Source organism: Melospiza georgiana, chromosome 6, assembly GCF_028018845.1.
Source record: "Melospiza georgiana isolate bMelGeo1 chromosome 6, bMelGeo1.pri, whole genome shotgun sequence".
In the NCBI taxonomy this organism is placed as follows: domain Eukaryota; kingdom Metazoa; phylum Chordata; class Aves; order Passeriformes; family Passerellidae; genus Melospiza; species Melospiza georgiana.
In genome coordinates, this window is record NC_080435.1 from 14,933,823 (window position 1) to 15,075,137 (window position 141,315).

The window sequence follows — 141,315 nt, forward strand, 5'->3', positions numbered from 1 at the left end:
GATATCAGAGGAAGAAAGTCATCACTGATCCCATGCCAAATATTTCACTTAGTATGACACAGTGTTTGTTGGCTGTTTAGACCCACAGTTATACATGTTTCTCATGGTGCTCCTCTGAGCACATCGGCCTGGCAACAACTCTGAGCCAACAGAGCTGGCTCCTGCCTACAGCACCCCCTCCCTGAACCCATGGGGTCATGCATTGCCTTGGGAATACCCTCCCCTGCCTCATGCCAGGACAGAGGAAGGTTTGCAGGGGAGCACCCTGGCACTGGACTCCTTGCCCTGCGCCCTGAGCTGATTGCAGAGGTGGGGCGCCCTGCCCTCCTGGCAGCACACCGTGGTGCTTGCAAAGAGCTGCTCTGGGGGGAAGGAGACAATGGGCTGCTTTTGGCTGCTGGGCCTGCTGTCTCCTCAGCATTATCTCTTGTTTGCCTCTCTTGGTCTCTGTATTTGGCTGCCTGAAAGTGAGTGCTGGCAGAGTTAGGTGGACTGGGTTAAGTGGGAGTTCAGGGCGAAGGAGAGGTGGGCAAACCCTACCCTACAGGCCAACATGTAAACCACAGCATCTGTGCTGCTGAGGTACCAGTGGGGTTCCCTTTCCCCTCAACTGGGGCTCCTGGGGGGCAGCTGGGCAAGTGTTGATGCCTGCCAGGCTGGTTTCCAAGTGGTGGAGGCATGTGCCTGGTGAGGAGAGGCTGCTGGGATGTCAGGACAGGGGGAGAGGTGTGGGATTGGGGCAGAGGGAAAGATGCATCATTTAAAAGGAAAACCAGAGACTGTCCCCCATCAATTCCATTGCCTGGGGGCTGCTGGTGGAGGCACAGGGTCTGAGATAGGGCTCTTAGTCCTTGCTGGAGATGTGAGGCTGTCCCTGTGAGAACATCTTCTGGGGTGGGATCCCACCACTGCCGTGCAGGCATGGGCCTCTGGGAACCATGCTGGCAGATGGTGGCACTTGTAAAGGACTGGCCCTTGCAGTGACTGTGCTTTGGTGCTGACAGTGGCTGACATCCCAGCAGTATTGGAGAGAAATGCTTGAGCTGTATTTAGCAGGACTAGGGTATTTTTGTTTCTTTTTTTTTGTTTCCCTTGACCATGTGTGAGCCTTCAAGTGATTTTGCAACTAGTGCTACATAGCAGAAGAATTGTGTAATTAACGGGAACTGGTGCAGCGCTATCTCTCTGGGACTCCAGCCCTCCTTCCCACAGGGATGGAGGCAGACCCACTCTCTCTCACAGCATTTCACCTTCTCTGCCTTCCCTGCTGCTGGGAAGAGCTTTGGGGAACTCCAGTGCCACACAACGTGCTCCTGGCTGCTCCAGTTCCTCTGCTGGGCTGGTGTTTTGCTGCAGAGATTTATGGTGGTTCTCCCAGCTTAAACTGTGCCAAAAAATAACAGATGAATTAATTCTTTTTTTTTTTTTCTTCCTGTGTCCACTGTACTCCTACCCACTTCCTGGTGGGAGCAGGGGCTTTGTTTCTGTGAAAGGATCCAAGCAGCTGTGGGACTGATGCTGACCTTGCTGCTGCTGGACACATGGTGTGACTCACAGTGATGCACGTGGCAGTGAGGGGCAGGAGAGGAGAGGGGGCCCAAGGTGCCTCTGCACTCCAAGGCAGTGTTGTGGGACCTCTCCTCCACTGCTCTTCCTCTGTGGGCATGTCCTTTGTGCTTTTGAGTTCAAATGCTCCCTGCCACACAGAGATGGGGATAGTGACTCTGTCCATTCCCCTTCTTGCAAGCTGTGGGTCCTGCCCTGCTCTTCCCGTGGTCCTGCGGGGCCCCGCTGATGCTGGAGGAAGGATGAAAGTTTTCTTGTCATATTTAATATCTTTCTCAAAGATGAAAGCCAGGAGAAGGGCAGGAAGCCTTCTCCAGAGGTCGAGTGGCCCAGCCACCATGAAATATTTTTCCAGGCAGAGTTCAGTACCAGGAATTTCTCTCCCTGGGAGCAACACAGAGCTCAGCCTGCTGCCTGTTGCAGTTAAGGACCCCCCTTCCTGCCTCACTTCTGGTGTTTCCAAATTATCTTAGCACCTTAGCCCAGTAAGAGCTAATGTCGTGACCTCTCCCCAGTCCTGCATTTCATCATCCAAGCATGGTTCTGTCAGCCCTGTTCACTGAAAGCCCCATCTCTGAGAGGCAGCCAGTCCTGGAACTGGGGTGGAAGTCTGCCAAGTGCTTTCAAGACAAGGAGCTCATGCTGGCATCCTCCTGGAGTCAAACCCAGTGTGGAGCCAAGGCTCTCTTGCTGGGGGAATTAACAGCTTTTCCTCTGCCCATTTCCACAGAGACCTTCACCTCCCATAGGTAGCAGTGTGCTGGTACCTCCAGGAGGCTCCTGCCTTGTCTGGGTGACCGTGGCTGCATCCCTCCTTGCCCCTCCTCGGCTCCCTGAGGATCGCCTGGCATCTCTGCCTGAATGAGGAATGCTTGCAGTGATTTCATTCAAGCCCCAGTTGCTGCTGAGCTACATCTCTGCCTGCCAGGGCTCCTTCAAGCTCCTCCTTGCCTGGCTCGGACCATGGGAGTCATTGGCAGGTTTGGGCTGATTCTCTCCAAAACGAAAACCCTGTAGGTGCACACTTCATTTCAACTCTGGCCAATTGTGGTGAAGTCAATAGGAACGCTCACATGCTTAAATCTAATTACTCCTGCAAGCACTTGCAGGGCTGGGACAAGCTTTTTTTTAGCAAGAAAACTTTTGTGGTGGATCTCTTGCATCTTCTCACTGAATTTAGAAAGAAAAATATGCAGTGTGATATCATCTGAGCAGCCCACAGAGTGAGGACAGCATCAATGTCTGCGCTTTGTGGATTTTGTTGTTCATAATCACTTAGGTGATGCTTACTAAATACCTGCAGGGGAAAAAAAAACCAAGCTGTTTTGAAATGAAGAGACAGTGGAAGGGAGGGCAGGTACTTCCTTTTTTATTGAGATTTCTTGGTGTTTTTCATGGGCAATTTCCCCATTTCAGTTTACCAGGAGTCAAGAAACATTTCTGCAGGAGAGATCGAAAGGAAAGGTGTAAATGACATGAGAGGGACTGAAAGCAGAAGGCAGGTGAGGGTCTCAGCAGAGTGGTTCCATCATAACTGCTCCCATTTTGCAGACAGCCAGAGGAATATTCCCACTTTCCTTGGGGAACATGGGCAGGCCATGCCATGAGCACCATAACGTGCAAGAATAAGGCAGGGCTGGAACTTGCTAGGTGCAAGTCCAGGCACCTGTTGGTTTGGCACAGTAGAAGTTCTCTTTTCACCCAAAAAGCACACATGGACCAGGAGATGCAGTTTAGGCAGAAAGACGTTCTGTTCTTTCCTCCCATGAGGAGGCAGCATGAAGAACAACCATCTGAATGTGTGGCAGATGGGCATTTTGTTTTAGCAGGTGACAATCTTAGTCCTTCATCAAACACTCTTGCATGTCTTTTATCTCCTGAAATATCAGTATTTCATGGAGGCAAGCCAGATTTAGCCAAATTTTTTTTGCCTCTTTCCCAATTTGATGGCTGGGAAAACAGGCACGGGTGACTTGGTGACTTGGTGAGGGGCAATGTTTGAGAGCAGAAGCAGGGGGCAGGCTGCTTGCCTGCCTGAGGCTGCAGCTCTGTGGCTTCCCCCAAATTCTTGCTGCTATCTCCATCCCAGGAGAACATTTTCCTCTGGTGTGGCATTTCCCAGTGCTAAGCCCCTTTCGTGTTAATGTGACTCTTGGCTCACCTTCGGACGTGCAGGGACTGTGTGGAGGCGAGACCTTCACGCAAGACTTCTGCTGCGAATGGAGCAGGAGTGATTTACAGCCCGTCGAGAGCAAGTTGCCAACCTGGATGTCTGCTCTCTAGGTGCTTTGTGTAATCAGAAAAACAGTGGTAAAGGTGCGAAAAAACAGAAGGGAAAAAAAAAAAGAAAAAGAAGAAAGGGCGGGGGAGAGGAGGGGGCTGTAGAAGATGAAGGAGGGAGAGCAGAGTTAAAGGCAGGAGAGAATCCCCTGGCAGGGGAGCGGGGAGCGCCGGGCTTTGTGCTGCGCCCCCAGAGATTCTCCCGTGGCACTTCCACGAGGCGGAGGGGGAGGAGGAGGTAGAGAGGTGGAGGAGGCAAGCCGGGGGTGTGGAGCAGGGGGGGCGAGCAGAAACAAAAGGAAACCAGCTGCAGAACTTCCTGGAGGCGGCGAGGGGCCGCGGAGCGCGCAGTGCCGGCTCCTGCTGCGCGGGGCGGGGGCGGCAGCGGGACCCTGCCCGCCGTGCCCGCCGCCACCATGACCAGCGCGATCCTCCGGCGCAACTCCAGCAAGCAGGGCCTGCAGAACCTCATCAGGTGAGCGCACACCTGCCCGGGCACCCGCTCCGGCCCCGGCTCCCGCGGGATGTGCCCAGGGGCGCGGTGGGGAAAGGGAGCGTCCTCCACACCGACCATCCTCGGGTCCCTTTAGATCGGCGGGATTTCCTCCTTACCCTGGTTTTACAGCAGACCCCATGCATTGGAAGGAAGGATAATAGATAACCCTCCCTCTCCTCCCCTAAAGCTGTATGAGAAAAGCAGATTTGAACTTACTGATGGCTTTTCCAGGAGCTCCCGACTGAAATAACTGAGCACAACTGCACTGTGACACTCACCTGAGCTGCCGCTTCCCCTCTCCCTGCGAGGCATGTCTCAGTACGTGGCTTTTTGTGTCTCCCGAGTGCCGAACGCTCCTGCCTAGAAAAAGGGTTTTCCTTTTTTCCCCGCAGGAACTGTACGCTGTGCACGCTGTGATGCTCGTTTTTAATTCAGAGATCAGTACAGTGATGGATCCTCCCAGGGCTGCGAGCTGACACCGCTCTTTTTTCGATTTAATTGATCACAATAGTGCTTTGAACCTTTCTCTCGGGGTATAATTGCCAGGGCAGGGAGGTGGATGGCTCACTTGGGCTTTTCCCGTTTGTCAGCGGCGCTGAGCCCGGCAGGACGGCTACATTGTCTGCTGGCTGCGAGATTCCCTGCCATGCGGTCACTGTGCTCTTCCCCGGGGGCTGGAATCGCCGCTTCCCTCCGTGGGTCTCTGGGATCCACCTCTGGATGATGGTGGTGTGCCACAGTGATGGCCCTGACTGGGCTGAAGAGGGGCACTTCCCACCTTTTCACGTTTAGCTGGGCAGATGGGTGGGTGAGAGGTGGGATCAGGCAGTGCTGGACTCACATTCTGCATCTCGGGTGCCTCTTGGCTCCCTTGTGCTCGCTGTGAGCGCTGGTCTCCAGCTGGGAGGTGGAGGATGTCACGGTGGGTGTATTTCACCCGGCATTTTCCAGTCAGTTTGGGATCTCTTCGACTGGCAATGCAGCCTCTAAACCTCATCTCTCAATAAGTTTCTTGCCTTGGAAGGTAAATGGGCACCTATGGCCCATCCAGTCCTGGCCGCTTCCTGCCCTTCTGGACCCAGGGAAGTTGGCAGGGAAGCTCCCACTGGTTGCACAGGCCCCTGGGGTGGAAAATGGCCAGGAGGAGCTGACTCCTCTCGGTTCATCCTTTGTTTGGCCTGTTGGACCCATTCCCTGGTCTCAGCCCAGGGGGATGGGATCTGAGTTACACATCCCTGTTCCAGAGCAGGGCTTTGTCAGCAGCTTGCGAGGGGTAGGGAAACCTCTGGGGTGTGCAAAGGCAGGGATGAGCTCAGATTTGGGGCCAGCTGGTACTGAGGAGGGCCAGGGAAATGAACTGAGGTGGGGATCGCCTGCTTACAGCTGGGTAGCAATTTATTTTGCAGGGTGACAGATGGGGGGAGCAAGGGGAAGCACATGTGTTTCATTCAGAGAAAAGGGGTGTCCAGAGGACTGTTCACAGCACAGCCTAAACCAGGGGTGTTTTCCATCCTGAGTGACATTTCCAAGTTCCTCCTGCTTTGGATAAGGGACTTTTGGTGTGTCCCAGAGACTCACAGGGATTTTTTTACAAGGTGATGTGTTCCCTGAGTAGGGTTATTACACTTAATTGATTGAGGTTTAGCTTTGTGGCTGTGTTTCCCAGTCCTGCTTACAGATGAGGCGTGGAGTGGGTTGTGAGGGATTTCCATGGTTTGCACACAAAAAGCCTCACTTATGCTCACAGGATTCAGCAGTGGAGCAGGCAGGGTCTGCTCCATACACACCATAGCCCATTTTGCAGCTGTATTTTTCTCCTGGAGCAGTTTCTCCTGGAGTTCCAGAGATCAGCTGTGGGGCTGGCTCTGCAAGTCCTGCCCGCTTGGCTGCAGGAAGGAAGGAGCTCCTTTAGTGAATGGCTGGAGGCTCCTGCCTTGAAGATATGTTGCTGTCAAGATTGCTGTGCTCTGCTTTTTTCTGTCCCAAGGTGACTGCAGCAGAGTGGTTACACTGTGTAGTGCTGGGCTCCTCTGGGGTGTCCGAGTGCTTTGGAGAGCTGGAGCACACAGTGAGAACAGCAGCTCAGAGCCATAGCCACGAGCCCTGGGGAGATCACTGTGGTGTCAGGATTTACCTGGCTGCTCCTGCTGCAGGGCAACAGCAGGGATAACCAGGGAATTACCTTCTCTGAGCATTGCTCAGCTACAGGAGCTGCTGGCCAGCTGCCCAACAGCTGGGTTAAGGGTTCCTGAGCTGAAACCAGTGTAAGTCTTGTGGATTTGGAGTTGAAGTGCTGAGTCCCAATGCTTTAAGCATCCTTCCTTGTGCTTGATACAAAACTCCAGCATTTCAGACAAAGGGGCCCATGGGTGAAGCATCACCTGCATATCAGTCCCAGGAGTCAGATTTGCAATAAATGGCTTTTCCACTGACTGCTGACAGGCTTAGTGCACGTGATGCTCCAGAGTGGTTTGGTGTGCTTGGGCACGTTGGAGACACCTGGAGGCTGAAGCACTGAGCCAGGGCTCAAGGAAACATCTTTCACCTCTGCCCAGCCAGGAGGTGGGCTGGAAAAATGAGCCCTCCTTCTTCCTCAGTGGCTTTGCAGAAGGTGCAGGCAGGGACGTTCCATTGACATTTGAAAAGCTGGAGGCTGAAAAGGGCCCAGGGTGAGGCCTTGCAGCTGCAGAGCACGAGTGGCTCAGTAATTGCCTGGGAAAGGTATGAGAAGAATGGGCAATTGCAGGGCTATCTACCTTCCCTGCTTTGGCCCGTGTGCCCAGGCACTCCCCTTGTCCAGCATAGTTTCTCTATCAGGACATCACTGGGGAAATATTTCTCCCTTTGTAGCACGCTTACAGCAATGATCCCTCACACGCCCACAAGGCTTTGTGTTTTTTTAAAGTCCTCTCCAAACATGAGCCACTTTATCTTGTTATCACGATCTCTTTCTCCTTATCCTTCTAATGAATTCCTATAAATAAGATAGGGATCCAGCACCTGTCATGTCGATTCATTCAGTTCATTATCTGCTCCTGCTGGAATTTTACTCTCCCTCTATTTATCGAGCCTGAAGTGTTTCACAAAAGAATATGGCTGTTTAATTAACCTACAAATCATTCTCTCTGTGAAGCAGCTGTGCTGCTCCTTGGAACTGGATTATTGGGCCTTGTGGTTGACACTGCTCCCATTGGGTGCTGTGGTGGCTTGCTGCAGTGGTGTCCCCATCTCTGGGCTCTGGGTGCCTGCCTGGGATGTGCTGCCCTGGGATGCAGTGTGCGGGCACATGGATGAAAGCTGGGAGCCCTGCTGCTCTTGTCTCTTTAATCTTTGAACCTTTCTCTCAGGGTATAATTGCCAGGGCAGGGAGGTGGCAGCTTGCGGCTGAATCTGGGGTGCCATTAGGAAGCGAGCTGTGATTTGTTCTTGGGGAAAAGGGACAGTGTTCTTACATGCTACAACCCCCCTTTGCTTCGCAGCACAACCTGGCCAGCACAGGGGCTCCAGAGCATGGCTGCTCCAGAGCAACAAATAAACCAGTGTCTCTAATTGTATGTCTTTGCAATGCCATGGAGCTTGAAGTACAAATAATTCTGTGGGAAAAGGGAGGCAAATATTGAGGATGAAAAAGCTCAGGGGAAGAAAACAAGTCAGAAAATGTGATTGTGGGATAGAGCTAATTATTTACTCTGTAGGATGGGATTTTTGCTTTGTTATCTTCTGTGGAGTCATTAACATGGGAAGCCAGAGTGTGAGATCTGAAATGAATCTTGCACAGTGCTGTGTTTTGGCCTGCTGTATGTGATGAGTGCCACCTCCAGCACTCATGTCCTGACACCCATGAGCTGCTGCAGGGCCCCTTCTTTCTCCCTACAACACATTACTGCATTTCCAAGCAATGCTCTTGGTGATGCATAGAGTTCCTCAGCACTATGGTAGCTTTAAAATTCCCTGAACTTGGATTTTGGTGCGTGTCATGAGTGTGATATTTAGTTTGATCAGGATATGGGGGCTCTGCCCAGCTCTGCAGGATGCTTTCCTCTCTGCCTGCATTCGATGTTTCCCAAAGCTTGCCAGGATGTGTCTCAGCAGGGAAGATGCTACTCCCGTATTTTTGTCTTGACCTCCTGAGTGCTGAGCTGGGAACAAGGAGCTGGAAGCACTTGGGAGGGCTGGATGGCTCTTTGAAGGGGAAGAACATTTTTTGTGGGGTGGGGGAATGTGTGGTCGATGCCAGGACATGGTCTGGGCACAGTTTGTTGCCTGGGAGATAGCTCCTGCCTCCAGGGGCTACTGCAGCACCCCTTTGCTTTGGCTCCCTGGCTCCCAGAGAGGTGTAGGGAGCAAGGAATTCTTGCTGTGGAGAAGTGGGGCAGCTCTTTAGGGGAAGATGGGGAAACTGAACCATGTAGGAACGAGCCATTAGGGAAATTGTGTGGGAAGAGAAGGGAGGGATACCTGCATGGGGACACCAGGGGACACAGGGCCTTCATCAGTGTGATTCATGCTTTGCCATGCTGCCTCAGTGTGTCATGAGGAGCCTGTGGTGCTTCCCTTCTTGAGTCTTCCCTATTTTGGTGTTTTTATTAGTGGCATTCATTTTTTTATCCCTCTGTGCCCTATTGGCATGGCCAGGGCAGAACAGATGGGCACCTTGGTGGACCCCACAAATGGAGGGCAGATGGAAAGGGAGACATGAGCAGAGGCTGCTGGCAGGGAGGAGCATCCAGGAGAGCCCTTTGGGCCTGACTGATGACATACCTGGGGGATTTCCACATCCCAGGGTGCCTTCTGTGGTGCCAGCTGCTTCCAGGGTGATGCCACCGTATTCTGCATCCAGGAGGAGCGTGGGGGTTTGCAGCCCAGCTGAGCTGTGGGGCAGGGTGAGGGTAAGGGCTAAGCCAGTGTGTGGTGGGTTGGTCCCTCCCTGGGTGCCTTGTGGAGTGCCCACCCTCAGCTTTCACCCCAAGGATAACAGCTCATCCTTTCTCTCTGGTTGAAGCAGCTCATCTGTCCCCTCTGAGCACTCTGTGGATCCATTCCCAGATTTTTTCCAGCCCTGGGGTTTGTTTTGTCAGACCTCTGTCTACCATTGACCTTTCCCAGAAACCAGTGCATGGGTTTTGTTTGCCTTTAGCCTGGCCTGACCCAGATTTTTACCTGCTCTCAAGTAATTGGATGTTCAGGGCCTGAACTTTGAGCCCATGGAAATTTTGGGAAGCTGTAGCGAGCCTTTGAGCCCATCAGGGCTGCAACCACAGGTCATTGGCATCCTCTGATGGTGTGGAGAAGGACCACCATGTGTATCTGAGCATGGCTCAGCTAGAAGGGGCACTGGTTGGAGAAGCTGAGGCCTGAGACACCAGCTGGGATGGTATCTAGAAACTAATTTTCAGCTTCCAGATTTTTTTTATTTCTCCTTCTCCCTCCATTTCTAACTCTTCCGATGGAGCATCAAATAGCATCAGGACCATCCCTCAGCTCTGTGGTGGGCAAAGGGCAACTGGGGCTGCCAAGTACCTCAGCAAGAAGCTGGGGTGCCATGCCCTCAAACACGGGATTTTGGGATCAGTATTTTGGGGCAAAGACTCTTTTCCTCATGAAGATGCTGCCCTAGCACAGCAGGGAGCAAGGGCTTGCTGCTGCTCTGGTTCCTGCTGCAGCACAGCTCTCAGTGATGGCCATAGAGGAGGAGATCTCAGCTGTCCCAGGGATGGAGCAGCAGCGTTCTCACGGCCTCCTGTCCCTGCTCAGACAGCAAACTGCCTCCTGCTGCTGGGGACAGCGGGGACAGACAGGCACCCCGGGGCTGCCGAGGGAGGGCTCAGCCAGCTGTGCTGTAAAACACCACGCTGAATCAAATCCTGCTCTTAATCCCGGCTCGAAGCAGCAGGGATAAGGCAATTGCTCACCTTTCTAGGCTCAGACTTGTTCTCCAGGAGGAGTGTGTCAAGAAGGATGCTGGCTGACTGTGGCCGAGGCAGGGAGGCTGTGGAGTCTTGCTTCCCTCTTAAGGAGGAGAAAGATAAAATACAAAAGCTGGGTAAGGCAGTCTGCATCTCTTCGGCAAGTCTATTTTCTCCTCTGACGTGCTTCTCCCTTGCAAAAACAGAGGCCAGACTTCCTGCCCTGTAGAAAAAACCCTCAAATTCCTTGAACCTTCGGGCTGAGATGGAGAGACCGTGAGAAAGGGCCGTGGTTCGAGGTCGTACCCAGCACTGATTTCTCACACCTACTGAATGCAGTGGAGGGCTGGGAGGGCTCAGGCTCCAGCCCTTTCCTCCCCCTGCCAAATTCCTGGCTGGTGATGCTGATACCCGACCGCACCAGCCTATCTGTGTGCTAAGGACCCGCGGTCCTGAGGGTGCAATTCATCATCTTGGAGCCGATTCGTTTGGGTTCTGTCTGCCGTGATTAAAATCAATAATAATAAAAAGAAACAGTTGTTCCCCCTGGTTGCCTGGTGCCTCTGTGAGGGGTTGTGCATCACCTATGGTGTCTGGGAGCATGGAGCATTCCATGCACCCTGTTGGAGCCACAGTCCTGGGAGCGGCAGGAGGGGACAGAGGACACTCATGATGAAGGACCAGCCCTGCTTTCATCCCTCCTCCAGGGTCTGCTCCTGCCATTTGCCACCAGCTTTCTCAAGTGTGTCTTGTTTTGCTGGTGGAAGCAGTAAATTACCATCCTGGGGCTTTCCCTGCCTGTCGTGCCACAGTGACAGGTCAATCTTTGCAGGGGATTTAATGAAGGCTAAACTGGGCAGAGTTTTATATGTGGCACATGTATGTGTGGCTGTCCATCTGCATATCCTTCTCAGGGCAAAAAAGGGATGTGCTTGGGCAGAGGAAATCCAAGATCTGTTTGAAAAAAGAAGAGTTGCTTTTATTTTTAAGAGGGAGATAGGACTCTGTGATGCTAAATGTGGTTTTCCTTCTATTTCTGCTTGATGAAAGTTTGGGATGTATCATGTTCTGTTCAGATGCCTTGGTGTGTCCTTATCACCCCATACGTGCTGCCTCTCCACAGCCCCAGAGTTCTAGCAGGAGGTGGAGATGGGCTCTGTGGCCACTCCTGGGTGTGAAGCAGCTCCATCCTGCTGTTCAGATCCTGGAGGTGACCTGTGATTTATAGGAGAAATGGGGAGATGTGGCCAAGACTGCACAGCTACGTGTGGGGTGGGGAAGCTTGGTATGAGAACAAGGCTGAGGGTGAAGCACATGGATGCATTTTTTCCTCTCCCCCTGCCCCCCTTCTTGTTCAAACTCTGTAGCCTGGGCTCTGAACGGAGCAATGCAGCTGAGGAATTACATGAATGTATGGGAGGGAGAGGCTTGTGGAGTATCTCTGGCTGCCTTTGACTGACACGCTGCTGTTTCAGAGCTAGAATAACTCTCCCGAGGCGAGGCTGAAATAAACTTCAGGATGTGACATAATAATCCTTGATTTTATTTCTTTTCTCAGTCTCCCTGTATTGTACTGCTATCTTCACGCTGTTCCTTATTCAGAGGGATGATGACCCAGCTGTAATCTTTGCTGTCCAGCCACGTTACTCCTAAGGCATGGAAACCCATGACTTCTGTGGTGGCCTGACACCAGTGGTCCTGAGTGACATGAGTGGAGGCTTTATCTGTATTTCAGCATACTTGACTCAGTCACACAGAGCCATTATATGCCACTAATAAGTGATTAATTTGTTGGCAGAAGGTCAAGTGGGTGAGAGAGTTGTAGCCTTCAGAGGGTGTCCTCTTCTCTTTCATGTGACAGGGTGAGCTGCATGTCTCCTGCCAGCAGTCAGGGCCCTTTCTAAATGTGTGATAAATGCAATATGAAATAAAGCCTGGCAGCTCTGCCCAGCAGCAGATGAACTTGCTGATGCTCCTAGGCCATGTTCTGCACTGGTGTGTTATCTGGCACTGTGACAGGGCAGTGCAGGCTGCATGGAAGGGGAAGGTCCCTTGCATTGGTTCTGGCATGTCCCTTTCCCAAAGCTCAGCAGAGAGGAGATGGGATGGCCGCCCTTCCCAGTTCTCCTCTAATTCATGCAGCTCCCAGGGGATATTTCCAGCTGTGCTGGACACTGGGTTTTTCACAGGGGATGGGGTAATGTGTCTTCTGGGGTTGTACCTGGCTCCTCCTACATCCTGTTCCCCAAATCCCTTTCGTCTTGTGCCCTGGCTTTGTGGGGGAACCTACCCAACAGAGGTGGCAACCAAGGCCAACACACTCCTGGCCTGGTACCCTGGTGAGCTCAGGAGACAGGAATGTCCAGTGGGTTGGTAGAGGGTTCCTGATTTTTCTGGCGCAGCTCTGCAAAGCCCAAAGCCTCTGGGAGGCATTTGATTTTCCTTTCTGGAATTAGCTTTAGTGCTGAAGGTTGGGTTTGGGCCAGCAAAGCTTCCTTTGAGCCGTCAACCATGCAAAAGACTCCTCGAGTCTGCAGAGTTTCCCTTAAACACAGCTCATCTGCTGCCAGAAATTTCCCTTGCCTGAATATTAAAATCTCCTCAAGTGCTGGTGAGGAATTGCCCAAAGGAAACGTGACCTTCCCAGCCATGCTGGCTTGTCTGGAGTGGGCGTTTGTGGCCCTGTGGAGCAGGGCAGCCACAGTGTGGGTGCCTGTGCTGCAGGAAGAGGTGTTCTGTGGTGCAAACAGAAATAAAGCCCCTCCCGTGGCTGGGGGTCCGGAGGGAGGTGAGGTCAGGAGCTGGATGTGAAACAGGCAGCAGGGTCAGAGCAGAAATCTGAGCATTCCAAATGCTTGGAGGGCAATGTCTCTGTGGGCACAGCTGAACCAAGGTGCTTTCAGCTCATCCTCACGCCTGCAGGATGTCCTCAGGAAGAGAGGAGCCCATTCCACAAAGCGTGTTTGGCTCAACCAAGATGTCCAAAAGTTGTTGGCAGAGATGTAGGGATCATGTAAGAGAAATGACCCAGCCCTGTGATGAGCTCTTGCTGGAGCAAATCTTGCCACAGCTCTGGGCTGCTGGGGCCACTGAGGTCTCTCTGCCTTTTCTCCTCCCTTCTCCAGTCACACTGAAGTCTGTTTAAGGGGATGAATTTCCTTCACATTGCATGAAAATCCCTCTATGGAGGGATTTTATAAAGGCAGAGGGATTTATAAAGGCAGTCTGGATTCAGGACTGTAGCATGCTGTAGCTCATCTTGCAGCTCCTCAAGCTTCAAGTCTTGCTTTCCATTTCCCCATCCTGTGATGGGTGAAGTGGAGAACTCTTGGTCCCACTGGCAGCTATGAGTCTGCTTCTTCCCCAAACCTCCCCAGCCTGGGACCAACCTGGGGCAGTGCTGGCTGGAGGTGAAGATCCGTGGGATCAGCCTGATCCTGAAGCACTGGGTAATTATTTCTAGGATTGGGAAAGACGGTTGTGAAATACCACTGTTGGCTGAGCACGCTGAGTTACTGAATGTGGTTGTGAACAATTAGAGCAAACGGGAGACCAAGGCCCTGTTTTTAGTAAATGGAACCATTTGGAAATTAAATCTTTCCACCTTTTTGCTTCGAAAGGCAATTTAACAGCTGACCCCCTGCTCACACTTGTGCTTGTCCAAATTGAAATGGCACATTTTGTCTGGGGTCCAACAAACCCCTGTAGCTGACCCAAACACAAGGACTTTGGCAAGGCTTAGTTTCTCATTCGCTTGTGTTTTTTTGCTTCATTTTGTTTTGTTTGTTTTTCACTAAAGACAAATATTTGTGCTGCTCGGTCAGTCCAAAAGTAATCATCCTTTTTCCTCTGCTTGTCAGTATGATTACTGAACCCCAACGCATCACTTATTAAACCTCCCTCCCCTACCAGCCTGTTTGAGCATGACAGAGAGCTCAGAATCTGAAAATAAATTCAGTTTAGGTGTTTGCTGGAGTGTGCTGGTATCTTTGAATCCGTGGGGGCTTTATCTGCAGCCCTTTTTGCTGAGCAGAGGGATGGTGTTCCCAGCATCACAGCCCCCCCAGGATGCTCAGAGTGTCTGAGGCACATCCCAGCACAGCAGCGGGCAGCCTGGAAGCTGGGATTGCTCTGTGGCAAAGCTGGATTGCTCTGTGGCAAGGGGAGCTGGGAAAGTTATTTCTCTGCTTTTGCAGAAAAATCCTTCTCCCCAGAACGGTCGCCCCCGGCTCTGTCCTCAGCGTGCTCGGAGGGAAGGATGCAGGGACAGAATAGCGAGCCGGTGAGGTCATGGGGAGAGAGTTAGTCACATCCAACTGGGAAAGGGAGAGGGCTGCCAACCAGTGTTGCTCTCACACTGTGCAAAGCTCATGTGGTTCAGAAGGGATCCCCCCTCCTCCAGAGCACCCTGGCCAAGCTGGGGGTGTTGGTGGAGCACCGCCTCTGAAGCAGTTTCCCAAGGAACTGGAGGAAGGAGTGAAAGATTTTAATCAAAATCTAACTTTTTCTGGCATGAACGTGGACTTTGCTTCTCGTAACTGGGGCGGTACGGGCCAGAGGGGGTTAAGAGCCTTTCCAAATTGGAGACTATCTGGAGCTGTCGCACAAGGGAGGGGGATCATGGCAGAGTTTAATGAATGACTTCATTTATATATTAAAAAAAAAAACCCAACAACAACATGGTGGCTTCCTGCCAGGTCCACAGACAAGGGTTTCTATGGGAACCTGAGGAAAAATAATAAATAGGAGTGTGGGATGAGTAGGGAAGGGAGGAGGGGAGCTCAGGCTCGGGTCTGGGTCTGCTTTGTTCCTCATGGAGACCAAGGTGGCAAGGGGAGATGATGGGGTAAAAAGGGAAAGAGCAGAATTTGGTGCTTGCAGAAAGACCCCACCCAAAATAAGGCAGGCAGTAACTACACGGCAGTGGAGCATTCTCTTGGGCTAGTCCTGGGGTCTGCTTTGTTCCCTGCTCCTCTGTGGGCACAGCAGTCATGGGCAGCCTTTCTTCACTGGGCTCACAGCCTGGCTTTGCTGCCTTGGGGCAGGTGGGAGTTTGGGAGGGCAGTGATTTGGAGTCATCTCCAGCTTCCTGACAGGCTGGTGGTGGGACCACTGTGCAAAGGGATGCTACTGGGGCTAAGCTCAACAGTCCTGCTCGCACTGCAGAGTAAAATAGGCTCTGAGTGAATCTTCCCTGGAAAGGCTAACAAGGTTCACAGTGTAATTAGAAAGGCTATGTTTTTCATCACTTAATCCCAATGGGCTTTTTTCACCCCCTCCATTGCTGGGATAGGGAGGTATCTGCCCTGAAGTTTAAAAGAAAACAGCTTTTTGGTGAGACCCATGGTGAAGTGAGGCCCTCTCACGTGCTTCAGAGTCCAGACTGAGAGCAAAGCTGGGCAGGCTGCAGAGTGGCACTCCTGGGGCCAGCTGAAACCTATCCCTCATTCGCCCAATCTGGGCTGAAACACGTCTCAACTAAGGCATTTCTCTTTGGATTTTTTCCTCATTTTCCCTTCCACGGGCTCTTTGTTCCAGTGTTAGTAATGTTGCACTGTATCTCCCATTGAGCAGGTTCATCCTAAGAGGACTGTGGTCCTCAGGATGTTTCTGGGGTGAGGAAGTGCAGGTTGGTCTGGGTCCTGCTGCTGGTGGGAGATCGACTTCCTAGCTCCCATGTGTGTGCCTTCCTCAAAGACATTTCTGTAAACAGGCTTGAAAGTGCTGGGGGAAACAGCTGTTGTGTCTGCTTTGGACCTGGCTGAGCCAGGCCTGAGTGGGGTGAGGAGGCGTCTGCCCCAGCATCAGCTCTGTGTGCCCCAGTCAGACCTGCCCAGCTCCAGCTGCCATCACAGGCCCTTTGGGTGAGTGGTGCCACCTCATGGCGTGTCCCTTTCTGCCTGAATCTCAGCTGGTGCTGCCAGTGGAGCAGAAGCCGATCCCACGTGGGGAGCGCCTGGACTGGCGTTATCACCAGAGAAGGAATGTGGCATCCGCCTTATCACTTCATTGGGGATGCAGGAGGCTGCTGTGTTGACAGAGGCATTATTGTGCAGTAGTTGAGATGTCTGGGAGATGCCAGGGCAGGTTTTTCTTCTCCACAGGGCTGGCAGGAAGCCAGGCAGGGCAGAGCAGGGCAGGACATAGGTGCTGCCATCTGCTGCTGTTTCCGTGGCTCCTGGTCAGGCAGGAGCAGCTCAACTGCCTAAGGAAACTCATCCCCAGGGTACAGATCTTGCCTTCTGTGGGCCAAAGCTTGAGATGAAGGTGTTGGCTATCTTGCAGCACTACAGGACCCTTTACAAACCCTTCCGACACCTTGCAGCATTGCAGGACCATTTACAAACCCTTCCAAAGGTGGGATGCAAAGCTGTTTTTGCGGGGAATGATGCTTTCCAGTGGGCTTCATCCCACAGGCAGGTGGGAGGAGGAAATGTACCACATCTTCCTTCTAGAGACTTGCAGGCTCTCCTGTGTCTGTCCCAGTGCCTGTGTCCCACCTTGTCCTTGCCCATCAGTCAGTCCCACTGTGGAGCTGTGCTGATGGAGGCGAGGATGCCACTTGAAGGATCGCTGCTCGTGGTGGGAGTGCTCCTCTGCAGAAGGCTCCTGCTTGCTGGGGGGACCCCAGGCACCTCAGAGGGTTGTTACCAGGTTTCACAGGACTGCCTGATGGCATTAACGATGGGTTTTCCCTCTGGCCTGGCAGGCTGACAGCACAGTGGAGCGTGGAAGATGAGGAGGAGGCGGCGAGGGAGCGGCGGCGGCGGGAGCGGGAGAAGCAGCTGCGGTCCCAGGCAGAGGAGGGCCTGAACGGCACCGGGCCCTGCTCGGAGAGTGCTGCTCTGGCACAGCAAAACCAGTAAGAAATACCCCTGGATAAATCCCTCAGCAACACTCCTTTTCCCTGCAGCAAACCCCTCCTGCAGCACCAAGTGTGTGTCCCTGGTGTTTGGGGAAGATGGGGCAGTGCTCTCACAGGTTTGGGCTGGATTTAGCGCACACTAGCAAACAGTGTACTTTCTTTTTAGGGCAGAAAACCTCACAACTCCTGCTTTGATTGTTTTCTTGGCTGGAGGCTGGGGGTTTTACTGCCCTGAGAGTTTACACTGGGACAGCTTGGGGCAGACTGGGCTCTGGTAGGGAGTCCACACTGCCAGTGATTTCAGTTCTTGGTTAAATTTCAACTTGGGAGTCATCCTACACCAAAAGCAATGGAGTTTCCTGATACGTGCAAAGACAGACGTGGCTGAGGAGGTGATGCACAATGCCAGTCAGATCACAGTGCAAGCAATCACCTATCCTGGCTAAGCTTCCCATTCCTCCCTCAGAGGATGCTGCCCTGGCACTGAGAAGCATGAAACAGCACCTGAGCTGGTGCCCTTCACAGCTCCAAGGATTAAAATTAACTTTGTGCTTTAATGGGGCAAGTCCTAGGTGGAAATAGCTCAGGAGGCTTTTATGGAGAGGCTGAGCTCTCTGCTGTCAAAGAGGAAACACCTGGAGAATGGATAGGATGACATCCCCAGCATCCCACAGCACATCCTGCTGCAGCCTCCCCACGTCCATGGTTCAGCAGTCCAGATGCTGTGCAGCACTGGGGCTAGCATAAAAACTAGTCTGCACTCTGAATTGCCAAATTCTTGTCTCAAGTCCTCAGTCTTACCACTGCTTATGTGTTCAACTTATTTCTAAATCTATTGAACACAATGTAAAAGTGGTGGCAGGATTTGGAGTTACAGTCACCGAGAAGCAGCATCTTCATTTTACTGGGGAAAAAAGCAAAAGTTATTTATGAAAACTTTTTTTTTTCCCCATTAAAAGATCTTTTTTTTCCCAAGATACTTCCAAAATTATTCAGGACTTTTTTTTTTTTTTTTTAATAATATAAAAGCATTGCAAAACACCTTCACAATCTTTTGTGGAAATACACGCAGTTCTGCAGACAAAGCTGCTGCAGTTCTGCTCTAAAAGCAAACAGAAGGTCTGGAAAGTAATAATAGTCATTAGCTTTTCCAAACCCCCCCTTCACGTGGGGGCTAGGAAATAATTTGAAAAGGTCTTTAAAGCAGCAGATGAGATCTCTGGTCTCTGTTTGCTGGTTGGTGCTGTGAGCAGCCTCAGGCCCAGAGCAGTGTGCAGTAACCCAGCCTGCAGGCTCCAGTCCTGTTGGCATGGGCACAGCACCATTGCCATTGCCCAAATTCAATTGAGTGCTTAAGAGGACAATGACAAGAACTCTTAAAATGAAGGGTTTTGCTCCCTTGCTCCATGATGCCAAAGCTTGCTAGGCCAGGCTCAGCCACAGGGATCTTTCTCCTCCTCTGGCCATTCCCTGGTTTTGTTTACAGCTGCTGACAGCCACCTGGGTTTGCTCATGCAGCCAGGGTCAGCCCTGGCTATTAATCTTCTGAAAAGGTTCATTCTCTCTTGTGTAAATCCTGCCCCCTCCTTCCTGTAGCTCTTCCCACGCTGGAACTCCTATCCATGTCACTCCCTTAGCTCAAACCCACCCTTGCATTTCCTTGTTCCAAAGGGACAGAGTGAATCTCCTGCTCTCCCTTACCCCCACTAAAGAAAGCCAGAGATAGGAGAACAGAGGGTTTGCAGGAAAAAGAATGGTTTTGGGAGCCAGAGGGATGGACATCAGCTGAAGTGATGATGATGGGGCTGTGTGGCTTTGTGCTTCTCCTGGGGCTGGGTTTGTAGAGGGACATGGGGAAGCAGCCAGTTTTCTGACAGCATTCAGCCAGTCTCCCTTGCTCCCTGGGAGCTTTTCTGTCAGCCTGAGCACACACTTGTGGCCAGGGCCACAGATGCTGGGATGGTTTTGCCATGGATATCTTCAACCGTGCAGCTCACCCAGAGATGAATGAATGGAATAACTGAAAGGAGAAGGACTGTGGCTCTTCCAGGCCTGGTTTAGGCCTTTTTGCATGCCTCTCATGCCAATTTTCCTTCTTGCTGTGTTTCAGCTATGACTTTAAGCCATCTGGGACTTCGGAGCTGGAAGAAGACGAGGGGTTCAGTGACTGGTCCCAAAAGCTGGAGCAGCGCAAGCAGAGGTGGGTGGCACACAGATGCACCAAGGGAGGGTGTCCCCAGCTAAAGGACTGTCCCTGAGGAGGGGTGACCAGCCCCAGGTCAGGTCCAGCACGTGTAAGAATGAGGCCAGAGTGTGGAGCACCAGCAGGTCAGAGCAGGCCCCACAGCACTGGGACAGATGCTCTCTGCCTGCCTTTGGGCTGCCGGGGGGGGGAATGGCTCAGGGACGGCCCCGGGATTTGGGGGTGTTTGGATTGAGCTTTGTGCTCCAAGCAGTGGCAGCCTGCCAGGACTCCTGGGTTTGGAGGAGTGACAACAGCAGATTTAAGCCACCTGAGCTGCTGCAGGGGCTGAAATGGTCTCTAACATAATCCAGGCCAGCCTAGAGAACTGTTCTAAGTTATTGCTGCTTCCTGGCTCATGTCAGCATAGTGGGTGTTATGGCCCCAGCCCACCTTGTGCCTTACTCCTCTCTGAGCAGGGAAAAACAGGCAGCAAAGAGCCCTCCCATCACTCCTCCCTTACAGAACTAGACCAGACTCCTGCCTTAACCACTTCCCTTGGACCCTGCCTACCTGCACATGAACTCTGTGACTCAGCTCTCTTGGCAGCTTGATTTTGTTGGGAATTTTTGACACAGCCTCTTTTTTACCCTGAGGAATTCTTTGCACAGAGAGGTGGTGGATGCCCCTTCCCTGGAAACATTCAAGTCAGGTTGGATTGGGCTCTGAGAAACCTGATCTGATTGAAAAGGTTCCTGCTCATTTCAGAGGGATTGGACTGGATGACCTTTAAAGGTCCTTTCCAACCCAAACTATTCTGTGACTGAAAAAATGCTTAAGATTAATATTTACTGCTGAATAAATAAAAACGAGCTCAGAGTTTTGTTACTTTTCTCCAAATGCTGTGGCTAAACCACATTGCAAACTCTACCTTTGCAGCCCTGACCCCACAAGCACTTCTCAAGCACCTCCAAGGCCCAGCACAACGTAGTTATAACATCTGTGGGAGCAATTAGAAATCATCTGCTTTTTGGTTTGCTGCCTCATTTTCTAGCTCCCCTTGCAAAGAGCTTTTCTGGAAAGAAAGGCTACTGCTTTTCCCTCCTTGGCCTTCAAAAGGGAATTAGTTGGAATTAACATTATCCTCCCCAGGTGTTTCTTGTTGTGGTTTGATGTGTTTGTCCTGTAGCTGAGCAGGGGAGGTGGTGTTCATGGCAGGTGAAGCCCATCAGGGAGAGGTGGTGCTTTAAAAGCAGGAGCTGTAGGTGCAGGCTGGTTGGGAGAGGCAGCTGGAGGAGCTCAGGCTCTGTGAGCTTTTTGCAAAGGCTGGATTTGCCCTCTCAGCAGGGACTGTGCCCCGTGAGGTCCTTGCAGCAGCTTTCCCCTTCATCCAAGGGGCAGCCTGGAGTGTGTTGTGACCACAGGTAGGTTGTGTCTCTCCCTGTGCTGGGGCAAGCAGTGCTGTGCTTAGGCCTTCCCAACTCCCTTCTCTCCTGTTGAACTGGAGATGAAGCAAATCGTGGGTTTTAAGTGGTGGCTGTGAAAGAGTGGATGGAGATAGATGCTCTCTGTTGGATGGCACCAAACCAGGTCCTGCAAGCCCTGAGGGCCTTGATGCTAAGGCCCTCACACCTCTAGAAACCCAATGTTATCACTTCCTTCTTTTGGTCCTGGCTCTCCTGTTTGAGGTAGGAGATCTGTGTTATCAGCTGTGTGCAAGGGGGTGAAGCTGTGCCAGCTTAGCTACCTCCCCTACAGCATTGCTGTGGTGTGAAAGGCATCCTATAGGCTGCACTGTGTTTGCTGGTCTTAATTTTTAACATAAGCTTTCACTTGAGCTGGAGACATTGCTGCCATCCTGGTGGAGAGCTGCAAGCTTCCTGGGCCCTCAGAGCCTGTTTGCTCTTGGTGAGAAACAAGTCAAGTGAGCCAGCATATGCATTGTCTTTTTTCCCCATGTAGTCAGTGTGGAGAGCTGGATGGTGGCTGAGCTGTGAGCTGCCTTCCCAGCAGCAGAGGGGTGGGTGGAAAGGTCTTGTTGGAACTTGTGTTTGTGTTTTGGTGCTGCCTGTTGAGGGAGGGGCAGTGAGTCAGCCTTGCCCTTTGGCAGCTGCCTGCTAGCCATCTCTCTAGCCCTGCTCTCTCTAGCCAGGCAATTTTCTAAGAATTAGGTGGGAGGAGAAGGCTCTTTTGGCTGGGGAAAGGAAGATGGCAATAACAGCTTGGTGTGTGGCTGTGAGCCAGTGAGAGTCCTGAGGCTCTGTACTCCAGTGTCCCAGTGCCCAAAGGCAAGGCCAGCTCTGCTCTTGCAAAGCTGATTGCATAAACATGCTCCTGGGTCTCCTCTTGCAGCCTTGGAGACCTGCAGCAATTCTCTTGTACCAAACCCCTTGTGGCTTTTAAGCCCCTAAGCCAGGGGGTGACCCCATCTGCTTTGGAACTCCTTTCTTTTGCTGGGAGATGGGATGAGTGATGTGAGTAGGGGTGTCATTTTTTTCCAGTGGGCAAAACTGAGGCCTGGGACTGAGTGTCAGCACAGCATTGCTGGTGAAGCACTGTGCCTTGCCCATGGAGTGATTCCAGGGGAGTGGCTCTGCAGCCTTGCCCTGGAGTTCAGCTCCAGCTTGAGAAGCATGCTCTTGTGGTGTTGGTTGGGCTCTCCTGCAGCAAGAGACTCTGCTAATGTGAAAGATGAGTTCAGGGCTGTGTTTGGTGCCCTCCTGTATTTGCAGGGTTCCCCAGAGGAGGAAAGGAATGATGCATCTGACTCCATGTTCTCAGAAGGCTAATTTATTATTTTATGATTCTACATTATATTAAAGAGTGCTATACTAAATTATACTAAAGAATAGAGAAAGGATACTTACAGAAAGCTAAAAAGAAAATAATGAAAAGTCATGACTCTTTCCAGAGCCCTGACACAGCTTGGCCATGATTGGCCATTAAGTAAAAGCAATTCACATGAAACCAATGAAACAATCACCTGTTGGTAAACAGTGTCCAAACACATTCCAAAGCAGCAAAACACAGGCAGAGCAAATCAGATAATTGTTTTCTTTTTCTCTGAGGCTTCTCATTTTCCCAAGACAGAAATCCTGGGGAAGGAGATTTTTCCAGAAAATATGATGGTGACAGTGCATGCCCCACTTGGAATTAGTGCTGGGAACCATGGGGGCAGCATCAGATTTGTGTTTGGCTGCAGGATGTGCTGGTGCACCTGGAATTTTAGCTGTAGCCAGGCAGGGAATTGGGCCAGCACTACATCATGGTAGCAGTGTCCTCTCTGGCAGGGGTTTGAGCAGAGAGCTCTTCACTGCTTTCCTGTGGCCCTTCATGTTGCTGGTAACATGCAGATCCCTTCAGCTCTGCCACAGCTCTTAGCTGAGCTGACTCTTGGACACTTAAAGTGGGGAGAGTGAGATGTGACTGCTGTTGCATTTGCGTGCCAGGAACTGGCTGTGAGCCCTGGTGTGCAGTACCCAGCATGCTGTAGGCTTGGGGAAGTGATAACATTGGATTTCTAGAGGTGTGAGGTACCTCATGGTGTCTGTAGGCTCATAACTGTGCTTTTATTCCTTGATCTCTCCCCATCTGCAGGTCTCCAAGGCAGTCCTACCAAGAAGAGGAGAGTGGTGTGAGAGAAGCTCAAGTCAAACTGGAGCAGATCCAGCTGAATCAGGAAAGTCCAGAGGAGAATATGGTTATCAGAGAGGAAGAGAGGCTGTGCCAGGAGGAAGAAGAGGTTCAAGAGCAGGAGGAAGAGGAGCAAGTTGAGCAAGAGGTGGGGTCAGGAGGAGCTGACCTTCTTTCTGGAGAGCTGATGCTGGGGGCTGCTCTCCCATGTCCTGGCTCAGCATTGCTGCTGGAAGCTGAGCCCAAGCAGACATTAGATGTGCTTTCATGGCATAACCTGGGGCTGGTGCCACTTTTACCTGTGTGCTGTGCCTTCTTGTGGTCACTGCAGGCAGCCTCTGCCCTTTTGTGAGGGGAGTGTGCTTGCTCTCAGAGTTTGTGGTGGCTTTGCCATGTCCCTGTCATACTGAGGAGGAAAGTGTTATTTCTCCTGTGGCTTTGTGGGCAGTGAGTAGCTTCACAGGAGAACTCAAATCTAAATTATACTGCTTGTTTTTCTCTCCCCAGCCTTTATCACACCTCTGGAATTCTTTGTCTTGATAGACTTCTTAGCCTTGCATTGCTCCCAGCTGAGGTGTTTTTGTTCTGATAATTCCTGGTTAAGGGGAGGGAGAGGGAGAGACAAGGCTGGAATTCAAGTGGTGTGCAAGTCAGGGGCCTGAACTTCAAATATCATTTGTCATAAATGGACTTTGACTGCCAAGGTTAGTAAGATGTTTGCATTTGAACTGTGTTACCCTTTAAAACCCTTTATTCTAAAGGCAGCTTCTCTCCCTCCTTTTGGCCTCTAAATGAGGAATTAATGTTTTCCTATCTCAGTTGCAGTAAGAGATCTTTATAACCGATGCCAGGACCCCTTTTCATACCATTTAGGAATCTCAGACCTTCAAAATTCCTGATTTCTACCCTCCCTTCCAAATGACATATGAGCTTCTTCCTGAATGCTTCCAAATTAGATAATGCTAACTCAAAGTTTCTGTGCTTTTTGTGTTTATTTAGTGTAGAGCAGGAAGCCTGGGAGACAGGGAAAAATCACTGTTGTGGCATAAAAAGCAGTTTGATCAGCTCACTTCCTGGCTTCTTCTTTTTCTGCACTCAGGAAAAGAAGAGAAGGAGAAATGATGGAGAGAAGGAGGAAGCGCCAGAGAAACGCCAGAAGGCCCCAAGCCCTGCCAGCCTGGAGGAGGAGGAGCTGTGCTCTGACCACACTGTAGTGTGCTCCACAAAGGTTTGTGCTCCTGGGCCCCTCTGGATGCGTGAGAACTGTCACAACAAGGACCCAACCAACGATGAGGAAAGATTAGCCAGGGTTTACAGCAGTGTGGGGCGTGAATCCTGTTATCCATCCTGCTACCAGCTGAGACAAACCACCTGAGCCATTTGCCTCATCTTTCATGGCTGTCAGCTTCCTCTGCTCCTGCTTTGCCTGCTTGAGCTGTTGGAGGCTGTAGCATCACTCTAAAAGTGTAAAGCTCATTGAGGGCTCCAGGGAATATTGTGATACTGAGATAGCTGTGCTTTCAACTGGTGTAGTCTTTAACAAAACTCACAAGAACTTGATCTTAATGAAATTTCCCTTCCAAAGGGAAAAAGCCCCAATAACTGAAACAGTGGCTTTTCTCTCTTAATTAAAACAAAATGTATGACTCAAGTTGTTTAAACAAATGGAGATTTCTGATCTCTGAAGCATTGTGTCCTTCCCAATCACATCTGTTTGCATTGGTGCTCTTTGTGACACTCCCATTATTAACACCACCTGAATTGCATCTTATGACTTGTGTTGCATTTACTACAAATCCTCAGTTCTATGTGTGCTTTTGAATACAATAGAGACAGATAAGTGTTTCTGTACTGAATGGGTTTTTCTGCCTTTGTAAGCCCCAACCTTTTTGATTGTAGCAGTGAGGGAGATGGTGAGGAGTCTTGAGGAGTCTGTGCAGCCTGTTAATCTGCTATTGGAGCTAGCTTTGCTTTTTTTAAATTTAGTTTTTGTGGTATTTACTCAACATTTCCTGAGTGGGAATGATTGTGTGAGTACTTTCTTTTGCATCAGTAAATAGATGGCAAGATGAAGGTTTCATCCTCTACAGCCATCAGGTTCTTGCTCTTAGTGGAGAATCCATTTTATAGTCAAATTAAAAGAGGGGAGACAGAGTAGGTGTGGATGCAGGCTGGGTGCTAATGCCAGATTTGAAAAGAGGTGGGGGTAGCCAAAGCATATTCCTGAAGTGGGGCTGGTGGGAAAATGTGGAAAATGCTTTCAGCAGCTTTTATGTGCTGAACCTTCTGTCTTTACAGCCCCAAAACACACATAGCTTCTTGACCTCAACTTAGCTGCTGGGATTATCTCAGGGAAAGGTTTAGAAATGCAGTCTCTGTTTTGTAGTGGTGATGTCAGAGCTCACCCCCACACTAAGCTGGATGTAAAACTGTTCGGGAAAAATCTGTGCTTGGAATCTTTCCAAAGGAAGGCTGATTTTTACACCCCAGCTAGCAGGGCTCTGTGAGCACTGAGTGCTAAGCACACTGGCCACCAGGAAGGTGTTTTGGCACAGGAAGCTCAGCAGAAGCCCTGCTTGTAGCAGGAAGGCAAAAGCACCTGCAGTCAGTGCTGTGTGCCCCTGCCAGATGTGGCTGCTGGAGCTGGGCGCACACCTGGGGCAGGCTGGTGGTGGGGTGTCAGGGCTTCAGAGGGCCTGAGGGCTGAACTAGGGGGAATGGAGGCAAGGGGGAAGTCTTGTGCCAATCCTGTTTTGTCACAGGCTGCTAGTGGGCCCTGAGCTTTGAGGCTGGTTGGATGAGCAGCTGTGGTTTCTTCTGGCCTTCAGAAAGTGCTTGGGACCAGGGAAATGCTCAATTCTCGCTGCCAGGAAAGGCCAGGGGTGGGGGCAGGTGGTCTCCAAATAGCACAGTGAAAGTTTGTTCCTCCCTAGACTGTCATACATTGCCACTTAGAACTCTTTCTAGGCCCCTCTGTGCTTAACCTGGTGCTTGTTCATAACCTTTCAGAAGTGCCTCTGTATGGTTTGCACCTGCACCCCATCTCCCTGGCAGGGTGGGCAGGGCTTTTTCCCATTGACATGTACTTGTGTTTGGGAAGCTGAGGCCAAGATCTACCAGATTCCCCTTTCAGGCTGGTGCTGTGCCCTGCCAGGTACCAGCCTGCCCATCAGTGAGCAAGGTAAATCTCTGAGTCATGGCTCAGAGGCAAGCAGCAGCTCCTGCAGCAGCGAGCAGAGGAGAGAGCTGGCAGCAGGCAGACAGATAGCCTGCCCTGCAGACAGAGCTGCCTTCTGTTGTGCTGCTGTGGGGGAGCCTGCAGAGTGGCTCTCCCCAGGTCATCTCTATTAGCCAGGGCTGTGCTGTTTGGTTGTTCTCTAATGGCCTCGTGTTCCTGGGCACAGCTGGTGAATGTGTCCTCTGTGTGACACTGTCTTGTCTTGTGTTTAGCTGAAATTTAGGACCTTAAGATGCATCCTGAAAGCATCTTAAAGGATCATTTAGTGTTGTTTTTTATCTGTTAACTTGGTAGGTGATGTTTCCTGTGGCACAGGCAGCAGTTTTACAGGGGGAGAAGGCTCCTTTTTACTTGGTTGCTGCTCCTTGACTCTGTGGGAGCTGATGTTAAGAAAGCCCCCCTTTGGCTTCAAGGTGATTTTTGTCTCTGTATGCTTGTTTTCTGGGGCATGAAAGAGGCACAAGGTTTAGCAACATTTCAGCTTTCCTTTCCTGCAGTGGTTGTGAAGTGTTTGCTTGCCTTCCTTTCTTGGCCAAGGAGTTATTGCACAGGAGCCTCTCGTGCAAAACTCTTTCCTCATGGCTTGACATAAAGAGCTGCCTCAAAGGAGGGTCCATGTGCTGATCTGCCCTGTCTGTGTGCTTCTCTGGTGTGGACAAGTTGACCTAACCCATGCCTGTGCTGCTCCCATGCTTGGCTTCTCTTCTGCACATGTGGTCTCTAGTTTTCCCCCTTGTCTTTCCGTACTTGCCATTTTCCTTTTTGTGTCTGGCTAGGAGACCAAAGTTCTGAGAGAGACCTCCTTCACCAGAGTGAGTAGAAGAAATGGTTTTGGTTGGTGTTCCAGCTGTCATTCATTTTACACATGGTTGGTTTGCCCCTGAAATTGGTTGGGATTTTCTTCCCCTGCTTGGAAAGAAGGAAGAAAGAAGAAATGCTCACTCTGTCTGATCTGTAGGGGAGCGTGGGGGCTGAGTGAGTCATTTCTAACCAAAATATGGGTGAGAGATGAGGGCCAAGAAATGGTCAGCTAAGGTGACCTGCATCCATCTGAGGTTCCTGGACAGAAGTCATATCTTTGTCTTCTTTGTCCCCTTTAGCTCACGGACAGAACTGAGTCGCTGAACCGCTCGATACAGAAAAGGTAATTCTGGGCTGGCCTCAGGGCAAGGCAGGCCCCTTGCTGCCGAGGGAGATGTCAGCAGGCCCTGCTCTGGGGAATGGCAGCAGTGATGGGCTGCCTGTGCCTCACCAAGTCCTCCCTTCTGCCTGAGGCACTGGGGGAACACCTTAATCCTCCTCTCTGTTCTGCAGCAACAGCATAAAGAAGAGTCAGCCTCCTCTCCCGGTGTCCAAGATCGATGACAGGCTGGAGCAGTACACACAGGCTATTGAGGTGGGTCGCTGTGCTGTCTGTGCCCCCACCCTCCCAGGAGCCCTCTGTGCTGGTGCTGCTCCCCCACCGTGCCTCTCAGCCTTTCCATGTGTGAGATGATTGCTAAATTGTCCTCCCTTGGGTGGGAGCACTCCTTGCCCCTGTCTGTGTGTCCCTCCACAGCATAAAGTAGGTTTCTTTGGCAAGCTGTCCTGTGCTTGTTTTTTTGTGTTCTCTGCTTAAAGAGTGGGAGTATCTGACAGGAACTAGTAGGACTCTACAAGTCTCCTTTTACACCCCCTTATCTCCAAGGATAAAAATAATCAAGAGGCACACTCAGATGGCAAACTGTCTCCATTTATTTTCCAGACCTCCTCAAAGGCTCCAAAACCTGTGCGGCAGCCCTGTCTCGACCTTCCCACCACGAGCATGATGGTAGCCAGCACAAAAAGCCTTTGGGAGACTGGGGAGGTCACAGCCCAGTCTGCTGTGAAGCCCTCAGCCTGTAAGGTACAGCCCTTGGGAGACTTACCTTGCTTGGGGCAGGGACTGGTCCCTGGGCACAGTGTGCATTGTCCTTGTGTATGCTGTTGGTGCATCTTGTTGTGGGGCTTCCAGACTCCAAAGGCATCGATATTGGAGATCTTCCATTGTGTTGTAAGGCTTTGCACCTTGGAGATGCAATTTTTCTGACACGGTCTCCAGTTGTTCCTTGGTGGTCCATGCAGGAAAACCTCTGTGCTGCTGGTTGAAGCTCTGATTTGAAATGGAAATAAAATCAGCTGCTGGGGAGAATGCATGTGTCTCCTACAGGGGCTTGGGCTGAGTTGTCAAGCATGACCTTGCATCTGGTACCAAGGTGATAAATCTTGTAAACTCGGAAAATGCCGAGAGCATTATGTAGTGCTCTCAGTGATTTCACTTTCTGGCTGTTGTGGGTGAGGCTGATTCTCTAATATGTTGGTTGCAAGTCTGTTTATGAGAGCAGAATTCCTTTTGGTAGAGAAGCCTTGGTGTTTACATGTCCTAAATAGTTAACAAACTTAAGAAAATAAACATCTTGGAGCTAATTCAGACTCTTGTGGAAGAGTGATAGGAAAACATAGGGTACGCTGGGAACAGGAAGACATTTTCACAGTCATGGGTTTTAGCAGCAGCTGTTTTAGGTCAGATGTGATATTATAAATAAAAAAAGGAGGTCAGATGTGTGGGTTGGAAATGGATGTGGACAAAGACACGTTCACAGCATTAGCAGTGAAGGGTAATGAAAGCATCATTTTCTCAGGATATTGTGGCTGGAGACATCGTGAGTAAAAGAAGCCTTTGGGAACAGAAGGGGAATCCCAAACCTGAGAGCAGTGTCAAGGTGAGTTGGTGTCTGTGAGTGTGACAGCACTTGCTCTGCTGCAGAAGAACACAGCAGGTGGCTGGGCTGGCAGTACTGAGAAGATGATGTACTGTAGGGACAAGGGCTACCTGTGTCTGTCCATGCAATTGCATGCTTAAGAGCTCTTCCTAGCAGTGAATTGCTATTGGTTCAGCTCTGGTGAAAATGGGGGCAAAAATACTTTTATATCCAGTAATTCTGAAAGGTCTCTTGAGTGCATGTTGTTCTCAGCCCATTCTAGGTGTCACAGCATTCTAGGCTCAAATGGAGCTGCAAATTTGAGTAATTTTGCTCTTTTTATGCTTTTTGGCACTGAGAGTAAACAAAACGTGGAAAACTAAGTGGAACTGAACCTAAGACAGTATCACTTGCAGATGGATCTGGGGTTTTGCAGGAATGTTTGTGGAAATGTCTTCTAAAATGCAGCAAGCAGCTACTGCTCAAACTGTCTAGGCTGGGAGAGGAATATCAAAGGATCTTGTCAGTTCCTGTGCTGAAACTGCCAGTACCTGGCAAATCCCACAGTCTCTTGTCATGGATAAAACAACCCTGGCTTGGGGGTCTGGGCTCTTAGACGAGCCCTCCCTCGCAATGCCTGCATTGCATTTGCTTTCCTGTTGCATATCCTGTTCTTGTTGTGTTGCCTCATGCTTACAGAAGGTGGTGATGGGTCTGTGCAGAGAGTTTGTGTGAAGGGGGCAGGAAGGCAGTACAGAATGGGCTGTCTCTGAGCCCTATGGGATTAAAGGCAAACTGTATCATGTGCACCTCTGGCTTCAGTTACTTGATTTTTGACTGCCTATTTAACAGAGAAAAAGGCTGACTTTGGCTCTTCCTTTCTCTCCTGTTCAGTCCATTCCTTCTGGCAAAAAGTACAAGTTTGTTGCAACAGGCCATGGCCAGTACAAGAAGGTGTTGATAGACGATGCTGCAGAGCAATAGTGTGTCTGGAGAACTCATTAACCAGGTAGGTGGGATATGGCTCTGCTCTGTGTAACAACCTCCTGGGCTGTTCTGGCAGCATGCTGGGGTTGTTTCTGCCAGCAGCACTTGTTGGGGTGAGTTGGAAGGTGCTCTATAGGAACAGCTGGAGCCTGACTGGGCTGGAACAGAGTGGGTACCCAGCAGGGGTTTGTTTTGGTCTCTGCCTTTCTGATGCTGCTGGATACCTCTGTTAGTTTAATCTGCAGGGCAAGTCCCTTAGCTACTGCTGTGTGGGTGAAGATGTGTCCGCCTTTCCTAGTTCAAAGGAATGGTCTCTATCTGCTGTCTTTCCTTATGCTCTCTTAAGTTGCAAGGAGTAGAGAGAGATAGCAGGAGATCATTCTGGCTGATGTACTACTGAAATTCAAGTGTTTCTGGGGTTTAATTCCCAGATTTACTGAATTAATCAGGGAGAAGACTTTTAATGACTTCAGTAACCTCTTGGAACCAGTCTATAATAAGGTTGTAGCAGGAAGGATGTGCACATCTGCTGTACTAGGTAGAACAACAGAGCAGAAAGGACTGCTCTCTGGTGTGCAGCAAGGGCAAGGCAGAGCTGGGTCTGTCTCTGTGCTCTCTTGAAATGGCCTTTGGCTCTCATGTTCCTATTGTGCTCAGGCTCACAGCTATCCTGGTGTTATCTTGAGTGGATGATAGCAGAGGGCTGTGGCAATAAGGAGGAATGGTGTAGAGGGAGGTGATAACTGGTTGGATCCAACTGGGCAGCATCTGGCACGATGAGTGGAGAGGAAGTTGAGGATGAAAACAAGCTCATTCTCCTTTTTTTTCCTACTATAAAAAAGAAGCTTTATTTGATTGCCAAGGTTAAAATAGCTCTGCTTGCTACAAAACACCTTTTGTTTCTGAATTCTTCTGGGGCTTGTGTTCCTTCTTTCCCCTCCCTCCCATCCTTAAGGAGCTGGCTTCTGAGTGTTGCATTTTGTTTGTTTAGGCTTGTTTGTTTTTCTTTTGTAGTGCCCATTTAGAGGATATGCCCTTTTGAATGCTGCTTGAGATGGGCAGCAGTACAAGCCCAAGACTGCCTGAAGCTCTGGTTTTAGTCCACAGAACTTCCATCCTCAGCTTGCTTCTCTGCCTGTGACTTTGATAATCCTATTAGAAGGTCTCCCCTTTGATCAGTCTCTTCTTTCTCCTGAAGTCTGTTTCAGTGCAGCAGGTGGACCCTACTGAGCTTCAGTTCTCTGCAGCAAACAGGTTTTGCTGGGCTGTCAGCAGGTTTTGTTTGCCCTGCCTGGGTTTCTCTGAGCAAATGGAAGTGTCTTTGGCTCTGGTCTTTGTCCGGCAGCCTTTCTTGAAAGGCAAGGCACTGTCACAGGATGTCGCCTAGGATCCACCCAGTGCTCCAAACACCCATGGCACAACGCTGTTGCTCTCTGGGTGTGCTCATATGGAAGTACTGGGGTTTTTCCTACTGTGAATAGCAAAATGGCTGTGATAGTTGAAGGAGCTTGGCTTGTTTCTGTACTTAGGTTCTTAGCTGTCTGTTTTGTGTGCTCTGAGCTCCCTGGGGACCTGCTTCCCAGCTCCTCCCCTTGAATTGTGTTCATCCTTTTTCCCTACTGCTGGATCACTGTCATGGCCTTCTTACTCCCGAACCCTTCTGGCTCCCCTTGTCACTTGCTTTACACCACCTTAGCAGCTTTCTAGTTGCTTAAACACAGGTGTGGCTTATTTTCTCCTTCCCACTCTTCCTGGGCTGCAGGACCTCACTGCAGGCTATGGAACAGGGGTTTTTCTGTAGGTGTCAGTTTAGGCATTTAGCAACTGCCTGATGCCATTTGAAAAATGGGCAAATTCTGTGCCCAGTAGCATTCCCCTTCTCTTCCTCAGCACAGCAGCTCAGGCTGGATCACACCACAGTGACTTCCAGTGAGCAGCCATTGGTAGAAATCTGTTGCCTCCAGGGATGTGCTCTCCCATCTCTGGGTACCCTTGTGTCAGGGTCTGTCTCTGCAGGACTTGCCATAGTTGCTGTGTGCCTCTGCCCTTTATGGGGTAAAAGAGCTAAACCATGCACCCAGACCTGCCTTCCTCTGTCTCCTTCCTTCTGCTTGTGGGAATTGCTCTCCCCAGTGGCATTTCCCCATCCTCCATCCATGTACAGTGGGGCTGGGGTGTGAATGCAGCCTGACTGGAAGCCCAGCAGATGCAAAACCTAAGCCTTGGGTGAGAGATGTTGGTTTTCTCTGGGTAGTTGTCCTTGGTGCAGGACAAAAGCTGTTTTAAAGCACAAGTGCTTCTTAAACCACCTTCACTTAGTCTCCCAAATGTAATTGATGTTGGCTGCTCTGCTTCATGCCAGTGCTGTGGCTCTTGTGCATCCAGACCTTTGTGCAGAGGCATCCATCTGGCTGTGCTGCAGTGAGGTGCCATTTATCACTCTCTGGTAAGGCTGCCTTTATCTGCTTTATGTGTTTTATGCTGCACACTTTAAATTTTTATGACTGTGCTGCTGCATGGATGTTTTCTGTAGCCGCCTTCTCTGTAGCCTTCTCTTGCAGCAATATTAAATTATCCTGCAGAAGCTTACCTAGGATTCACTTGTGATTACTGCACATTTCCAACCTCTTGTTACCTTTTTCTTTGAAAACTGGGATTTTGAAGAAATCCCCATCTTAGATAACTGGATTATTCTTCCTACTTGCTTTTTGCCCTTTTGAGTAGAGAAGGGGTTACAGAATAGAGATAAGACTGATGAAGTAAAAACTTAAGGTTTTCTAAATGAACTGCTCTTACAGCATCACTGCAAAATAGGAAGACTTCAAAAAAGGCAAAAGGGACTCTTTGTTTCTAAGTCTATTTGCAGCTTGGCCTGAGCAACTGTTGGTCAGTTCCATACCCTCTGCACATGTAAAAGGAATCTCTGTACACAGCTCTTTATATTCTACTTGGGCTAAACATAGCAATCCTACATTAGCTGTGTAGGAACACCCCAGCACATGACCAAGTCCCTTGTGAAACAGAAATAACCAGTCTCCCAGCTTTCATGCTCACAAGCCTGCTGGCAGTGGAGCTGCAAAGGGCAATACTGGAAAGCCCAGTTGTCTCTGTGGGTGGGCAGAGTTGGGGATTTTCCTTTAAATGCCCTTTTTTCAGGACATCAGGGACAAGCAGGTGTGCAACTGTCATGATGCTCACCCTGAAAATGAGACTACATGTGGTTAGCAGAGCCACTCAGAAACCAGCACCTTGTTAAATACAGAGTTGGATACCCATATGCTAAAGCAGGGTCTTGTTGGTTATAGTGGGAACATTAACTGTCAGCTATTGTGGAGAAAACATGGTAAAATACATAGCAGAACTTGATTACTGAAACAAAATTGTTCTTCTGTGCATTATTATTAAGTAGACTGGCCTAGGAAGGCTGTCAGATGATGCCCATTTTGATAGGCAGATGAGCTGTTTTGTGAGAGCAGGATATCTTTGTCTCTTGTCTGTGCTTTGGGTGAAAGGATGAGTCTCCATTTTGTTCTCAGCAAATGAGAATGGGGCACACTTTAAGTAGATGAGTTAGAGGCTATATGTATCCTCTTTGAGTTTGGTTTCTAAGACACTCCCTAGAGACATGGAGCAACCCAGATTCCTTCATTTCAGATACAACTGCTCTTGTTCCTAGGATCAATCTCTTAGATAAATGCAACAAAAAGATTCAGATTCCATTATCCTACTCTGAACTGGCCTTTTTTTCTATAGGCAGCTTGTCCTCTTCACTGTGTGCCTTCACTCTGTTAGTGCTTCCAGTGATTGTTGTTGACTCTTAAAACAAACATGTTAGTTTTCCTGTGACCTGTGGATGTGGTAGTTATGCATTTGAGCTTTTGAGAGTAACCCTTAAACCTTCAGCATGGTGCTGCTGGCTTGGTGGGGTTTTATTTAATTTAATTTCCTTTTTTCCTTGCACGTGGCTCCACCGGGCTTGGTCAGAGGTTGGCGCACTGCAGAGGCATGGAGCAGCCTGGTGTCAGTGCACAGACCATCCTGATGCCGTTCTGTTGAAGCTCTTGGTGTGCTCCTCAGCCCCCTTGGGCCGGAAGCGGCTCACCTCGAACACGGTGCTGATCTTTGTCATGGGCTTGGCTGCCAGCTCCTTCAGCTTGCGGGCGTCAAAACGCGGCTTGTGCAGGAGGATGGGCAGGCGGCGGGGCAGAAAGAAGCTTTCTTCCTTCTGAGCCTTCTTCTCTTCTGCTTGCTGCTTCCTCTCCTTGCCGAGTGCCACCTGGTATAAGATGGCATCCCACATTCTCATGGCTTTTGATTTAACCACCATGCAGTCTTGCTTGACGACTGCTTGAGCAGCATCAGCTTTATTCCCTTCCTCCTGTCCCAGCTTCTCTGGCTGGGACTCTGGGGAGTTGGTTGCTTCTGGCTGCACTATCAAGTGCTTCTTGAGGCGATGCCAGCCACTGGCAGTGGTTCCAGGAGCTCTTGGTGCTTCTCCTGATGGTGGTGCTGACTCAGCCTTGCGGGGACAGCTGGTGTTGGGTAAGCTGGGAGTCATCTGGAGTTCAGTGATGTGTTCTGCCTTGGTGTCTGTGGGGGTGGACCTGCTACCATCAGCTTGTGCTGGAGTTGCTGTTGCTGGACGTGCTTGCCTCCAAGGAGCGCTGGATGTTGATGGTTCTGGGATGCCTCTGTCTTGCTCTGGTAATTCAGGAGCTGCCTTGCATTCAGTGTCACTTCCATGGGTTGTAGGCTTATTGGTGTGGGCATCAGAGGTGCTGGGCTTCTCAGTAGGAACAGGCTTGGGAGCCTGATCGGGAGGCTCTGTCTCTGCAGCAGGAACGAGGGGAGGTTTTGGCAAGGAGGAAGCTGCCTTGTTGTCTTTAAGTGAGGTGGGTGTCTGCCCTGGAGGTGGTTCAGAGCTGCTTGTTTGAGGTGCTGGGGAAGTAGGCCTTTGGTATTCCTGGCTGACAGTTCCTTGGGTTGGGTTTGGTGTGGGAGTCTTAGCCCTGGGTGGCTTGACACTGTGGAAATAAGTGTTCACCTTGGTGACATAGGTAACCTCTGGTGCCCTTTCTTTGCTGGGTGTACTGGCAGGAGGAGGCTTGGGGAAAACAGGTACTGAAGGGTCAGATGGAGGGGGAAGGTGGGAGCCTGTGCCTTCAGGCTGCTGTGGAGTCTCAGGAGCTTCTGGCCTCTGTAGCAGGGGCATGGCTGAGGAGGCTGTGAGCTTGACGTGCTCGGCAATGCGCCGCTGCTCCGTGACCTTCAGCGTGAAGGGCTTCCCCTTCCGGAACGGGGAGAGGGCGCGGTGGCCCACGGGCCTGACGGAGAGCTGGGTGGGCAGGGGGGCACAGGGGGCTGCTGGGGCCTCGGGGGTCTCTGCTGCTGGGGCAGCGCTCTCTGCACACTCCTGGTCGGGGCTGGCTTCGTTCACGGGCGACAGGCTGGAGCGGAAGGACTTGCCCTGCTCCGAGGTGAGGATGGCGTTCTTCCTGGCTGCCTTCTTCAGCAGCCGCTGCAGCCGCAGGTTGTCCTTCCCAGGCTTGGGCAGGGTGGGAGGGGGGGAAAGGGGGTGGTGATTGGGAACAGGCTGGGTGGAGGATGATACTGTTATCAGCATTGTCATTTCCTGCAAGAAAAGACCAAGTTTAGAGTTGGTGTGGGCTTAGCCCTGGGCTGGATTCTGAAATATTTATATATGAGTCCTCCTCTTCCTCTCTCTAAAAGCTGTGAGTATGGAGTCAGTATTGTGGGAGAAGAGCTTGCTTTGCTCTCCTGAGGTAACCTCAGCCAGGCTTGAGGGTGGGTGTGGCAGGGCAGGGGATGTCCTGGGGGAAGCTGTATTGCCAAACCTACAGCCCTTCTGCTGCTGGCATTAGCACAGTGAGAGCTCCTGGGGACCCCAGATGTTCGTGTCTTGGCAAGCCCTAATGGGATTTGGAAGGAAATGTCAAGGGAAACAAAGTGGGTTTGAAATTTTGAAGCTTTGAAACATCTCCAGAGGCAAAAAGCAGGAATGTTTCATGGCTTTCCAAATTTTGGTTATTAATACTCTGATACAATGTTACATACAACAGAACGGCCATAAACTACGTGTGTCATTTGAATCAAAGTCAGCAATGGCCTTGATTCATTTCAGCTGGCATGAAGACATCCCTGTGAAATACAGGGCTTCTCAGAAGCTCTGTTTATCAGTGAGGAAGTGCTTTGTCACACCACTGACTCTGGCTGGTCTTCTTTTGCTGTATGAAGCACAGGGACAATGTTTTCCTCCAAGATAAAACCAAGTTTTCCCTTTCCCTTGGGAGGCTTTGCCCCATTTTGCCTTTATCACTCGTTCTTGAACAAAGCAGAAATGGCTTGTGCTCTGTGTCAGGTCTGATCTCCAATGGCAATTGCAGCCCTTTGGCCAATGCTGGGCTGCTCCAGGGATGCATGGCTGCTTTTCCTGCTCTTTATTGCTAACTCATCACTGCCTCCTTTTTGGGGAGTGCTGGTCAGTGGAGCTCAGTGAGCACAGTGGAGTGAAGGGTTTGTGTTGGGAATACAAAGATAAAACTCATCTCAGTTCCCTCCTTCCTCTTCCCGAGCAAGCTGGGGAGCACCAAACAGCCTCTGACCTGCAGTGACTCTTTGGCAGCCCCAGGAAGGAAATCTGACTCTATCCTGGCTCTTGCTCAGCACAAAGTTGCTGAGTTTTGCTATGAAATGAGGCATAAATCACTGAGCCCCTTAATCCCTGGTGCTGGGTGTAACTGAGCATCCCGAAACAAGGAAGAGGAGGGCAGGGTGATGTCAGGCTTGCCTGGGGGGCTATTTATTTTGTGTGCAGTGTTCTGCTCCCGGTGGCTCCCAGCCTGCTCTGGTTAGTGTGGGTGTGTAATGTGATACCTACTGTGCGGGAAAACTGTCCTGAATAGAACTCTGGGAAGTGCAGAACAGCTATTTGTGCTCGAGTGCCCAGGGCTGGCTTGGGACTTGCAGTGCTGCTGTCAGCACTGGGCTGGGAAGGTGATCCATACCCAGCAAGCAGGTGGTGTGTCTGCCAAAACCAAAACTGGTTGGGCATGAAGGGAGAAGGATGATTTTTTTTTTGTTAAATTTTTAAAAAATTGTTAATAAAGGTAGCAGCAAATAAAAGCACTGAAGAGGTGGCATGTTGAGCTCAAAAGCTTCAAGGTCAAGCCCTCAGTGTGGTGGATGAACTGCCCTCCAGAGCAGGGGCTGTGGTGGGCAGGGTACAGACAGTGTCTACCTTGTGCATTCAGTACCAGAGAGAACTGGATCTGTTGGAGCAGCTCCTGAGGAGGACCACCAAAATGATCAGAGGGATGGAACACTCCTCTGAGGACAGGCTTGAGAGGGTTAGGGTTCTTCATCCTGGAGAAGAGAAGGCTCTGGGGAGATTTTACTGTGGCCTTTAAATATGTAAAGGTGGCTCCTAAGAGAGATGGGGCACAGGGATTTTAGTAGGGTATGTTGCAATAGGACAAAGGGTAAAGCTTTTAAACAAAGAGGGTAGATTCACACTAGATATAAGGAAGAAGTTTGTGTTTGGATTTTTTTTTTATGATGAGGGTGGTGAAACACTGGAACAGGTTTCTCAGAGAGGTGGTGCATGCCCTATCCCTGGAAGCATTCCAGGTCAGGCTGGATGGGGGTCTGGGCAGCCTGATTTAGTTGCAGATGTCCCTTGCATGGGTGTTGGATTAGATGACCTTTAAAGGTCCCTTTCAACTAAAGGTCCCATTCAAGCTATTCTATCATTCCGTGTTTTACTTTAGCTGTAGGCATGAGAGACCTGCTGTTTTCTGTGAGGGGGCTTGGAGGGGATTTGTGTCAGCTGGGGGTGACAACTGTTGGACATTCCCAGTGTCTTATCAGCTTCATTCCTTAGGCACAAGGCTGCCATTAGGATTTGCTTTGTTCCAGGCACTACTCTTAGAGACAAGTCTGCACTGTTCCAAAAAAAGGCTGAGAGCCCATTCATTTGTCATATACCTGCTTTCCTCCACAGCCTCATGGGTATTTTAGGTTCTTCTGGTTCAGAAAGCCAAAATGTCTCAGTTGGAGGGACACATAGGTACTTTTGTACCTGCTTCGGCTCTGTTTGTGTAGGAATTGGTAATTGCTTGTGGGGTTTTTTTATGCCTTTTTTTAAGATCTGCTGAAGGGTGAGTAATACCAGCACTTCATGGTAGGATTTATTGTGGAATGACTTCATCTGCTCCTGTTTAATGTGATCCCATGGACAGCCTGTACTACAACATGAGCTATGGTCCAGCAGCACTGGTAAACCAGATTTATAAGGTTGACCTGCTTCAGGCTTGTGTGGGGAATACTAAAGAGGCAGGGCAGTGAACTTCCCAGCTACTGATCAGCTCTCTGGGTGTTTTCTGTGTCCTATGGACTGCTGCACTCCAGAAAAATGCAGCTCCCCACATGAGTCAGAGAAGGATCTTGCCTGGGATTTGCTGCAAGCTGCCAGATGCTACTGAGGAGGGCATGGGGGCTCTCAGAGTTTAGTGTGCACACACCAGGAAAATCCCCCTGCTCCCAAAGTCAGAGGCTGCTTCATGCTGCACAACCTCAAGATTTGTTGTCTCTCGCAAATTGTCTGTGCTTTCAAAATTGCTCTTGCTGCTATCTCAGCATCCCATCTGACTTGAAACCTGCTGTGCTGTGGGTCTTGGAGTCCTTATGGGCGGTGACTTCCATGGCATGTGACTGCACTGGAATCTGTGTGCTTGACTAATGGAGCAGTGAGATGCTGAGAGACAGCAAAAGGAAATCAGCTGTTAATTTATTTGTCTTTCCTGTCATGCCTGGCTTTGTTTTGAGTCTCCTTTAGGGCTTTGTGTGCTCAGGAGAAATTCTCAACAGGGAAGACTTGTGTTCCCCCTTGCCACCTAATGAAGCAAAAATTCAGGGGCAGACAAACTTGCTTTGTTGCCAGTGGGAAGACTGGAGCTGAAAGCCTGGGGACAATAGGGGAAGCACTGCCTCAAACTTGTGTCGGTTTGTGATAAGCTAGCGGGAAGTGAATCTAGAAGTCAAGAGGCTCTCAAAGGGTTAAATTTGTCTGCTGCTGGTTGAGCTCCCATGGGTGGATGGACACTCATCCACTCTTGGGCCCCAACTGTTCTCCTGACTTGGCTCCATTTGCCATCAGCCCCAAATCAGGAATAGTGGGGAGGGTGTCAGCATGCAGGAGTCATTTATCAAGTGATGGAAAAGTCATTTGTGTGCTGGAGCCCCTTGGCTGCAGCAGCTGTCGTGCGTGGAGCAGATGGAGAGCTGCAGGAACCCAGCCCTGCTGCAGATGGTCCCAGGCAGAGCTGTGGCACTTGGGGCTCTGGGGACACTCTCTGCTTTAGGGGCTTGGGAGGAAGCCTGCAAATCTCCTTTCTGGGGTGGGAGGCAGCGTGGCAGGAGTGCAGCCATGACTCTGTGGGGTGTGCAGCCCTCAGCATCTCCTCTGCCATGGGCATTCCCAGCATGGTTCACTTGTGCCAAAGCCTTATGGGGGGGCTGATTCATGGGGCTTTGTGAAAATGGGTGGGAGAAACCCACCTGTAATTGCTGGAGAAGATACAGTTTCTGTGTAGCCCAGGGTGTTGCTCATGAGAGGCCAAATGCTGTCAATAACATTGTGTTTTCTTGTCTTGCAGCTGAGCTTGATCCTGACTCAATGCAACCCTCCGTGCCACTATTTCCTCTGCTCCACAGAAGATAATTGAAGGATGTTTCTCTTCTCCTGACTGCTGTCAGTCTGCTTTGGGTACAGCCTGACTCCTCTTGGGGTTTGAGCAGTACCCCACACTGCCTCCAGATGGATGAAAGGAACTAGATCAGCTGACAAAGCTCATCCCTGTTTTAACTTTCTATGTGACTCTTGGGCTTTTTTCTTTTTTTTTTTTCCTTTTTTTAAAAATCTGTTTCTGCTATGGAGATGAGAGGCTCTGTTCCCTCACCTCAAGTATTGGAAGAGAGGGATCTGCTGCCCTGCTGAGCAGGCGAGGCTTTTGTTATGTGATTAGGAATTTCTCTTTTTGTGGCCCTTGGTGGGTGGGTGGTGGCAGAGAAGGAGCTCAACAGAAGTCTGGTGAAGAACTGATGTCTGAAATGAGGGCAGTGGGCAGGTCCTGAGTGTAAAAAGACTGCAGGGAGAGTGCAAGGACCACTTGTCTTTGTTGGTGCCAGCTGTGGGTAAAGTCTTGCCCTGTTTATGAGGCATCCTCCATCCCCCTATGTCATCTGCTTGGAGGGACTTCCATCACTGGTCTGTGTCCATCAAATTGCATTCAATTTAGTCTTGGTTTCTTTTAGTTCCCAGATCATTCTTTAATCAGTTATGTACCCATGCCAAAATGTTCCTGCCACTTTTCTGTCTCAGCAGGCCAATAGCAGCTTTTTTTCAAATACCTGCTGCCTTCCTCTGCCTGTTTAAGATGGATTGGAGATCTCCTTTCCCAGGTGAGGAGTGCTGGCCCTGGTGTTATCTCCCTTCTCTGGGACAGTGATTTGCTTATTCTCTGACCTGTGGGCTGCAGTGCCAGTGACTGAAACACTTCTAAAAGTCAGATGTGGTGGCACCTTGATATCCTGTGAGCTGTGTTCCTGAAGCTGAGCAGGATATCTGGGAAATGGCAGCTGCTGGAAGCTGTCTTGGTGAAATGGCATCCTAGTGAATTGTCTGGGGAGACCAAGGCTGGCTGTGAACGTGGGGAAACTGAGTCCCTCAAGAGTGGCATTTCTGCCCCTGGGCCTGAGGTCTGCAAATCAGCTTCTAGGGTTGTTTCTGAACTCTGTCTTCATACTTCATGGTGTTAACATGTCCCCATCCCCTCTTTAGTCTCATTCCTACTTTCTTCCCATGTCAGCATAATTTTGCAACTTGTTTCTACCCTCCTGAAGGAGGGAGGGCACCTTGTTTTTCTTCCTGCATCTTTGTGCTTTCTGCTTAAAACTTTTTGCCTCCTTGATTTTCTTGTTGTTTTTTGTAAGCATTTAATAAAATTTGAAGAAGATGTTGTAATGATGGCAGCTCTGAGAATTTTGTTCATGTAGGAGTCTGCAGCAAAACTGTTTTCCTTGAAACTCTCTGCTTGAGTGTGAGGTGGAGGAGAAGCATCAGTCTGAGTGACAAGAAGAAAAGGAACTTGACATAGGCAGGAAAGGGGTTTTCTGTGTGCCTGCCCCATTTACATCCATGTTATTCTGCTGTACTTTTCCTTGTGAGTAAATGTAATTCCCCTCTAAAAGGGGAAAGAGTAATGCTTGGGTGAGCAGTGGAGCAGCCTGCAGAGACTTCCTGGGGAGTGTGAGCAGCAGGAGAAGCACAGAGCTGAACTCCCCAGGGAACAGACCTGAGCAACATCACAGGCTTCAACCAAAATCACTGGTGATATCAGCTATAAAAAGAATTAAATAAACTCCTCTGTATCTTGCTCATCCAGCTTTGATAAGGTCAGTATAGCTGTCTGTACTGGAACCCAGCACACTGATGAGCTGATGGCTCTATTTGGAACCATCCACCTTTTTATGGAAAAACCTTTTTACGAGGGTGACCTTCCAAGTAATAACACTTTTATGGTGTAGAGACAATGAAGAGTTTGAGATCCTAACACTTTAGAAAAGTGTAGGTGAAGAAGGAGAATTCCAAATATAACTTCTTGCTCTTGTCTTTCTGCTGATTGGTACCCTTGTTCTCTCCATCCTCTGCTTCAGTTCTGGGAAGTGGGAATTCAAGGAGTCCTCAAAGCACTGAGCAGGATGGCCCCATTTTCCTCCCTTCAGCCCTTCCTCTGCTGTGCTGGGATTTTCAGGTGGGGCTGGAGCAGTAGCAGTGTGGTGCATAGAGGTGTTCTGGCTAGAGTGACAATAACACTGCTTTGCATGTGTGCAAACTGGTTGCACTGATTTTTTTCAACACATTCTGCAGCTGGCTGGTGGAAATGATGGCTGAAAACTTCTCCAGTTACTATTCCTGTGCCCTTCCAGTTTGGAGAGGGCAGAGCAGGCCCCAAAGGCTGTTTGTGTGAGATTCCTTCTCTAAGGAGGGTTAATTTGCAGAGTGTATTTTCTCCACTTAAAGCCCACAGGGACCTAGATGTAGTTTCAATAAACAACTGCTGTAATTCAGGTTGTGGTGGCAGCAGAGAAGTGAGCAGGTTATGGGAGACCAGAGCTCTCTAGTGGTGGCCAGGGACCAGGGAGGGAACTGGCTCAGAGTAAATCTGTGCAGCTCTTTATGAGGTGCTTAAATCTGCCAGGGGAATGTTTCTACTGCTAAATTGACTTGATGATGTGCTGTTTCTCCTCCCAAAGGAACATGGTGGGACTAGCAGAATGGTGAAACCTTCCCCTACCTCCCAAAAATGAAGAAAAGGGACGCTGCAGCCCAGAAATGCTGGATGTGCATTTTGGGCAATGCTAAGAGGGGATGAGGGACATGGAGGCTCATCTCTTCCTTTAGCAGGAACCTGCAGGGAGCTGTGGCTGATTTTGAGTGAAGGAGGGCAGGCTGGTGCCACTCTGCAGCTGTCACTGGTCTCAGGTTAGTCAGTAGCTGACTGCTTCCTGTCATTCCTCTGTTCATTTTTCACAGCAATGTGGTTCCTGCAGCACTGGCATCTCAGAGGCTTTTGCTGTGAGACTTTAGCTCTGTCTTCTCCTGGGACCACTGCATTTTGAGCATGACAAGGACAAACTGTCATACTGAGTGAGTCTTGCAGGATTATATTACCCTCAAAGCCTGGTGGAGAAGAGTGATGCTTTCCTGGTCCCTGTATCCCTGTGCTGCCTGCATCTCCTGTGCTGCCCTGCTTCCCCAAATTGCCATCCCCTTGGCAGTGCCAAAAAGAGGGACTGGGAAACCCCTGTGTGGGCTCTCAGTGCTCTGAACTGGTGGCATGCCTTGAGGTGTTGCTTCACTACAATTTCTTCTTTACCCATCTTGTCTAGATTATGCAGAAGGGGAATGTCATTTTGGCAGCATTGGCTCTGAAATAAATTTGTGGAGGCTCCAGTGGTGCTGAAATGTGCTGCTTGTCTTTCTGTGGCAGGCTTCAGGGCTGCTTTTTTCTCCAACAGGGTCTAACAGATGAATTCTACATGAATGTATGCAAGATGGGATTGAAAAAGGTGGTCCATGATGACTGTAATGCTATAGAATAGCATTATTTAAACTTGGGGCAAACTTAAATAATGGAAAACTCAAGTCTGAGTGTCATGTCTTTATGTGGCACTTGTTCTGCCTCAAGACTGGGGGCTGGACTTCATCTGGTTCTCTTTCCAGGTATAAAATAATTACAGGCTCATTTTTACATCCATCCTAATGTATATCTGTGCGTGCTAATTAACAGATTTCTGCTCAACCCTTGTTTGCAGCTCTGCACTGGGTGGTAATGGACACAAGAGTCTAGAGTTTCCAAATGACTTTGTTCCTTGAAATGTGTCTGCAGCTTCTGCTCTTTGAAGGAAAGGTCAACCCTGGGGACACCTGAGCCTGAATATCAGAGCTTTGCCTCCTGCCACCACCACCTTTGGGAAGGAAAATAAACAAGCTCAAAGAGCAGGGTGGCTATAAATACTGAGGTGGCAGCTGATATGCTGCTGAACAAGGCTCTGAGGCTGGTCTGTTGGTGACTCCTTGCCAGCTCAAGACACTTTCCCTGATGCTGCATTTTATATATATATATATATGTCTGTATATATATATATGTCTGTATATAAGCAGGTTAAGAGAAAAAATGTATTTCACATTGACAAAAGTGTAGCTGGAGCTAGGATTTACTTTAGACATGGAACCATTCCAAGGATCCTTGAGACAGGTGGATTTTGCATTAGTTGCAGTGGAGTGATTTGATTTAAATCACAAATTTTCAGAAAGGTGCTTCATCTCTTCCTGATAACTTTCAGAAATAGTGGCTTAGCAATGCTAAAGACAGGCATTAAATAGAAAAAAGTGTGATGGACTTGAGACTTATGAGGATGATGGGAAGAATGGGGAAAGGTTGAGTAAAAGTGAGGGGGATATCCCATTGGGATTTATACAAGTGAGCCCTTTAAGGCATGAAAGAAGCAAATTGCCAGTGTAATTTGTAATTATCCAATGAAATGCCTGGTTGGATAGGTGGGTCTTCCCTAAGGCTGTGGAGCAGCTGTGAGCTCCTTCACTGGTCTCCTGCCTTGCTCACCTCCTCTGGGGACACAAAACAGCAGCTCCAGGCATTGGTGCTGACTCCCATCCTGCTGCTCAGTCACCATCCTCACTGTCAACCTGTCTCATTATTGAGGTGTAAGTAGTGTGAGGATGGGACCCAGCCCCTATCTTGAATGGCCAAACTTGATTTGTTGTCTTTGGAGAGATGCTCAGCCTGGATCTAGAGTGTCCAATCAGGATCTCCTGAATCCCACAGGGACTCTAAAGCAGATGCAGCAAACACATGTCCCAGGGCAAACAAATGGGTGATGGTGGAACAGTCTACCACAAAAATCAGAAATCAATATTAACTGGGGGGAAAAAAAAACCAAAACCAAAAAGAAATGCATTACTTACTGATGTGTAATTTGTTTCCATCTGAAATCATTTGCATGTTGGGAGCATCATGCTACTCAGTCCAGTTTACAAAATTAACAGGTGATTGTTCCTTTGAGATCATGCCGGGTACTGGTTGTGACTTCCAGAGCCCTGTAGGTAAGTTCAAAACATCACACAGAACAGTGTTTATGGCCACTAATAAGAGGTTTCTCAAAAATAAATAAAGGGACTTTTTAAAAGCATGAAAAGTTCCACCACCTAAAATTAGCGTGAAGAGGGGCTATCGAGTGACACCGTTGCGTGCTCCCAACTTTGGCTCTGCAAAGTTCAGCATCTGAAGAACTGGAGAGGTGAAGGGCAGAGGATGGTGATGTTGCCAGGACAGCTATTCTAGCAGAGTAGCTCCAGGCGATGAAACCAGTTGGAGGCTTTTCAAGTTGGCTGGTAAGATTTACTGTTTTGCAAAAGTCAGGGTTGCAAAATGCAAATTTGGAGCTGTGCTTTGATTGTTACCTTCCCAAGAGAGGATGAGAGCAAACTCTGGCTCTGTCTTTACTTGTTCCTAGTGAGGGACATACTATTTTCTGCACTTGCAGACCATACTTGCAGAGGCTGCAAGTGTAGAAAATGCTGCCCTGGGAGCAGAGAGGGTTTGGAGTTGAATTTTGGTTGAGGGGTTTATGAGCGGTTTGACTCCAAGATCTCAGCTAAGACTGCTGAAGTGAGCTGGAGAGGATGGCATCAGTGCCTGCCTTTGTCCTGGGCAGCCTGAGAGCTGCCCCAACACCACGCAGGTGCTCACTGACTCTTGGCTTTGAGGCATTTCATCCCATTTTCCAGCTGACTTCTCAGGTTCTACTTTTTCCCAGCCTTTCAGGAGCCTTTAAGTGTGAATGCCATGGCAACTGGGGGGTTAAATGTGTTCCCAGGAAGATGGGAGCATGTGAGAGCAGTTTCCTGCAGGTCTACAAACCGCTTTATGTCCAGGTTAAGCTTGGGCTGTTTCATATGGCATTTGAGAGGCTGGTGAGCTACACCACAAAGCCAGCTCTGAAGGCAATTTCCTTCTGCTTTCACTGCTAAGCCTTGTTGCCCACTGACTCCTCTCTAATCTGAGCTACTCCATCATGGATCAAGGCAGCAAAGCTCTTCCTTCATCCATCAGAGGTCTGGCCCATCAGATGAGGCTGGTTCTTGTGGGAAGGAGGGCATGTGCTGGTGCTTTGCAGTGGGTAGCAGAGGTGAGCTCTCATTTGCCTCGTTCCCCTTTGCCTCCCTGCTGACTGGGGAGCTCCTGCCTGGCTCTGCAGGACACACTGCTCCTTACTGCAGTGCAGACCTCTGGGAGGATTTGGGGTAGGTGCTTGGTCCTTCACACAAATACCCTAATGCAGTTAATCCCTCTTTGACTGGCAACTTCAATGTCTCAAAAACGCCCTTGTCTTTTAGGAATGCTAGTGACTTTGTGTGTCCCCAACACTGAAGATGTTGCTGGGGAAAAAGAACAAAACCCCAGGCAATAACAGCCCAACTGGAAATTGAAGAAACCCCATATTCTGAATAAGAATATTTTAACAGACTTCAGAAATGCCCAAGGACGCATTGTACCCTGCCCTGCCACTGTCACCACTGAAGCCACACCAGCCCAATGCATGTATTTGCAGCACAGACTGTATGAATGATGCAAAGGGCTGGCTTGTGCTTGCATGTGCTGAAGTACGGAGCGTTCAGATCCCTTCCTATTTCTTAACCAAGATGTGGAGTTTCTGTTCTTACAGGCTAGGAGGGGATAAGACAGGCAGGTATTTCTACCAACCAAGTTTCACAGAAGGGATGACACTAGAGACCTCCATGGAAATGCTGGTTGACTCCCTCCCACCAGATGCAAAGAGGAGAACAGCAGTGTTAGGAAGCTAAATAGATGTATGTAGGTAATGTGGTCATCAATAAGAGAATGCTAGTTTGTTGCCTTTTATTCTCCTTTTCATGCCTCTAAGCTTCTGTGATTCCATGCAGCCGCAGCCAGGAGAAGGTGTTGGTGCATTGATGTTCCCCACCTACCCTCCAAGATTCAGGTAGGTGAACCCAGAGCTTGGCAACTGTTTGCTGTCCTTGTTATCTGAATGACTGCTGCAAGAGGTGCATCCCTGTGCATGCACACCCTGCACCAGGGCACTTCTGGGGAAAGGAGAGGCACCCAAGGATGGAGATCCTGAGCCCAAGTGCCAACAGGATGGTGTTAGAGGAGCCTGGGAAAAAAGATGGTCTTTGCTCAGCCCCTTTGGATCCCATTATCACCAGTAAAATGATAGTGGTCTGCTGATAACTCAGAAGAGCTGGTTATAAAGTTTAAGGCTATTCTGATCTCTTCTTGACTGGCTGCATAAAACAGGCCATTGGATTTTGCTCAGGAACAGAAAATTATTATGTGTATATATATATATTTATATTCTGTTCTTTCTCTGAATGTACTTACTTAGCCACTATCTGATCTGCCTTTTTATTGACAGCTACTTCAATTAACTTGGAAAGAGTGTTCAATGAACTTAGGACAGCTACTCTAACCTTGAACTGCTGAATAAACCCCCCTGCAGAATCCCTTTCTCTGGGGTGGGATGAAGAGGATAAAGGGCATAGGGGAACTGTATAAAATTTACTTTGCCTTCTTAAATGGCTTTTGTGATTCCCATTTCCCCTCTGCACTGAATCATGGTAAAAGGTTTATAACTGAATGTCACAGAACAGAAAAACACATTCCCACTCTTTCCCAGTGAGCTTAATACATTTTTCTGGATACCTTCCATTATTTCAAGGCTGTTATTTGTAGAAGCAGACAAACATGCCAAACCCGAAATATCTATACCATGCAAAAGAATAAAATATATTGTTTTGAAAGCATTCAAGCATTACTTTGGAGAGAAGGGAGTATAAAGAATCATTCAGACTGCGAACTTAAGTAAAACACCTTTTCCTCATAACTAAATTCCCTTTGGAGAACTTAACCATTTTAGAATGACAGAAGGTGTCAGTGAAAGCTCCTCTGTAGCTCTGCCATGAAGGTGTAAGTGCAGTCATGAGCAAGTCTGGGTGAGGAGGGACTTCAGGATCTCCTCTTGCCCAACTGCAGGGCCAAAGCAAAGTGTGCTTTGGAAGTAGATCTGTTTGTTCTGTGTTGGAGAGTAATAGGGATAGGTATTGCTTTATCTCAGAAATTGGATTTCTCATGGGTGGTTTTATGGGAAGGATGTAGCTGATTTTATTTACAAACTCTGTAGTCTTTAATGAACATGTAGGATTTGATTTCAGACTCGCAGGGCTGTAGAGGTTTTCAGATGAACTTTTCCAGTGCTATTTCAGCTTGCTGGCTGAGTATTAGCCAGCCATAGAGGCAATGATCCATGAAAATGCTGCCTGCTGACTGGTGTGCAGTGAGCACAGGGAAAGGATCTTTAAAACAAAACCCAAACAAAACACACACACCAGCCTTTGACCAAGGCGCACATCTTTATGCAGTTTATAAAATTATCTGGGCTAATGTGTGTGCATACTGTATGTAAAATCATCTCCCTGAGTGCACAGGCTGCTGCAATAGGTCAACCAAAAGCCAGAAAAGATGAGAAGAGTTGATTACAGCTTCCCTGCAACACAATAAATTCCTGTGGCCCATCTCAAGTAGCCATTCTGGGTGTTCCTACTTACCAAGAAGAAATGTGACATTGGGCCAGGCTACCTATGGAAACTTGTCTAGATCTCTGCCCCAGCCTCAAGTTCCTGTTCAAGGAGGGACACTGCTTTGCTGTATGCTGTCACAGTAAAAGCATGCTAGGCTCTGGCTGGAGGTCAGCTGGCAGAGGGACATTCTGTGGTCTGAGACCCTTTTTCATGTCTGTGTCCTCACGTGTGCTCTTTAGCCTTGGTGCTGGTGGCACAGAGGGGTTTCTCCCATGACAGGTGCTTGCTGCACCCTCCTCTAATGAAATTGGGTGGCTTTTGGCAGCTGGGCAGGCACAGCTGGCATCATCTCCCCCTCACCTGGTCTCTGTGACCAGCAGGGAGTGTGAGGCACTTGGTGGTGCTTGCTCTCTCTCCAGGCTGTGCTGTGGAGCTCAGGGGAGAGCCCCAGACACCTTGCTGCTTGTGCAGGGAGAGAAATGATGTCAAGACAGCAAAAATTATATATCTTAGAGCAGGAGCATCTAAAGTAACTAGAGACAAATGTGATGAGGAAAATGTGGCAGGTTGTGAATGAAACTGCTGCGTGATAGAATCAAGGGGTGAAATTGGGACGTGACAGAGAATGTGTGAAAAGCAGAGTCTGTGGCTAAGCTATGGAACAAATGTTGGAGAGGCCTGTAGTTACATGCTAAACTGAACAGAGAGACCCACAAAGGGAAGAAAGGACAACCACAAACTGGGCTGTGGGGAATGAGCCTTGGTTGTGAACCAGGTGTCAGCAGAGCAAATTTAAGAGGTGTGCATCAGACAAGCCCTCTTTACCAAGGGATGGAGAAGGTACCCTCTGTCCCACGGGAGGAGGGATCCAGATCATGCTGGCACTGGAAATGAGATGTATGCCATGGACGTGGTTCTGACAGAGGCAGCCCATGGGATGCACAGCTGTCCTTTGGGACAGTCCTGAGCAGAAAGGCCATGCTCCCAGTGGATGGTGATGGGGAGGACAGAGCATGGACATGACATGTGATCTAAAGATGGATGTTGTCTGGAGCTGTGGCTTGACAGGAACTGAGCTGAGCGCAGGAACTGAGTGGATCCTGCAGGCAGCAATGTTTGCTTCTCATCTATTTGCAAATGGAGCTGCAGCAGAGAGGTCTGATTGCCTGCCCTTCCCATTGCTTCTACCAGCTGCAGGTTTGTCAGGATGCTTAGAGTGAAACCTGAGTGATGTGAGCACTGCCCTGCCCACAGCAGCAGTGCTCTGGTGGAGGCTGTGCAGCCTGCAGGATGCTCACTCTGCTCCTGCCAAATGGCTGGCAGCACACGGGCCCAGGGGAGTGCTCAGTGCACATCTGCTGGGAAGCACCCTGCCATCAGCCCAGGCTCTGCATGCACTTGGGCACACACACACACACACACACACACACATGCTTTATTTTGAGCTGATTGACCAGTCCTTGGTGTGGCAGGCCTGAGCTGCAGCCCCCAGTGGCAGCAGGGACAGTCTGTGGTGGGCACAGGGGGCTGGTGAAGGCCATTGCCAAACTGGGCCCACCACGGGCATGGAAACAGAAACAGCTGGGAGCCTCTCCTCCCATGCATCCCCACTCTGCTGCTGGGCAAATATGGTATTTCTTGGAGGCATGCCCAGCTGGTGGGGAGCTTGGGGGAAAGGAGCCAGTGGAAGACAGCAAAACTGCTCGGTGGTTCCAAAAGCGCAGTGTGAAAGCTGCTTTGCCATGCTAGTGCTTTGGGCAGAGCTGCAGGGGGTGTGGAGGTGATGATACCAGGTCTGGCCATGTGTTCCCATGCAGCTGCTGCTCTCCTCAGCAGCACAGGGTGCCCACCCATCTCCCCACCCCACCCAGCAAACCCCCACATGGAGCTGGGGCGCTGAGGATGGATGCACTGTCCCCCCACCACCTGGCAAATAACAAAGGCATTGGCTGGAGGTGGCTTGCAGGAGGGAGGCGAGGGGATAAGCTGCAGGACAGCTGGAAAAGGCATGCTGGACAGGAGATTTTAGCTCGTGCACGTTACCTGGTGACTGGGAGGCTGCAGCACTGTGCTCCCACTCCACGGCTTTGAAAGCTTGTCTCTACATCCTCAGATGGGGACCCTTTCTTGCAAGCAGCAGGGAAAGAGTGGGCAGGAATCAATCTGTGACCTGAGCCAAAAATACCGGCTGCCCCACAGCTCCTGAAGCTCTTCTCTGCTCCTAGAGGCGGAGGAAGGGGGTGCTGGAGCTGCCGGGCACACAGCAGGGCACAGGCTCTGTTGCTGGGGAGCCCTGCCAAGGGACAGGGCCAGGAGGGAGGGGACGGGAAGCTGAAGCCTGGGATATTTAGTGAAATGGAAACCCTGAACCAGAGGGTTGTGTGAGGCACTGCAATCCTCTGCTGGAATAGTTGGGCAACTGTGGAGAGTGCTCCGGCAGCAAAACCACTCCAGGCACCCCAGCTCCAGCCACCTGGGGTTGCCCTCCCTAACAAGTCCTTACTTAAATAATGCTTTCATGCCATGCTAAGAAAAGCTTATGAGCTCTTTTGCTGCATTTTTCTCAATTTTCTCAATTCTTGCTTTTTGTTCTAGGTCCCCTCCAGCCCTGGTGTGTGGCAGAGCCCCAGAGCCTCAGTGAGAGGTGGGTGTGAGCCACACAGCACTCTCACACAGATGCACTTAAGGCAACTCGAGTGCCAAGTGCCTCTGCCTTCTTGTGTGCCTTTCACTGCTGGTTCCCAAGAGCCCTGGATGTTCACAGGCCTTCCCAAAGCTCTCATCCTGCAGCACAGCCAAAACCTTTGCATGTGGAGGGGCAGCTGGGGAGAGCCCCTGCCCAGGGGGAGAGTGGGGATTGTTGCTGTGTGTTGAGGCTGTGAGATCCACGCTGCCACAGCCAGGATTTTAGCAGTGATCATGTACCACGGAGCTATGGCAGCCCCCCAGTTTGTTTCTGAGGTGCCTTTGCCTCAGATACCCCTCTTTGAGCCCTGCCTGCCTGGCTGTAAATATAGAAACATAAGCCCTGGAGGTTTTTTTCTCCAAACATGTCCCTCCCATCTTAGCATTATCTGTGCTATTCCTCCAGCTGCTCCTATACATGGCATGACCTTTTCCCCTGCCTTCCCTTGCTTCCCCCTCCATCTCACCCCTTCCCCGCCCATCCCTGCTCCCTTCCCTGGCCAGCACAGGGAGCCTGGGGCCAATCAGCCCTCCCAGGCGATCAAATGTCACTATAAGTTGCGAGCTGCATCACCTTGGGACGCTCGCAGATCCCAGCCTGCCCGTCCCCTCCGACAGGAGCTTGGTGCTTCTCTCTGCTCCTCCCAGGTAAGTGGGGTCCCTGGCAAGGGGGGCAACACCACAGAAGGGATAAACCTTGGTTTGAATGGAGGAGCACCAGGGGAGGGTTGGGTTCCTCAGGATCCTAAGGAAAAGGCACTCGTAGCTTTAGTTGGGCATCTCACAAGTCTCATGTCACCCACAGAGGTCTGGGTGCTTTGGAGTCTCAGGGATTAGTAGTGGGAGCATAGGTCCTTCCAAACCAAGATTTGGGACTGGAGATTGTTATCTCTGGGGCACTCAGGGAGCGTTCCCTCAAGCAGCAGGAAGAAAGTGCTGACCTTCCCTGCTCTGTCACCCAGAGAAATGGATGGCTGAGGCAGGAGGTATGAAGGGCAGACCACCAGGGAGCTTCTGGTGGATGGAGAGGGCTGTAGGTCTAGAGGGAGATCTAGGGAAAAAAATGTGGCCATGGAAAAACTGTCCCCTCCCACAGGAATTGAGAAAATTGAGTTTTGCATGGTCAGGCTAGCAAAGTGAAGGAGCTTGAAGTCATGAACATGGAGAGTATCCCATCACCACTCTGAATTTAACCCCGTCCTCCTGCCCTTCTGCACACACAGGGAATTTCTCTTGCAATTTTCTCATTTCCTGTGAGAGTGGAAAGTTTTCCATAAGCATATTTATATTTCTTAGATCAGCTTCTTGCTGTCAGGTGGTGGGTATCCTCTGGGGCAGGAGGGGCACCAGCACAGGTGACTCTGGGGGCAGCAGTTTGGGTGGGAGCTGTGCCACTGATGGGGGGAGCCCCAGTGGGGCTGTAGGTGACTGCCAGGGCAGGCAGCCACCCCTCAGGGGGACAAGACTCAGGGAGGTGGTGGGTCCCCAAGAGATGCTCAAGAGGCACCTGGCTGAGTGCTTTAGGGCTTACAGTGGCAGTGCCTGGTGGGTGGTTGGACTGGATGATCTTGTTGGTCTCTTCCTACCTTGGTGATTCTAAGACCAAGGAGAGGCAGGGGATGTGAGCTGAGCACAGTCATTGGCTTTTTGTTCTCTGTCTTGGCTTTGTTATCCCTAGAAAACCCCTTGCAGGGATCGGACAGCTCATGCTACCCTGCAGATTAGGATAAAGAGCACATTTTGGGACAGGGAGTTGGGATTTTGCTATGACCCTCCAGCAGTGCTGGAGTCCTGCTACTCAGTTTCAGCATTAGAGAGAAGTATATGCATATGTTTGTGTACTTATTAGATATCATATCAAAAGAGATAGGTATTGTATATAATATATGTATGTATATTAAGAAATCCCTGCAGTGGGTTGGCAGTGGCTCCTGCTGGGCAGAGTGGCTGTGTGGTGCTTGGTGGATCATAGCCCATCCTTGCCCCAGAGCTGTCCCTGCCAGGCCCCATTGCCCATGCATGGCCACTTCTGTGCTGCCCCCTTTCCATGCGGCTCTTGCCACCCTGCCTACCTTGTATGGCCTGCCTTGGGAGGGGATGATTGATGGGTGGGTTATTTCCAGGGATGGCCTGGAGGTGCAAGGCAGCCCATTCCCCCTCCCGGGTGCATTCTCAGCTGCTAAGAGGCTTCTTGGGATGTGCTGGCTCTGCTCTTTCAGCTGAGGCCAGGAGCATTCGGGGCCAAAAGGGACATGGTATTCCTGCCCACCTGAGGCTAAGGGTTGGTGTATTTGTCCTTCCAGTGACCTGCCTGGCTTGGGCAAAATGCAGAACAACCTTTGCTTTCACCTTTTAGGGGTGGGAGCAGGCAGGAAGTTTTCTGTCTGGTGAAACTTTCCCATGTGTTTTGATTTCCTTCCAAAGGGTGGGCAGCATTAACTAATTGATTTTATTACATCCTTAAACCTCAGTCAAGACCAGAATCCATTTTTCTGCCACTATACAAACAAAGCCCAATTATTGCCTGAAGGTGCTAACAGCCTTAATCCTGGGCTGCATTTGCTGTGTGTAAAGTAATTTCCACCAAAGGCTAATCCAGAGCCAGCTGGAGACTTTCCATTGCCTTCGGGCAAACTTAATCCTAACTGCAAAAACTGCCGCTCTTAACAGATTGCTTTCTTTATTGCCTTTTGGATGTAAATATAGTCCAATTTCCCTGGCTGCTTTGATGACTATGTGGATAGTGCTGGGCACCAAAGAGCCTTTCTAGTCTTTGGTGGCTGTAGCTATGCCAGTCTGCATTTTGCCCCTGGCTTTAAGGGACCAGATGGCTTTTGAATGCAATGAAGTGGACAGACACCTTTCTCTTCTGGAAGCTAAACCTTTTTATCTTTCCAGCCAGGGCAGTGGCAGTCAGGTACTGCCTTAAACGCTGGCCTCTCTTGACAGAAGGACCAAACCTGGCTGGATGTTTGGCCCTTGCAAGGCTGAAATCAGTGATCCTCCCCTGGATTTTTTGTCCCCCCTGTCCTCGCCTATGGGGTTCCTGTATCTGGCTCATCTTTGTACAGAGTCTGCCAATGCACTTGTTATTAATTCATTTTATCTGGGGCCAAGAAATCCCCTCAGGGTTGGGGTCTTATGGTGTTAGGGATGCTGGCATTCTCACTCTGCTTTTATAGCACACGGACAGATGCCATGCAAAATCCCATTCGCATTTGCAGCGCTTGGATTAACAAATATGGAAGGGGGCAGGGGAACAGCCAGTGTGACAACTCTCAGCAAGATGTCCTTAGAGCTAAATTGGAGACGAGATGAGCTCATTCCAATAACTGCTAATGGAAAGCCTGATTGCAAAGGCTCCCATTGACTTCAATTGCCTTGGAAAGAACAGCGTGCACTGCGCTACATGCCCTGCGCTGAGCAGACACTCTCTGTCTGCACACAGAGGGTTCTCCAGCTGATTTCTTCACCATTTAGTGGTATTACTCTTCTTACTAGAATGAGAGAGGACTTCAGCCCACAGCCTTTTAAAAGTCCTCTTTTTTTTTTTTTTAATCCTCCACCTTGGGAAGAAGGAAAGCTTCATTTATAAAGGCTTAATCCATGGGAGGATTGGCCATTGCCCTAAGTCTTTACAGAACATGTATTTTGGAGGAAGCCAACAGCTGGGCATTAGGCAAGTTCCCTCTGCAGGCTTTTGCCTGGAGAAGCTCTGCTGTCCTGTTGCTTAAACCAACATGCTGTCAAGCATTATTACTAATAGCTTGGATAATTCTTGAAGGCTGAAATGAGACTGCTAACATGCTAGCCACTGAGGAGATAGCAAGTGCAAGTCTTCATCCTGAAGATTTTATGAAATCTAGACTGAAAAGACCAGGGGAGAGAGACCAGCAGTGTTGTAGCATTCAAATAATTAACAGTAGTGTAAATTGAGCAGAAAAGACTTTTAAAAGCTGAAATTCCTCCCAAACACAAAATTCCCCCTGTTCCTTCTGCCTGGTGGAACTAGAGTCCCCAGAGTCATCCTTGGGCTGGCTGTTGCAACCAAGGAGAGGGCAACCACAGCTATGAAATTAAAAGCAGCTTGGGACCAAGAGACCACTGAGCCCAAATCTCATGTGCCCTGCCAGTAGATTACCCTCCCATCCAGCACCTCAGGTCAGGTCATAACACAGACCCTGCTAGCACTACTTCCAGGGAAATGTTGAATTTCTGAAAGAGAATAAATGAGGAGCCAGAAGAAAAAATCTTGGCTGTTTATCTCTCCTTGCAACATGGGGGTTTTAAATCCTGTTGATGTTAACGTATGGTGCCCAAGGTCATTGCTGGGGAATGGAGAGAATCCCTTATAGGGCAGGGTTGGAGCCTGTGGGATTACTGCCTTCCTCTGAAATAGAAAGCTGCTGAGCTGCAGTTGTTCCTTTTGAACCTAAGTCAGCCCACCTGCTCCTTCAAGACATCTCTCATATATCAGCTGAATAATGAAGTCATGAAAGTTGGGGTTTGGGCCAGCAAGGAGAAGCCTGGCTTTCTAATTTAAGATCTGCTGTGGATTTGGAGAAAGTTTTGGGGGCCTTTCCTCATCTTCTCCCCTGGCCTCAGGGCAGCTGATGCTGTTAGGAAAGCCAGTGATGCATTGCATAGAAATGGCTATATCAATGTGAGCTGCCTAACTAGGCATGTGGCTGGTTTTCATCTTAAACTAATCATCAGATTATGTTCACTCACTCATCAGTTGTATAAACCAGACACACTTTTGGGTGCTGACAAATAAGTACTTATCTCTAGGTTTATTGGTAGTTTCAGTTATTTTTGTAACTGACTGAGGCTTTGGAGGTGGCACCTTCCCACCTGTGGTAGCACAAAAGAAGGGAAAATTCCTCTGATCTTGCTGGAGTGATGGAAATGTCAGATGGGTGCAGGAGGATGCCCTGGCCTTGCCTGTCTCCCTGAGCTCTGGGGATTCTGTAATTCAGAGATGGGACAAGGCAGCCCCTGGGTCTGCCTGTGGGAAGCAGCTGAATTGATGGGATTTATCTTTCCAGATGATCTTTTTCTCTCCCCCTCCCTTTGCCCTCTGACATGGGTGGCAAAGGTTTGTGCTTCTCCCAAAATGTCAGTGTTGGTGGGGAGCTGGTTGGTGTGTGGGAAAGCAGGTGCTTGGCTTTTTTTGTCCTCAAATGTCAATCCATCTGCTTCTGCCTCGGTATTTTTTATGAGGTGCACTCACTAATAACACTGTTTTTCTTCTTTTTCTTGTTTGTTTTCCTTTTCTTCTCTTTCGTCTAGAAACTAATTGCCAACATGTCTGATACCGAGGAAGTGTAAGTAGAGAGAAAGTTGTCTGTGTGTTTATCTGCTCAGCTTGGCCCCACGCAGCAGAGCCAGGGCATCCCTGTGCTCTGTGCTCAGCCTGAAGCCCCCCGAGGCTGTGGGGAAGGAGCATGTTGACTCAGAGCATCCAAGACCCCTCCCTGTCCAGCACAGAACATCCCTCAAACACCTCCACCCTGCTCAGCCTGCCCTCTGTGGCTGTGGGGCTGCACCTGGAGGAGGGGGACTCAAACCCACACTGCAGCGGTCTCTGCCTTGCTTTAACAAATCCAGAGCAGAACGACCCAACCCAATGGGATCATTTGACATTTTGGCATCAGTAGTACAGAGGGGAGATTTAGGGCAGTCATGGAATCAGAGGAATCATGGACAGACCTGCAGACAACAGAATTTCAGCAACATTGCTTCAGTGTATGGTTTAAAGCTTGACATCAGTACAGACGGGATAAATACTTACCTCGTTTCAATGTCCTTTTTTTCCTCTCTCACAGGGAACAAGGAGAGGGTAAGTCTTAAATCTGCCTGTAATTGCTTCTGTGCAAGCCTGCAACATTTGCTGGCTGTGTCAGCTGGAATGGTTGGACAAATCTGAAGCTTCTTTTTGTGCTCCTGTCTGTCTGGCTGTCACCACCTTCTGGGGTTTCTACAGTACCTGTAGCACCCTGGCCGTGTCCGTGCTGCGGGCCGCCCGTGGGGTTTCAGCCCCAAATTGATGCCCTGGTGGGAGGGGACGCTGCTAGTTTTTGTAAGGGCACTGCCACCTGCTGGCAATTTGTTTTGAAGCTTCTGTATGTGTAATATATTCTGGTTTTAGAACGTAAATGCCCACAATGTTTACAAGCAACATACATAGACACTTTTCTTATATTCAGAGAATATGCTATCCTACTCTGCTACCTTTTCCCTGCTAATGCACGTCTAACCTTGAGTTTCCATTGCCCAAGGAAAAATCCAATACTTTATTATCTTCTTCCCCTTTTCAGAGCTACTCTTTTTTATTTTCAAAGTAATTTAATCTTGTTATTTGACTTGCTGGTTTGCAAGTGGCCTCTCAGAAACCATCTTGCCCAGCAGCCCTGTGAGCACAGAGGGCTCTGCCATGGGTAACGTCCTACTGATGTTGTCAAGGCTGATGGTTGATTTGTCTGCTTTTTTTCCCCCCTCTCCCATTTCAATGCAGAGGAGTACGAAGAAGAAGGTAACAAAAAAAGCGGAACGTAATTTATCTTTCTTTGATTCTTGGCCCTGCTTTTCTCTTGGCTACATTTCACCCTTCTCTTTGGTGCTTGCTGCTAAAGGCAATCTGAAACACTTAATCAGTAAACCAGTTGGAAAAAAAAAACAATCAAGATTTTTGGGGCTGACACATGCAGAGCCTTCATGTTACAGTGAAACGGAGTATTTGTGTGAGAGGATGGTGAACAAGCTGGGGGCTCATCTGTCCATAAACTTGGAGCTTTTCAGAGCAGGGACTGGTGCAGAGCCCCCATAACGTATCATTGGTGAAATCCTGCCATTCTCATTTTGGCAGTGTCCACAGATTGCATTTAAATTTTGAAATTGAAAAGAAGAGCCGGTTGCCCAGCTCCTGAGGAGCACCCGACAGGGCACTGCTGAGGATGGAAAAGGCAAGGCAGAGAACCAACTGGCAAAGATGAAGTTTCTTACCATGCCTTTAGCTGGCAAAATGTGATTTGACAAGCTGTGAGAGACAGAGTGCTGATCTGGAAAGATGGAGCATGAAAAACCCTTCTCACCTTTTGTAGGCAGCAGGGAGAAGATAATTTGGAGATGTATCACTGCCTTTGCTGGGCACTTTTGACACACTGGCTTCAGTTCAGGCAAGTGTAGATGCCAGTTGTCATCCTTCATTTTCCCAAGGTGTCTGGAACAGAGCTAAGGGCCAAACTCTTGGAATTTCTCCCAGGATCTGTCCTTAGTGCCTAAGGCATCTTCTAAGGGGTCAAAAGGAAAACCCTTTACTGGAGGTGGAATATTTGCACGTGGAGGGTATGAGACCAGCTCAGAGACAGAGAGTTGTCCCTGTGTAGAAATGTTCATTCTGGGGATTTACACACAGCAGAGCTTTTTCTTTTTTTTTTTTTCTTTTCTGTTTTTTTTTTTTTTCTTTTTTTTTTGGTCATGGATTCCTCCAAGTTGCTGCAACAGGCAAATTCCCATCAGTGGTGGTGTGAGCAGAGGTGCAGCTGTGGCCATGGTGAGACTAGTTTCTGCTACTGCTATAAGGTACATTAGCCTTAAGCAACTATTTCCCCTGTCATTGCTTCTGGAGGGACCAAGGGCTCAAGAAAAAGAAAATAGAGACACTAAATAGGTTGTAGAGCTGCCTTCAGTCATTATCTGTCTCTCTGGCCCTGCAAGGAGTGGCAGAGCCAGAAAGGTTGAAGGCATTTTTCATGCTCTGTCCTTTACGTCTTGTCAAATGCCAAAAGAGCAAGCGAAGGGTGTTGCTCCTACAGACAAGCCTTCCTTAAAGGAAAAGCATTTTTTTCCTTTCTCCTTTCTTCCCTAACCGTCTACTTTTTGTTTTCAAGAATTTAATGACTGATATGACATTAATAGGCAGGTGAATTTCTTTTTAATCTGCATGACTGGCTCCTCTGAGGTGTACTTCTCTTTGCTCCATACTTTTGCTTGACCTTTGTGTCTCTTTCTGAAGTCATCAATTTCTTTTCCATATAACTTTTCTCCATCACTTTCTAACCACCTTTTTTCTCCAGGCCTTCGCTCACCCTAGCACCAGTTTCTAACAGTTTTCTGTTTTCATTTTCCTGCTTGCTGTTGCTTCTTGTTCCATGACACTTGCCACCTGAAGCTCAGGAAGAAGGTATGTGACATGGCTTCTGCTTTCTTTCTCTCTCAGTGTGGAGGGAGAACGTGTGTAAAGAAATCCAGATCAAATATTTCTCACCCAGTGTCTTGAGCCACAGACATCAATGCAATAGTGGACATTGATGTTGTTTATTGAGCTGGTAGGAAATTTGGCCTGTTTTATTTAAACATTTTATTTTTATTTATTTAAAAAAATCAAACTAAAGCATTTATATATATGAAAGAAATAAAATGCATTGATATATACATATAAAAACGTATATAATACACACATATAAATATATATGTGTGTATATGCATATATGTGTATGGAAACAAGCATATATATATATTTGTTTTATTACACCTTTTATACTGAACTGTTTGGATTATTTTTGGGACAATGGTGTCAAAATGAGTATTTTAAAGGGAGGGAGACACCTCACAATGTTTATATTAATCTGGTAAAATTCAGGAATGAATTTGTTTGAAATTTCAAAAATTGATAAATGCTGGTGAAAAATTTTAACCATATGAGAAAAAAATGTAAAGCAAAAGAAATGCAACAGTTTTATTTTTGGTTAAAAATTCACCAGAAGTTGGGTTTAGGGTATTTTAGCCAGCTCTAATAAAGAATAACATATTGGGTGCCTTTTTATGTGGTTTTCATTTGTGGTCATATTCCCATATTTCAGTAACATTTATAACCCCATAATGTGCCCATAAAAATGTTATTTTTAATTCTCTCTCACCCTGTAATTCCATCATTGTGTACTCTTACCCATAATGGCCTGGGAGCTTGGCAAACCTCAGGAATGTTCCAATAACCTATTTCCTGTTTTAATTTTTCTCCTCCCATTTCTTTTGCTGTGTGATGTTTCCCACCCACAGAAGAAGCTCAGGAGGAAGGTAGGTGAAGCAGCATCTCAGCCCTGCTGGTTCCTGCACCAGCAGGATGATGTGCACCTCGATTTTGCAAGGTGGTAGAAGAAAGCAAGAGACAAGAGAAAGATGCTGGGGCAAACTCTCTGAAGGCTGAGGGATTTTCTCGTCCCTTGCACAAATTTCACTGAGGGTACCCCACATCCCTGAGTATCTGTGCAGACACCTCTGCTCCAGTTCTGGGGAGGAAGCAGCACAGAAAATATGAATACCATCCCTTTATCCAAGACACAATGTGCTCTGAGGCTGATTTTTAGCCCTGGGTATTTGTGTGCCATGGAATAACTGGGGTCTGGCTAGAAAGGTTTCTATCAGGTGTCAACTGGTTTCTCCTACGTAGCTTGGCAGATCATCATCAGATGGATTTTGAAGTCAAAATCCATCTGTGGTAAAATATGTGCTTGGCCCTATGTTATATAGTACATATGCTATATTGTCATATTATGTATAAAATATATAATATATATTATAAGTTTATAAGCTATAATATATGATATATGATGTACATAATATACATAAAAGAATTACAACCATGTAGGTGCTGATAAATAACCCCAGCTGGCTCCACAAATAGGCAAGTTGGGACAGACAGGGTGGGAGAGGGGCTGGAACAGAAACTCACCCTTTGCACTCAAGAGGTTTGCGATGTGGTGCTCCAGGTGCAAGGAGCCAAAGGGTGTGTTGGTTCCATATTTGCAAAGCTTTGTTCTATGGGCTTATTTAAACAGGGGTAAACCTGTCTGTAGTGCCCCAACAGATGCACTCCGAGCAGTTTGCAGAGTTTTTACAGCATCCAGGTCCAGATGGTTTTACATTTCTTGTATCTGTGTGTGCTCTGGTCACCTGTCTCCATTTCATCTCCTCTGTTTCCTTATTTCATACATCCTGTGCTTTTTTTTATTTTTAAACCCTCTGTTGCATTCACACACTCTTTAGTCTAACTGTTCTCATTTTCCATCTCATTGCTTTTGCTTCCTGTCACATCCCACCTGATGAAGCTCCTCCAGCAGGTACGTGCCATCACCTTCCAAACTGCTCCCTGCTGTCTCCGTGGTGGTGGTGGTGGGGCCTCAAGGGTGGTGCAGGAGGAGCAGTACCAGTTACTTTGCCTTTTTGCCTCTGCTGTCTTTGCTTTCCACGTGCCCTCTGTGATGGGCTCTGCTGCTGGAACACACAGGAATAATCTCAGTTTAAGGTCCAGCAGAGTTGGTTCAGTGCTAACCCTGCCTCTCTGCCACGCCTGCCCTGTGCAAGGCTCACTATAAAGCCCATCTGGGCAAGGACAAGAGCTGTCCTCTAAAACTGGAACCACAGAGATATTCCAGCATAACCTTACTGTGAGGTTTTCCCTGTCAGATACAATTTTGCTTCTTCCCTTCACACGAAGGGAAGTTGTCTCCCAGCCACAGGTGCCTCAAATTCCTTATTCCTCCTGGCCATTAGCATGTTCTTTACTGGGATAAAACTTTTCCCCCGAGCAGAATTTTCAGCCTATGACAGGTTTTCAGCCTATTTCAGCTCATGTATTAATGCATTTCTCCTAATGTTCCTTTGCATCCTGTCCTGTGGCTGTTCACACCTAAAGAAGCTCAGGAGGAAGGTATGTGACATGACTCCTGAATTCTTGCCTTTAAGAGTAAGCTTTGGCTTAGCCAGCAAACCGTAAGATGGCAAAAGGAAGCAGGAGTTACAAATAGGCATATTAATATAGACAACACTTGCCACCATTTTGTTTTTTGTGCAGTCTGTTGTCACATTCTGTCTTGCCATTGTATGTGCTGTCCATGTATGTGGTAACTGTCGCATGAAATAAAAGCCTGAAAAGTGCTGGGAAATGTAAACCTCTTAAAAGGATGAATGTTGAAAAGTCTTTACTCTGAGACTGGTTGGGTCTCCTTGGCAGGCTTATTTTGGTCCATTGGGGTGGATCTGCCCTGCAGACAGAAATGCTCATGATTGGCTGATATTCTTACAATAGTCTTTCCACATGTCTTTTTTCTTTCAGCTTAAACCCTGTGGTATAGGGCAAATGGTGATAAATGTATGGTGAAAAATAATGATGCTTTAGCTTTGCAAATGATTAAAGATGGTATTCTTGTTCATATAATGGAGTTTCTAGGCCACTGTTTCATGGCAGTACTTGCAGCTACCCAAAACCTGCTGGCCTCAGGATGTAAATCCACTTGGGCAAGCATCAGGATTATGAAACAGCATGCTGCTCCTGGCTTTGGGCAGGACTGCAGGAATGGTTGTGTAAGACAAATGTAATCTGATATGACTGCTTAAATCAGCTTTATGTTTTTAATATCTCAGACCATTTGCACCCTCACTTCCAGTACTGCTTTTAGTATCCATACTCATTTTATTTCCTTGCAATGTATTCTTAGTCTTTCCCTCCCCCTCCATTTTGCCCAAGCGAAAATTTGTTCTGATGCTCCTAACACTCTCATCTCCTTTGCATTTTGCTCTGTGACTCTTCCCACACGCTAAAGCTCATGAGGAAGGTATGTGCCATGACTTGTGAATTCCTCTGTTTCTGTCTGGAGCAGTAACTCGTGCAGGAATTCTGGAGGTGGTTGAAGATGAACTGATGCAGAAAACTGATGCACGGTTGCTTTGCTCCCATAGGATACACGGTGTGATGAGTAATGAGTACTAACTGCTGTTTGAAAACAATGCCTGAGGCACAGGCTGGGCACTGCTCATGTGTTCCCCAGCAGCACCTGATGTCTCTAGCCAGGCTACTCAAATGGACACCAGTTGGTACAGGGATGGTGCTCCTCAAACCATTTCCTCTGTGCCACACCCCAGGGTTAGAGGTGGGACAGCCATGTCCTGGGGCAATACTGTGTCCCTCAGCTGGGTGCACCTCTTCCCCAGTTCCTCTGCCACTGCACAGAGACAGAGCTCCCTTTGCAGCAGTGTATGGAGGTGTGGGGACACTTGCACCCAAAGTCAAGAGCGTTTCAATAAGTGACATGGTGTCATACCTAGATTTTACTGTTGGGGTAAGGATTGGATTAAGTGGCATCATTTTGGTTGGAGCATATTTGAGAAAAGATGTAGTGTGTGCTTTTTCTAGAACCATTGGGGTGTTTCTGGGTTAATGTGCATTATGCAAAAAGGAGGGTGGCAAGGTTGTATTTTTACTTGACTTTGTAACCGGAATTAAGGTCTAGATCTGGTTAGACAATCTCTGTGATTGGCAAAATAGAAGGTCATGCTTCTTAAAGCATCAGCCTGGCAACCCAAACCCATTTACCTTTCCATTGCCCTTCTGCCTGCCCCTCTGTGCTTGCCCAGCCAGGCTTCCATGGGATGTTTCATCCTGCAGGTTGGAGAGCAGTACCATGCTCGTACTCACCCTCCCACACTGGTGTGCAGCCCTATGCACCAGTGGTGAAATCCTGGGCACCAAGAAAATCAATGCCAGCTCCTCAGAGCCCATTGATTTCCACAGTGGCTGGGATTTCTATGCACATGAATAAGAGCAGGTTGTCTATACCCTTTTTTGCACATTCAAACTTATGGGTAATGGACTTAATTTAAATACAAGTAATGTTTTTGTCTGCCAAAGGCTACAGTGGCATTTGATTTATAACATTATGAATATATATGTTAGGCATTTGCATTTTTATATTCAAACAACCCTTCCTCTCCACAATTCTAATTGACATTCACATGTACCCTCTATTTCTCACTTAATCTTATTAATGGTTTTTATCCTTTTAACCCTGCCTCCACCACCTTGGCAAAGGAAAGTGTAAGGGTTTTTAATTATCCTCTGTTTCTTGCTCTAATTCTCTTATCTTTCTTTGCATCTCCTTCCCTGCTACTTCCCTTTTAAAGAAGTCCCTGAACCAGGTATGTGACTTCTGAATTCCTCTGCGTCAATCTGAAGGGTTATTGTCTGCTGGAAATTCAATTCCACTTGGCTGTTTCACAATTGGGTCATGTGCTGAACTGGGACAAAATGGAAACTTTTCAACCAACCACAAAAAAAAAAAAAAAAAAAAGATGAACACTTTGTTGACAGCTTTTGAAAATTATGGTTTTTATTCAGTTAAAACATTTTGTTCCAACTTTTTTTTCCCCCTCTCTCCTTTATGGAAGATTTCCAGATTTTGAAAATGAAAATTCTATTTTAGATGCTTCTGAAGCATTGCCTTTATGGATAATGTGGGGTATATATAGTGTAATGCAAGAACAAATCTGGAATAAGAAGTTGCCACAAGGCAAAAAGTGGAAAAGTTTTGCTTCAGAGATGTTAATATCTCTGCAGCCTTTATGGCTGTGAAATGTTTCTATTTTTTTAAAACTAAAATCTCAGCTATGTGTGTTCTGAAATACTGAAATTTAATTGGAACTCTGATTTATGTTGGAAAATTTTAACAGTAACTCTAGTATTATACTCAGGAATTCAAAGGTGGAAGTAAACATAAAAATCAAATATTAACGATAAACTGTAACTTGCAGCTTCCTCACACCTTTGACCAGTCATAATTTCCTCATCACTCTGTGATGCATAATAATGAGGATAAAGCTAACTGCTGCATGAAAAATGTAGTAACATTTTTGCAGACAAACCTCTCAATGTATGAGCTGTAATAACAGGCGCTTACCGGACTTGGAGCATCCTCACAGTGCGTATGGGAATGCTATAATGGTCATTACCTGGGAAAACAGAAACTGAACTTGAGGAGTCCTCTAAACTGTCTGTGGAAATTATTCTGTGCCCTTTGGAGTAGCTTTATTAAAGCAGTCACATCCCAGCAGCCTCCCAGCCCAGCTATTTCCCTCTGCTCTCCACAGAGGGAGAGCAGCCTCTTAGTTCAGAGCAGATTGGTGCTCTTGCCAAGGCTGGGGTGAGGTGAAAGCTGATTGATTTTTACATGACTTAATACTTCAACATTCATCTCTTCACTGCTTCTCATGTCTCTCCTGTTCTCATTGCTTCTTGTTTCACATCCTTCTCTTTTTAATCATATTCATTTTTGTCTCTTAATCTGCACCTAAGGTTTTTCTGACTTTGATTTGCACGAGCTAAAGGTCATTGCCTTCATCAGAGCTGCTGGGCCTGACTCTGTACCTCTCTTCCATGATATTTATTGAACTGCTACTCAGTACTTGAGAGCTGGTTCTCCAGCATTGACAAATGTGTATGAGCTTGAAATTTGTGCAAAACACAAGGTATTAACATAATATCATAAGAAATAAAGCCATAACCACAGCCTTCCCATGCTTTCTTTTCCTTCTGTAACATAAAGCACAATAAAACCAAAAGACAATGTAAATATAACAAGCTTAACAAAAAACTTTTATGCCAGAAGGAGACTGTCCCAGCTTTTCATGTAATTGCATGATTATTAGTTTCTCTGTTATTAATGCTGTCTTTGCCTACCACATCTTCTATGTCACAGCTTTGGCCTGCACAAGTCACAGTTGTTGCTGTTGTGGAATTCTTGCTCTAATTCTTTCATTTTTCCTTCTTGACTCTTTCCACCTAACCAAGCTCATGTTTGTGACATCTAAATTCCTATGTATTAATCTGAAGCATTTCTGTACATAGGAATTTGAAGATGTTGAAGAATACCAGAATCATGAAGAATCAATCCGTTCTTGAAATTCCCTAAAACTTATTTTCCCTATAGGAAAGTATAAATATTGTTTGTAACTGAAGGATCACCATCTAAGAAGCTTAGAACAAGCTTTATTAGTGTCCCTGAAAACTTTCAGGGCTGTGATTACCCCATAGCCCCTGAGCTATGGGGGTACCTGAGCTGCAGAAACCAAAGCTGCTTACACTTGCTGAGAGTGGATTGCAGCAGGATTCTGGCACACAAACTCAAGTATTTCTAGTCCTTTGCAGCAAAGACAAGCTCTGTGCAGACACAAACATTGCCAGTTCTGCAGAGCTAAGCCTGGAATCTGCTAGCAGAGATTCTTAGATGGTGGAGCTTCAGATGCAGGCATAGGGGTACATCCAAAGCAGAAGCTCCTTCAGTAACTCACATCCTCATGCCAGCTCTGATAGCTAAAAGGGCAGCTGAAACCTAGGCAACACTGAATGCCTGTGAATCTCTCTTCTTGGGTATGTTTTCTTCCAAATTTAAGGATCACCAGTGTTACTACACTTGCCCATGGTTTAGAAATTCGCATGGTTTCGACTGTTGCAAATCATCAACATTCAAATTCCCTTTATCTTTTATTTCTATGGCATCTCCTTCCTATCTACTTGATACCCCACTATAATTACACTACTTTCCCACTCTTATTAACAGTCTATCCCTATAACTTGGTCTGCAAATTATACTTCTCCAACCCAGTCTTACCAAAGTTTGAGGTGGTCCCTTCCTGCATAACTTATTTCTAATTATTTTATCTTCCTTTCCTGTGTTTTTCCCCTGACACATCCTACTAAATGAAGCCCCCCCTCCAGGTATGTGATTTAACTTCTAAACTCCCTGGTGTCTGTCTGCTGGGATGGTGTGTATGAGAACTGAATACAAGGTGACAGGGGATAACAACTGATCAGTTAAGGACGGATTATAACTTGCATGCCTTTGGGGTAGTTCTATTTTAGTTTAATATTTTTTCTCAGTAAAGTGTAATCAGCAGTAAGGAGAAGGAAATTTACTCATTGCATGAAAATTTCACTAAAAACTGGGGGAACACACATATGCTATTGTGAAAGGGTAGCTCAGCAAAAAGTCTCCTTGTGGAATGCATTAAGTTCTGCCCTGTGATATGAGAATGAATATTTCTTCCTATAGGGGAGGGTTTATTTAAAATCTCAGGGCAGAATTTGACCCATTGACTGTACATGGGGAATATAAACACTTAGAATTTGTGGGTTTTTAATGCCTGTTTTGCAAAATATTTATTTGGTGGGGGGTGTGTATCTGTGTGTGTGTGGCTGAAAAGCAAAACCTGCTCTGCAAATTCACATTGCTGATCTATTCCTGCTTTGCCAAAACCCAGAAGAATGACATGTAGACCTGCACAGACTTCTAATGAACATTTTCTTCCTGTGAAGTAATCCATTTGTAATTTTACATTGCAAATGGATTTGAAGAGCAGCAGTACATTTATATAGACATCAATGTTGTCTTCAAGGAAGAAAATAGCCTGAGCCATAGATCTAGAAGGGAACCAAGCTTCTTTGGAAGTTAGCTGAACGTTGATGATGAGTTATAGCAGGTATTTCAGCAGGTTTCTGAACCACACTGTGTTTATTTCAAATGGCTGAAATACTGCTGTAGTAAAGGTTGGGTCCAATAGTGCTTTGAGAGTGCTGGCTATGTTCATGTGCATATTTCCAATCAAGGTAAACCTCGGTACACTGTGCTGTCAGGTTGTACTTTATGCCATATGATGATAAGTGTTTTTTAAGCACTGCACTATTATCATAAATCTGCCTCTTTTACCTTTCCTGTTCTGTGACTTCTCTTTATGTGTTATTTCAAATGTAAATATTTTACCTATTTACTTCTTAACTTCATTCTTGGCTCCCCTTTTCCTCTCTGCCCCTTCTCCCCATTGGCTCAGGAGCTCTTTTGGTGTGTGAAATAACAGGTTTCTTGTTCTCATTCTCTTGTTGTCTATCGCAACTTGTTCCATGACACTTCACACCTGAAGTTCATGAGCCAGGTATGTGACACGACTTCTGGTTTACTCCACCTAGGTGCAACACCAAAGTGTGTATGTGTGTGAGAGAGGGAGAGGACAGGAGTCCTGGGCTGGTAGAAGAGAAGAAAACAAGAGAAACAAATATTAACCACAGTTATCATTTGCAGCTCTCTCCTCCTTTAACCTCCGTGCTTACTGCTGATTTAACATTACAGCATTTTCAAGTCCTGACATTCTCTCCAGTTTTATGCCTGCCTTAGTTCACTAATTCCTTTATTTTTTTTCCCCTGGTCTCTTTTTCAGGATTCCGAGACCTTTAAATAACTGTTCTGTTTTCTTTTTTTCTATTTCCTGTCTTTCCATCACTGCTTGCACCACAACAACAGCAGAGGAAGCTCATGAGGAAGGTATGTGTTGTGCCTACGGACCCTCATCCTTTTTCTCTTTCAGTGCTGGGGAAACAGTGTCAAAAACACTGACATTGTTCAAGAGAAAAGAGAGTATGGGAGGGAAATGTTCTCTCTAGATGGATTTCAATTAACATGGAGAAAGGGATGCTTGTTAGCCAAGTCAAATCACCAAAAAGGTGTTTTTCCTTCTTGTTCCAACTCTGGAGAGTCCAAGGTTCCCAGGATAACAGGGAGGGAGTGGGGACAGTGCTCTTAGAACAGTGCTGGTTGTGAATTGACTGCTGTGCTTCTTCTCTTTTTCTTTTGTCCTCCAACCTACAGCCAATGAAGAAAGCGAATACAATGATGGTAGCTCAGTGTTGTCTTAGGACAACAAAGTCATCTTTCTAACATCTCACTCTCTTTTATGTGTCTGGTTTTGTTCCTCACTTTATTTTAAATTCAGGAACTGGGCCAAAACATCTCTGCTGCAAAGAATCGCTCACTGTGCATATCCAATCACCCTTGGGGAGTCATTAGTGTGTTGAGAAGGCTCTACATCCTCATTAGGATAGTAGATGATGAAAATCAAGCTCCAGAAGCTTGCTCTGGACTTGTCTTTTAGCCAGAATCTGTTGTGTCCTAGCTCTCATCAGCAAAACATCTCTATCTCCAAAAAATCAGGAAAGAATCTCTTAAATCATAGTGACACATTTGAAAATGGAGCTGAGCCCTGCACATAGCCTCACACAGCCTTAGGTGGTCATGGCCTCCAGGCCTGAATCTTCAGAAATGTAAACTTCTGCTCAGCCATGCACTTACAATTGTGTTAAACATCTATTAACATTAAACATCTATTCAGATGGGGGAGCTAAATATAGCCTGGCTGTAATACTTGGGTGCTGGAGCACGCAGGTCTCATGTGAAAGGACCAAACCTAAATGTGTGCAGGGTCAGTGTTGCTCTTGTGGAAGATAGCTTAGCCTCTCCCTGGCCAGTTTAAGAATATAGAAAGTTCTCATGGAGTTCTAGAGGCTGTTGAAGTAACTGGGTTCCTCCTGACTGCCCCAGCCCCTAGAACACCCAGGCAGCTGCTTCAAAAGACAAAGCCCAAGGTCACTTGAAAACACCCTGCATTTTCTGTGTTTCCTTGTTTTGTTTGATTTTGCTTTTGTAGATTTTTTGTTGTTGTTGTTGTTGTTCTTTTGTTTTAATTTTCTTGCTCACTTTTCAGGCTTCTTTTTTAATTTAGGGAAGTACCCTGAGGACCTTCCTGAGCCCCTCTCTTTCTTTTTCTCATTCTTTTCTTTTATTTTTAATGGCGTATTGATTTCCTTTTTTTCCCAAGGACACAGTGTGAGTTAGAGAAGTTGCTTCTGAGAAGGAGGATTAAGGGAGGGTGTTCAGGGATTTCTGAGTGAAATAAAGGCAGTTCAGATGGATTCCCAGAGAAGGAGAGCACCGTGTGAATATCTAAAGACTGGGCAGGAACAAGCAGGGTGGTGCTGTTTTAGGGGTTCATCTTCTCCCTGCACAAAGCCTTTTGGAAACCAGAAACTCAAAGGCTCTCTAATCACCAGGGCAGTGAATTTGGATTTGCAGTGTCTCTTGCCTTCTTTTGGCAGGGTTCTATGTGGGGATTTTGTCTCAGCCCCGTGGCTCGCAGTCAGAATGACCGGAATGTCAGTCAAAATCCACCACAGGAACAGGAATTTGCTATGACAATTCCTGCTTGTCAACAAATTTTGGCCCAGTTCCTTGACTTGGTGTCTTGAAAGAAGGGGCATTTCAAAATAAATCCCATCCCTGGACTGCTTTTGGTTCATACAGTGTGGACAAAGGCTGGGTCATGCATTGCAGAGGATAGATACTGTTTAATTTTTAATAAAATACCCCTTTTTCTGGTTTTCTGGAGGTACCTTTAAGAATTCTAACTACAACTTCTTATTTCAAGAACTAACCTTATTTTTTCATTTTTACAATTGTTTGTTGGAGTGCTGATTTGGTGGGAGCTGAAACCAAATTCACACAGTTATTGACAGACAGGTGTCGATCCTGGCAACCAAGATCAACAAACAAAACCAGTTGTTTCCTGTCTACTCTTCCCCCCCCCCTCTCTTTGAAGTGTTACTAACTGGCAGCTTTAAGCCAAACAGGAATGTCTCTGAAAATCATCTGGGTATGTCATGAAGGAAGGGAATCCTGTGTAAATAACATACTCGATAGACTGGTTAATTATAATTACATTTCCTCTCTCCAGGTAAAAGGCAATTTAGCTAACTTGTTAAAAAGCTCACTGGCTATTTGAAAAGCAAAACAAATAAAAAAATAAGTGGAAGAATACACAAGCACGCTGTTGGCTAATGGTATTTTTCTTCAGGAGTGATTTGGGACTTCCTTTAGAGTGGAGCAGTCTAAATCACATTTGTAATTACATGCTGTTTATTTTCTTAGCATTGCTCTGGCATCTGGAGGCCTCAACTGAGATATGTTTTGGCAGACAGTGTTCTTGCAGTAAATGAGAAAAGTCTACCCCCTAAAATGGTATTAATGAAATTTGTATGGGAAAGAGTGAAAAAAAGGAAATGTTGGTTTCTGATTTCTTTTACGCATCTCTCACATCTTTTTTCTTGATTATCTCAATAACCGATTTCCAACCACACTCTCAATTTTTTCTCATCCAACACCCTTACATCTGATTGCCTCAATAAATTTTTTGCAGTATAAGTTTTTTGCTATTTCCCCTCTTATAATATTTCATTTTATTTTTCTTATTTTTTTTCTATTTGCTATTCCAAATTTCCCCTATCAGTCCCCAAACTACTGGGTAAAAATAAGCATTTTAAAAAATTTAATATCTTTCTAAATTATGATGTTGATAACAGGGCTCATGCACCTGCTACTGAAGTGGTTATTCTTACTTTTACTTTACTTTTTTTTTTTTTTTTTTACCAGATTCAGTAGGCTGTGAGCTTTTTTACCTCTGTTCTCTCACTGAGCCAACACAGGGAGAGTCTTGTACCACAGAGTTAACCAGCATCCCTAAAAGTTCAAATGTAGAGTGTGGTTATGAAAGTCAACCTGGGTCTCGGAGAGAATGGGCCAGAATAAACACATAGGTTTAATTTATTTCTGTTTGTGAGAGTAACAGCACTGAAATTGCTGGCATTGCACTGGAGTCAACAACGAAAGTTTCAAAAGAATAGCAGGGAGGGGAGTTGACCACAAGCACAGATGTTAAGGGATTAACTCATAAGACCAGCACACGTCTGAGAGCCAGGGAAAGGTCACTTGTTGCAAGGCAACGATTCTCACTGCCAGAGGGCCCAGGCTGGCAGTCTCCGTGATGGTTTGGCCTGCCTGTCAGGGCATTATGCCTCTCCTGGAGATGGAAAGAGCATTCCCATTAATGCCCATGGGAATTTTGCATGTACCTCAGCAGGAGAGGATGCTTGCTAAGAGAGGATGGCCTTTCCGAGCTGGGTTTGAGGAGTGCCACACAGTGCAGGAGAATAAGCATCATGCCCATGGCACCAAGGTATCTCAGGGACATGTGCCCTAAGATGTCTTGGAAGCCAATGAACCTGGAGAAAATGTGTGTCATAAAGGTTTTCCCTTCCTGGCCTCCGTGTGAGGCATTTGAACAAAATGGATGAAGCCTGGTTATCACTGACATATGATATTGTGAATTCAAGTTAACTTTAACAAAAAAAGTGCTGATTGAAAAGGCATCATTTTCTTCTACCCTCCAGCCCAGCTGGCCTCCTTAGAGCTTTGGTCAGGATGGTTTGAGAAAAATAATTTTGCATTTACATAAAACCACTGCTTTCCAGATGCTACGTTTGGGACTTTTATACAGTCTCTTGATTATTTTCTGCCAAATTCTGTTTCGAGGGTAAAAACAGATTCACGCCTAGCAAAAGGGGTGTGTGAGCGTGTGTATTTGTTTTGGAAGTGCTTGAGATTTAACCAGTTTCTCTGTATGTTTCCCCTAAGATTAAATTTCCCTTCCCTCCTTTTACTTGAGCAGCTGGCGTGATCTCTGTTGTTTTAACTTTCTTCCTCTTTTTCCCTTCCTCTTTTGCTACATCCTTCCAAATACAGAGGAGAAGCCCAGAATAAAGTAAGTACGGTTTCAAAACCCTGATTTTCCTGATCTAGCAGAAGCCCTTAGGTTCTCTATTAGGCAAATGGCCACCAGAAGCCTTTATCCAACTCTGGCTCACAGAACATCCATTTGTTTGTTCCTTGCATGCCTTTCCAGGCTGTCTGCTTCCTTCAGAGGAGGCCTTAGCAGCAGTTACTGGCCTGGGCCTTATGACCTGTTCCTGGTAGAGTCAGAGAATTCATGGGCTGTCTGAGATGCAGAGGGCTCACAATACCCCAAAATACAGGCAGCTCCACAGTAAATCCTCTGTGAGAGGCCATGGCTGGGAAACTGCCCTCTCCATCCAAGATTGCTGTCAATGGGAAGGGTGGCAGATGTTGGGCTGGGCTGAGTTGAGGTTCCTTCACTAAGGTTTCCTATGGACCTTCTGGCTCTGGGCCCCAGCACCTTCCCCTCCCACTCTGCCAGCTGCCCAGGATGGAGTGCACAGCCCTGCACAGGCAGACTCACAGAGCAACATCTCCCCAAGGGGTAGGGAATGACCATGGGCTTTGGGAATAAAGAGAGGTTCTAGGGATAACTCCCTCCTCTGTGCGACCTTACAGGAAGGACAGTGGTCCTTAGCACTTTTCTGGAGTACTTTTCCACTGATGTGCTCTTTCACCCCTCCCTATCTTCACCAACATTCCTCCTTGTCAGCATGGTTCCTGAGGGCAGGGCAGGATAGGCTATTTAAAAAGCTGCATATTCTTTAAGATGAAAATCCTTTATTTTTATTTTCTTTTTGTTTTGTTTTTGACTCTCTGCAGACTAACTGCTCCTAAAATACCAGAGGGTGAGAAAGTAGATTTTGATGTAAGTATTTCTGAGACTGGCTGTGTATGTCCTTTGTACCTGGTAATAGACATGATGCAAACCCACATAATTCCTGCACTGGATATTACTGAGGGTAAAGGCAAAGGCAAAAGTATGGTTGATTTGCCATTTGATTTCAGCAAATTTTAAATTTCAGTTTCTGCTCTCTGAAACTGTCTGAATGCATTCACTGATAATGTGACTAAGTCAAAGTCTTATGCATTTCTTTTTTTTTTTGTTGTTATCTCCTCACAACTTTGAAGCCATTATAAGGAGGAGAAAATAAGTGTTTTAGGGATCTCAGGTCCTCTGTCCCACTGTTGCAAATGGCTTGAAAGTTTCAGGCCCTTATCTGTTACTGAGAAACACTAGCAAAAATTACAATAATAAGTAGAAAGCCAAATACCTTCCTAGAAAGTTGCTAGAAATATTTGTGTTGCTCAAAATGCAGGAATATTTTCTAGATAAGATTTGTATTAAAAAGCCAAAAGGAGGCAGCTGAGTATATGCAAAGATAGGTGTGTAAGCAAAGCCAAGGATAAAAGATGGTGGAAGAAAATGGGAGGTTTGGATTCTTTACACTTCTGGACTCCTGACTGTTGCGTGAATGAGTGTCTGATTGCACCTATAGCCATATAAATTAATCCATAGATTTCCATGGAAATCTACAGACACTTTCTGCTTTTGTTTCTCTGTATATTGCAGGGTGCTGGGAATGTCCAGGACGTAATACTAGAGCAATATGGACTTAATGAGTTTTCCTGCTCTTTTAGGACATCCAAAAGAAAAGGCAGAACAAAGACCTGATTGAACTGCAAGCCTTGATTGACAGCCACTTTGAAGCCAGAAGAAAGGAAGAGGAAGAGCTGGTTGCCCTCAAGGAGAGAATTGTGAGTCCTTGTACTGCATTTCCCTGTACTAGACTGAGAGATCATCTGTAGATGAGAAGCTGAAACTGCTTTGACAGAAAGCTGTGCTGTCATGTACAGTGACTGCTCAAGTTATCATCAAATGGCTTCTCCCCCCTCTGTCCCCTCTCTAAGCCCCTTGTTTTATATCTGAGAATTGTACAAGAGACCCTTCTGCATGCTCTAGAAAGAGAGAAGGTGGCTCACACTCAGCGAAGCAAAGCTTTTGGTAGTGGGGTGTAGCAGTCGAGGTGGGTCAAGCCAAGGTGGTGATGCACTGCCTGTGCCCCTGCTCCCTGCAGGAGAAGCGCAGAGCTGAGAGAGCAGAGCAGCAGAGAATCCGCGCTGAGAAGGAGAAGGAGCGTCAGGCAAGGCTTGCGGTGAGTGTCTCTGCTTCCCTCTCCTCTGCTTCCCTGCATCCAACTGGAGAGATCTCCAGAGACAAAAAACTACAGGCTCTGCCTGCCTCAGTCCAGAGGTGAAATGACCACTCTCTAAAGCAAGGGCAGAAAACAGGAGTTGCTAATTCTCATCAATGCACTCCTCTGATCACATTCCCTGCACTGACACTGGCTGCTGGGAAAGCTGGGAGTCTGCCCTGGATTAACTTGTTTTGTGTGTTGCACTCCACAGGAGGAAAAGGCACGCAGAGAGGAGGAAGATGCCAAGAGAAAGGCAGAGGATGATCTGAAGAAGAAGAAGGCTCTGTCCTCCATGGGTGCAACATACAGCAGTTATCTGGCTAAGGTAAAATTCATGGATTGATGAAAGAAACATGAAAACATTAAACCATTAAGTTGACTGAGAACAGTCTTCATTAGAAGTTGAGAAAGCAGCCCAATGTTGAAATTGTTTCATTCAGGCTTAATTCCTAAATGCTGACATTAATTGTTGTTCTGAAAATAGGCTGATCAGAAGAGAGGAAAGAAGCAAACAGCTAGAGAGACGAAGAAGAAGGTCCTGGCTGAGAGGCGCAAGCCCCTGAACATTGACCACCTTAATGAAGACAAGCTGAGGTAACATGTTTATCTTAATTTATGGAATGATATAGATATTTGGTTTTACTGTCCTGAAGTCTTCTCTGGTGATAAAATGAGGTAGAGGAGGGGGCCTTCCTTGAAATTTATCATGGGACACACTTAAGTTATGCCCTTGCTTAACCCGGGGAAATGGGAATATAGGGAAGTGTTGAAATGGTTTGGCAGCCCTCTGGCTCTGTTAGCCTCTCCTGCTAATTAGGGTTAGTTGCTTAAAGGACTAGCTCTGGGATTAGCTGAACAAGCCTACAGACTGGTATCTGTAGCATTCCCAGGGGTGAGTTGATGCTGGTAAGGTATGAACAGGATCTCCATGAAGGCTGGAGGTTTGGAAGCTAAGTGCTCTGGTGCAGAGCAATCATCCAATGATAGTTTGGACTGCACATGTTGGAGTTTACACATGCTTGAAAGATGTAGGTGGCTCACCTCAGCCCTGACACAGATGAGATTGCACAATGGCAGCTGCTCTGCTTATCTGGGTGACCTTCAGAGTCCTCCTTCCTTCTTGTCTGATTCCACTGCAGTCTTATCTTTCATTAGGAGTTAGGGGGAAATATTTAGAGGAATTATGTTAATGTGTGACGCACACAAGACTGCAAGTCTAAAAGATTTGAAGGTGAGAAAAATGTGACCTTGAAAATGAGTAACTTTAAGAAATCAGAGAGGGTTTACAGGAAGATGTGTGAATGGGATTAAATAGAATTCATTATTAATGATGTGAAAACCATTGAAAATATTTTATATCGTGTTTCTTCCGTCTTCCCACATAAACACACAGGGACAAAGCTAAGGAGCTGTGGGACTGGCTATATCAGCTGGAGACTGAAAAGTATGACTTTACAGAGCAGATCAAGAGGAAAAAATATGAGGTGAGTTGAGAGGCTATTTTGCTAATGGCACTGGGTTCAAAATGTAAAAATCTCTCTGATTCATCTAGCAAAAGTCATGTTGTGATATCATTTGGGTCTCCAATGACCCTTTACAATATTTATGCAGCAAAATGCTTGGAACTGCATTCCCCTAACATACATACTTGAACGGAATTTCACATTTTAGATTAAAATTGAATACAACACTTCTAAGGTTTGCAGTGCCGCATGGAAAGGCAATCCCAATGGAAAATGGACACCCTGCCCTCTCCTGAAACATTGTTCATTCTTGTTTATCTATAGGTAACTGTGACCTGAAAATTCAGTAACTCTCAGTTCACACACCTCCGTTGCAAAGTAATATTTTCAGATCCATCTTTGATTTCAAACTTGAACGTTGTAAGTTTTATTCCATCCCAGACAGATTACCTGTGGCCTGAGCTCTCTGGAGTCACTGAAAACTGTCTCCAGACAGAAGCACCTGGCTGAAGTGTCATATGGTAACAGAAAGTGGACATGTTTCCTTCACACAGTCACTGGATAGGGCGGCACTCACCCGCATTAGGCTTCAGTGGCTGAGAAATCCTACAGGATCTCTCTCTGTTTCGCTCTCATTTAACTCCCAGTCACACAGACACATGCTGACAGGCAGTGAGCAACACCAATGTAACTATCTCAATCTCTCTTAGATTTTAACAATGCGTTGCAGGCTGCAGGAGCTTTCCAAGTTGTAAGTACAATGAACTTGCCTATGTCACAGCAGCAGCAAAGGCTACCAAATGCATGAGCCTGCCGCATGGTCAGAGCCAGGCGCCAGACGGGAGCTCTGGCACTTGGCTCCAAGTGCAGAGAGAAAAGAGAAAAACGGATCTTGTGTCTCGCGATTCACTTCCTTTTTCTCTCCCTTTCCATTCTTTGAAAAGGTATAAAGTGGTAATTTAGGAAAAGAGTCAAGAGTCCAACAGGGATTTGGTTGAAGAACTGAGCATGCGCTCTATTGAGAACACATTAAAATAATTCCCTATCCAAAATCAGGTATTGCATGCATGGGACTATCACCCTGATGCACCTAGGGTACAAGCAGAAACAGGGATACACATGTAATAGCTTGGACTACAGTGTATAGAGAATTCTATGGGGTTTGGAAAGCTTCTCCACCTTGTGGCACATGGTTATCTAGATCCAGAACACTGCAGAGGGCTAGCTTAATGATTACCAGCCAAGTGGGTGTGGAAAACCAGGAAATAAGGGAGTGCCAGGGGAGGGGTACATGCTATGGTAATGAGACCTTTGCATAAACAAAGAGGTGGGTACCTGCTGATGAAAAACAAGGGAACAAAGTACAAAGAATGAGCAAAGCATAAGGAAAATGCACAGGTAGACATGGAAGAATAAAGGGAGGATGACAGCAGGAAAAAATGAGGAGAAAGGTAAGTGAAAATAGGAAAGAGAATGAAGGAGACACGAGCAAGGATGCAAGGGAGAGAAAAAGGAAGGAAGTGGGACACAGAGAAGTAGAGCCATTCTTTAGCTCCAGTGTCTGTTGCTCTTTGGTGCTTCATTGGAGAGTGAGTGTCATAGTCACGATCATAAGGTTATGACTGAAGGTAAGTATTAAGTGCTTGGGTCAAACTAAAGACAACTGGTTCTCCTCAACACTTGGGGAAGATACTTGGTTGGAAAATAGCAATTTAAACTGCTGTGACACATAATAAAACTTCCACAAGTAAGTACAAAAGCAAGTGATATGTTTACCTTTCCTTGCTTGTGTTGTCCTGTTCCTGGTAATATTTCAGTCTCTTATGTTTTTTTCTGTTTGCTGTGGAAAGACGTGAGCCAGTAATACCAGTTCTTGGGACAACCGGAATGTATGACTTTTGTTTTTCTTTTTTTTTTTTGCACACTGGGAATGTCAAGTGCGACTTTAAATATTCAAAATTTGGGTCATCAATTCTTAGACTGGCAGAGCCAGTGCAGAATTTTGAATTGCACCAAAAGCAAAGCATACCTCATGGCAGGGGCATTTCTTCAGTCCAGGAAAACTGAGTTGAACACTGACTCAGTTACAAATGAGAAGATGAAGGGACAAAAGTCTCTATCATATCCTTGTGTTTTTTGGGCTTTTCCAGTACATGAGTCCCAGGATTTCAGTAATGAGTCCACACCTACAGACCAAGCTGAGTTACTAAGTCAGGCTATAATGTGTTTATCTCATGCAAGGTAGGTGTTTCCTCTCCTATGCATCAGGTCATCTTCTCTTATTAAATGAGTGTCTGGGAAAGTGGTGAGTGCTGCAAGATCCTCACCTCCTGCTCGGCCAGCCAGCAAAAGGTATTCCAGCAGAATGTGATAGCCATCTTCCATTCCTGATGTCCCCATCCAAAGATCACTGAAGATCTTTAGGTTTACGCAAACACTTGATGTATAGGAATAAGGGACGAGTGAGAAGGTGACATTGAAACATGCAGGAGCCATCTGAGAGCTTTCCACTTGGCCAAGGTGACATTAATTCCAGTTCACCTGCTTGCAGTTTGACATGTGAGTTCATAGGAGATTAATTTCAATATGTAGAAACACTTCTAGTGAGGGTTATAAAATTCTAGCTCTTCTGTCCCTTGACATGTGAAGGTGGTTTGCAGATTTATTGCCAAGAAGTAACATTTCTGTCCTTCAACCATGGGTGAGCTTTTCTTTCCAAGAGAGTACTAATTCCTCCTACAGGCACCTGTTTTGAGCACTTCAGCAGGTAAAATGCTCCTCTCCTTGAGGGAACAAGGTTTCTTTGTCTCTAAAAACCCTGGTCATGTATGTTGTTTGCAGATTGTCACCCTCAGAAACCGGATCGATCAGGCCCAGAAGCAGTAAGTATTTATATCCCCTTCCTAGCTCCTGGCTGGGGATATCTTCTCAGTGTTCAAATGTGTCACTTCAGCCTCAACACTGACATTTTCTTGTCGCAATGTAATGGGGCTAGAGATGGAAGGGCCACTCCCATCCTGCCTCACATTAAGAAAATGAAGGGGCAACTGAAGTGAATGTAACACCTAACAAGAAAAAAATCATGTTTCTTCACACCATACCTTCAAAAATTTCCTCTGCTTATTGTTGGGTTTTTCAAACACCTGAGGTGCTTTGAATACTTGAGGGAATACAACCCTTGTTTATGAATGATAAACAAGTGGTTGCTAAGATTATGAGGAATGGTGTATAACAAGACTAACGTAATGGGAATATTGTTGTGAGTTCTTTTCAATCATCATCTCTCTAGCACTTGCATTCACCACAAGATTATTTCATTACTTCTTTGAGTCTATTATCTTTATTCTAAGCATTTTTAATGGATTGATGAGATACCAGGGGCAGACACAGCTTGAGGGTTAGAACATGCAGAAAACTAACTCTCACAGAGAAGTAACTGCAGGGCAGAAAGGGAGGAGAGCTCTCCAGTGGTGGGTTTGCTCTTTTCTGTGCATCTGTATCTTTTTACCAAAGTCATGCCAGGAATGAAGCAGTGATCTTTGGTGGTATCTTTGGATGACAGGAGTGACCAGTTACTGCCTTGCACTTCCCCAAGACACCCTGGCTTATCAAATGAATGTAACACTGTGGGTTTGGTTGTAATGCCAAACATAAGGCTTGACCTACCCGTAGTATTTTCTGTACAGAGCTGTAGGCTGATAAACCTCAGCAGAATGTGCAGCGGCAGAAGAATGCCAGGATTTATCTGGGTGTTCTTGTGGGGTGCTACCACACCACCCACAACAGGCCACTGCCTGCTTTTTCCCCCCAAAGACATGATACTCTCCCAGGATATCATCTGAAAAGGTTGCACTGGGATGCCCAGAGCTAATGAGATTTCTGTGTGCTTTAATTTCTATCCACACTAGACACTATCATTCCAAAGCAGTGCCTGCCAGTGTGTTATGCAAATGAGTCTCTTGCTTCAGACTTTATTAAATCTCCTTAAGCACACTCTAAAGGTTAGGTGTAACATCAAACATCACAGGTGTTTGTGGACATTAAAGGACTCTGTCTTTGTTTGAGGAGCTATGAAGTTCCTACACTGGGTTTTGAACCTTCAGAAAGGCTGGCAAAAGGGACATGAAACTCAATTTCAGATAAGCAGAAAGTGCATACCCTCTTTTATGTAAACCAACAATTTTTTCAAATATACCAAGCCTATCTTGGTCAAAGGTAAAGTATCCACTCTGTGTCTCTGTCACTGTGCTACATCCTTCTGTAAATATGGCTGGTGCTCTTGGACCAATCCATGGGGCAACACAAGAAAAATCTCCCCAGGTGTGATGTCCCCATGTTTTTCTTCTCCCTGGAGGAACCAGTGGTCACCCCCCACCACCTTGTGCTTGGTCCCCAACCCCACACTCTGCATGTGCTCTGGTTCAAGAAGCAGCCTCATCGTTGTGTGTGTGAGCTGGAAGGGTTTGGGGGTGTGCTGACCCCCACAAACCAAGGTGCTGCTCATGGGAACTAGTGCAGAATCTAACTCCACTAACTTCCTGCCTAGCCCCTTTCTGAGTTCAGGCTTCTCAGGCAGAAGGTAAGTGGCTTGCATGTAGGATTGCCCTTCTGTGTGCAAGAACCCTTGGAGAGAGTTTGCCTCAGGTGCTTTGAGTGGGGATGTAGCTGGACTGCTCCCACACACCATGAACAAGACAGGGATACTGACATGAGAGCAGGACTAAAAAATGGTTTGGATTCTTTTGGAGGCTCTGTCTCTCACAATACAAATAGCCACCCTGCCTTTGCTAGAGCAAAGCACTTCTTAGTTGTATTTAAATTAGTGTTCAGCTTTTTGCCTCCACTACTGAATGGAGCATCTGGGGAATTCCATCAGAGCTCTTTCATATTGAGCAAATTTCTCTAGATAGAGCTCTGAATGCTAAAATCCAGAGCATAGCCGATTTGTATTCAGAAAATATCAAGTCTGTGCCTGCATAGACCTGTTGCTTAGTTTGGAGACCACCTAGATTTCTACCCTGGTAATCCAGGACTCTGGAAGGGTCCATCTCTTTCAGGCATGCACATCCTACCTTTCACACTAAGAACCTCAGGAGGAATATTTTTCCACAATATCAACAATATTTTTCTCAGGATGTGGTCAATGGCAGGTGTGCCCAGCATGTGAGAAGTGAAAGCAGATGAAACCTAAGAGTCAGAAATGCAGAGTGGCCACAGAGCCCCACTGCTTCCATCATGCTGACATGTTTTTCTTTCTTTTTTGCATTGTAGCAGCAAGAAGGCAGGAGCCAAGGGCAAGGTTGGTGGGCGCTGGAAGTAAAGAACCAGGCAGGATGGCCTTTAATGGTGTGCTGAACCCCTGCTGGTCTCCTCTTTCCTCCTTCAGCGATCACTTGTGTTCTCATGCCTTAATGATAACAAAAATCAAATCAGCCTGGATTGGCTATTGCTGCTGCTTTTCTCCCTGGAGGGGTCTGGTGGCTTCCTCAGGCAAGGGGAAGCAGGTTCCCTGTGGAACTGGGATGACTCCTTGCTGGCATCTTCAATTCCTGCTGAGCATGTCCCTTATCCTCCTGACACCAACCCTATGCTGTCCTGTAGATTGCTATGTACAAATCTCTGGATTTTGTAAATAAAGCACAACCAGTACCTACTCCAATAATAGACCTCTGGAATGGTGTTTTGTATTTCATTTAACATCTTCCCATTCTCCAAGGATTTGGGAGTTGGTCCAAACCCTTACTTAATATCATTTGATCTATCTCTACAAGGGGGAATAGGCTCAGTGTCATCAGCAAAGACTCAGGACTGGGGGCCTGTTTTAAGCCATTGTACAGGCAGATACCAAGAGCTGACTGTTCTCAGGGAGTTCAAAATCTGGCTGCCAAATGTAGCTGAAATTGACTTCAAAGTTTGAGTGATGAAGTGAATCAAAGAATAGTGAATAAAGGAACAAATCTACAGAAGTGGTAGCTTTTAGCACACAGCTTTTATTAAATGCAGTAACAAGTGCAATAAAGAATGATTCATTCAAATATTACATTAAAATATTTATTGAGGCTGTTAGCCTGCATACAATATTAAAGTCCAATACTGAAGTGTGAATTACTTGGTTAATTCAATGTAGATGTCAAAACAGAAGTGGCTGTTACTAAATTTGAGATGCAAGCTGTTCTGTAGGGCTTCTTGTCTTTGCCAACCCTTGAACTGCCCTGGTGGAGGGAAGCCCATCAGAGTGTCTCCCATGTTTCCACATTCCTGTTTCTGGTGGCTGTGTGCCTACGCCGGCTTTCTGTTGGAAAATGCTGAAGTGTCATGGACTCATGAGTGGTTTAGGGAAGATCATATAGTTCCAATTCCTCTGTCATGGGTAGGAACTCTCATTAGACCAGGCTCCTCATAACCCCATCCAACATGGACCTGAACACTACCAGGGATGGGGCATTCACAGCTTCTCTGGAGAGCTTGTTCCAGTGGCTGACCACCTTCCCAGTAAAGAATTTCATCCCAACATGTAATCTAAACCTGTTCTCTCTCAGTTTAAAAGTTGCCCCTTGTCCTGTCATGGGATACCTCGGTAAAAAGTCCCTGTCTTTCTTATAAAACCCCCCTACATACTGAAAGGTCACAATCAGCTCTCCATGGAGCCTTTCCCTTTCCTGGCTGCACAACCTCAGCTGTTTGCCTGTCCTCACAAGGGAGGTGTCCCAGCCCTTCCAGCATCTGTGTGGCCTCCTCTGGACCTGACCCAGCAGCCCTGTGTGTGTTGGGCTGGGGTCTCACCGGCGTGGAGGACAGGAGGAGAACCAGGACAGGACCCCAGCAAAGGCAGACAGCACTGCAGAGTCACAAAGAGACAAGATTTTCACATTATCACAGAACTGTTGGGGTTGGAAGGGACCTCTGTAGATTGTTCAGTCCAACCCCCCTGCTATGGCAGTGTCACCCAGAGCAGGTGGCACAGGGATGTGTCCAGGTGGGCTTCAGTATCTCCAGGCAGTGAGATCCCACATTCTCCCCTGGCCAGCTGCTCCAGGGCTCTGCCACTCTCAGTGTGAAGATATTCCTCCTCGCGTTGAGGTGGCACTTCTCGTGTTTCAGTTACTGCCATTGCTCCTTGTGCTATCGCTGGGCAGCCCTGAAAAGTCTGGCACCGTGCTCCAGGCACCCGCCTTTGAGATATTTGTACGCGATAACGAGATCCTCTCCGAGTCTTCTCTTCTCTTCTCCAGACTAAACAGCCCCAGCTCCCGCAGTCTCTCCTCTTAAGAGAGATGCCTCAGACCCCTCCTCATCTTCCGGGCTGCGCAGGGCCGGGCCGGGCCGGGTTGGGCACACCGGCCCCTCCACAGGGCCCCGCGCCCCCGGCCCGGCCGAGGCCCTGCCGCGCTCCTCCGCGCCACCAGGGGGCGCCGCCGCCCCGCCGGAGCCGCTCTGGCGCGGCTGCTAGCGCGGGGCTCGGCCATGGCGGCGGGCGCCAGGAGGGCCGTGTGAGCCGAGCGGGGCGGACGGGACGGGACGGGACGGGCGGCGGTGGGGCGGGATGAGGGCCGGGGGGGGCTCATTCGGGGCACGGTGTGGGGGGCAGGCCGGTCAGTGAGCGGCGGCGTGTTCCCGCAGGTACCCGCTGTTCCAGAGGGGCGGCCCGCAGCTGCGGATCTTCCGTCCCAACTTCTTCATGCTGGCGGTGCGGCCCGGCGTGCCCCAGCCCGAGGACACCGTGCAGTTCCGCGTCTCCATGGAGTGAGTGCGGGCACGGCTGCTGCCTGAGGGCTCAGCGCTGGGGGCCGAGTGCCGCGGCAGGGAGGGAAGGGGCTCCTGCAGCGGGCAGACCCTGCAGAGGGCACTGATTTAATGAGGAGCTTTGCGTGGCTCCTGTCCCCCAGTGTGAGTGAGGCTCAGCCTTCCCAGGGACGGGCTTGGGAAGAAGGAAGTGCCTAGAATTCGATCCAGGGTAAGCAAGGTGGTATCCAGTTATTTGTGAGGACTCTTGCAAGGTGGTATGCAGTTATTTGTCAGGACTCTTTCAGCCCGACCAGTTTGCTGGCACGCATTAGAGCCCATAAGACTGTGGCAGGTTCTGGTAAGATCAGCAGCTCCTACTCAGAATAAAGAAAGGTGTCTCAGGTTGGGCAAGCCTGCTGAACACAGAATATACCTGGCAGTTTGAATGTTGAGGCTACAGAGGATAAATATTTGACAGTTGTTACAGTTTATGGATCATAAATCGCTGTAGCAGTGTGTGGTCTAGGTTGAGTTTACACTTTCATGTCATAAATCTGTCTTGGTTAAAGCAAGAAGAAATATTTATTCCTCAGTATCAACCAGTCTCTAGTTTATTTTGTTTCAATATTTACACTTTTTTTACTTTCTTTCCCCAAAATGTTTTTTCATTGCCTAGAATGACAAAATTGGATATCAGGAATTACCTTGAAAGAATATACAATGTGCCAGTAGCTGCTGTGAGGACCAGGATACAGTATGGTAAGTGCAGTTGAGTAATGCAGAGGGATGAATACAGCATCCCTGTGCAGCCAGAGTAGACTTTTACCTTTCAAAAGATCTGTTAGATTTCAGCAGACTTTGGTTGCAGTGGTTCCAGGTGCTTAGCTGGTGATGTCTTGTAGCATACTTGCTTATTCATCCCTTCAAATAAACATGCATCACTTCATATTTGAATGCTGTGATTAAATGATGATGTAAGTTTCACTCTAAAAAGAAAAATCTGAATTTAAAAAGGCTGATCATCCTGACAGTTATGTAGCTTGTGCTTTTGTAGTTACTACTGTTTCTCCTTGAAGACCAGTGGGTGTCTCCCTTCAGAAGGAACTGCTTCATGTGTTTTAATGCAAGTAGTAATTAAACTTAAATTCAGCTGTGGCCTTCATTTTAAAAATGAGCTGAGATTAGCTTGCATGCACAGGAGGTACTATGGTCTAACAAAAGGCAAAGTTTGTAGAGCAAAGAAAAATGCTCTCTCGAACCAGTAGATAATGTCAGAAAAACATCTTAAATGTTTTTATCACCTGTTGTTACCAAATTTCTGCTACAGACTGGAATGTTGCCACTTGTGGTATTTCTCTCCTGTCCAACACCTAGAAACAGCAACAACAACAAAAAAACACTCAAATGTCCATCAAAAGCCCAAAAAAAAAAAAAAAAACCAGCCCAAGAGAAAAAGAAAAAACATTCCTAGTTTAACCTATGCTGAATTCTGACTTGGAGGCAGAGGGACTCATCTCCAATTGAAATTAGATCAATTTAGATAATGTCGCCTTTACATATGAACGCTTCCTTCCCCAGAGCTTCTCTGACTGCAGTTTGGATGCAGTCAAAAATATTTTTCTTTTTTTTTTTTTTTTCATGTTTATTTACATTTTTGATTACCAGGCAGTGTAATTATTGGGTGGAGAGTGATTTATTGGTTAGGACATCTTTGAGGTCTGGGTTTTTCATTTTTCATGTAGTGACTCTATGAAAGGAATTGTCTGTTTATGATGGTAAGATAAAGGATGATTTTAAAAGGAATAGGAAAAAAAGACCTTTAGTAGTGAAAAATGGAGGATAAAAGAAAAAGCTTCAAAATAAGGTTGTAAAACTCTTAACTTACAAAGGAAGGAAAAACCCTGGAAGTATAATCTGTAATATGCTTGTGTGAAAACCAGAATTGAATTAAGTCATAAATACCAAACACTACCAATGTAGTTCCAAACAGCACTGAAAAATAGCCATGCTTGTCCTTATAACCATTTTGCCCCCCTCTGCTAATTTTAGGTGGTAGTATATAGTCAGGGATTAAAAAGGGTTAGAACTCCTAATAATCTGAGAGCTTTAATGTCTGCTTAACATGAAGGGGTGAGTTGTCCAGCATGGTTGGAGGAGGTTGAGGTGCTTTAGTTTGTTTGGATGTGGAATATAATATCCTGGTGTATAAACAATAGATCCAGCTCATCAGCTGAATACAAAAAATTGTCAAGTTTAAAGCTACTTAGTGGTAATTTTCTCCTTGTCTTGCTGAAGCTGTGGATGTTGGGAGAGCAGTTTATCACCCCTGGCCCCTCCTTGGGAGACTTTTCTCCTTGCTTCTTTGCAGACTTTGTGTGTGAAGGCACAGTGGCAGCAGGCTGGTGTTGCCTTCTTTCCCTGCCTGTAAATGAGGAGAGCAGTGTCCACCAGTTCCAGTACCCTTTAGTAATTGTGAGACTGTGCTGCTAGTGAAGGAAGAGTTTTCCTCCTAACAATAAATCAGAGATAGCTAAGTCCCTCCTTCAGCTTGGCCTTGCTTTGGAGAGTTCAGAAGTCCTGGGAAGTAAAAGGTGGGGTTCTCTTCATTCCTGCAGGTGCAAACAACAAGAGGAATCACAGGAATCAGAGAGTGAAGAAGCCAGATTACAAGGTCGCCTATGTACAGCTGGTGAGTTAACTTGGACACTTGTGAGGAAAGAGGAGGGCACTGTTAACCAGCCAGCTGAAAGTAATGGCCAGGGAGTTGTCCTGGTTGGCTGAATATTTCTGCCAATCCTCTAACAGTGAAAGTTTCTTTTAACACATTCCAGAATGTAAAAAGACTTAAATGACTTGCTCTAAAGATCAAATTCAAACAAAATAAGTCCCGTGTTGGTTTGAGGTCTGTCTGTAGGTTGTGGACTGATGTCATAGGGTTCTGCTTTGCCAGAGAGTTTCATGCTGACCCTGTACTCTGTGTGCTGGAAGGTTCACAACTTGTGTGGTTGATTGCTGAAATGTCCAGTAAGTGAAAGAATATATTGTGAGGGTAGGGAACTTCTTATTAAAGGTCTTTGAATTTCAGAGAAGACTAAGGCTTATTCCTTGGAGAGCCTTTAGTCATGTCTAAACAAGCTTGCTTTGTGGCTGAACCGGACTCTGAAACATACATTGGTTGCCCAGTGGAAAAGGAGCTTCATGTTCTTGTAAATTTCTTTCATAACAGGACTAATTTATAGTTTAACCTTCTGTCAGGCTTACCTGTCTTTATGCAAAAAAGCAGTGCAACCAGTGACAGAAAACCTCTTCACATACCAAAATGACATTAAAGGGATGGTATTTATGGTTGTAAAACCAGAAGCTCAAAATTGCAGTTGGCAACATAACGTCACTGTTAAATAACTCTGTCTTGGAACAAGGATTCAGTGTTGGAGGAGCACTCTCTGACCCTAAAGACTGGCTAAGATTTCATATGGACTTGGGGTCAAACTCAAGAGGCACAAACAATGGGAAATCTGGTTTTTAATATTTCAATGTTTAAATATGCTTAGAAATTTTTTTCTAAGCCCCTTCTGGGAAGGGGAATAGAAGGAAAAGTGAGGATGAGTGTTCTTTTAGACAGCCCTTACCTAATTTAGGAGAATAGTGTAAAGTGCAATGTTACTAAAAAGTAACAGTTATATTTAGATGAGGAGTTACTTTGCTTTACTTTGCTGAAGTTAAAGGAATCCTCATCTCTGAGGATTTTACATCACTATGGCTAAAACACACATTCCTTTTTTCAAGGAATAGTTTGCTTTGGTGAGCAGATTCTCCCTCCTGGATTGTGCTAGGTTTTTGTTTGCTGGAGAGCAGAACTGCATGATAAGGAAGTGAATGCTTGAATTGATGATGTTGTATCTCACAAGTTGCTTTCCCTGAGTGTTGTTCGTTTTAGAAGGTAGTTGCAGGCACTTTCCATTGCCACAGCCTCCTGCTAGTGACTTCCTTGCTTTTAGAAACTTGTTTCCCAACACTGAGGCAGACAGGGGTTCCTAGTGAGCTGTAGTTCAAATTCTGTTTCACTGTAATGCAGTCTTGTGTCCTGTGTCTGCTGAGGTGAGAAGGAGGTAGTGTGCAACCCATGGATACTCAGGGGGAAGGAGTGGGAAGCAGAATGCTGCTGCTCTGTTGGATTAAGAGGTTTAAGGCAGTGCCTTTGTGTGTTTATTTCACATTCAGCCTCTCAACCTAGAATAATTGCCATAACCTTAAGGGTTGGTCAGCACAGGTGTGGAGGTTTACCTAAACTAGCTTGGTATTGGAGGCAGGTGCACAGGAGTAATTTGGTTGTTCTCCAGCCTCCCATTTTGTCTTCTGGGCAATTGCCAGAGCCCTGTCGCACTGTGGCTGGGCTCTCATAGTACATGGGACAGCAAGAGTCCCTTATTGCCTTACACTGTAGTCACCATAATAAATTCTTAAGGAATGCCATGTTTTCCATCTCTTCCATGAACAGGGTCAGGGGACACTTTTTGGTGGTGTTTTTCATGTCAAGGGAGGGAATCCTGACCGTTCACTAAACTCTTGCCTGTGAAGCTTGATGTCTGTGTTTTTTCCTCACCTCATTCCTGGTCTCTTTGGTCTGTTTTATTTCCTATTGTTGTTGTGGTCTGTTAATTTTATTAACATTTAGGTTTCTTTATTCCTCTCCCTTTCTCTTTTTATTTTTGTTTGTTGCTTTTCATCACTAGCTCTGATGTCTCAGACAATGAGCTCCCAGCTCTGTGTTCACACCAGCTTGAAACAGTGGGTGAAGCCAGAAACCCAGTGTCATTTCTGAATCGAAAGGGTTTGCCTTCGTCTCATTCATGGTGTGATCAGGCCATTGCAGGCCCCATGCAGTCCATTGTTACTATCTGCCTAATTTAGGAAAGTCTTTGGTAACCACTGTAAAATCCTTATTTTCATGAGAATTAGTTTGCATCTGCCATGACTCAGAGTAGCTGGGCTTTCCCACCATTTTTACCAGCTGTGTTTTCTCTCATTAATCCAGTTTCAAGTTAAAACTGCTTATGACTGGAAAAATACAAATGTGTTTTTGGAAGCTCTTGGGTTGATCTTTCTGTTGCCCACTAGGTGGAAGTGTTGCTCTTTCCAGTGTGACTTTGCAGCTGTGGTGCAGTTTACCTGAATGAAATTGAGTTCATTCTCATGAGCAGTTATGTTTCTCTGCTTCATAAACCATCACCTTATGTGTCCCAGTGCAACACACACATCCTTTGAGTTACTGCAAGTGTCTCAAAGGTGGAAGGTGTATGAAGTCATAGTCAACATGCCCTTAGGTGTCAGACTAGTGCCCCAGCTGTTCCACATGTAAGCATTGTTGTCCTTTCTTTTCCAAATACTATTTCTTGGAGATTCAGAGCTGTTTACTTTATTCTCAGGCGGTAACTGGACAAATAAGTGATCTGTCCAAGCATAATATTTTCACACTAAAAAAATACCTCAAATCATAGAAGGCTGTGGATCAACAATATCTTGCCATTCCAGAGCCTGCTTGCCTTTTTTCCCCTTTTGGAATGTGGTGAGAAAGGTTTAAGTTAGAGACTTATGGCCCTGTGTTATCAAATGCTACTTTTCTACACTGTTCTATTCTTTAAATTAAACCCAAGTTTTATATCTTTGCAAACTAGATAAAATATGTGTAATACGGCAGCCTTTCTACTTACTCCAATATAGCTATAATTATTATAATGAAAATTAAAAAAAAAAAATAGAAGAAAATAAAGCCAGTGGGAAACTTTGCAGTTGCCTTAACATCGGGAAAATTAAAAAAGAACAACATCCCCTCCTTTTCCTCCTTCAGTGTTCTCACTGGTTTAGCTTAACAGGTGTTAGTACCCGTGGGAGCACAACTGTAGACAAGCCTCTGGAATCCAGACCTATTTTTAATTAAACCTGTTTTGAGAAATGGAGTGGAGATGGCTGTAAAAAGGAGGCTGACCTTGTCAGCGTTAGGACTAACACCTATTAAGCTGCTTGAATGATGGCACCGGTGGGAACGTTTTTGCAAATACTTTCTCCTCAACCCTCGTTTAGAGTATCCTGTACACTCGCAGTAGTTAGCCTATTTGCACATCAGATGTGACAGCAGTTTTCTTTTGAATTCAGAGGAAACTTGGATGATCATATGCAGTGTTGCTCCTGAGTGGATTTTGGAAGTTGCTTTCTGTGCTGTTTTGCCATACGTTTTAGCATCAGATGTTACCGCTGCAGTAGTAGGAGAATTGTTCAAATGCCCTGGATTATTAAACTTAACTGCATGTGCTGCTACTGCTGGACTGCATCCCATGCTTTTGGGAGTCCAACATTTTTGTAGTTAATGATACAATAAACATCACTTTTCTGTTAATTCTGAAGGACAGTAGTAAGTGCTTCAATTATCCAAATAACCAGAAGATCTCACAGTTGCTTACATGATCAGTGTTTGCTGCATCATTGCTGCACAGTAATATCTGTGCTGCTTTTCAGGGGACTCAAAGGTCAGAGAAGTATAAGTCAATTTGTGCTGGGTAATCCTTCCAGCAGTTTTGTGACGTGAGGCTCGGCAGTGGAAAGGCCAGCACTTGACTTCATAGGCTTAATTATGGTCACTTAACCTCTCATTAAAATGAATGGAGGCAATATGTACCACTGCTGTGAAAACTCCTTAGACAGACTCCAAGAACACGGTGTGTTTTCACCCTTTTTTAGGATAAAGGCTTGAAATCTAAAGGGAAAATATATGTTTGATGCTTAGGTCACTTTTTTCATGAAGTATGTTTCTAGCATTTAGCAAATGAATCCTCATAAGGCTTTGTACATAATTCACTTTTATTTTTGGGTAATGCTGAATTGAGGATTAGAGGAGTAGCAGTTTAATGGGTCCTATTTCTGTTATCTGAACACTCTCACTTGTGAGACCATCCATTTCACTTGTGCATGGCCTCAGAATCTGTAAGAAAAAGGAAGGTCTCTGGGAAAACCCCAAACTGAGAACAACAATGTATAAAATCATCATGTTGCCTTTACTTTTTTATGTGTTCAGTGCCACCTCTGACTTGCTTTGTTTGGGGCTTTTTGTTCCTTTTTTTAATAGTATCGTAAGGCTTCACTTGAGAGTGAGGTGAACACATGGTGATAGAGCTTACCCTGACAAATTCCAGAGTATCAGGGGATCACTTCACATTGGGAAAAAGATCTTTTGCTGTCAGTGCACCACTCAGTTCCATGCAAAATTACTTTTTTTCCAGTGTCTGTCTTTTTCACAGGATTTTCTTTTAGCACAGCTGTGTTGAGTAGAAAGGTAGTGTTATCTTCTCCCCTTTTCTCTGTGCTTCTAGCTAAGGTAATTATGCTGGTAGAAGTTCTAAAGCAGAAGCAAGTTCTAGCCTTTTTAAAGGTTATTTCAGCTTATGATAATTTCAGTAATTCAGCAATTAAAGGGATAAATAGCTTGCAAAAGGTAAAACTATGGACAAATGCAAGATTTTCAAGTAAGGCAGAATCTTCCTTTCCGGTTGGAAATGCCAGCACTCCATGTTCTAGCAATTTGTAAACCAGATAAACCCTGATGAACTTGGTAACAATTGCTTGCTTTATTCCAGCGAGGATTTCATTGAGGGTGCATTTATCATATGGTTGTCAGATGGTTGCTGTATAGAAGGAAAAGCTTTTGCAAAGAAGTTGTTTAAGGAAAAGCAACACTGTGTAAAGGAGTGACAATCCCTCTGTCCCTTTGGTAGGCTTTTTTTTAAGGAGGTGGCATATGAGCTTGAACCTCAGTAGCCTCTGGCATTATGTGGAAGATGCATTGAGTGTAAATATGCCTGGACAGACTCACAATCCTTTATGTAAGTTGATGCCTTTTGGTATTTTTGAAATTTTGAAATACCCAAGATACAGGCTTCTTCTGAAAACTAGCTACTGAGCATGCACAACAGCTATTTTTCATACAGCTTTCATCACTCCAGAGCCTTACAGTGCAGTATTACTGCAGAGTATTGTTACTTAAGATTTATCAACCTTCAGTTCTCAGGGTGTAATGTCTTGGCTGTTTCAAATCGTGTTTGGCTGCCAGCCAAAATCAGAATTTCTTCACAAAACAAGAGCTGGAAAGAGCCAACTAGTCTGTGCTGATTTTGATTTATTAAAAGACTCCAGATACAGATTGACATTTTCAGCTCAATATTTGACTTCCACCGGCCTTGAAATGGGAACTGTGAGCACTTTGATAAACAGCTTAAAGGTTTGTCTGGTTTTGCTACAGCCTCTGTGTGTGTCTTTTTTTCCTGGTTTTGCTACAGCCTCTGTGTGTATCTTTTTTGCTTTCTTTCCTCTTTTTAAAATAATAACAGTTTTGCAATGCTTAGTGAATTACGGTGGATGTTGTTAGTATGCTTTAGGGACAGCTTTCCTTCATTCTCCAATAAGGGAAATGCATTGGTCCTGGAAGCATACCAGAAGGAAAGAGCTGCATAACAAGAACAGTCCCTTACTACACTGTTACCAGTATAAATAGTTCTCAGATTTTCAGTGGAGGTGGTGTGCCTACCATGTCAGCCTGAGTTGTTTTCTGACTTGTTTAACTAAAATGGCTTCCTCTCCAGGGCAGACAGGTCTGTAGTATGGGCCCTGTCTGTTCTGTAGGTCCTGCAGGGCTGAGTGACCTGCCCACAGCACAGTAAAAACACAGCAATTTTTTGTAATATTAGCAAATTCCTTTCCAAATGTTTCAGTGTGCTAAAATCCTGGGCAGTGCTTGGCCTCAAGGGTGCTTGTTGCTGATCCTAGTACAGGAAGAGGTTCAGTAGGCTGCAGCTTTGGGCTTGCTCAAGGACCCTGGTAAGGCCAGTTTCTGTGCCATGAAATGGGACTGTGCTTTAGCTGTCAAAGGACAGCTTTTATCAGGATACTTGTTGGTAATTTAAAGGTACAAAAGAACTGAAACCCCAAGAGTGTACACCAGTGGAAAGGAAAACCTTGATATGTTCCAGTTGAGCTTATCCAGGCTAAAATCAAGGAAAAAGCAATGTACACAGCAGCTCCCTTGTTGTTTTTGTAGTATGGTCAGGCTCTTAGGAAACCCCCAAGAAGTATGCACTACAAAAACAATTGGAGCATTGCTGGTAGAGTTGGTATTTTGTAGATTCCAGTCTGGGTAATCTCATCTGGGATAACACATGCTTTTTCTCTCCAAAGCATGTGAGGTTTAGATTTTTTCACACCTGTTATTTGCTAGGTCGAGTGTATATGATTAAATAAAACATAGCAGACGTTCAGCTGGGTCAGGGACATGGTGATGGTTCTGTTGGATTTATTTATGTCATATTTCTGATCCCAGAATGAAGAGTAGGTATGCTGGGGAATGCTCCTTTCATGTCCTTTATGGAACCATTTCATAACTGAGCCTCTTGTTTGGATGTATTTACTGCATAAATTTAAAGACTGGCTGATCTGAAAAAAAAGCCAAACCCACCTGTTTTCATCTGAAGCAGTTAAATGCTTTTCTTGAGATTTCTGTATGCAGAATGCTGCCAAAGAAGTTAATGTATTGTAATGTTTCTAAGTGTTTTGGAGAATAATTTTAGGGTTATGGGTGGCCAGTTAAAAGTTTTATTATGCAAAGTCCCATACCGAATGGAAGGGCTGATATTGTTGAGTTTAATGAAGTTGTACTTAGAGCAAACGCCACTAAAAATAAGTAGGTAATGTTAATGGGATAGTACATTTCCACAGAAAAATGGTTTCCTGCTGTTAGATAAAAACCAGAGACCAAGCAACTGTTTATTTTCCAAGTGGGAGACATAGATCTGATGATGATGTTTCACTAAGATGACTTGTCTGTTAGGCAGAATGACTGATGCAGATGTAATCACTTTAATCTCATTAGTGATATATTAGACAGATTGTTCCCACTGTAATTGTTTTACACCATAGTCTTTATGTCTGTTGATAAGAGACCTCTGATATCTGTTATTCCTTATTCCCACATTACACCCTCCAGTAACAGCTGCTGGGAGTGCTCTCTGTTATCCTTAGCTGAGATCTAAACAGCTACAACCGCTACTCATATCCTGAGTGTTAACATAATGAATGCCTGCTCCACTGTGTATTTCCCTGGTGGTGGTACTTTAACAAAATCACTTGTTTTGCTCATCTTGCTTTTACTGTTGTGTGACTCACACAACATGTCTGAGTTGATTCAAAGTCTTTGAAGAGATGTCCACCTCCTGATCATTCATCTGTTAAAAAAACCCAAGATGTCAGTATCTTAAGTAGCACACAGGAGGAGAGGTTAGCTTTTGAGGAGAAGGGACGTACATATACCTTGGGGACGTGGGTGGAAAGAGATCTTGGGAGGTCACAAGGTACAATTCTGCACTAGCTGAAGATTCAGGGTGGTGTTTCACCCTAAGATCATAGCTACTGCAGAAAGGCTGGAATGTTTCTCTGACCATTTGTTTTCTCTTTAGGGCCAAGGACAAACCTTTCAGTTTCCCAACCTATTTCCAGAGAAAGAACAAGACGCAGAAACTCGCTCTTTTGATGACTTCAAGGATAAATATATGGAGAAAGAGAAGCAGAAGGAGGAGGGTGACCCCAGACGAGGTGGAGTCCCTGATTGGTTTGGACTTTGATGTAACAAGCCAGCTGCCTTCCTTTAGGCTCAGAGGGATTTTGATTAGCACAACTTGCACTCTTCTCTTCCCTTCTTGTAATGACTGAATGTTTATTCTTGAGCACTCCTTGCTAGCGTGTCTTTTTTTCTGGCTGTTTGTACGTGACTACAACAAAATGCCCCTGAAGAAATAAAAAGGTAAAATAAATCTGACTGCACCAGGCCTTTTGTGTGAACTTGTGGACTATGTCTAGAATGTGGAATTCCTTGTTGTCATTTCTGACTATGAGAGTGTCATTGTGCTTACCTTTTTCGTGCTGCTGCAGGTTGTTTTGAGTAGAAATAGGCTGTTTAATTTCCTAGGATACATGCAGTTTCTATTGACTAGAATGTCTAAAAGTCAACATAGGTTAGTCAGAAATGGACATGGAAGTGTAGAAAACTGGACTATAGGTTCAGGGTGTAGGGTTCCCTTAATTGTTACTTAGTGGGTCCCACTATCTTACTGCCTTCCTTGCAGTGACCCCTCCTGTCCTAGAGAAATGCATGTGATCTTAATGTACTCTTGTAACACTTGTGTGGCATTTTGGGGACAGGGTTTATACGGCAGGTTTGTGACTGTGCACATGTGTGTTTGATCCCCTTAAACATCAAGAAGCAGACCAATGTGGTGCCCGTCTCTGCTTGCTGTTGTGCAGTGCAGGTAGCTGTTCTCTGTGACCAGCCTGCCTTAGGAATGTTTACTGGCATAGTTGTGCTGGTTTCCTTCCCCACTCCACAGCTACCTTGCAGTACTGGCAAGTGTCCTGTGTGCACACAGTTGTATTGGCATGGAAATGCTTCTGCCAGTGTAGCCTGTGTTGTGCTGAGGACTAATAAAAAGACTCCTTTTACTTTCTCTGGTGTAACTCCCTCTGCTTCCCAGTTACTGATGCCAGCATAGTGGTAGAACTTTTCTCGGCCTTCTGGGCTGCCACGTTCAGTGTTTTCATTTCTTGGCTCTGTGGCTGTTTCTCCTCGCTCTGATGAGGATATTTCCTCTTTTTCTTTGTCAAGTAATGTGCTCTGCTGTTGTGTCAGAAATAGTGGGGGAAAAGGAGGGCTAGGAAGGAATTCACAGATGGAGAAGGGTATCTCTGCAGGCTGTTTGCTGCAACACAGCATGTGCAGGGTTAAATGCATAGCTGATGTTCCCCTGGCTTTTGAATTCTGCCACTTGGAGCAATTGGCAGGGCAGTGAGTGAGCCCATGCCTTCAACGCTTCTACCCGGGTACTCTCCTTTATTGTTCTGTGTCTCAACTTCTTGTTTGGACAGCTAGCAAGATGTTTACAAGGAAACAGCTGTTCTCCAGAGAGTCAATCCAAGTAGGATTTTACGCACCCCCTTCTGTTCATTAGTCACCTCTTTATCCCTGCTACTTTCCTTGTGCATGACAGTCCACCTCCTTCTGTGGTTTGCTGCTTACACCCCCCTCTCTGTCCACTTTCCAAGGGGGATCATGTATGATCTAAGTTAGCTGGTACTTAAACAGAGAGATGCTCTTAGAGAGGAGGGAGGTAAGGGAGGATTTGCTACTCCCAGCCTGCCAGCAGAGTTACAATAGCAGATATGGAAAAATACTGACTTCACTGAAAACAGTTCATGTGTTCGGCCTATCTGCAAAGGCAACATTTCCAGAGTTTTGTAGTGACAGATGAAACTCCAGGTTAAATCAGGAGCTGGCCTGCAGATTTAAAGTAGGGTGACTGAATTTGTCTGGGTGCAAGGATGTCTCTGCTGTACACAGTCTCCTCCTCCCCCCTCCTTTGTTTAATACATTTTTTAAAGGAGCTGTTTCTCAAACTCACAGATCAGTATGGTGATGACCTACATTGCAACTTGGGCTATGTTCCTTCAATATAATATTATGGAATTTGCTATTTGTTCTTCACTGTCCTTTGTGGTTATTTCCAATGTGAGTAACTTGATCTTTTTCACCATAGTGAAGATAGAAAGGGCTCATCTGGTGCTGCCATACATCTTCCTAAGTGGTTGGTCAGCTTTGAGCAAGCAGACAGTCAGGTATATTAGTTCTGGATCAATGAGGCTGCATTGGGTGTAACAGCAAAGATAGGTTTAACCATCATCCTCTGCCTTCCCTATTAATGGTCAGGAGGTGTTGGAGTTGCCATCTTCTGTACTGGTGTTGAGGACCCAAGGTGAGTGAAATTTGTTTGCAGTCCCAAATGTGCTCTAGGCTCTGTGAGTATCTAAAGCCCCTGTGCAGGTCTACCATGCTTTGCTACTCTGTGATTTCTCCATGGGCAATTAATTTCTAGCTCATGTTCAAGGCAGGTTTCTGTTTAGAGTAGCACGAAAGGGAAGAGATGCAAATACACCCATATCTGTATGAAGCTGCTGTAACCAAATTCTGGCAGATACTCAAGCTGCATAAGACAGAAATGATGTAATCCTATAGAAGGGTTTGACTTGGAAGGGGCCTAAAAGATCACCAAGTTCCAAGCCACTGTTACTGGGCAGGGACTCATTCCTCAATGTTACCAGCTACTTCTAAAACAGTATTCCTGTGAAGCTAAGGTAAGATTAAAAAAAAAGAAAAGAGCCAACATTATTTTGCTGTAATGCTCCCTATTGCTATGGAAGTGAGATTAAAAAGCTCTTGAGTCTTTCCCAGTTGAGCAGTGTTTCTGAGGAAGTGGTAGTGGTAGATATGATCTGGTGCTTCAGTGCTTCACAAATCCCATCCCCCAAGCTGTACAGGTGGGCTAAAAGATAACAGAGAGGATACTTTAATACAAAAATACAGATTGTATCAGGTGTACCAGAGAGAAGTACAGCAAAACAATGCTGAAACTAGGATAGGGTCTCTTGAGTTTTTTCTGAGTTTTGTTCAATGTGTTGTGCTCCTTCCAGCACATCCTGATGTTTGTTTTGTGTGATGTAAAGGGTGAGCAGCTCCTGAAGTCACATCTAGCCCTGCTGTCAGAGGTGTTGAGCTGCCCTTGGCTATGTCAGTGGCCATACCTGTGGGCCAAGGATGTGCATATATACATGAACATCTTCTCTGAGGGCCACAGTAATGACTTGGTTGAAGAGACTGATGTTCACTGTGGTGCAGGAGAAGCCAGGTCCTGCCCTTGGCGTGGACAGCTCTGCAGCTGCTGCTCTCTCTGACGTGCAAGGGAGATGCTGTACGCAGTTTCTTTCCTCTCTGAACGTGTGCAACCCCCCAAAGAGAGTAAAGTGCTGGAACAGCCGACGGATGTGCAGTTGGCTGTGCTGGCTGGTCTGCTGGAGAAAGGCATCTGGCTATGCTGAGTGGGTGCTATCCCAGCAGTACCATCCAGCTATCCCAGCAGTACCAGGACACTTCAGAGGGAGCATGCAATTGCTTCTGGTTTTTCTGAAACAAATTGCAGAGACAGTACTATCTAAGTGACTCCCATAACATTACACCTTAGAAATTAGTAATTAGTTTTGTATTGTAGGTGCTGCTCTGGTAGGCACTAGGGATAGGTTCCTGCAGATAACAAAGTTACTGAGTCTTGTAACCATTTGTTACCACCTGTGCCTTGCTGTGTGACCGCAAAAGGTTCAGCGCAGCTGTAAGTGGTTAGACAGAAAGCTGTGGTGGCTTTATCTTCTCTGTTACCCAGACTGTAGAATCATAGAATGGTTTGGATTGGAAGGGACCTTTAAAAACCATTTAGTCCATCAATCTTGCAATGAGGAGGGATGTCTTCAACTAGATCAGGTTGTTCAGAGTGCAGTCCAACATGTCCTTAAATGTTTCTAGGAATGGGGCATCTACCACTAGTTTCCTCTGGGAAACCTGTTCCATTATTACACCATCCACATGGTAAAAATCTTCTTCCTTATATCTAATCTGCACTGACCCTCTTTTAGTTTCAAACCATTGTCCCTGGTCCTCTTGCAACAGACCCTGCTAAAAAATCTATCCCCATCTTTCTTATGGGCCCCCTTTCAGTACTGAAAGACTGCAGTGAGGTTTCCACAGAGTCCACTCCAGGCTGAACAACCCCAACTCACTCAGCCTTTACTCACGGGAGAGATGTTCCATCCCTCTAATCTCTTCATGCCCCAATTCAGGAGTAGGACCTTGCACCTGGCCTTGCTGAATCTCACAAGATTCCCACTTCTTGATCTTGTTCGGATCCCTCTGAATGGCATCCCATCCCTCAGGTGTGTCAATGCATCACTCAGCTCCCAAATTAGCTGGCAGCCCAACTGCGAGCCCCAAATTATGCATCGCGTGACAAAAAAATGTATTCAATGATTTGATCTACTCTTGACCCATTGCCATTAGCAGTGCTGAGTGAATGAAGAAGTAGGAAAATTTGGCTTACTTTATCCAAGGTGGATTTGATGTGGAAAATACCTCCATGGCTGGGGAATTCCTGCTCCTTCCAGGTTATCCCAATGACATCAAAGCTGAGGTTTTTATTTCAGGAGAACTGTTTTACTTGTTTGAATTTTCAGGCTGTAGGACAGGCTATTGCTTTATTGCTTCTTCAGCTCCGTTGTGTTTGTGGAATGGTTTGCAGAGAGCGGTGAGGGCTGGAGAGAGGATGTCTGCTCAGTGTGTGCAACAGGACAGGGGACACAAAGCAAACACTATTTTTCCTGGGACGACTGAAAGCTTGTAAAACCATTATCTTGACAAAGCTGCTTTCTGCTGAAGTAGAGTTCAAGGACTGCTCAGAGTCCAATTTAAAGCAGTTGTCTGAGAATGGCTTTCCAGCGTGGCTTATATGCCAAGGCTCATAGGTACCACGGCTTAAAAGGAACATTGTGATAATCCCTTTCGACCTCCTGAATGACACACACCAGAAAATTTCATGCTGTACTTTCTGTGCATAGGCCAGAAGCTTGTGGTTGAATGTTACCTGGAATAGATTTCAAGGTTTGAACTTGACCAGCATTGCAGGACCAAGTAATTTTCCTTGAATAAGCTGGCCCCAAACAGCATGAAAGTCACCAACATGTTGTCATTTATCCTGTGAATTACGCAGAGTGGTGGTAATAGGGAGAACTGAGCATTGCTGCTCAGGAATCATGTGTTTGTAGAGAAAGGAAGTAATTTCTGTAAATATTATTTTCTTTAAATGCAAAAGGTTTTAGACTAGATAAGATGACATAGTGGTTGAGCCATTTCTTCTGAAGTGATTTATGACTGTTTAGACAGCATTTAGCTCTTTGTGTATAGTATGGCTTATCAAAGTGTGTGCTGCTGTTGCAGACACACCCAGCTTTCTGAATTTGGGAAATATATCACAGTCACTTATTCTGTGGCTTGAGAACATAGTAATTAGGGCCTGGTCCAAAACTCATTGTTTTTAATTACAAAACAGGACTAATTATCAGTCTCTTAACCTTTCCTGCCTTCCGCTATTAGAAAATGCTGCAAATAAAAAGTGATTAAGATTTTGGAGAATTTGTGCTGTGGAGAATTAGGCAGTGCATTTTCTTCTGTGGTGACTGGGATGTTGGAGAGGTCACACACAGTTTTAGACAGGTAGGTCTTGCTTGGGGTCTGGCCCTTAGTGCTATCTGTGTTTCATTTTCCAGTTCTTGTTTTAGGAGTCAGACCAATGTCAGTGATTCAAGGCTTGGAAACCTTCCATTCCAAAAAAAAAAAAAAAAAAAAGGCCAGGGAAACTCCCTGTGTTGATTTGTGATTTAGAAGTATTTTGACTCTTGCCTGTCTGTATGCACCTGGAAAAGAAAAATTTCTCAGAGGCAGAGCATAGTTTAGTGTAGCTAAAAAAGTGAAATGAGTAGCCTTGAAAGGGAATGGCTGTGATGTGGGCAGGTGTTATCCTCCTAAATGGAGGGAGAAGCCAGGGAGTTGTTCTGGATCATGTCTGTGTGGTGCATTTCTTGTGAGCCTGCACTGAAAACACAGAGCTGTTGAAGGTTTCTTAGGTCATGAAAAGAGCCTGCTGCAGATTGAGCTGTGCCAGTGCTTGCACACATGGTGAACCCAGTGTGTGGTGTCTCACAACAGCTGTCAAAGACTGGTCGTCATACCCAGAGTCTCTAAACATCCTGTTTATCTTTGCAAGGAGGAACACTTGATTGAAAGATAAATACCAAAAAAAAAAAAAAAAATCAACAACAAAACAAAACGCAACCCCAAAACTGGTGCTAGGAACAACATTTGCCCTTGGGCTAACAAACCTGAAAACAAAAGAAAATAAACGTAGGATGGAGGCAAACACATTTCCACACAAGCCCAAATTCTAAAAGGGATTTAGGAGCTGAGCTTGTTTTGGCATGCTTGAAAAAGAAAAAGCCGTCTGGGTGCCAGGATTCTCAGGGCTCTGTGTGTGTGCGTGTGCATCGGGGTAAGAGCACAGGAAGAGATGGGGTGTCTGTGGTGATGTGAGGGGGAAATGGCAGTCATTGGAGCTGCCAAAATGCTTTATGCAGGGTCACCCTTGGGGCATAGCTTGCACATTTTTTTTTTTTTAATTAAACATGCCAAGAAAAAAATCTTCGAGTTGGCAGCAAGATTTTTTTTTCTCATTCTCCCTCTGTTTGTTGTTCATTTGTCACTGCACTGGAGGTCTGTTTACTTTGCTCAAGAGAATGAGGGACCCAAGAGACACTGCTCTGCATGCAAAGTTTTTATGGAAGGGGCTCGAAGAAGAGAAGGGCAGGAACTTTCAAGCCTTTTGAAACAGAGGTGGGCTGTTTCTTTTGCTTCTTTGCCCAATGTGTGTTGGGCCTGATGCTGCTACTGCTTGTGCAGATGTAGCTGGGCCCTGGACTTCAAAGATGGGTCCTGTTGTTAAGGGCTGATCAGGCAAATCTCTACAGGGTCTGTTTGAGCAGGCCTAAGATGCTCTAAGACTTGATGTTGAATCCCTGAGTTGCTCTAACACTGTGGTGCTCCCACTCTGCCCATAGGATCTGTCCTGGTAGATCTTCAAACTGGAGATGATGCTCCTCTTTCCCAGCACCTCCCTGTTGACTCTTCTGAATGAAGTTTGGGATGAATTCATGAACGTGCCATTAAAATAATGTCATGGATGAAGCAAGGCAGCCCTTCATTCCAGGGATTTAGTGTTTTGAAGGGGACTTTTCCAGAGCTGTGTGGCAGCCTGCTGCTGCTGCTGCTCTTTGTTGCTTTTGATGACTCAGTGAACTTTTGAATGCTTCAGTTTCTCCAGATGGGCTTAATAGTGATTGTGACCTGACTGGACATCCAACAGAGGAGGGAAAGTGGAGATCTGTTGCTTTTGCTTGCTAACATCTCAGTGGATGAGGCTGCTTTGTCTGGCTGGATCTCCTTCATATCTTACAGTGCTGAAACAACTAAAAAAGAAACTAAGGAAGCTGCACAAGCAAGCAGGGTGAATGCCTTTAGATTAACAGATGGGCACATCACATATTTTTTGCATGTACATTCTTCTAGGTTCTGGGCACTGAGAGCAGTGGCTTGTGGCCAGCAGAGTTCTGCAGTGTGAGGCAGGGCAAGGGAATAGCTAATGAAAGCAATGGATAATTCCACTGGAGCAGGCTTTAGAGCCAAATGGTGTTCTGCCATTTGGAAATTTTCTTATCCTTTTTGACTGGTGAAAGAGGACGGGAACTGACGGGTCTGCCTATAGCCTCAGTCCTGTGTTCAGAGCAGCTGTTTTCTGACCCAAGTCAGTTCTATTTGCTCTAATGTGTCCCAGAGCAGAGGTTTCAATCAACAGAAGGAGTTGACCCCTTTTATCTCCATGTTCCCTGTTTTAATTGATGGGAAAGCTGCTCAGAAATTCCAGGACATCATCTTTAGCTGTTGCAAACATTCCCTTAAATACTGGGACACATCATGTTGTTTTGGCCACTTTGTCTCCAAGAGGAGGGGGAGTGAAGAAGCTGAAAAACCCCCTCAATGTAGAAAGACATTGAAAAGCCTGTAAAATACAAATTCTAAAAGAGGGAGAAATGAGAAGAAATTATAATTATAGATGGACTATGCAGAAGTCCCTTTATGATATATGGGCATGGGGACTGTCAGAAGCAAAAAAGAAGACAAGATAGAAACTGACATAAAATGTTTTCACTCAACAGTGGGTTAGATTAGTGTTGTGCAATTCTTTGCCACAAAACATCAGGGCCAAGAACTTTGCTGGATGCAGACACACTGACTGTTTCTGTGGATAACCAAGATATCAGAGAGCTAATGGTAATATTGAAAGAACAAGAGTTTTGGGAAGTTGTCGGTGCCACGTGCGTCAAGGCACAAGCTGATTCCAGCAGATGGAGATGGGGATAGGAAGAAACTTACTTATTTCGGAAGTGAAATAGTCTGTGAGCTGCCTCTTGCAGGGTTTCTTTTTCTGACCTTTGGATCAGCCTCTGTTGTGTTGCAGAATCCCAGCCGAGATGGAGCTTGGGAAAGACATCAGGCTTGGCAGCTCTCTCAGCTACAGTACATCCAGTTATGTGGTAGACCCTGTGGGGAGGTAGAGCCCCCTTCTCCATTCTTCAGCTGCCAGTTGTGAACGTCATGATTGCCCCCTGCCCCCAAAGGAAACTTGTTTCTGTGGCCTGGGAATCAGGAGAGTGAACTCCCAAACTGGGTTCAGCTGAGCTTGGGTCAATTCCATAACATCTTTCTGCCTTCATTTTGTGTCATAGTGGTGATCACTCTCCTCTGGACCTCTCTTGTCTTACTGGCTAAGATCTAGGTGTCCTTAGTGAAAAGGGCCCCTCCTTTCCTTCTTTGGTGGAGTATGACACACTACACAAAATATTGATGTACTGAGGTCGAAAGCTGGTTTCATAACTTGCTTTTTTTAAAAAGTCACTCTTTTAGCTATCTGGAAAAAGTTGAACACCTCAGCTGAAGGGCTGTGCTGTTCAGCATTAACTTCTCAGTAAAAGAGCTGGTTTGTTTTTATTGTATTTTCTTTTCACTGCTTTTAATAGCTATAAACAACCTCTGTGTGGAGCATATCTTGAAAATTTTGACCAGCTGGGTGAGAGGCCTTCATATCAATTTCAAGCCTGTGGAGAAGAGAGCATAACAGGTCCCTGACTGCTCGGGCCACTTCCTGCCTGCCAAGGAATGCTGGAAACAGAGGTCATTATTGCACAAGTAATTAAAGGTTCATCAGCCCTACCTCTCTGATTGCTTAAGGCCATTGTAGTAAGGGACAAATACTCCTGCTTGCCCACTGTTATTTGTTTTCTGCTTGCTGTTTTTCTTGGCTTGAGAAGAGGAATTATGAAGACTCTTGAGTAGGATCTGGGAGTGCTGTGGTCTAATGCATTTGGCTGTGGCCCTGGGTATGTTGTGGATCACTCTAGTACTGAGAAATAGTGTGCCTTCAGGGCCCCCTCACTTCCTGCATCTCCCCAAGATCCAGACACCAGAGAGATGGCTCTCAAATAGCAGGTCCATGCTGCCCAGGCCCTGGCACAGGGTGGGTAAAGAAGCCCAGGCTGGGGGAGGTCTGAAGAGCTCTGAATAGCTGAAGTGCATCCTATTCTCATATTAGCAGACATGGGGATTTTACTCCATCTGAGCTGGACTCCAAAAATGTGAGACTGACTTATAATGGGAGGGTTTCCTATGAATTTTCTTAAAGGGATTAATTTCTCTTTCTGTGGTTTGAACTCTGAAGTTCACATTTTTTTGTATGTTTTCTCTCCATTACAGTATGCAAGAAATTACTTTGTCTTTTAAATAGACACTGAGACTCACTTATGAGCAGGGGCCTCTTGAAAAAAAAAGAAAAATAAGTAAGTACCAAATATTTTGTATCTTTGACAGAATCACAGGGCAGACTAAGCAATGCACCCTTTAACCATCTGTCCCTCAAGATCTGGAGAGTGTTATCTTTGAGGAGCACAGCCCACAGACATGGGAAGTCATGTTGCTGTCCTCCAGTTTTTCTTCTGTTGTTGAATGATTGTCAGCACTACCAAAAGAAATGAGCCCCCATTGTGCTGAATCTCACTGAGCAACAAGAGCAGTGGAAGAAACACCTGAGAATAAAAAGAGAGCTGGTTTTTGTCCCCTTTGGTCCAGTAACATTGTGAATAAGCCTCACAGTGTGGCTGGTACAGGGTGGGCATTTCCCTCCCTCCTGGAAGTGTAAAAGGGGATGGAGCTTGGACTGCACCCCAAAAGCCTCCTTGTTGGTGAAGACATTTTGCCCTTGAGAGCCCAGCTTCAGGGGCTTGGCTGTAGCTGAGAAACAGCTTGGAGGGCACGTGTTGGGTGGGCAGATGGGGCGGGTGATGGAGATGATCTGCTGAAGGAGGAGAAGTGTGGAATGAGAAGGGGAGTAACAAAAGGGCAGCCATGTGGTTGACCCTGTGAAAGTGGAGGAGGGGAAGAACTCTTCTCAGAAGGAGCAAAGAACCAGCAGCAGAATTGCCTGGAATATGAGGCTGAGGCAGAAAAGGCTTGGTGCAATGATCAGACCTGAGGTTACTTTATGTGTGTCTGCAGGGGATTCGAATCTCTCCTTGCTCAGTCTGCAGGGGCTGCCTAATCAGCAGTCCAGTGCCAGTCTCAGCCCAGGATGCTCCGAGGTAACACTAATCCTGCTGCAGAGCGGAGGGGTGTCTCCAGAGGTCCCAGGACACTGCATCTCCACACGTGAACGCAGCCCCCAGTGTGGCAGCCTTATGAGAGACACTGTGTAATGGCCTGTTTTGAATTTGTATTTCATTTGCCTCCCATATGGGATCAGTTTTTCCCTTTTCTTTATTTTTTTTAATAGCGTTTTTCCTAGTCATAATAATCAGTGTTTCCCTGCCTTCTCTCCTTCATTTTTCACAGCTGGCTTTGATTGGTTTCAGTCCTGCAGATGCTCCTTTGGACCCAGAAGAAGGGGCAAAGGTTCTTTTCCTTTTCAGAGCGCAGCAGACAGCCCTGCAGCCGGAGGGCTGGGGGAGGCTGGTGCTCCCGGACTGGACCACTCTTTGCTGTAGCCCCAGCCGGCCTCTTGAGCATCTGGTGAGCTTTGCCAAATTGCAGGATAATTTCTCTGCCAAAGGCCTGGGGAGGATCACAAGCAGTTGAGGCCGTGCATGCCCCTTCTCTTGTGCCGCTCAAAAACAACTGTTCCTGCAAGCAAGAGGGGCAGGATCCCCAAACGCCTCGTGCTCCCGGGCTGTGAGTACAAAGGGCCAGAGTGCATCTGCAAAGAGTGTGTTGGCACTGACTCACACCTCTGGGTCTGGGAGCCATCAGGCTTACAGCAACTGCAGCCCCACGTGTGTGACCGTGGTTCTTACGGGGTATGATCAACCTGCACAGCCCTGTGTCATGCTCCACCAACAGGAGCTGCCAGGAGCTCCATGCACATCACCCCCAGTGCATGAATTGGCATGGGGGAAAAAAAAAATGTTTTTGGATGGGCAGGCAGGCTTCCCTGATTTTTTTAGAGCGTGAGTCAAACACAAATCGCATGGCAGAAAGGAGAAACTTCCCTTGGAGGCAACTTAATCCACAGCTGCCTGATGTGGGGTTTCTAGCAACTTCCTTCAAAGCAGCTTGTGCTGGTCACTGTCGGAGATGGACGGTTGAGTTGACAGTCATTTAGCTGATCTGTTATGGCTATTCCTGCATTCCAGGCACCATCCAAGAGAATGAGACACAGCATTGCACAAGACCAAAAGAAAGTAAATGTTTACAGGCACAACGCACATTTCTGCTTGTTACATATTCCTGAGCAGTGAAAGAAATGAAACAATAATTAAAACAGGTCCCAAGTCTCAGTGTGTATCTTGGCTCGCAGCACTGTCCTCTTGGAGTGCTGCCTCTGCCTCTCTCTGATCCCAGCCTGAGCAGTACCACTGGGCCATTGCATCCAGGTCAAGGTCTTTCCAGTTACTCCAAGTACGTCCCCTTTCTGAGAACTGCAAGAGCCTTTTGGTGAGGTGATTTTATGGTTTGTGACAGAGTTGTGTGCTTGATGTTTTCCCAGCACCCAGTCATGCTGGGATCTCCCGGGAGATGTTTGCCGTGAGTGTCCAAAGTGTCAGGGTAAGGGAAGTTATAGATAGATTTATTCCCATGGGAGAAGGGTGGAGAAAGTAGAGCAGCACGAGAGGTGGACATTTAAATAATTTGTTCCCTGAATGATCCCTTTTTAATGGTCTAGTTTGTGTGCACTCAGGGAAGAAATGAGGGTGCAATGAAGCAGATGTAGTAAAGGGCTGTGTTGGCACATCTGACAGCTGTGCCAGTTGGACAGCAGCTACCTCTGCTCTCCTGCTTCGAGCACAGGGCTGGTCACAGCACAGCTGGAAGGATAGGATGTCTCCTGGCTGTGAGTCAGGAGGGTGCACGGGAGAAGATGTCCTCTGCTCTGCTGCTTTTTTCCCAAAGAGAAAAATAGAGGGCCAGGTGGTGGGAGTTGTTTTGCATGAGAGGGTGAAGCAATGGAGTCTTTCTCTTGAGAACAAGGAAATGGGGAGAGAGTGGAGGGGTGACTGAAACACCCTCTCCCCCAGAGTTGCTCTGTGCTTGATGGTGCCTCCTGCCAAGCTCTTGCAGCTCTTGCAGCATCGTCTTGCCTTCACACCAAGAAAATTTTTGTCACCCTACAAGTCAGGCCCTGGCAAGGAAAGAGCCCTTTTCAGTGATGATCAGCCCACCATGCACATGGCACAGACAGACAGACCTCCCTCCATGCGTGCCTTACCCTGGGCTCAGGCTAGACTCGATATCCGCATGTGAGCAATAGCTGTAGCTGCTGACTCACTCACATCACTTCTCTTGGTTCTCTCGTTTCAGCAGCGAGCTGGCCAGATATTATTCATTTTATTTGAGATGTCTACTGAAGGTATAAATGTCTAGGCTTCCTGTAAGGAACAGATGAAGTCCAAAAGGCACAAGGTAAATGTGCAACAGACTGTCTAAGAGCATGCCTAAGCACTGACTAGGGCCCGTACTTCAGGCAGAACAAATGTCCACAGCCATTGCTGAGTCTGCAAATAGGTTGGATTTGTTGTTTTGTTTGCCACATAAAGGGTTCTTTTAAGAGGTGGCAGCTATGTGGCCTCTTGTTTTATGTGACTGAATTATTTAAAGACCTTGTTGTTAGGGGGAAATTCTGACTTTTCTATAAGGTAGGTTACAACCTGCTTGGTTGCACCTATGCAATGGTCTGTTACAGCTTTACTCTATCCTTGGGAAAACCAGGTTTTATTTTAGTCTTGCCAGACCATTCTGAAGGCAAATGACAGTACTTGGATGAAGTCAGAGGAGGGAAGAAAATAGCTCTTCAGTCACTAAGTTATGAAAAATTATTTGGATTTAGGCATCTGATATTTGTGTTCATTCTACTCAGAAACAACTTATCACCAGCTCCTCAAAGTTTTTGCATCGTTAAATCTCCTCATTAACTTGTATAGTGACTACTGTTGAGGAGAATACAAAAATCTGTGCACCATTATAAACCCTCAGTCACTCTTACAGAACGTGTAGGGAATCTAGCCTGGGAGTTAAGGTCCCAGAGCTAGTCCTGCCACCAATGATGGGAAGTTTCCGTGGATATAGTACACAGCAAAACAGATGGGAATGATGACATTTCTTTAACTGAGAACTATCCAAAACCTTCCAGTAAAGATTATCTGCTTTGGTCTTACTGGGGTAGTAAAGGCCTGTGTTTGTAAAACGGAAGAGCCAGCTTTTCAGAAGTCTGTTTTTTTACAGAATGCTTGACACACAAGCCATAATTCTGGGATTCTGGTTCCCTTGTTAAGTCCTCCTGCTTTCAGATTCTTGGAGCTAATTTTCATTGACAATAGGAGCATTCCTTGAAAAATGCTGATGTAATGAAGTACGTGCTACTTGAGATTAAAAGATTTATTCAGTGACTCCTTTGTGAAACTTTTGCGAAGTGTCTTAACATTTTTATGTTTCTCCAACTGCCAACAAAATCTCATTGCACCACACAGTTTGCAACATTAGTCAGATTTTGACACAGGCTCACGCAAGAGGCAGTTTTCACAGTCAGGAATCATAAAATGTTAAAGAAATTGCCATTATTTGAAAACTAGACACAGTTCAGTGAAGCAGATGGACTTGCTAACAGTGACTTAGGAGGTCTGTAGCACAGCTGTGTTGACACGGATTATAGACAATCAAAATTGTATATAAAGTGCATGCCTTAGTTTTAGTTTTAAGCATATTGCTAACATTTAATGAACTGTGTAACCTTATATGGTTTATGTATTTTTGTACTGTAGCTGCAAGTTATGCTAAGGCCTTGACTAAACCTTCCCAGAAATCTGTATTGCTATTTGTAATGCAGGAACACAGACTGAGAGTGCCAATAAGTCTTTGATTGGATCTTGATTAATGTAAATACGTTAAGCCTGTAGGTGCCATTCCAGCCCAGGGAGCTTCTTACAGCTTTTAACCATGTCCACATCAGAGTTAGAGCCCCTTTGCTTCAGATAATTTCCAAAGACCATCTGAAGAATGTTTGTGAAGGATCAGGGATAGAGACATTTTCTGAAGCCCCTGGCTGACTTGTTTGCAACACCATCCCAATAAAAATTAAGCCCTCAGACACAAACTTAGGAAAGGAAAAAAGAAAACAGAATTCTGATATATTTCACAACCATACTCTGATCCCAGGAGAAAAATTGGGTAAGAAACACTGATCTTTCTTACATATCTGTCTGAAAGATTTCAGTAGTCCTCTTTTACTAGCAAGTTCTCCTGGATTAGGTGAGAAAGGTGCCTAATTGCTTCAATTGGTTAATTGTTTCTCATCTAAGCAACAGAGAGGGGATGTAGGAGCACAGCATTTAACCAAGAGGAAAATGGGATATGTGGAGGGAGAAGGAAGGCACACCATGAAGTTACCCTTGAAGGCACCGTGAAGTGTGGTAAGTTGCAGTGGGATCTAGGTGGCTGAGATGGATCAAAGCACTGAGTTTTCATCCTGGCTCTGGTGTTTGATAACCTCTGGTGCCCTATTACCTGTTTTGATAGCAAAATTTGCAGATCTTCGTCCACCAAGGAAAAGTGCTGAACACGCATACATGTGTGGAATGGGACAAGGCAGCTCCAGCCTGGGGGCTAGCTTCTTCCAAGGTAAATCTTTGTGGGAATAACCTCCCTGATCTACACTGCTGTCACTCCTTGCTTGGTAGGGATTGTGCCACTGAGCAAACACTGACTGCAAGGGTGTGTGGTGAGAAAGAGGAATGGCTGAAAGGAAACATCCTTCCTGGTATGGTAATGCTCTTCATGCTCTTCAGTGTCTTCTCCTTGTATATGGCTTCTTCAAGTAAAGATAGTGGACATAAGCATGCAGGTGTGATCTATATGCAAAATAAGTTGTTTGTATCTCCTCCCACACCTTGCTCTCTAGACTCCATGGCTGCGGGACTGCTGCTGCTCCTAGGAGTCTGCCCTTATCATGAAGGGAAGGATTTTGATCTGTGATTCCCTGATTTTACCTGTGGACAATTCCACCTCTTTATGTAGTGTCTTGTAAGGCACTAATAGCAAAGAGTGTGTGGTTTTTCTCTTTTTTTTTCCTCCAGTCTTCTCTTTCAAGCCCACTTTGTTGCTTGACTTCTCAAGAATTGCAGAATAGGCCTGTGCAACAGGAACCTGTCCGTTTTTAATGGGACCTGTCCAAGGGATGGTTTCTTACCATATCTGGCCTGTCTGGATCACAGTTACACCTACTGGTATATTTTCTGTACCATCATTTTTCTGCTGTTTTCTATGGTTTACTGTACATTTCTCTGCTTTCTTTTTCTTTTTTCTTCCTATACTCCAGCTATTCTTGCAACACATGCAAAAAAGTGAGCAAAAATTATTGCAGGACTTGATGTGGCTACATGGCTATTTTGCTGCAAATATTTTCAAAGTAAAAATATTTAATATTAAAAAAAAATCCTGTCCGCCTTTAAAACTCTAGTGTTTTGATTTGAGTTTCCCATAAAATCATGTGTCTTCAGCGAGTGTTAACAGATTAATTATTGCCTTAAGTGTCAGAAGAAAAAAATGATGGAACCGTATCTCCCTCTAACACCTGTGTTCTGGAGGTCAAAAGAGATGTCATACCTGCAGCTGTGTCCCTGTGGTCCCAGCTTTTAATTTTTAATGGAAATATTATGTCCCAGTCTCAGCAAACAAGCCATATAGTGAATTGTGATAAATTTTCTATATCTTTCCCTTGACAGCATTTGCTGGGGTTCTGACTCTACACTTTGGAGGACCACCTCGATTGTTTTTGGTTTTGCTCTGCAGGTCTGTCATTTTTATTTTGAGGAGAGTGGGGAAAAAATAGGGACACATACCAACAGCCTTAGAGTTTGGCAAAGCTGGTGCTGCTGCAGCTGGAGAGGTATCTGATCATACTTGGTTAATAGCCCAGCAGAGTTTGCTCAATAAGTCCCAGCTCCTCCCAAAGATTCAGCCCATGGCATGCTGTAGGCCAGGGAACAATACTTTTGAGGCCTTAATGTGTAGTAGCATTACAGCCTGTACTAGGGATCCTTAAAAGCCAGTCATCCCTGGGTCAGGTAGGTTTTAATAGTAACACACAAATAGCAGAGAGTGGATGAGCTGAGTCGTCCTGCACGTGATCTCTTCTCTGCCTTTCCTGCCCTGTTCAGCGTAACTCGAGAATTTGATCTGATCTCCTCTGTGGCCTATAAAATCATAATAAGAGCTTTAGTGACGCCTCTCTAATTAAAGTTGAATTGAATTTTGTGCTTCAAGCATGACTTAAACATTCATTACTCATGAAAAATTATACCATATCCTCTCCAACTTATGCCAAGCATTCTTTGAGTACCAAATGAGAATTTTGTAAGATTTTTTTTTTATTTCTTGCTTTTGCAGTAGGAATTAAAAAGGGATCTGATGTGCAATCTGTGCACGCAGGGACAAATTTTAAAACCAGTTTGCCTTAAGCCATTAAGAAACTGTATCTCCAAACCTTCTCTCACTGTGCTATCTGCCCACCTCCTGGATTTAACTCCAGGCTTACTGACTGTGATGGGAGGACTCCCAGATACTTCACTAACTTTGGTTGCATTGTCCTTCTGCCATCAGCTTTCCTTTGCTGCTGTGGAAAGAACTGCTCTAATTTCCTAGTTGAAGTCCAAATTTGAGACTGAAACTGCTGTGTGAGCTTTATACTCATTAGAAGTACCCAAAAGGAGCCTGGAAACCCACGCTGTTTGATTCAGAGATGGACAGTGATACGGTTGGCAGCAGACACAAGTTCCAAAAATAGCAATTTCTGTTAGATATTAGGAAAAACATGCCTGCCACTTCAAGGATTGTGGAACACAAGAGTATGAGCCCACAGACAATGTGGGATTGATATCCTTGGGGATATTCTGAACCTGAATGGCCAAGGTCTAGCACAAACTCTTCTCAGCTGGCCCTGCTTCAAACAGGATGTAAGACTGGACAATTTCAAGAGGTCATTTGTGACTTGGAATGGTCTCTGATACTAAGGTGTACCACTTTTTGGGGTGCAGAGGATGAATCTGCTGAGACCACAAATAGTCCTTAATTGCAAAGTTGTACAAGATTCATACATGGTTGACAAGCATGAGCGCTGGAAGGATGTGAGGGAAAGAAAATAGATAAGCAGTTTTTGACTTGTGTTTGAAAAGCCTACAGTTTAGGGGTGAAAGGTTGATAAAAATAAGTAAATATATTGTCTGTGAATTTCCTTTTGCAGAAGATGTAGCTACTGGAAGAATCTTTAGCAATGAAAAAGGACTGAAACATTGATTAGGACTCTTCAGGCTGAGATACAGTGAAGATGCAGCCCAAATGACCTTGGTAAAGTGCTGTGGGGGAGACTGTTCTTATGTCCTTTTTTTTCCCCATGCCCATGCCTGTCCTTGATGAGATTGTGATTTGACTATGGGGACAGGGAATAGAGATGAAAGAGTAGAAGGTGTGCTTTTGGCTGAAAATATAAAACCCATGAAAACTGTTCACCCATGTTTCTCTGTTCAGAGGAAGTGTGGAAGGAACTTCCCTGGCAGTGCCAAGTGGACTCAGATGCAGAAGAGGACCAAGATATTAAGAAATACATGAATTAAGCATGGCTGAGAAAATGCAGGGTTAATCTGCAAACCTAAAGGATAATTTATTCCCATTATTTCTCTTATTTTACTTCATGCTTACTGTGTGCCTTTCTTGCATTTGGTCTCTCCTTTAAAAAAAGAATTTGTAAAGTTTTCTAATGACCTGGAAGACTCTTAATTTTTTTTTTCTTTAAAGAAAATAGTCTGCAGAATAATCTTCTCTTCTAGGCTAACAAATGTCATCTTCAGAATAAAACACGCATACACAAGGAAATTCCATTGAAGAGTGGGGAAAAAAATCTTGCTTAGCTTGGGCCCCTTTCAGCATGATCTGACATACAGTATGTTATCCTCAGATGATCTGTTATTATCTTCCTCCCCCTGAGCCACGTGTCAGTGACCATATGTGTGTGAGCAGCTGAAGCTGTCCTTTGAACTCTCCACTGACAGCATGGGCAAGGGGACAGCAGGCTGGGGCTGAGTGCAGCACCTGTCCAAGTGCCTGACCAGCTCTGTCACCCCAGGTAAGTGACTCCAAGTCCCTGTTCCCTTTCCCAGCCTTTTTCTGTTAGATGTGATCCTTCTGAGCATCTCTGCCCGCTGCAGTGTGGTGCCAGGGTGGCTCCAGCCCTTGGAGGGCTGTGGCTGTGTCAGTGTGGCACCACAGCTAAGGCAAGTGGCTGGGCTTGGCTCTGGGCCATGTGGATGTGGCTCTCCTTGCTCTTCAGAGTGATCTGGTCTCTCCACACAGGCCTCTGCCATTCCAGATGGATGTCCCAGCTTGTCTGGAGTCAGCTCAGGGAATCTCAGTGAGGAATTGCTGCTCCTGTGAGCTGAGCATGTGAATCCCTGGTGGCCAGAAGGTGGTAGGTGATTCTCCTGAGCTGTTCATTTCTTGGCTTTGTCTTCCAGGCACATACATATGCTAGGCTTGATGCACCCAGACTCGTCCCTTCCACATCTGCATAGCAGTGAGCAACATCAGGAATGTCAATTACCTTCACCCTTGTCATAATCATAAGTCATGCCTGAAATTTCTCTCTATGCCCATTTTGTAAACTTTGTTTAAATAGAGAGCAGCTGCAAAAAACATTGTCGTGCTTGACAATGGTTAGCAGCAAAGGCAGTGGAATGACAGCAATTGGTTCTAGCCAGACATTTGTCTAGTCATCTTTTGGTAAAAGGGGTGTGTTAGGTCATGATCAGAAAAGTCATAGCTGCTGTCACCTAAAATCTACTAAAAATTATTAATAGCCAAGTGGGAGTGTTAAGTGTCTTTTGCTGAGCCCACATCTATATCCCTCAGAAGCCATTGTTTTTACTGAAACCAAATTATAATAGTGGACTTTGCAATGCTGCGTGTGCATATAAAATGCTCAGCCTGGGAATGGGTTGTGTCTATTCTTTGAAGAAGGCTCTCAGCTCTGCGATGTACAGCAGTTTCCTCACCTTCAACTGGGCAATGACTTGTGTGGAGTTACATTTATGAAGGCACTTATTTCTTCATGGACTTCCATCAGCTGCCAACAAGATACAGCCAAACTTCTCATGCTGGTGAGGTGTTTCCCTGATGGCTGCAGGCCATGTTTGTCTTTCCAAGACACTTTTGTTAGTTTCTTTCTTCAGAGCAGACCTAAGAAACAGGCCCAGTAAGATCTCTGCAAATTATTCAGCAATTAAAATGTACTGGATTTTATGCTAGTAAATTAGCTGGAAGGACAATTCGGCATTTTTAACAAGTGGCAAAAATGCCTTGAATACTGGATCACTTTTATTGGTGTGGCTTGCACACAACATTTTCCAAAAAAACAAATAAAACATTTTACTGCCACTGTTGCATGGTTGTTTTCGTTCAGGAATAATTGCTGTCCCCTGCTTTCAGGGAAAGATCTGAGAGTTTGTACAAAAATTTATGCTGCTCTGTGCTGCTGCCTTTAAAGCAATATAACTTGTTTTCACGATGCAGTAACACCAGTATTTCACTGAGAGTACATGCATGGTCTGTGTGTGCTTGGGATGCCATCTTTATACCAGAAACACATCTACAGCAGGGTATGCAGCATGCAGAGACCTTTCCAGTCCAGACCAGGCACTGGTTAGAATTGACCTATATGGAAGCTTTCATTTGTTAAGTGGAAGTTATTATTAAAGAACTCAGTTAGACCCCTGAGTAACACTCTGTGGATGAATCAGGAAATGGTTCAGGTCAAATGGACCCTGCAGACCCTGCTCAGATCAGTCTTTGCCCTGATGTAACTGAACCCACATGAACTTCTGCATTAAGTGGTATTTGAATTAATGGTTAGATCATAATACATGTGACCATGTTTTGAACCTACCTGGAAAAACAAGGGGGATAAAAAAACTACATGAAATTTCAAAGGTTTTTGGCTTGTCCAGCTTTGTACCTATATAATGCTTTCATTGTGCTGGGACTCCAGTGCAGTTGGCTTTGCTTTGGAGCGAGGAAAGCAGTTAAAAATTTGTCTGCAATGTGTGTGTTGGGACTCTGAGGTTTAGCATTCCCTATGGACAAGGGCCGCCAGACAGAGCTGGGAGCAGAGTTGCCCAGTTCAGTGAGGACAGAGACCATCTGGGCAGGGGAGGTGACTGTTTGTGGAATGCCAGAGATGCAAGGGAAAAGCCCTCTGTGGCACAACTCATCTGCTTTTACTTATTTCTTCCTTTCATATTCCACAGAGCTTTGGTTGGTGTTTGCTGTTCTTGTTGTCTGGGCCTTCCTCTAGGCTTTTTAGGCACTGGAGATGCCCCTCCCTCGGTGTTTGGGGATGCTCCTGTCCCTCTAGCTGGGAGCATGGCATGTTTCACCCACTGTGACTGGGGATGGGGACCTGCAGCTCTACCAGGGACTGGCATTCCATCCTTTCCCCAGGAGAGCAGCCATGCTGCCTCTGCATTTTGGTGTGCCTGGGCAGGGGACATCACTCCCAAGCCTACAGAGCTCTGTGGCTTGCTCTTGCTGTGCCCTCTGCATGATTCTGGTCCAGTGTAATGCTCTTCCACTTGCATCTCAGGGATTTCCCCCCTCTTTGGTCTCATGAGTCACTTGTGGAAGCTGTGGGTTCCTCACATTTCAGTACCACTGCTTTGGGGTCCTGTACAGGTTCCACTGAAACGTGTGGAGTGCTTTACATGGATGGAAGCATTTTCCTTTGACAGCAGTAGGGTGAGTCAGGCATTTGAGCAGCAGAGCCAGTCAAGGGAGAGCTGGTGGGTGCTTCTGCAAAATAGGATTGTCTGCATGCTATGGTGAAGTGAGGAGAGACCGACAAGAGGGTTGAAACATTTTTGTAATGAATACTAAAGGTCTTCCCCAGACACCAGTTCCCTCATCTGGGATGAGGAGACCCTCTAGGAATGAGGAAGTTCTCACAGATTGCCAGAAGCAGAGCTGAAATGTGAACAGCAGCCTGTTTTTAATCAAGGTCTCACACGCACTCTGGCCCAGCTGCTCTCGCAGGATGCACAAACTGCCTTCCACTGTAATGCCTTTGGGTGGGCTGTTGGAGGCAAAGGCTATTCAGTAGCTCCTGCTCTTTGTGGGCCAAAAGTTCTTGCTCACACTGTGGTCTTCACTGGACCACCCTCCATCCCATGCCATGTTTTCCTGAAGCGTGTATTGATTACCTGCTCCGTGTTTCTGAAGTGGAGGGTGTCCAGAGCCTGGGCTTAGAAAGGCAAGTGAGACTTTCAGGAATCTGAAAACTCTTGTTGTGTATGATCTCTTTATGGGTTTCTCTTTTGTGATGGACAACCCCACTTTGTTCAAAGCTCTCCACACAGGTGAGGTTGTCCTAAATCTTTGATTGTGTTGCTTTCCTCCAGATTATTTCCTGTACATCTTTTTGGAGTTCATTGTCCTGAGACTAGATGAACAGTCTGGCTGGGGCCTTGCCAGGTGGACAAGAGCAGAAGGGCACGTGTTTTACAAGCTGGAGTCAGGCTGTTTGTACTACCCAGGATAATACTTGTCTTTTGTCTATAGTCATGAGACATGGCTGACCCTTATTGAGCTTGCAGTCCATCTCAAAGCTCTCCATAATTTTCTGAGGAATTGTGGACAGGTTTTCCCTATCCTTATCTGTACTGAATGGGGTCCAATTTTTTTCAGACATTTTCCCCACTGTCAAGATCAGAATTCAAGCCTATCTTGAGGCAGATCTTCCCAGCTACATAGCAGCTGTGTATTTTACAAGCATGCAAACTATCTAATGGCTCAAGTTGTTAGAGAAAACTTTGAAGAAATCTGGACTCACAACAAACACAATACAGCTCTGCTGGGTTAATCCCTCCATTTTGACAGTGACCCATCCATAGTTAGCATCCAAGTATCATATTTCTAGTCACTTTTGCATCTGCTCTGTGAAAGTTTATTTGAGACCATTTATTTCATCTTTTAGGAGGATGTTATGCATCTGAAGCTTCATAAGTCAAGACATGTAGTGGCCTCTCTGCTATCCATGCAGTCTGTCGTAGAGGGAAATTAGCTTAGCTGGATCCAAATTAGTTCTGATTAAATCCATATTAGCCAAAGACTTTGCTTTGTTATCTTCTGAGCTTATAAATACTTAGTGGTATTTATTCATTATTTATTTATGTTTCAGACTTTTTCTCCTGGGAATTGTAGCTAACCTGACTTCTCTTCCCTTTGCAATCCACAAGCTTATTTAATTTTAGGCATAAAGTTTGCTTTGCTCTCTCTGTCATGCACCTCAGACATCCTTGATTAGAAACAAATAGGTGATTGCTAATTGTTTCAGCCAGTCCTATAAATCCTGTGAGTTAAAGTTCATCCACTCTTGCTTCTTCCCCATTTTAGGGAACGGTACAACCTCTCTGCCATGGGTTTTAGCTGTGCTTCTTGTACCTATCTAAAGAAAACTGCTGCTAGTAGACCGTGCATGTTTCAGTGGATGCAGAGAGGGGGAAAGTTGCATGAAAAGTTGCATGAAGTGGGGTGCAGTGCAGTTCCTTGTCACAGTGTGGATGTCAGGCAGCTACAAGAGACTGAAAAACCTCTCTTGGAGCAAAATGTATGTAAACAGGGAGTAGCAGCCTCTTCTTCCAGGCTGGAATGCTATAAGTAAACGGGGCAATGCAGGCTGAAGGGAAAACCTGTAGCAACCTTTTAGTTGGAGTTGCTTACACATGGTAATGGTGTGGGAGGCTGTCTAGGGCCCTTGCTCCAGTCAGGAGAGGGAAGTTGAGGCCTGAGAGTCCAGACTTGGGGGTGAACAGACAGAGCTGACTTCAGTGTCTCTTACAGCACAGCAGCCCTGGCTTTTCTGTGTGAGAGACTGTCCCTAGTTTTGGTCTGCCTGGGCACTTCTCTGATTGCTGCAGTGATCAGAGGTTCTGTCTGGCCTGGAAGTGTTGATTGGAACCCCTGGTCAGAAGGAGTGGGAGAGCACTGGGACAGCAAAGAAGCACCTCCTTTGACTTGTCTTGCTTGTTTGAATTGATCAGCAGCTCCCCACCTCATTTGTTATCCAAGTCATGATGTCTGGAGCCAGATCTTTTATTCATCAGGGGATGAATAAAAGGGCCAAAAACTGGATCTAAAAGGAATCAAGAGACATCTACAGAGCTCCTTCTCAAAAGGTTGTCTGGGGGTTTGCACCACACCCACTCTTTTAAGAGCTGGAATAATATATACCCTGTCAGGCTGTAAATCAAAGGCCAGCACAAAGAAAATCCTACCACACACATTTCTTTTTGTAGATGTAAGAACTTTTGGCCTCTTTCTTGCCTTCTTCCTTGCTCTTCCATGCAGCTGGTGATTTTGGGCTCTCCTCTTTGCCTCCACTGCCACATCCCAAAGCTGTCACTATCTTTGCTGTGGCCAGGCAGAGAACAGCTCCAGGGATAGGGTGTAGGATGGCCTTTGTGGCTGAAGGCTAACAATTCTTTCTTGGGAGTTTGAGACCCATCCCCAGGCTCAATTCTAGTGTTTGGCTTGTTTCCAAAACTCATGGGGAAGGTCCAGAAATGTGGTTGTTGCAAAGCTGAGGGCCAGATAAGCAAAATAAAGAGATAACCCTTTAGGAAAAAAAAAAAAAAATAGAAAACAACTCAGTTCCCTGATTAATTTTGCTCTGGGAATCCCTGTAGTCTTAGGTTTCTAGGCCTGGCCTTGTTTCCACTTCATCCTCCCTCTCTGAAGAGGCTTTTTGTCTTTAATTGCAACTATAAATAAATCATCATAGCCAGAAGTAGTATTTTTCCAAGTCTTCAACTCCAGTGGCCAAACCCTTCAGTTTCCAGGAATTCGTTTCACCTTACCCAGAACTTGCGACAAAGAAGTGAAAACCACATTCTGCCTGTATAATGTTAGCTCCAGTCTAGAGGAGTTTTCCTCTGGGTATTTCTGTCCTGGATTCAGAGCTGACCTGTAAAATAGGATGAAGACCAGCTCATTAGCACCTGCCTGGACCAGCTGCACCCAAAGCTGCCAGGCAGCGCTGTGGGTGTGTTCAGGCCTCTCTGCGCCTCTTCCCTGTGGGCATATCCTCAGGAAGCTGGCAAACATTGGCCACACAGGACAAACCACAGCAAATCAACTGGGCTGACGAAGAACCCCGCCCTTGTGCTACCTGTGTGTGAGCACATGGACTTACAGGTAAATTTAGTTTCTTACCCACTGTTAACTAAGGTGATAATGGGGGGAAGCAGTGAAAAAAAAAAAAAAGAGAGGGTGCAGTCACAGCCCAGATGCAAAAATATCCAGGTGGTCTTGAACATCTTTTGGATAGCACACACTGGTCTATGCTGCTCTGGTTATCTGTACCAACAGAGGTGAGTCAAAATTTGTGAGTGAGCTCTTAATTTGGCAGCGCAGGGTGCTCTGGACTGTGGCAGAGTCAGCCAGCCTCAAAGAGCTTGTCCCAGAGGGCACAAACAATCCTTCCTTGGGACTGAAACAAGTCAAAAAGGAGCTCAGAGCTGAGTTTTCTGTGTATAAAGGTCAGTTAAATGATCCAGGAGCTGCCCTCACGATGCTGCTGAAGCTCTGCTCCTAGGTTGGCCTTCCCCAGCCCAGACGAGAGTGGTGGATACTGTGGACCAGACACAACCCAGCTGAGAGTGAGAGAGGAGACTGAAATCTTTTTGTGTGGTAGGTGAGTGTTTAGATATCTTCAGGGCAAACTCGACTGATACCAGTCATTATACATTCTCTTTCCTGCTGGTGGAATACTTCATTGAGGCACAGAGTTTGCCTGCTTGTGTAAATAAGTATTTAAGTACAGAGGGAGCCAGACTAGAAGTGAAAACTGCCTTGTAAGGATAGCATATTAGTCTTTGTTTTAGCCTAATTCCCTCATTGTCACAGGAACATATGTGATGGTGGTAGTCATCCTTGTGGATTGTCTGCTTGTTCTTCAGAGATCATTAAACACAATTACAGGAAAAGAGATCTTTGTTTCTGAGCAACACTCAGCTTTTATATAAGTGTTCCACATTTTCTTCAGAATGCTTTACCAATTGTAACTAATTTTAACCGTTTGGTTGGCATGAATATAAGACAGCCCTTTTCTGCCAACTGATTCTCATTTGTTTTCATGGGAATTGAATGTCTGGGTCCTTAAGTCACCTTTAAATATGCCAGCCTCAGGTCATGTTTGCTTCATGTACCTTTCTTGCTGTTTAGTGTCTCAGGGTGAAAATCCTCCCCTTTTGGATACAGATGGTAAATTCCTAGGGGCCTCTGTGAGGGCTGGATTTCTCATGTCTAAATAGAGAGAGGCTCTGTATTAATGAAACCCAACTACTTTCCCCAGCTCTGCTGATGGTCTCCTAGTTGATTGTGGACAAATAGCTGCTCCTCCATGGACCTCAGCTGGCCCATGTGTGAGGAGGTGTGGGACTGCCTTCCACGGCCAAGGGGCTTTCAGAGCCAAGAGGAAGATGTGATTTGGAAGGACTGGGCTTGGCAGCACAATAAAAAGGAAGAAAATAGGGAGTTTCAGAGCCAGAAGCAGAGGGAGGCATGGTCTGGGCAAGGACTGGGTGAGCAGAGTCAGCAGCAGCTGGGGGCTAACTCAAGATTTGTCCTGCAGCTTACATATGTCCAGGCATGGACTTGTTGCCTGTATTCATTTGTAAAGTACCTCTCTGAGCCACAGGGTTCTAGTGACCATAGTGTTGTCCAACAAAAGCCTCTGTTTAGATGTGGGCTTTCTAAGCTAGCTGAGGCTATGAAAAAAAAAAATAATAAAAAGGTATTAAAAACCCGGTAAGGCAAAGAGAGGCAGGGCAGAACTGGCTGGAAAGTGGAAAATATTTCCCATGATGAATTATTAACAAAAAGAAATGTGTTCCTGTTCTTTGAAATTTCTGCAGCATTTTTTTTACCATCAGAAATGCTAAAGCCTAAAAGAAATTAAGTTAAACAGAAATAAATAAGATCTTAAGCAGCTCCTGCCTCCAGGAAATGAGCTCCTCCATCTCTCTTTTCTATGAAAATATGTATTTAGAAAATAAACTGTTTTTCTGTTTGAAATTAAACTATCAAATATAAAAGGTTGACCAACTCTAGGAAAGTCTGGTCTTGCGCTTAAGGCACTGATTTTGGACCGAGAGACCTGGGTTTAATTTCCACTTCTGCTACAAACTTTTCCTGTGTGACCTTGGGCTAATCCTTTAATCTCACTTTGCCTCTGTTCCTCATCTGTCAGATGAGGCTATGACTTCCCCACCTCACAGGGGTGTTATGAGAGTAAACACATCCTCCGTGCCCTGCGCCTCACCTTCCAGCCCGCCCCTCTCCTGGGGCAGGGGGAAGGGAGGGATATGGTCCCCGCTTTGGGAGCCACTGAGGTCGCTCCCTCCATGGCCATCGGATGGGCTGGTGAAGGCAAGGCTGGGTAGGACCCCCAGCAGGTCCTAAGTGTCCTTGAAGAGCAAGAAACGAGGGAAGAAAAACACTAAGCACACGTGACCTGTGGAAAGGAGAAATTTGTTGTTTTCTGTCTTGTTTTGGTTTGTTTTTTCCTACTACTTCCCTGTGCTTTTTTCCACCCCTGAAGCCAGCACTCACAAAGTGTCCGCAGCACTCTAACAGCATAAAACTCGGCCCCGTGTAGGGCTGGCTGCTTCCTGAATTAGTCTACATTTGCAGCAATTACCTTCTTTCCTTTCTAGCCAAATGTTTCTCTGAGCCTGAGGCCCAGCTAATTTTTTTTGTCAGCTCTGGTTGCGCTGGGCGGCCCTCCCTTCCATACGGGAAATATAGAGATGCCATTCAGGCACCTCTAATCCCGCTTTCACTGCTGCACTCATTAAAACATTCCTTTATTTATTTTAATTTTATTCTCTCCTCCCCGCCACCTTTTCTAAACAACCACTTGTATTATGCTTTTAATTGCCTTTAGATTTCCCTGGTGTAACTTCTCCGGCGTCCGCATAGCCGTAGGCAGAGCAGGCAGTGCTGGGAGCCTTGCACATGGTCTGTGGGCTCGCTATTGACTCAGTGGCGTGCTGTGAGTGAGTCAAAGATCCATGGGGATCACTGGGGGTGGACAAAAGGGCGGTAGGATCGAAAGCAGGGCTGCAGGGGGGACGAGGGGGAAAAGCCAGTGAGAGAAACACGTGCCGCGCTCCCTGCATGTTGGTGGAGCATCTTCCCTTGGCACAAGGGACTGCTGTGGACTGGGAAGCTGGGCTGCCCTGCCAGGGTTGGGGGGCAGCAGTGTCTGCATCATGGCTCTGTGAGCACAAGCTGTAATGTGGCCTTATACAGGCGTGACTTCATCTGTTTCCATAAGATTGCTTTCTCCCTCTCTCTTTCTTTGGCTGGTAATTGAGAAACGCATGAGCTCACCTCCTAGGAGCGGGAAATGAGAACCGCAAGAGGAAACGAGCTGGAAAGTATACATGGGCCGGAAAAAAAATATAGATTAGGTGGGGGGGAAGTCAGAGATGTTAGGGAGAAGAAAAGGGATTCCTCCTGTGTGGGGTCATTGCCATACAGGGCTCACAGCATCTTCCTCTGCACTGCAGGCAAGGGCAGGGCTGGGGCAGTCCTGTTGACATCCATGCAACTGTGCTCATCTTGAGAGTATCCTCTGGGCACGAGGGGCCCAGAGGCAGGGTGAAAAGGTTGCCCAACATGATGGTGGTACCTTGTGTGTGGTTTCTTGATACAAACACAGCCTCTCATTCATTAGCACAGCTTATGGGACCTGCTGTTGAGGAGGAGTGTAGCCCAGGTGTAAATGGGAGCAGAGGATGAACCCACACAGGTGTGGGGCTTTAAAGTGCTTGATGGAGAAAGGGGAGGAGGACGGAATGGTGTTTTAGGTGGAGTTAATCACCTGAGTGAGTTCTCTGGGCTGGCAGGTCTCAGGATGAGGGTTGCAGGGTGCTGGGAGTACTGTTCAGTCAGGCCATGCTCTCTGCTGTTGGGTCCTGCTTGCATGCAGGTAAGCAATGTCCATTGCCAGCATCCCACTTCTTTGTTTCTTGTCTCTGCTTTTACCTAAATCAACCTTCAGGATTTGGAGACAATGCCTCTGGAGGTAGGCTCTTCCCAGTTTGGTTTCCACTTGATTCCTTGTTGGCTTTTTGCTTTTGAAATGGAGACAGGTGATAGAGGAGGTGGTTTAAAGTGGTCAGATTGGCAAGGAGAGCTTTGCTGCCTTGTTGATTCAGTACCTTAAGTTTCTTCCCTGGTGTCCGATTTTCTCTTTCATCATGTGTCTTCTGCTTGCTTTTACTCCCTGTACTAAGGATGTCTCACACCTTTCCCCTCTGCTGCTGTTGAGGTGAAGTTTGGGAAGAGATCAGCTGTCCTCTCGGGGTTAGCTCTTGAACCTGAAGGACTAGTTCTTTAGTTGGTGAGCCCTAATATAATGTCACCTGTCAGGGGATCCTGTCCCCAGAGGGATGTAAAATGACCACGGCTAATTATCTCCAGAAAGCTGAGCTGTTGGGAGTCCTACATGCAGCCAGGTGCAGCTGAGGGAGGGAGACAGCTAATGAACCAACTGCAGGAGCTGCGGGGAGTTTGCAGCACATCCTGTTGATGCAGAAGGCTGTTGTGATTCACCCAAGGTGCTCTGAGGGGCTTGGAGCTTTGCAAATTAGTTCTCTTTTCCTGATCTACGTGGTTTTGATTTTGAAGTCTAAATGAAGACAGGTCAGAGTTTAGGACCAGCTGTAGTGGGCATGTATATCCATTTCTTTTGACCTGTTCCATCTCTTTATGGTGATTCAGGTTTTTTGTTTTTTTTGTGTGTGTGTGTGTGTGTACACAAAAGGAACTTTTAGCTGATGGGAAGCCTGTGCAATGTATTAGGGCTTAGAAGATCTGTGCTGGCACAAGTGGGGACCCCATATACGTTATACACTATTTGTGTTTCCACTGGATTTTTTTCCCCTTCTCTTCACGTTTCTTTTTTTTTTTCTCACAGTTTTTCCTAAGTGAAATACTAATGCAGTAATGTTCAAACCCACAATGTTTGAATGGCCTCTAAATCAGGCAAAACAAGCTTGCCCAACCCTAGTTGAACAGACAGGACTCATTTTCTAATCCATGCACACTCTGTTCATTTTGGCCTAATAAATACATTTCTGTCCTAGACCACGAGCGCTGGGGGACCTTGGAAAGTTTGACGTTAGCAGGAGAGGGGCAGGTGACCAGGGGAGGAAAGGAGAGACTGGATTGGCACTCATGATTCCTCTAGATGTCTAATAGGAAAGGCCATATATCCCAAACTGGTGTTGTGTGCAAAGAAACCCGTGTTGGGGATTCAGTAAGAATCAAGTTCCTTGGACCTCACTCTTGTTTTTCAATGGCTTGTCTTTGACTGGGAAAACCCAGCAGGTACTGAAACTACAGCAGTTTGGGGTCTCTGAGCACTAACTGAGGCTGGAGCGGGTTATGACCCAGTTTTAGGTCTTGGAGCACAGGTCTCACTTGGGTCTAATTGCTTTTATCTTTAATGCAGAGTATTTAAGCACCAGCAAAATTGTTGCCATCAGTGCATGTCACTCTTGCTGTAAGGAGTGAATATTTTTTGTTAAGTAGAGCTTCTTGGGACTCTGAAAAGGATTAAAGTATATGGACTGCTCTTACTTACCTCCCTAAATACAGACACTGTTGTAATAAGGCTTGTAGCTGTGGCTCATATCCATGGTTGAAAAAGCTGTGCATCCCCATCCTTGTGTGTGCACTTAAACTGACCCATGGATGCCACTGGTACTTCTTGTGTTTGCTCTTCTGCTTCGTGCAGGTTGCTTGGAAGGTCTGTGGCCCAGACTTTGCCGTCATCTTTCCCGCTGTTAACCTGGGAGCGGGCCATGAAAAAGACAAATTATTCTGGCAGTGGGAGATCCCTTCTGCCTGACATATATCCCATGGAGAGAGCAGGCTGTGCATCTGGTATGGCACAGGAATGCTGTGAGCTCACGTTCACACCTGACTCTGGAGCATTATTAATCCCACTGCGGAGCCGCGGAGTGTTTGGGGTGGCGCATTGCTTTTCTCCCATGGGGGGAATGCTGCTTTGCCTATCCCAAAGGGTTCAGCCTTGATCACAAGTGTTTTCTAGGGTTCAGATGCTTTAATTCTAGCTATCCAGCTCTCCAAGAAACTAAAGGGCTCTGTTTCCCTTGACTGGGAAGCTGACATGGGTCAGTTGTTGCTGTTCAGCTCTTTATCCAGTGGTGACTTGTTTGTGGGACTTGTTCTGGAGACAGTATGTTGGTGTGTCCTTAATGTTAGTCAGGAAAAATAGTTTCACTCTGAAGGTGTTTTCTCCAATGGCCTGGAGGAAGCAAACACAGCTTTAGAGTAGGGTGCAGGTCTGTGGTGTAGTCACTACTTGGTGCGACCAGGTCTAGACTGATGATGAACTTATTTGGCTCTGTCTGATGATGAACTTATTTGGCGACCAGGTCTAGACTGATGATGAACTTATTTGGCTCATCGTGAAACACCCAAACTTTTCCGTGAAGCACAGCAAACGATAGCATGGACTAAAATAAATATTTATTTCTGCCTACCATGCCTGCTTGCCCTGCCTTTCTGCCTTTGGGCTTTAGAATATGATTCAGAACCTGTTTGCCTGGCATTTTACATCTTTGCTTTTCTAACCAATGTCTCGGTGCTCTTGGTTTTGCCCTGCTTTCCTCTTCTTACCAGCCTGGCATGTCCATGTTTTTTTTCGTCAGGCCTTTTGACTGGAAAAAGCAGGCTGTGCCTTCTCCCTTATACACCTGCCCTCATCTGTGTTGGCCACTCTGGTATTTTAATTTCTTTTTCACTGGCCCATTGCACACGTGTTGATTGGCTTTGCAGCTGAGGTCAAGGAATTTCCATGTCGTACTTGGAGAGAGGGTTTCCCCTTAACAGTCACTGCCTCAAGCAGGCACTGGTTCATGTAGAAATAGCTTGGCAGGTCTTGGAAACAGGTTTGTGTGAAATAATATTGTCTCTTTGAGGTCAGGAAAAAATGCCCTTTTATACAGTCATGCATACACTCTTAAAAAGAATTCCACAAAGCTTGGTCTGTTCCCCCCCCCCCCCACTCTTCTCCTGCCTTACCTTTTTCCTAAAACACTGGAGAATCCAGTCTTGGAGTCTGACGGCACTGAGCATACAGCATGTACTGTGCCTTTTGAAATGTTGGCTGCACATAAAAGCCTTGCTTAACACTGGACTCTGTTGCTTTATTATGTTGTGTGCACGGTATGTTGGTGGTGGGGTTCCCCACCGGGTGGGTGGGATTGGGAGTAGGAGGTGTGGAGAAAAGCAGCTGGAGCAATGGGTGATGTGTGCTGGGGCTCCTGCTTCCCATGCTGGAAAGGGAAGCCAGGAGCAGGCAGCTGATGTCAAAGGTTGTGCAAGTAGCCATGGCACTATTTGTGTGTTTTGCATCATTGTTGATTTTATTTCTGGTCGTGATGTTTCGTGCTTACTGGGAGAAGGGTATGTGGAGGGAGAGAAAGGTGGGAAAATGTCCCACTGCCCCAGGACTGTAGGGCAAATTCTTACCCATCTGCTGTTTCCAATGCTAAAGAGTGGCAAGAGCCGTGCCTTTGGGGATGGATGGTCTCACTCCAGGACTAGGACTGCTGCTTGATGTGCATGTGCTGGTACATGCACTACCACAAATCTGTGTGATTGCTTGCCTGGTGTCACATTTCCAGTTTAGGCCCGTGCCTGGCTAGGCACCCACACCACCAGTCATGCACAGTGGGGCAAAAACCCCAGTGCCAGGCCTGCATAAGCAGAGGAAGCCCTGCAGTGGGCATCCTGTGGGCACACTGATGGACAGAGGAGCAGGCAACCTCGTGCCCTGTAACACATGATAGTCTGGATGGGCCCAAGTGCCATGTGGGGCTGTGCTTTAATGTATCCCATGTGTTTGTGTTACCAGCCCAACTGCAGCTGGGGAGAACTTGAGTGAAATCCCTGAATGTGAAGGAAAAATGGCTCTGTTTCAGTGGCCATAAGGGTCCATTTCTGCTGTCCTTGTCTATCTGCTTGCCCTTGAAAGGGAAATCAGAGCCATGTGCAGATCAGGATGACCCTCATAACAAACATACTGTCTGAAGAGGTTTGTTAGTCCTTGTAGTTAAGTACCTGCTCAGATTGTGCTCGGTGATGTGCATTTGCTGAATTGCAGGCACCTAATGAGGCTTTGTGCTGTCACAATTCCCTGTGTGGTGGAAAAACCCCCAGCTCTATACATACTAGATGCATTTAGACTCTCAGACTCCAGGATGGTTGAGCTGGAGGCACAGTAGATAACATAGGAAAAAATATTCTTTCCTTCTGCTGCTCAAAATGTGCACCACTGCAGCTGGTCTCTCTGTGCCAGCCTAAATCAAACTGAACACACTCTATACTGCCCCAAATTCCCCATCTGCAGGATATTCAGATGTTTGTTTTTGAAGTTTGAATGGTGAATGAGTTGCAAGGGGAATGCAGTACTTGGGGATGGACCAGGATGTTGGTGTTTGGAGCACAGGCTTGAATGGGACAGCTCTCGTGGCTTGGCTGCTCTGTCTGCAGCCCAGCTGGCTGCAGCTGTAAACATTCACCTGTGATTAGCATCTTCCATTTCTCCTTTCATCAGAGGACTGGAGCATATGCTGTGACACAGCCTACCAGTATCTTTAAAAAAATTTCCCCTCTATCACTTGTAGATGGAAAGATGAAATCCCACAAAACACCTCCCTTAACCTTTTTCCAGATTATTACATGACTTTATATCCCATTCACCTTTTTTTCGTTAACCTTCTCCTTGCACTCCTGCTAGTATCAAGTTCCTCCCTGGCCTTCTTCACTGCCATTGGTTTCACTGTCTCTTCCTAGCCCAGGAGTTCAGTGCCTGCCCAGGCCCTCCAGCCAGGATGCATATGTGTATCCCATACATTCCATTCGCTGCTTTGTGATGGTGGTGTGGTGAAAGCTGAACTCTGACATCTTGTGGCATCAAGCTCCACCTGTTAACCAGACAATCTGCAAAATATTGATGGGCTTCTTTTTTTCCTGTTGCAATAATGTTTTTGGAGTGTTTTTAGGTGGCCAGCATTTATTCCCATTTGCCCTGTCTCACTCATCATTTTATACCCTTCTAGTGCAAGCTATTGAACCATTTGGACATTGATCTTTCCTCCTAACAACCTTGGAAACCTTTCTGTGTCTCTAACGATTTTTTGGCATCTTTCTCTGGCCTCTGTTCCTGTTATCCCTGCTCTGAAATGGCTGAGCAGGCTTCAGCTCATTCTCAAAGTGTGAATGTGTCATTGATTTATGTGGTGGCATTTATAACGTTTTTTGTATTGTTCTTTATCCTATTCAACCTAACATTTTTTGGTTCTTTTTTTCCTGATGGCCTCTGTGCACAGAGCAGATGTTTTCATTGAGCTGTCCGCAGTGACGCCTAGATCTTTTTCCTGAGTGGTTACAGTTAATTTAAAACCCATCAGTGTATTACCTCAGCAATCCCTTGATGTCACTGGTTAGAAGATCCCAGCTGGCTGCTGCTCTTAATTCTATTGCCTGTCTGTTTCCTATTATTTTTTATTATGCTTACATTTACTTGCATGCTGCGCCAGCTTTTCAAGCGAGGTGGGCACACTCATTTACAAGTGGCTAACACAGGCTCTCAAATTCTTCTGTTAATGTTCATAAAAGTAATGTTCATGCTTAGGTGTTTTCACGGCACAGAAGTGCTTCCCCCATAGCAGGTACTACTGAGTAATGCCAGTACAAGAAAACAAACGTGGCATATGTTTGCACATGTCCATTTTTGAGAGCTCCCCTCACTGCTGCATGAAAGAGCAGCTTGTCTGCTGTGCCTATCTGGACCGTGCCAATGAGTAACCTGTGCTGGGCAGCCCTGAATATTTGGCACCGTGCTCTTTCATGTAAAATCGTGTGGCTTCAATGAACTCACAGGGAAGGGGAGGAATTCTGGATGCATGGCAGGTTGAAAGCTGTCAGCAGAGGCTTAGGCAACATAACGGTGCCCTTTGAGATCTCTGTGTATGTGTGGTTTCATTGTTTGTCTGTTGGACGGTTTTGAAGACCTGTAAAATACCGTGTGATACTTTCCAACATGTGAGATAACCTAAATAACACCAGGAGTCCCCTGGTGCTGAAAGCAGCCCGGCGAGGGGGTGCCGCGGTCTGCCGTCACGCAGCCTGGAACAGGGCACGCAGGGACATTGCACCAGGTTTGCGTTACAAAGCTCCATCCTGCAAGCCAGGGAAACTTCACTGGGCTCCCAGAGGAGCAGTAGTGAACCGGTGTTAACGAGAGATACTGGGAGACTGCAGGAAGGAGCCAAATGCTGTAACTCTGCTCACTGATGGAAACATGGTGAAGCACCCTCTTGCTTTTAATGGCTCTGCAAATGACCTTTGGCAACTGCCAGCTCCTGTTTCAGAAGCCACGCAGCTCCTCTGCCACTGAGGACAGACTCTTAGGAAGATGGGATGGTTTAAACAGGAAAACAGAGACAGCTGCAGTATGACCAGTTTCCCACTGTGAGGAAGCTGAAACCAGCCTAATTTTGCTGAACTGTGACTCGGTTCAGTCCAAAGATTCCAATACCACGCAGTAAATGTTACAAGCTCCTTTGAGGAAGGGGAAAAAACCCTCTGATTCAAAGGCAAGGGGAGGAAGTGCCCAGCAAGGGACAGGGATGAAATTGCCAGTAATGATGGATGGGGAAAGCCCAGTAGGGTATTGCTGAGCAGGACCTGAGAGCACAAGAGATGAATGGCCCTCAGTGACCAGGCCCCACTGAAGTCTGTGATGTGGATAAGAACAAAAGCCAGCCACACTTGTTCTTGCTGTGGGGAGGGGATGGTGATGCACTGTCGCTTCACTCCACAGAGCTCCTAAAGGGGTGATAGTTGATGTTCTTGAAGGATGAAGCTGCAGCAGATTCTTCAGCTCCTGAGACCAAAACTCAGCTGGTCCCCTCCTGCAAAGGGCAGATGGCTTGTTTGGCTGTATTGGTGAAGCTTGTGCCAGAAGTGATTTTAAGCAGTGTGCTGGGCCATTAACCTCAGTGGAGAAGCACTCCTGTCATTAATGTAGAGCAAGAACAACATGTCTGTCAGGCCAGAGATGAACTGACCAAGGGCACATGCATAACCCTAATAAAATGCCACACTGGAGCTGTGAGTACCAGCAAAATTTCTGAGTGTGGTGGGGCTAAGCAGTTCTCTAACAGAAATAGATGCAAAACTTTTCTGCAGGCACTTCAGCCCTTGATGTGCCCCAGCATATAATGATGAGCATGGCAAGTGTGGCTGGTTTGTAAGAGCAACCCAAAAGAGTGGGATATCCTTTCCTAATGCGTTTATTTCCAGAAACTTGACAAGTGGTGAATGCAGTGAGGACATATAAAGAAGCTTATTGCCTAAGCCAGATCTTAGATGGCAAAAAGCTGGAAATTGAAGTAAGGGAATGCCTCCTGCTACAAAGAGTATAGGGTTACAAGGAGCGTGTAAAAAAACCCCATGCAACTCTGAAGTGCTGCTGATGTGGCAAGAATGTCACTGAAAAGCTGTGTATTAGGGAGTTGAAGTACCCCTGGCCTTCTGCAATGAAGGAAGAATGGCTGTGCCTAGCAGGTAAATGAGGAAGGAAGCCGCATTCTGGCAGCAAACAGATGGGCCAAAGAGCACAGAAATGATCAGAAGAAATCCTCTTGCTCTACTTTACAACCACATTTCCCACTTTTTTACTGCCTGCAGAAAGCTAGGCTGAATCTGTAGTGGCCCGAGCCAACCAGGCTGTCCATCAACAGGGACAGGGGAGGAACAGATACGCGGTAAGGCTAAGTGTGTATGGGAAGATAGAAGGTAGTGCAGAAACTTGGAGGCAGTGCTGGCTTGTAACTGCACTGGAGGGGATAAATTGGCTTCCTTGCTGACAAAAGGCCTCCAGCAGACCAAGCAAACCTATGCAAGAGGTATCAGACCAGCCCTGGCAATGAGGAGGCTAAACTATGAGGACACAAAAAGCAGCTGAAACTCTCATGCAGGCCTAGACTGTGCAGTGGGAAGCACTCTGCTAACTTCCAGTCTGAAACTGGAATAAATCAATGGTCCTTTATCAGCTTCTTTTTCCCATAGACATAACTGGATTTGCTGTGGCAGTTGTTTTGCAGACATTACTGTACTGCAGCACACTTTCCAGTTCCTTGTATTAGAACATGGGCTCATTTCTCTGTGAATCAGCTCTTTGCTAACTGCTTTGTAAACTGCAGCAGAGCAGACTATGCCTAGCACAGAGCCAGACTCTTCAAGCAGTTTTCTGGTTGATGACCAAATTCAGAGGCTATTCCTTTCTGCAGTCACCAGTCTCTGTGACACCACAGTATTTATTGTCATTTTCTTGCTGAGAAACTGCTCATCAATCCATTCTGGGATGGCAGCAGCCATTTTCAGCCTGCATTGGAAAGGTAGCGTAAAAAAGGTCTTGCTGTGCTGTTCATGGAAGCAATTTGTCCTTTTAGGGTTTCTTTATGAGCCCGAATCCACAAGAACCTCTCTTCCTTCCACACCTTTGTCTTCCTACTTGATAGGAGCCCTCAACCCCAAAACTGTGTGTGTGTCCTGAGCAAATGAGGGTGTAGAGATGCAATACCGCTGGGAACAATGTGAACCAGGAATGTGCTAAAGCCAGAGGCACTGTAACCTAGAGCTACACTGAACAATGTGGAAGAAACGCTGTCAAATCGGTGTCTGTGTGAGCTATTATATCCCCAGCTAGCCCCCCTCCAAAAGTTTGCTCAGCATGCTGACTTTCCAGGAGCTTTCTCAGTGCTTGGAACAAGTTAGCTATCTCCTGCCAGAACTGAGAGAGGAACACGACTGGCTGACGAATACCATATGTTCCAGGCTGGCCAAAAGAAACCTAATTGTGTTTTGTTTAGCTTGTGTACTTAACTGGGTTTCTGTAACAGGGCTCAGTTGGTTGGGTTTGGCTTTTTTTTTTTCCTTTCCAGATAAATGGGGCTGATCCCTTCTACACTGTCCTGTGACAGTTCTGTATTTTGCCTGGAAATGTAGGGCACAGCCTTCTGCCACTTCCTTAATAGAAGGGATAAGGGCAGAGCTGAGCAAATGCAAAGGAGGTTGCCAGCAGGAGTGATCAGAAATTGCAGGACTAAAATCTCATTCTAGGCAAGGAACATCCAGTTCTGAAGAGAAAACAAAAATGCTTAGTCTGACCAGAAGGTTCCCCATCCTTTTCTGCTGCTTGTTAGGCCATCAGAATGGGAAAAGCATGTTTGTGACCTGGGAGTGGGAGCACAGGACTCTGAATGTCTAATATCTAAATGCAGATTTGCTATGTTAAAAGTGGAGCTGCATCAGGCTGCAGAAACTAAAGTCTGATCTCTCTTCTAAGACCACCAGGGCAGAGAACTCTCCCTAGAAAGCACAGACTGCAGCTTGCAGAATTTGAGCTGATGCTGAGCAAGGTTCAGTTCATAGAGACACCTAACCCTGGATGGAGCTAGAAGAGAACTTATTCCCACTTCTTTCCTCTGTTCCATTACACTGCATCACTTGGAGTTGATCTGTACTCCCTGGTGTATTTTGTTCCTTCTAACTGCCCTAAATGCTTAGGAGGAGGCCTCATCTTCTACCACATGATTGTCCAGCATCTACCACAACCTCAGCTGGAGGAGGGGAGATCACTGGGCATTGTGTTGCATATAGCAGCTCTGGCTCTCCCAAGACAGGAGATAGCTGGAAACCTTGTACCCAGTCTTCTCCTTCAAGTTGTTGGAGCATACAGACATGTTCTCCCCACTTTCCTGGACAACCTCAGCCGTGGTGTTAGCAGGGGGGTGAAGGAAGCTTTGCATCAGCTAGGAAAGAGCTGTAAGTACTAAGTGTGTGCTGCTCCGACAGGTGAGCAGAAAAGAGTGGGAGCCCTGATTTCTAGCTGAGCAGAAGAGGTGAAATGAAGCTAAAAAGCAGCTGCCACTTTAAACGGATGTCTTCCCTCCCCATGTCTTATTTATTTCATCCCTTCCTGTTTACACCGTCATTTCCCGCAGTTCCTGTTCTGCTCGTTTAGAGGTCAGGTCAACCCAAGGTCTGCCCCATTTCTGAGCACCAAATCAGTGAAAGTGTTACTATCTGATGTCACCAACGAGATACAGAGATATTGGCTGCTGTGCCACAGCAAAGTGAGGGAATGTTCCAGATTTAATGGAAGATAGAAGTTGGCACAGTTCTTGACTCCTTCCTCCAAACATGTCCCTTGCTCTGCTGTGTCCTTTCACTTCTGACACACTTGTTTATCCACAGGCTGCTGTGTCCTGACATTCTGCCATGTGCTGTGCTGCCCACACAGGCATGCTCAGCTGCGTGCTCAGCGACCCACCTATCTAGATATTCATAAGTGCTGAATCACTCTTCTTGTACACTCATAGCCACGCTCACAGATGGACTCTGATTCTTGTGAGCCAGACTGAAATTCCTTCAATCTGCCACCTCTGTGTCTTCCAGACAGGGGATGCTCTTCCCTCTTGGAGGAAACATAGATCTTTATAGTGTGTTTGTTTAATTATCTGTTTATGCTCAGGTCCTTAGGGAAAAGATGGTTGTGCCTTCAGCCATGTGGAGGGAAAGGATGAATGTTGACACCTCATTTCTCTAGTCTGCCCATGCTCTGAGATCTGCTCTTCAAGGGTTGGCAATATGTTTGAATCCAGCTCCTCCTTTTTTCAGGGTAAAAGACCATCTCATCACCTTTTCATGGCTGAATTTCCAATCTCCCCTCTTGGCTTGGCCCCCTGGCTACCATCCTAAGGTGTGTGATGACCACCATGCTAAACTTGGAGGCCAAGTCCTTGCTGGAGGCTATCTGTCTCACACAAACACCCAGGGCCATGCATGGTCCTGCTGATGCTTGCTTCAGCAGAGCTTGTTGGATAAGACACTCCCCAGTCAGAAACATCTTCAAAGCCAAACATCCTGTTGCCTGAATGTCCCATGTTCAGCATGGAGTGTGTTAGCTCCCTCCCTGCCCCCCACTCTGATTCCATGTTGGACCATTTAAGCATTAATGAAGGCCAGATGCATGTTCTGCAAATGTAGGATCTCTGCATTTTGGAGTAGAAGCTGGCTTGATGCCTCTGTGTCCTTCGAATCCTCAGTACAGCTAATAACAACCAGAGGCAGCCTCCTCAGTCTGAGGTAGATCCCACCTCAGCAGTGACGTCCCTGCGACCGCAAAGGATTTCTCAGGGACCTGGAGGGGGACCAGCTTTTGGCTCTGGAGACCCAGGATCTGGTTTCATCTCTCACCAGCATTGGCGGGATGAACTTGGAGTGACTGAGCTGTCCAACAAGAAGGTGGTGAGCTAGGCCAGCGCTGGATTTCTGAGGGGGAAGGAAGGAATTCAATGTATTTTGGTGGATGTAAAAATGAGGGGTGGATCATACTAGTGGGAGCTGTCCATGTGTTGAGATAACAGAGCAGATGTGCTGCACAGCTTTTGCAGCCTTGTGCTACCAGGCCTCTTGTGAACTGCTAACCCTCCAGGCAGGGATGAGTCAAGACTGAATGTTGCTTTCCAGACTCGGATCTGACCTGCTGAGATGCCATTGCCACAGCAGCCGTGCTTCCTTGCTGCACAAGCAGAACTTTTCCTCTCGCAGAGTGTCTCAGCCATCTCTGCTGGCCCATGGATCCCAGAGATTGTGGCAAGTTGTTCTCTGGAGGTCTTAATGCAAACACATGGCGTGTGCTGGGGGGTGTCTGGCTTGGTGTGGATATCTCTGTGCATGTGTGTGAAGACATTAGAAAGAGGGTGAGTTCTACTGGTTGCAAAACTGATTTTGTTGCTCCCTGGATTGAGAGAGCCTGTATACTAAGTTTTTAGCCCTAAAATTTGTTGTGATTTGTTTGTGGAACAAGTTTTTGCACATGATTGTTTTATCCAGAGGGCTGCCCTTGGCAGGATGCTGGGGATTGGTGGGCATAGATAACCAGTGTGATGCTGCATGACTTTACTCATCACAGCTCTGCTGTGAGCATTCAGTAATGATGGGGCCATGACCTCCTTATACATTAATGGGCCCAGTTTGAGCTTGCAGTGATTTATGGAAGGCCCCATGGTTGCTTGCAGCAGTTCATGAAGTATATTTCCATCTCAGCCTCTGGCATTCTGGGACTTGCACAGCTCCCTAGTAGTGGTAGGGATTTCTGCAGGAAAAAACCTCATCCCCAAACAAGCCCAAACTTCTCAGATCTTCAGTACAGAACCTTCTCTCTTTTCCCCTTCTCTCCCCATCCCCTTCAAACATACCTGTGGGTAGAGGTGGTGTTATTGGAGCAGGCTGTTTGACTGCTATAATATTTTCCACTCAGATCCATTGACTTCTATTTCATGTTTTCTTTGGATCAACACCTTTTGAGAGCAGTTGAAGCTGCTTGAATTTGCATAGCTGGCGACAGTGTGTCACACTGCTATCTCTTCTTGGTTTCACCTCTAGAAGGCAGTGATGATGTGTCTACATACAGCCACCCAGCTGAAGTGTATGCCTCTATGTCCCTCTCAGTGGAGATCCTTTATCTGTGTACTGCCAAATGTGCCCCAGAGGAACACAGCATGACTTTAGAGTGTGTTTACAGCAAATGTATGAAGGAGGCAGGGATCACCATTTTTCTAAACCCTTTTCTAAGAGGGAACTTTGGCTACTCTGATGACAGGAGGGGAAAAAAATAGGAAGTTTGTTGTTCTAAATAGTTTTGTGGGGTTTTTTTTTCTCCTTATCTGTGGTAGTTGGGCAAAAAAAAAAAAAAAAGAAAAAATAAATCTTTTGGGCAGTGCTGGAAACCATGAAGCTTCCTGCTAAAACCTCTGTCTTGTTCTGACCCCTCAAAGCTTGGGAGGCTCACAAGAGTTTGGGGTTTCTCCCATTCTGTTTCCCAGGAGTTTGCCCTTCAGTCCCCTGACCCTATATCCATCTTCTATTGGCTCAGGAGAGACCAGCCTAGGGGCAGAGAAGAGCTGATTGAACACTAGTAAACTAACAGAAAGGATAAACATGGAACTCTTGATGCAGCTTCTCATTAAGACCATTACTTGGGCTTTTTCTTCTGTTGAATTGTTTGTTTTCAAGAAGCATCACGGACTAAAGAATTTCAAAAGCAGTTAGCAGATAGATAAATAGTATTACACCCTCTGATGTATGGGAAGAAATTGATTTGTTTGTCTAGAAATAGAGTCCCTACAGGAACAGAAAAACAGTCATTGAATTTGAGGTGAGAAAAAGAAAATAGAACCAGATCCAGTGAGGTGGGAATTATCATTTCACGCTTCTAAACATTGGCATCCCTTGCTGAATATCATCATGAGGCTTATGGTGTTTGTGGATTTTATTTGAGACTTGTGGTCTTTATTTGAGCTCTTGGAATCAAGAGGCTGAATGAGATTCTCAGCTTTCTATTTATTTTTATTTTTTCAGACTAGCATTTCCAGCTCTCTTGATCCTGGAAGAAAACAACTTCACTTGAAAATATGAAGCCTCAAGGGTCCAAATAAGAAAACAGTTGAAAAATACTCCAAATACTTTTGGGTTGGTTAAGTCTTATTATTTTGAAGCCTATATCGTTCTGTTCTAGGGCCACACACAACATTTTTGAAGCTGAAAGCTGGCAACACTCGTGCTTTTTATCCAAAGCATTTTAGAAAGTGGGTGAATGTTGGTGGCTATGGTGAATGCGAATGTGTGGGGGTGACCTTCCAGGCAGTGTCTCACAGCCCCGTGGGCTCCTTGTGCATGGCAGTGGGAAGTCCCTGCCTTGCTGAGCTCATGAGCCAGTCGTGGTGGGAAGGGTGTCTAGAGGGGTGTTTTTCCCCTCTTCTGTTTACAGTTATCTGTCTGTAAGGAGGCAGTCAGTGAGCTGCCCATGAAGCCGAGCAGAGAGGGAGGAATGTAAATCCAATTTTCCACACTTGGTTATATATGTGACCCTTGACAGAGTGCTGCTGTGGCTGGGGAAGAGTGGGAAGGCACACAGCAATGGAAGGTGCCTCATGCTGTCCTGGGACAGGGCACATGGCTGGGCATTGTGTGGGGCAGAGCAAGGGCGAGAGGAGTTCCTGCAAAGGGAGCAAAACAGGGGCTGCTCAGTGTCAGTCGCAGACTCTCCTCCTCACCACCGTGGTTGCTGCTGTTGTTGTTGTTTCTGCTTTTAAAACAATATGCAGGGAACCATCCAATATCCTAGGGCTTTTGTTTATCTAGATTTTTATGAGGAAAAAAAACTGAAAAGAGGAGAAAAAGAAACGAGAGGGGAAACACGCGCATTCCTTCCAACCAGAAAGTCATGAGTTTTGATTCAGTCTAATTACACAAGTGATATTTTTATAACCTCTGTGAAGTCTCCTTGCTTTCTTGGTGTGTCTCCATTGTTTATGTGAGAGTGGCCAGGTAGCCAAGGCAAAGTAATGTTGCGAGAAAAATTCCCTTGGTCTTGGAATATGCTGCACTCTCTTTTTGGCTTCATAAACAAGCCTGTTTTCCTGGTTTCAGACCTCTCTTAGCTTCTTTTGTTACCTCTTCCTCTAAACTAGGGTTACACATGTTCTGCCCAGCTGTGGGCCATGTTGGCAGCTTCCTAGCATCCCTTAAATATGCACAAAGTAGTACATAATGGGGCCAGACCTCCAGTAAATGAAATCACTCCTGTTGTCTGCGTCCCCTTCTGTTTGCAGCAATGAAACAAAGCCCATGTGGGCCCCTCTGCAGGCTGGTAAGGGCAGACCCTGCCTAGGTGTGGTTTCTCCACTGCAGGGACCTGGACCCAGGAGTCCTGCTTGGACAACAAGCTGTCCATGAGCCATCAGTGTGCCCTTGTGGCCAAGAAGGCCAATGCTGTCCTGGGGGCCATTAGGAGAAGCATTGCCAGCAGGTCAGGAAGGTGATCCTGTTCCTCTGCTCAGCCCTGGTGAAGGCTCCCCTAGGACATGTGCTGAGCTCTGGGCTCCCCAGTACAAGAGAGACATGGAGCTCCTGGAGTGGGTCCAGTGGAGGAGTGCAAAGATGGTTGAGGGTCTGGAGCATCTCTCCTATGAGGAATGGATGAGGGAGCTGGGCCAGATCAGTCTTGAGAAGAGATGACTGAATGGGGACTTCATCAATGTCTGTAAATATCTGAATGGGAGGGTGTTAAGAGAATGGAACCAGGCTCTTCTCAGTGATGCCAAGCAATGGGCAGAAAGTGATGCACTGGAAGTTCCACCTGAATATGAGGAAGAACTTCTTTACTGTGCAGGTGACTGAGCACTGGAACAGATTGCTGAGAGAGGTTGAGGAGTCTCAAGAACCATCTGGACACAATCCTGTGCCATGTGCTCTGGACTGACCCTGGTTGAGCAGGGAGGTTGAACCTGTTGTGCAGGTGACTTTGGGATGTGGATGTTCAGGTTACTGGAGCTGTGTTCAACCACCACAGGGCAGTGTTACTCTGTGGATGTACTGTGGGTTTCAGAGGATGGTAGGAGCTGGAAGGAAGATGTTCATCATTGCAGATAGCCAGCATTTATCCCACAGACTGGCTGCTGCTAGTGTGATGGTAGAGGAGTTGCAAAGCTTTTGAAAATAGTTTCAAAAACTGGCCTTGATTTTGGTTGTTCAGTTATTTACTATAAAACCAGTAATAAATTGCATATGCTAGTTGCCTCATGATTGTTGCTCTTGAGATACTGCCTCTTTCTTGTTGAAAAAGGCCTTGCTCAGAGACCCATCCCTGAAATCCATCCCTCAGTCCCAGAGATCCATCCATTCCTCAAGTATTGGAGCACTGTGTTCACTTAGCTGATGTGCTTCTTGGACCATCCTGATGGTGCAACCATCATGCTGCTGGGAGATTTGGAGAGTTCAGAGGTGAAATGTGCAGTCCCTATGCATTTGTCTGCATGGTTGCTTTGACAGCTCTGCTGTGCACCAACACCACAGCAAGCCTCTCTGCCCCTTCCAGACCTTGTGAGAAATGAAGCTGAGGTCCCAGCTGGTGAGTGATGAGCTCTGGTCTCTCATGCAAGGAGACTGTCAGTTCCAGTCTAGCACTCATGAACCCTTCCCACATCCATTGATGTTCTTGTGATGGGCTGTCATCCATACATTTCGTGTTTGGAACAAGTGGTACTGACTCTGCTCTTGGGTGGTGTTTTAGGTGACATGGAAATAAGTGCATGTTCTCCAAGTGTAATTTTGTCAGTAGCCTGCCTGAGGAATGACCTGAAGCTTTTAGCAGAGACAGGGAGCTCAGGAAAGAGACTCAGTGGGTGAATAGTTGAGCCTCACTCAAATGGTGGGCTCAGGAAAGAGACAAATACGAGAGGAGAAAAGAGATTGGTAAAATGCCAAAGATGACACTTGGGTTCTTGGGCTTAGATGTGAGATTGAGGGTATGTGTGAAGGAAGGCAAAAGCTCACTGTGGAATATGGAGATTGAGGGTGTGTGTGAAGGAAGGCAAAAGCTCACTGTGGAATATGGCAGAAAGAGACTGCTCACCTGGAAGTGAGAGTGCTCACTGTGAGGAGTGCACAAATAGGAAGATTTGAAACAGACCATGGTGGGAAGAAATGGAAAGATGGTGTGAGTCAGAGGCAGGGACAGCCAAATTCAGCACCACTTTTAAGTAGAGGAAACTCCGCTGACATCTTATAGCTTCAGGCAAGGACCAGCAAAAACATCTGGGCTGGATCTTGAGCAGTGTAAATCTGCTTGGGGCCACTGCCTTCAGTGGTGCACACTGATCTATGCACATGAAAGCTCTGGGCCTCTGCTTGCTCTGTGCCTTCTTCTTGGGGGCCACTGCTTTCAGTGGTGCACACTGATCTATGCACATGAAAGCTCTGGGCCTCTCCTTGCCTTCCTCTGCCTGCTTTTTGGGTCCTGCAGAGCTCTCTGGCTGAATTTGTGGGTGTCAACGCAGGGGGTTTCCTGATAAATGAGAAAAACGCTGTCCTTCCATCCCGCTTCATCTGCCTGGGATTTCCGACAGAAAGGCACTGACTAATTCCATCTGGCAGGCTGACCATGCTTCAAAGACTGCAAATCCCGAGACTTTTAACTTACAAACAAAACCATGCATTAAAAAAAAAAAGAAAAAGAAAAAAAAAAAGACAGCTCTCCCCAGGGATAGTCTCTGCAAAATCCAAAACAAGGTCTCAGCGCCTGCCCTGGTGCTCTGGCTGACGCCAGTGTTTTTTCTGTCCCTTTTAAAACCAAGCCGGAGTGTTCCCGACTCCTCCGTTTGACACCTCTGGCTCCCTAATTCCCTTCGGTGAGTGGGGTGGGGGGGAGGAGGCTGGAAGGGAAAGGCCAGAGCAGAGGAGGAAAGAAATGCCTGGTATTGATCCACCAAGGCTGGCCAGACTGCAAGAAATTCCGGTTTGTGAAAAATGTTGCGGTTTAGAGCATTTGTTTTTGTTCCACAGTGGGATGAAACCAAGACTTTCTGGAAGGAGGGAGGAGCGGGGGGAGAAGAAAAATGACCTTTTTTTTTTGGTGGTGGTTGTTGTTGAGGAGGAACAGCCTCCCTGTGGTACAGATGCCCACACTGCGTGGCTGGGGAGTCCTCTCCCGACAGCCTCTCGTTTGCAGCCTGTGCCCCTCTAGTAGGGCAGTGCAGGGATTGGGATTAAGCCCCTGCAGGAATGGGTAGAGACCTCCTTCTGCCTCCAGTGCATCGTGTGCTCTGGATAGAACAGAATCAAGGGGTGACCTTCAGGACAATGACCTCCCCTCCCAGTGACAGTCATGGTGGAGCTTGGCTACAAAACTGCATGAGATCCCCTGCTTTGTGACAGTTCTACCCTTGCTGAGTTTTTATCCACTCAACTGGGCAAGTTTCCCAACTGGTGTGGGGAGCAAGCTGCACAGTTTCTGGAGGATGAAGAGGGTCCCTGACTTCAGCAATGTGAAGTAGGGAGGCTCTGACCCAGGGTTCATACAAAGGGGAGTTTGGAGTGATTACCAAAAAACCCAACACCTTAAAGATGTTGCTCTTGCCTTTTAAAATGAGTGTGTTGGCTTTTCCCACAGCACCCTTGTCTTGCATAATGACAATTCCTTCCAGGGAGGTGTAGAAGAACAAAATAACCAGAGCAGATCTGGGAGAGGGGAAGGCTTGAAGATGTCAAAAAGCAGGGCATAGGCATAGCATGTGGCTGTTTTACTTCCAGAAAACTCTAAGAGCATGGTGAAGGGTTAGCTGGGCTTAGCTTTAGATGAGGGACCAGTGCCTTTGAGCAAGGCAGGTATTGATCTAATCTTTCTGCATCTCTCCCAAATCCAGGGAGAAAATTGGCCAGCAAAGCTGGGAAGAGGATGGACAGTGCTGCCCTTGGTACCATGAAAGCTATGATCTGGGGACAACCTCTTGGTGGGGGTATTGGTCAGGTCCCAGGTCCCACCATGTGTGCCTGCCCGTGCCTCCCAGGCACAGCCTGTGAAAGCTTGCTGCGCTGTCTGAAGAACAGCTGTGGCATTCTGGTGATTCCCACCCTATCCCCACACACCCACACCTTGTCACCGGTTGTGGAGACAGGAAGGGAAGTTATCCCATGCTTGCAGCTGGCAGCCCTTGGGAAATACCCTGTCTGTCTTCTGGGAGGTAAAAGCCCTTCTCTGAATGTTAGTCAGCAAACTATGCAGGGGAAAAGAAAGAGAGAGAAGAGTGAAAGAAGTG

The 141,315-nt window shown here is 46.5% G+C and overlaps 3 protein-coding genes across 4 annotated transcripts; all 3 read left to right on the forward strand.

Annotated features, from left to right (window-relative positions):
- The first annotated feature begins 4,189 nt into the window (after positions 1-4,189).
- LSP1 (lymphocyte specific protein 1) lies at positions 4,190-40,914 on the forward strand. Its single transcript, XM_058027139.1, has 11 exons — positions 4,190-4,321; positions 16,958-17,110; positions 19,224-19,313; positions 22,893-23,076; positions 24,028-24,156; positions 27,267-27,310; positions 27,481-27,562; positions 27,911-28,051; positions 28,827-28,907; positions 29,781-29,895; positions 39,548-40,914. Exons 1-10 carry the CDS (start codon positions 4,263-4,265, stop codon positions 29,868-29,870), a joined length of 1,053 nt encoding a protein of 350 aa, XP_057883122.1. The 5' UTR covers positions 4,190-4,262; the 3' UTR covers positions 29,871-29,895; positions 39,548-40,914.
- A 3,626-nt stretch (positions 40,915-44,540) lies between these two features.
- Positions 44,541-81,325, forward strand: TNNT3 (troponin T3, fast skeletal type). The gene is made up of 11 exons (XM_058025784.1): positions 44,541-44,577; positions 67,905-67,925; positions 72,012-72,030; positions 72,825-72,870; positions 73,644-73,760; positions 74,081-74,158; positions 74,412-74,525; positions 74,685-74,794; positions 75,594-75,684; positions 78,505-78,545; positions 80,935-81,325. The coding sequence occupies exons 1-11, from the start codon at positions 44,541-44,543 to the stop codon at positions 80,981-80,983; spliced, it is 723 nt and encodes a 240-aa protein (XP_057881767.1). The 3' UTR covers positions 80,984-81,325.
- A 1,766-nt stretch (positions 81,326-83,091) lies between these two features.
- Positions 83,092-94,253, forward strand: MRPL23 (mitochondrial ribosomal protein L23). 2 transcript variants are annotated; one of them, XM_058027145.1, is made up of 5 exons: positions 83,092-83,153; positions 83,284-83,406; positions 84,065-84,147; positions 86,004-86,077; positions 93,885-94,253. In XM_058027145.1, the coding sequence occupies exons 1-5, from the start codon at positions 83,128-83,130 to the stop codon at positions 94,047-94,049; spliced, it is 471 nt and encodes a 156-aa protein (XP_057883128.1). In that variant the 5' UTR covers positions 83,092-83,127; the 3' UTR covers positions 94,050-94,253. The 2 variants fall into 2 exon arrangements, with proteins under 2 accessions (XP_057883128.1, XP_057883130.1); XM_058027147.1 differs by having other exon boundaries at positions 83,128-83,196.
- Positions 94,254-141,315: the final 47,062 nt, after the last annotated feature.

Coding starts and splice junctions, on each gene's coding strand:
- TNNT3 (XM_058025784.1), top strand. CDS start 44,541: ATGCCGGGTACTGGTTGTGACTTCCAGAGCCCTGTAG. Junction 72,871..73,643: donor GTGAGAAAGTAGATTTTGAT/GTAAGTATTTCT, acceptor CTGCTCTTTTAG/GACATCCAAAAGAAAAGGCA. Junction 74,526..74,684: donor ACAGCAGTTATCTGGCTAAG/GTAAAATTCATG, acceptor TTCTGAAAATAG/GCTGATCAGAAGAGAGGAAA.
- LSP1 (XM_058027139.1), top strand. CDS start 4,263: ATGACCAGCGCGATCCTCCGGCGCAACTCCAGCAAGCAGGGCCTGCAG. Junction 19,314..22,892: donor CTGGAGCAGCGCAAGCAGAG/GTGGGTGGCACA, acceptor CCCCATCTGCAG/GTCTCCAAGGCAGTCCTACC. Junction 23,077..24,027: donor AGGAGCAAGTTGAGCAAGAG/GTGGGGTCAGGA, acceptor TTCTGCACTCAG/GAAAAGAAGAGAAGGAGAAA.
- MRPL23 (XM_058027145.1), top strand. CDS start 83,128: ATGGCGGCGGGCGCCAGGAGGGCCGT. Junction 83,407..84,064: donor CAGTTCCGCGTCTCCATGGA/GTGAGTGCGGGC, acceptor TTCATTGCCTAG/AATGACAAAATTGGATATCA. Junction 86,078..93,884: donor AGGTCGCCTATGTACAGCTG/GTGAGTTAACTT, acceptor TTTTCTCTTTAG/GGCCAAGGACAAACCTTTCA.